The following is a 144,179-nucleotide window of genomic DNA, read 5'->3' as shown; positions in this document are numbered from 1 at the left end:
CCACGAATCCCCCAATCATATTATGATATTCAGTCATTTGCAGTACATTGTACATGTATTATATAAAAAATATACGTGGGTTTGGTATTGGTGTAACAGTGGAGACTCCTGTGCTACCCGAGCCACATCTACTCGGCCTTTGAACATACACTGTCGCCACCGGCTTCAGAGACCAGGCCACCAACTCAATTCAACTCGCACAAAATGCATCCAGCTTTTTTTTTTTAATTGTATTATTTATTTACAAATGGTCCTTCTATATCAACTCAAGTTGTCTACCATTAAATGGTAAATGGTGTGCACTTGTATAGAGCACTATCTACACCACAGCGCTTCACAAATCCTCACATTCACACACAAATGGACAGCTGCTGCCATGCAAGTGCAAGTCCCACTGAGTACAAATTAGGATTCATTGTCTTCTTAAAAGAGCACTTCAGCAATGGACAGTCGGCGCCAGTGTTCTGACAATTTGATCTCCCGTCGAATTAAGCCCCCCAAGCGCTACTGAGCATGCGCACGGTCAGCAATATATGTTTTAAGTTGTTTTAATTTAGAGTAAAGTGATGTGCTTGATGCTTATATCATGCAATGTTAACTTCCTTTCGCTATCATCTTGTTTTAATCATTTGTGTACATATACCGATAATTGCTTACATGCTTAGTGTTCAAAAGACAGTATAAATCAAATTAACTTTAAAAATATTGCTGATTTTGTTATGTTGGGGTGGTGGTGGAGGACCCAAATGCTGGGAGGCAAACCGAGGAGGCAGAATGAAGTCATAAAATGTTTAATAAACAAAAATGAGGAGGCAAATAAGGTAAAAGCTGGGAAACCAAAACAACAAAGCCCAAAAGGTGTAAGAGAGACAAGACGTGGAGGAACAATGGCAGCATGACGTGATGAGACAACAGCATGACGTGGAGTAGCAATAACAATGGATCGTTAAAGATAGAGGGGAAACACAAGACTAAATACACAAACATAGATATAACAAGGCACACCTGGGCAAGACACAAGTGGCTGAGGGCACTGATTGGTTGGCACACGAGGAAAGGCAGGCAAACACAGGTGGGCATGATAGTACTTGACGAGACAAGGGAGGCACACAAGGACAACCTATCAAAACACTGATTATGCCCAATCTAAAGTAAAATAATTTTAAAGAAACTCAAGCAAAACTCAAACTAAACCCAAACCTTGACAAAAGCAAATAGAATCAACTAATGACAGATTTGGGGCCGTGCACATGCTTGGGAGCTCAAATCGACAGAACACCAGGATTCGACCCCGCAACCCTTCAGTCACCAGACAAACCTCTCTGTCAACTGAAACACCACTACCTAATGCCACGGGAGGGATCCTGCTGTTGTTGCTAAGAATACGCTGCGTCCCCCGACAGCGGGAAAAATTGCTAAGCGCCATTAAGATGTAGTGAGCAGACAGGACGACAACATCATTAGTTCATTCAATTCTTTATAGGTTTTGCTTTACGATTCTCTCAAGGATATAATTATCCATGTTGCGTGCACATCTTTTTCAGCCATACTTTTCCTTCCACTCAACTTTGTGTTAATGTGTTGGGATACAGAACTCTGAGAAAAGTTCTTGATGTGGCATCCCTTCCTTTTCGAGGCCAATGTTTGTGGAGGCCATTGAACCAAACTCAGGAAGCCTTTGTATGGGTTTCAAATTTATAGTAGAGAATGTGTTCTGAATGTTCTAGTGTCATGAAGTTCCTTAATTGCGGATACAATTAAAATAAATTACTGTAATACTTTAATGCTTGTTTAGGGAATCTACAGAATAGGGGTGTGCTCTAAAAATCCATAACGGAAATATATTGCTGTGGGCCTGTTTACAATACACGGATTGATATTTCAGAATCGATAATGCACATTCATCCTTAAAGTTTGCCGGCATGTCTCTGAAAGCTGCTCCTTGCTGTGCAGTATGCACACATTTTGACCAGGCACAGCGCTGTCAGCAAACCGGAAGCGCTGCTAACTTGGGTATGCATATGATTGTTTTCATAAAAATGTATGTAAAATTAGTTCAAATATTGGGATATGTATCGCTTTAAAGGTCATGTATTGGGATACACGTGTATTGCAATATGTATCGTTTCGTGACCCCTGTATTGTGATACGCATTGTATGGTGAGGTTGTTGGCAATACCCAGTCTTACTCTTTATGAAGAAAACTGCTTCCATAAATTGATATTTCCAGGCTATCCTAATTGATTGAGATTAATCTGCAAATTTATGCTGTAATTTGACCTTGTGCGCAGTATTAGCCTCACCCTTGAAATGACGCACATTTATTCAGTTTGTTAAATACTCACATCTTAATTAAAACATTGAAAGGTGTGCTAATTACTGAAAATAAAATCCTACGCCTACACCCTTATTTAAAGGCGTAATTACTAGCAATCCAAAGCAGGGATTTAAGTATGACGAAGACTGATGTGGTGTGGACAAGTAGCTCTATATCAAGCTCAATCAAGCTCTATATTTCATACTGGCTATTTTGAACACAATGCTTCAGTGCTTGCCGATAAACTTGCAAGTGACGTATAATTTATACTGGTAAGGTGGCAAAAGGAAACACCAGATTTACTTGTGATGTATTGCATGTGTTTTGTTGGACCCCGTGTAATAAAAGTATGCATCTTCTGGGCTCAGCTGCTGCCATCTCTGTCAGTGTCCCTCTGTGGTAGCAGCAGGAACATTTTAATCACTTGCTGGCAGATTAAAGAGGGGGAGGAATGAAAAAAGATGAGAAATATCTGCTGCTGCCTCCTAGAAGATAGAGGGGAGTAGGGAGTAAGGACGAGAAGCAGGGGAGTAGTGGGTGTGCTTTTGTTAACTCGGCAACAACAAATATTAATAATGAGAGGTGAGAGATGGATACAGTGAGGACTGGGCAGGTGGAGGGATGAGACATTTATCACCTCTGCCAAAAGTCATAGCATACATAACATCAGCAATGGTCACACCTGAGACTCAACAATGCAGATGCTTTCCAAAATTAAAAAGGTGCCAAAATAAACTGCACATATGTTGAGGGAGCACGTAGTTAGCATGTGCACTGCAGTAATGCCTACTAAAGCTGTTGCCCATGAATATAACGAATAATTTCAAGTCCTGCATTGTACAGCTGGTACACACCCATTTTTATATTTCACCATTGGAGAGCTACTGTACAATACTTCCATAGAGGATATGAGATGGTCCTTAATATGGTGGCGTGAGAACAGCTTCCGTGTCACTATTAATTTTTTCAGGTGCGAGGAGCTGGGAACCATGCAATTAAGAGACATGAGATGAATAAGCCACAGGCCACACTCAACAACCTGAGCAATTCTACGCAAAGGAGGCAAATGTTAGTCACACCTGATATTGACTGGATTTTGCGCACGCGCACACACACACACACACACACACCAAAAATGGCACATTTTATAGTGGCCTTCTATTTTGGGCAATCTTAGGCAGAACAGTGCAATAATCATGCATTCAAATAAGCATCTTGATATGCCACACCTGTGAGGTGGATAAATCATCTCTGCAAAGTGCTCACAGATTTAGTTTACAATATTGTAGAGAAACAAGTATAAAAAGTCTAATATCTTTGAGTTCAGCTTTTGAAAAATGTGAGCAAACACAAAATGGTTGCATTATATTTTCTTTCAGTACATTCAGCCGTATTTGGGATAAACTATTAACTATTGTTGCACAGAGCGAAACCATGACAAAATTATCATATCTGGTCTATAATAACCAGGGACATTGAATTTCTTAATAGCCCATTGCTGAGTCATAACTGTAATCTGAATGGGTAATAGCTTTTTCTCCAACAATATTTTTTCCTCAATAATACAAAGTAAATATGGGATAGTTTTTTTTTTACTGTGAAAAAGAAATTCACATTTCTAGACACCCATTGTCAGAGGCAGAAGTGGATCATTCTGCTCTCTGAAAACAAAATTAATCGTATGTGTGATGGGAATGTAAATCTGTTCTCTGCTGGAGTGACTTGCCAAGCCAAATGGAGAAAACCATAACATTGTGAAGCAACTTTCTTTCTTTCTTTCTGAGTTTCCTTTTCTGCATTCCTTATGACAAATGCAACATAACTGACAATGTAATGGGACATAGACAAAAAGTATATTTACAAGCTGTATGGGAACAGCAGCTGTGATGTAGAACTTATTAAAACTGGGAAGATAGAAAAGTACAACCTTCAACTTGGAATAATTCAATGTAATGCCACTTGAGTATTCCGAGGAATTGATCTAGCCTGACTTATGGTAAATGCAGACTTCAAACTGTAGACAGGAGGACAGGGCAAAATGCAGAATTGAATTGAGAATGATCACTAAATTCCAATTCAAATCTTGAATTTGAATTGAGGTGGCAAAAAGGGAGCAGAATTGCAATTCAAATTTGAATTGCAGGAAGTAGAATTGAAATTCCATGAAATTCAAACAAATTCATGGTACAAAAATTAAAGTGTATTTAACAATGAAGCTTTACAGTATGAGCCTACAACATGAATTTCATACAAATACAGTATTATTGTAATGACTATATGTACACTCACACAATAAGTATAATAAATATTAATGTGTAAAAATTGTTCCCAGATGGCCAAAGATGTTAAATCAACATTGAATTAGGGTTAAGAAGGTTGATTTTTGGTTACGGTTGAAGATTGATTGGTCAATCAACATTGAAGGTTGTGTTTAAAAGGTGACATTGCATCAATATTGTATTTTGGTTGAATTAAAACGTTTGAAAGGTCAATGTTTAATTAACGTTGAATCTATGTTTGTCTTTCTCCTTTTTCTCCTTCAGTGGAGAAAGGAATTAGGAGAGGGGAGGGGGGTATTCTGTGGACAGGCCTGCTATAATTATTGCACAATCATACATATAAATATTGCATAATTGCAATTTTACATGATTGCAATTCTTTTTGTTTCAAGCAGGACAATTTATTGTTATTTGAGGGATGCTGAATCCAATGAACTTGAAACTCCTTAAAAATCAATAAAATACTTTTTTCTTTAAAACCTTTTCTTTTGAGCAAGAGTATTTCTGAATGTTTGAAGGACACTGAATTCATTAAACTTGGTCCCCTGTCTGAATCCAATGAACTTGAGAGTCCTTAAAAATCAATAAAATACTCTTTTTTTTAAATATATTTTCTTTCGAGCAAGAGTATTTTTGAATGTTTGAAGGACACTGAATCCATTAAACGTGGTCCCCTGTCTCTTCAACACTTCTAAGTTGTGATCTTTCCGAAAGAGACATAATTTGCAATCGCTGTCTGTCTCTCTCTCTCTCTCTCTCTCTCTCTCTCTCTCTCTCTTTTTATATACAGACGAACCCTACTTACGAACATTCGAGTTGCGAACAACGGTACATACGAACATTTCTGCGCGTACAGTATGTCGAAAAATGTTTGGAAAGAAATGCTGTAAATTAGATTTTGTATTGCGCGTAGTGCTTCTTTCCGCCGCTAATACCGACGATTGGCGCTGTGAGAGCTCATTGGAGGCTGAGCAACGTGGCAAGGAGGAGGAGGAAGAAAACGCCGGTCCCCATGAAGCAGGAAATAACTTTTGAAGTCGATTCCAGCGACGACGAAGAATCTCTCATGATATAAAATCCTCCTCTTCCTCCTCCTCCATCATCTCCTTAAGCATCGAGTACATCTTCCAAAAGTAAGTTAAACTTCATTTTATTTATCTTATTACGTACATGTACATACTGTGTGTGTGTGTCTTTCGCTCTCTCTCTCTAACATACGTAGTACAGTACAGTACTGTACGTATTCTCTCCATTTTATTAAGTTTTTTTCAGTACAAACCAATGCAGGTTACTTGTACAAGCCTTAAGCATACTTATATAAACCTTCAATATACTTATATAGGCTTTAAACATAAATTATAATACAAAATATAGCACCTTACGAACGATCGTCCGGAACCTAACTCGTTCGTAATGTGGGGAGCGTCTGTATATATATATATATATATATATATATATATATATATATATATATATATATATATATATATATATATATATATATATATATAGTGGTACCTCTGAGTTTGAACATAATGTGTTCCTGCGAAGTGTTCAAAGTCCGAATTGTTCAACCTCCAAAGCATTTTTTCCCATGGAAATAATGTAAATGCAATTAATCCGTTCCCAAGCTCCAAAAACAGATAATTCCTAAAATTATTTTTTATTTCGATTTATGTTTTTTTACATTTACAGTACAGTACAGTATTTAACCAATAAAAAAATACCTTACCTTTTTTGTTGTTGTGGTGTGATGGCATCAGTGGATAATAAATGCTATGTTAATGCTATCTTTAGTTCAGTGCTAAGTTAGTATATTTTACATTGGGCATATTGTTAGACTACTAAGCGGTCCTTGCGTGCGTTGTTTAACGTCAGGCACGATGTTGAACAGCTAAGGGGGGTCCTTGTGCCAGTGTATACAGAAGTAGCCACGGTAGTTACAATGGCACGGAGCTCCAGGTGGTACCGTCACTTGCCTACGATACAGGTTGGCGTGGGTTCGCATCCCCGCCTGGGAGACCATTTGTATGTGTGCTTGTTTGTGTGTCAGTGCAAAAAAATATATAATTGTTACAACAATGCGATAATCTCCTCCCTAATTCCACTGTGTTTGTAGCACTGTGTGTTTTTCTTTGCTGCCAATGGCATTGTTCTTAGGCCCATGGCGAAGAAAATTGTCGTGGAAAAATAAAAATGCACCCGCAAGTATGGAGCACATCCGGGAGTATTCACGATCTGACTAGAAATGAGCAGTGCATCGTCTCAACTAGCGCAGCGGGAGCATTCGGCATTGCTCGGCTTCGCTCGGCTTCACTCAGCTACCCATTTTTAAGGTACGTTCGGCTTAGCTTGCTTTGCTTGGGTGTTCAAATTCCAAAAATGAGTTCATACTCCGAGGCATTTTTTAATCTGATTTTTGGGTTGAAGTCCGATTTGTACGAGTTCTGAGACAAACGCCGAGGTTCCACTGTATGTATGCATATATATATATATATATATATATATATATATATATATATATATATATATATATATATATATATTATATTTATATAGTTTTTTTTTCAAGACACTTTTTCTGAACAAATTTTTAGACCTGAACACCAGCATGGTGTTCATCCTGTTGCATGAAACTTAACTTCTTAGCCATTTCCAGGGCTCTAACTAAAAAAATATCCACCTGTGTGACACTCCCATGCAAAGTTCTCACTCTTTAGACTAACCCTAATTCATACTTCAATGCTTAATGACTCAAAACATGTGGGGAGTTAAGGACACATCTTTTAGAATGTTATACAGCTTGCTGAGACGAACATGTGAATATATGGATCATCTCTATGCGACACTCCTAGGCAAAGTTCTCCACTTTCACATTGTCATTTGTACGTAACTGTATCCCTATTCAACGTTAAGCATAAATGAGCCTTTGTCTGGTCTATTTCAAATAAGTATTTGCTCACTAATAATGTGGAGGAAGTGACGGAAATATTACAAAAATATTATCATTATGCATGTAGATTCTAGAGCGCCACGGTGGCTGACTGGTTAGCACGTCCGTCTCCCAGTGCAGAGGGCGTGAGAGCGAGTCCGGGCTTCGGCCTTCCTGGGTGGAGTTTGCATGTTCTCCCCGTGCTTGCGTGGGTTTTCTCTGGGTACTCCGGTTTCCTCCCATGTTTCCAAAGACATCCGTGGCAGGTTAATTGTACACTCCAAATTGTCCATAGCTGTGATTGTGAGTGTGGATGGTTGTTCGTCTCTGTGTGCCCTGCGATTGTCTGGCAACCAGTTCAGGGTGTACCCCGCCTACTGCCCGAGGCCAACTGGGATAGGCTCCAGTACCCCCCGCGAACCTTATGAGGACAAGCGGTTAAGAAAATGGTTGGATGGATTGATGTAGGTTCTAATTTAGATGATGGTTGAATCAACATTGATATTGTGTGATTTATGGTTGAAAAGCAAACATTGACTCAATATTTTATCAACCTTGTGCTTTCTATATAATTTAAACTTGAGAATTCAATATAAAATCAACTAAAATATGCATGAAGATTCGGATTTAGATGGTGGTTAAACGAACATTGATATTGTGTTATTTATGGTTAAGCAAACGTTGACTCAACATTTTATCAACCTTGCGCTTTCTGTATAATTTAAACTTTAGATCTCAACGTAGATTCAATACTTAAGATGAACTATGTTTCAATATTGATTCAACCACATTTTGCTATCCGGGTTGTTTCATTAACAATAAAAGCATTCTCGGATAAAACAGATCTTTAAAACTGGAAAAGTCTACGTATGTACCTTTAGGGAGGACCTATCGCAAGATGGTGTGACTATCGCGAGACCTACAGCGAGACCGGGAATACCCAACATGGTGGCGCCCTGCTGCTAAGATAGAACTAGCTCTATTATGCTAAACCAAATCCGAATTTAACCACCATATAACTTGGCTTTTCTCTTCTCTCTTTCATCTGGCAGATTTGGAATACCACCCAGCGTGGAGGACCTTGAACATTTCATCGACGGATACTTTTACAGCTACGCGATGGAGGATCCTTCCTTCAAGAAACCTTCCAAGAAGAGAAAAAATGACTCAGCGACGAACACGGACGATCTAGCTGCTACGGACGTTTCAGTAATAGTGGTAGTAGTTTGGTAGTAGTCCATAAATAAAAAACTAGATGTCCTCTGCCTCATCCGCAAGGACGTTAAAGAATTAAAGGTGAGTTTGGAATTCGTCGGCCAACAGGTAAGTGACCTCCAACGAGATAATGCCGAGTTACGCTCTTCACTTGCGGCTGTTTCAGCCGATTTGGAAATTATTAAAAAGGGCGTGTACGGTGCCTGGCGGGCCTGCCGTGCCCCGTTCTGCTGCGTTGGGCTGGGGGCGCGGGCCGTGTTGGGGTGGATGGTGCTCCTGGCTCCTGGGTTTGCTCTCCGGCCCGGGGGTTGTGCCTTGGCGCTGCCGTGGCCTGGGGGAAACTAGGGGGTTATGCTTGCTCTGTCCTGGCTGGGGTCGACGGCTCCCCGCTTTGGTGGCGGTTTTCATGCATTCCAGATCCACCACACCAGCATCTATCGAAATTCAAACACAATCTGCTTTTTCCTCTGGCCGTTGAATCGGTGGAGGCTGATGTCAGTGGATCTCATTCTGCTTCATCTATCCTTCCTTCCTTTTCTCAGTCTCTCCTTTGGTCTCTTGAGGTCTCCCTAATTTGTTGGAATTTAGATGTTTCTGGGGTTGGTGAAAGACTCTGGTTGGTAACCCGGTGGGTGATGTCTGGTTCAGTGCTGGATTTCACTTTCCTTTCTTTTCTTTGATCCTTCCTCGGGTCTCCTGACAGCCTCACGACTCTAGCTGGATTCTGAAGTATTTGGTTTAGGTGAAGGGTATGGGATTTTTAATACGTTTTAGGTGAATTAATGAGCGCACACTCACATGCACACACACATGCACTCACACGCACATGCACATACTCACGCACATGCAAAATAAAAATAAATAAATTAATTAAAAGAGAGAGCAATGAAGATGACATGTCGAATCGGTAAAATTACCGAAAATTACCGAATGAACAATACTGTGCTCTCTCAGAGAAAAGAAGAAAAAAAAACTGGAAAACTCTGAAATTGTTTGATATGATGGTTTAACAGAACAATCCTGCTGACAACGTTTGAGGAACTGTTGACCATTAAATGCAACAACTTTACCCTGTAGGCCTGGTTCTCAACCCCGGTCTACGAGTACCCCTATCCAGCCAGTTTTCCATGTCCCCGTCAGCCAACACATCTGAGGATTGTTATCAGGCTTCATTCAGAGCTTGCTAATCGTTTGAAACACGACTACTAGTACTTGATTACCACAAACAGGGACATTTGAACAAAATTCGGTACGGGAAAATATTAAACAAATGGGGAGCATGGGTGCAAAGATGACTTGTCAAGGCGGGACAAATAGTAATCGCTGGATGTCCACCCCCATCGACCTCCTCGCCCAATCGACAAATCTGATTCAGCACGTCGTCCACCCCTCAGTTCTCAGTACGTCCCAGAATAGTATTTATTTATCGAAGGGGGAGGGGGTGGATGAGTGTGCTGAGATTCCCTACATTAAGGACATTTCTACTTAATGTTAGTTAAGTACTTCTAATTTGAAGAACATAGGCTATTTGTTAAAGTCTCATTCTCACTTGTATGTGATGAGAATGAATTTCTGCCAATTGCACTGAATTCAAATTATATTTCCAGCAATTCAAATTCATCCATTAAATTGAATTCTAAAATTCAGAATTTTGCCGAGCCCTGGTAATTAAGAGGCCAGATAAAAACAGCAATTGGAGAAAAAAAATAGACAGTTTGTTTCAGCATATTTTCAGCACAGCAATAGAAATGTATTTACTGACTGACTGTGACATTATACTTAATTTAGTCCTGTGCCATGTTGTTTACCATGGACTTTGTGTCAGTCACCATTAGTTGAATCGCTTTCCACAAACTATGATATGCAGATGAACAAGATTTTCCACATCGATCCAATATTAACTCAAACACTGTAGAACATTGGCTAGTAAACGTTCTCCCCGCTGCCGAATTGGTGCTGGCAGCCTGTCGGCATGCAAAAGGCTCTTTGGACTTTCATGTGGCAATCAATAGATGGTCCCTGCCTACATGACAGGCAGATTGTTGCGAGCCAAACAGCAGATGCTTCTCTCCCTTTTTGCATATTTACCACATGAAAGATGTCTGCCATGCAAGACAGCTTTCTGCCTACATGCTTTAATTAGGCCATATTGATTTCGCCTCAGCTTTTTTTCCCCCCATATGAAATCCTCATGCAGCACATTGTACCAGCTTCACAATTATTATGATTAAAATTATCATTCTAACTAACAAAATTATATTTGCAAGGCTCAAATAGGTTCACATCGCAGTTTGCAAGTCGATATTAGCATTTTCCACCTCATGAACATATGACATTGAAGAGCAAAATTGCGAACAGGTGGCAAACACCGCGTGTATTAAACATGGCCCTTGCTCCCCGGGGAAGACACTCACTAAGGCCCTGTTCACACGGAAGCAAAGTTTTGCTTTGTTCCTCAAAATAATCTTGTAGACACAAAAAAGTTTCAAGACATGCATGTGTCCAAAAGAAGAGGACGTTTAACGGCTGTAATGTAAAATTTTCGGACGGAAATGGCAAATATATGCATTTTGGGCATTTGGCCGAAATTTAATTCAAACCGAAAGAATATGGCCGAAAGAGGATGTTGTGCTGACGCAAGCAAAACAAAAACAAACAAAAAACGCAAAGCAAGTCTTTGTTTGAATTAAACATGTGTAATGTTTATTTAAAAACTTCTATTGACATTTCCGAACATCCAGCCATTTCTGATATGTCTCCAATGCAACACAATGCAAATGCTTCCTTTATACGGTCAAAACAGACGGCAGATTGTAATGCTATTTCCTGTGACTATCATACAAACGACATCTCATCACATTTTGAAAACAAAATAATCCTCACAAATCAAATTACAACAATCCAAGGTCCAACGCTTTTCAATGAGCAGATAGATTTTGTTTATCAAATTGACGGCCATCTTGACTTGTGATGTCATCTCGGAATTGTCAGTAAGGTATATTTCTTGTGCACAAAAGTGCCCTTTTTTCCCCCCAGAGCACTTGTCCCCCAAAATCTCTGTGCACGCCACTGTACATTGACTATTAAGTACAATTGCACCACCAGAAAATGCTCTGTTGCTCACCCCGCGTTTGGCGTTTAATGTACCATTCACCATTCATGTCTCTGATGCCTGTGGTGTGGACGCATTTCAATTAATATTGTGCTTTGTTAAAATGCCAGTGCTAAATAGGCCTAAATATTTTATAATAATATTATAATTTTAATAAATTCTAATAAATGCAATGATGATAAAAAAAAAATTGGCATATTTTTTTCGCCGTTTTGTTTTTCGGCCAAGCATTTCTCATTTTCGGTTGTCCGTTTCGGCCCCAAAAATTATATATATATATATATATATATATATATATATATATATGTAATTTTGGTGCATCCTTAATATATATATATATATATAGAGAGAGAGAGAGAGAGAGAGACTTGAACAAAAAGAATGATAATATTGTCATTCATTCTTGAACAAAAGTTGTTAATTTAAGAAAAACTCAGATGTCATGAGTGCAAAAGTATGTGAACCTCTCACTTAATCTGACATTGCACCTCCTTTTGCAATGGTAATTTCATGCAAACACTTTCTTTAGTGATTTATCAGTCTTTCACATCTACTTTGGGGGATTTTTGTCACTCTTCCTTGCAAAATGCAGCCAATTGAGAGAGGTTGGATGGGCGTCTAGCCTAAACTGCCCGCTTCAGGTCCCGCCACAGTATTTTGAAAAAATTTAAGACAGGATTTTAACTGGGCACATCCAGAACATGAATCTTGTTGTTCTTCAGACATTCTTTGGTTGTATTACCGGAATGCTTTGGATTATTGTTATGTTGCATGATCCATCTTCTACCAGACTGTAACTTCACAAAGAACGGCTTCAGATTATGATCCAGGATTTCACAATATTCCTCTGAATTCATGATTCCCTGGACTATGTGGAGTTGTCCAGGTCCTGAGGATGAAAAGCCAGCCCAGAACTTAACATTCTCACCACCCTGCTTCACTGTAGGGAGAAGGTTATTTTGCTGGTATGCAGTGTTTTCACCAAACATGACTGTTTTAGTTGTGACCAATTTTGGACTCATCTGTCCACTAGTGATGGGCATGACAGTTTGTGAACTGAATCTTTAGAATCAGTTCATTAAAAAGAACCATTCAAAAGATTCGTTCATCTAATCGGTCGTCTACGCAAACATTTATTAAATGCTTTACTTTAATGCATGTAATTATGTTTATTGCTCAAACAACCTATGCTACCTTAAACGTAGCCATCCGCTGTCACGCTAAAGGATAATCTATGGTCAAAATTAATATGCGTTAATCTGTGTTAATTCATGATTAATGCGATATTTTTTGTGATTAATTAATCAGTTAATACTTCAACTTTGACAGCACTAATATATATATATATATATATATATATATATATATATATATATATATATATATATATATATATATATATATATGTAATTTTGGTGCATCCTTAATATATATATATATATAGAGAGAGAGAGAGAGAGAGAGAGACTTGAACAAAAAGAATGATAATATTGTCATTCATTCTTGAACAAAAGTTGTTAATTTAAGAAAAACTCAGATGTCATGAGTGCAAAAGTATGTGAACCTCTCACTTAATCTGACATTGCACCTCCTTTTGCAATGGTAATTTCATGCAAACACTTTCTTTAGTGATTTATCAGTCTTTCACATCTACTTTGGGGGATTTTTGTCACTCTTCCTTGCAAAATGCAGCCAATTGAGAGAGGTTGGATGGGCGTCTAGCCTAAACTGCCCGCTTCAGGTCCCGCCACAGTATTTTGAAAAAATTTAAGACAGGATTTTAACTGGGCACATCCAGAACATGAATCTTGTTGTTCTTCAGACATTCTTTGGTTGTATTACCGGAATGCTTTGGATTATTGTTATGTTGCATGATCCATCTTCTACCAGACTGTAACTTCACAAAGAACGGCTTCAGATTATGATCCAGGATTTCACAATATTCCTCTGAATTCATGATTCCCTGGACTATGTGGAGTTGTCCAGGTCCTGAGGATGAAAAGCCAGCCCAGAACTTAACATTCTCACCACCCTGCTTCACTGTAGGGAGAAGGTTATTTTGCTGGTATGCAGTGTTTTCACCAAACATGACTGTTTTAGTTGTGACCAATTTTGGACTCATCTGTCCACTAGTGATGGGCATGACAGTTTGTGAACTGAATCTTTAGAATCAGTTCATTAAAAAGAACCATTCAAAAGATTCGTTCATCTAATCGGTCGTCTACGCAAACATTTATTAAATGCTTTACTTTAATGCATGTAATTATGTTTATTGCTCAAACAACCTATGCTACCTTAAACGTAGCCATCCGCTGTCACGCTAAAGGATAATCTATGGTCAAAATTAATATGCGTTAATCTGTGTTAATTCATGATTAATGCGATATTTTTTGTGATTAATTAATCAGTTAATACTTCAACTTTGACAGCACTAATATATATATATATATATATATATATATATATATATATATATATATATATATATATATATATATATATATATACAGGCCAAAAGTTTGGACACACTTTCTTATTCAATGCATTCTTATTCAATGCATTTGCTTTATTCTCATGGCTGGTATACTTTGTATTCTCACTGAGGGCATCAAAACTATGTATGAACTGATGTAGAGTTATGTACTGAACAAAAAAAGGTGAAATAACTGAAAACATGTTTTATATTATATTAGATTTTGGCATTCTGCTTTTCTATATATATATTTGGGGGGGCTTTTTTTTTTTGCCTTTAATTGACAGGACAGCCCAGGAATTTAACTGGGGTCGCCTGCTCTAAGGCCAAGCCTCTACACATGGTGAGGGTGCTCAACGCAGTGAGCTAACCATCGCCCAAATAGTCACCATGACAGCCCGCCCCAAAATGCACACAGGCTATATTTACTTTAAATACAATAGTGTAGTGTCCCTTGTGTATTACTTGGGGTGGGGTGGTGGGACAAAACAAAACAAACGAAAATGTTGTGAACAGTTTTTTTTTCTTTTCTTCATGTGACCAAAAGCATTTGTGATATAACATCCATTCCTTATTCTTTATTCTTTATTAGGATCTCCATTAGCTTCCACAAAGTGGTCGCTACTCTTCCTGGGGTCCTCAAATAATTCAACAAAAACATAGAGTTTAAAATTACTCTACGCAGTAAAAATAAAAACACTAAATAAAAACAGTATTAAACAGATAAAGTAAGTAGAAACGGACAAACAACAATACACAATTTGAAAGGTCACAAAAGAAAATAAAAATAAAATAAAATTGAAATTGCAGATGCATACATTAATACATGCAGTTACATTGATTGCCCTATTTTAAGGAATAAATTAGTTCATCTGTAATGTGTATTTTAATAACTTTTTGAAAGATAACTTGCTGCTGACGTTTCTTGCAATAAATGCGAGTCCATTCCAAGCCAAGGAAGAACGATAATGAACAGTTCTCATCAAGAAGTTTTTTTGTGTTTTGGGCACTATCAAGTTACCCATACTCACTTGACGGGTGTTATGTACATGGCAAACTCCTGAAAATTCTATCTGTTCTCGAAAAAAAATGGGGTGTTCCATTCCATATTACATTATACATAAACAACAGACAATATTTTAGTTTGTATTCCACTGTTAACCATAATAATTGTTTGTGCATATTAACTCTTTGACTGCCAAAAACGTTAAATAACGTTTAGTAAAATCCTACGGAGGCGCGCCAAAGACGTTAAAAGACGTTCACCAAGTTTTTTTTTGTTTTTTTGGGGAAACGGGTGGAGGAAAGCCTTGGCCAGCTGTGCTGAAAGTATCAAGCAGATCTAGTTAGTATAATGACTATTTTGGGCCCCTAGATGGTAGCGATGACTCTTTTTGGACAAGATCGGGTAGGCGTCAGTAGTACAAGACGTGAGGCGGAGCTAGAGTGTTGAGGGGACAATGGCTGAGAAAGCGAAAATGGCAACCGGTGGCAAGCAGCTCACGCTTGATCGGTTTTTTCAAAGAAGAGAAGCATCAACCAGTGCTAAAGAGCACATTGATGACGACAATGATGATGATGGTGACTCCGAGGTTGACGCCGAAGTTGGAAGCGTTGACGCGGCGGCTATGATCACGTCATAAAGCCTCACCGGCTAGCGATGCTAACGCCGGAAAAACGCGGAGCACAACCGAGCACTTCTGCTCAGGCGGACGTTCAATCGGACGACGAAGAGTGCCCCGAGTCCAATGCATATTCATCGGAGGAGTGGGTACAGTCTGATCACGGAGAAGACACTGGTTATGGACTACGATGCCACCATGAATGGAGCGGATAAGATGGATCAGAACATCTCTTACCACCCGGTATAGGAACTGAAGGACATGAGGAAGCCAGACGTAACACCACCGTAACGTCACCGTATCATGATCCTGAGCGTAGACTTGATGGCAACATGGCCAAACACACACTGCAGTATATACTTGCTATTCCCCGGAAAAAAAAGCCAGCAAAAAAGTGTAGCGTCTGCAATCGCAGTGAAACTAATCTGTTGTGCAAATCCTGCTGCGTCCCCTTGCACGCAGGGGAGTGTTACAAAAAGAAAAACTGTATTTGAAACATCCACACAATTGTAAATAGTACCACGGTTGCACACATTTGTAAATAGTTTGCCAAATTGTTTTGTCAAATTGTTACACTGTTGAATGTAAATAAACTTATTTTGCTATCAAAAAACACTTTTTCATTGTTGGTGGTAGTGTTTTACAGAAGTAAAGCACTGTTTAGGTGTTTGTGGCATCCTTCATGGGGAAAAAAAGTGTCAAATTCACTAGAGTGCATGAAATAATATCGTTTCACAAAAAGCTTGATTTCTCCGTATTTTGTTTCAAAACAGAGCATTTGGGTGAAACTAACCATTTTCTATTGTTGATTACTGAAAAACGGAATAAGGTAGAAACAAACTTTTTTTCTGATGAAAGATGAGAGTCCAATCTTTCTTTTGGTAGTATGTTGTGTGTTCACATATTTTCTGGAAATGCTTGGCAGTCAAAGAGTTAAAGGATCTTTGTGCATTTTGTCTCTTTTTTACTCATGACTGCCACCTCTGGCCCAAATCTTAAGTGCAGCATCTATGTCAGGCTTCTTAATGGTGCGCGTGCTAGTACGTGCACAATCTAAAAGCGACAGCCACAGTTGACAAACAAAGACATGACTTCAAATGAGGTCAGAAAAACTCCGCTCCTCCCCTCCCCAAGGAAACTGTGGAGTGTGAGGGTCCGCACTATATGAAGGGAAGATAAAAGCTGATAGGTACAGTCACAGTAAAACAGTCAGGGCTCTTCGTACTCATCTGGGCATTGGTGGCGCATGCATGATGAAGAAAAAGCTTTAACATTACCCCATTAAACTGCACAATGCACCTTTAAAACATGACACAATACCAAATACAAGCCAGACTACAACAACAGAGAAGGATGACTTGATCGGCCATATGTGCATCATTCTGGACTATACTTAACTCTTTGACTGCCAGACGTTTTCAAAAACGGGTTGTCGCCAGTGCCAGCCGATTTAAGCATTTTGAGTGATCTTTCAAGGTCCACAGAAAATGTTGTGTTTGGACTATGGAAACACATATCCGACCAAATGAAAGATTGGACTCTCATCTTTCATCAGAAAAAAAAAAGTTTGTTTCTACCTTATTCCGTTCTTCAGTAATCAACAATAGAAAATGGTTACTTTCACCGAAATTCTCTGTTTTGAAGGAGAAAAAGAGCTTTTTGTGAAACGATGTTATTTCATGCACTCTAGTGAATTGTACACTTCTTTTTGTCCATGAATGATGCCACAAACACCTAAATAGTGCTTTACTTCTGTAAAACCGCTTTCACCAACAATGAAAAAGTGTTTTTTGATTGCAAAATGCGTTTATTTCCATTCAACAGTGTAACAATTTGACAAAACAATTTCGCAAACTATTTACAAATGTGTGCAACTGTGGTACTACTTACAATTATGTGGATGTTTCACATATCCTGGCCTGTTATGAAGCATATGAATTTTAGATATTTCGCATTTTCAGTGGTTGACCTTATGACCAGAAACGCTCATTATAGCACCAAATGAGGAGTTGGCAGAAATAACCTTTTAGTCATAACGCTGTTTTCTCAATTTCAAAGTCTAAATATCACCTGTAAGTGGTATTCAGGTGTCAAACCCTGCAGCAATGGCTTATTAAGAAAGCTACAAGAGGAAATGAGGACAAACACAAGTTCAGATGAGTGTTCCATTTTGAATACTCAAACTTCTGCTATTAAACAACACTAATCTACATAATGTGTGACCACTGCAGGCACTATACATATAAAGCATCAAGTTCAGTTGCATATATCTACTAGTTGTCATAGTTCAGGCCCTCCTGCATGAAGTTTGTTCTCCCTGTGCCCTCATTAGGTTTTGTAACGGTAAAACATAATCATTACTGTAATCATAATTGTTAATAAATTATGGCTTCAGTATTTCTTATTTTGTAATATTAAAATATGATTAAGTGGAGAGTGGGCATGAATTATGCTTTGGGTGTAAAAGGGGTTGAAAAGGTAAACTATATGTGACCTGCTCTGGCAAAAAGGTCCTCAATTACCCAAAAAAATCAATTATTCATATATTCAAATTCTGCACTTAATTCCCTTTAAAATGATATGTAATACATGGACGTACCTAAAAAATTGACAAAGTAGTACCTTAGGTAAAACATATGAACCTTAAATTTTCAGGAACTGTTAAAATTTCAGTGGAAAATCAATTCCAATCGCAGGTAAGACCAAAATCCAAAATTTTAACTCTTTAAAAGTTTTAGAAGTTTGACCTCTCAACAGATGAAATCAGCCTCAACTTTGAAGATTCACATTCAGCTTACAATTCATCTTCTGAGGCATCAGCCAAAGTTAGGTTATTTTATTGTTGCTCCTTGTGGTGTTTTCTTGCTCAAATGAGGTCATATACATAGTGGGAAATTTTATTTAATAATTTTTGTGTCAATTAAAAGATTATTTGCCATTTGATGTGGCATGTGATAAGTGCTTTATTGATAACTTATCAGTAAAACTGGTAAATCAGCATGCTCCACTTAAAAAGAGGCCTGTGAAGGGAAATGGTGCATCATGGATTGATGATGAGTTGAGGTCCCTGATGCATCAAAGGTACAGAGCTAAAGCTGTGGCACTTAAATCAGATTGCCACTCGGACGGAATTTTCTATCGCAAGCTAAGGAATAAAGTCATCAAGTTAAATTACATAAAAAAATAAATATTATTTTAAACAAAAACCCACAACTATGGAAAACAAATCTGACAAACATCAACTCTTTATTGAATGTGTTGGTCAGGTTATTACCAAACCAGGGGAAATTGCCAATTATTTTAACAACTTTTTCATTGACAAAGTTGACAGTTTGAGAGCCAGCATGCAATCCTAACATGACAATTTTAGATGGAATATAATAAACGACGTTATTAGTGGCAAAACTTGTTCTTTTTTATTTAATACAGTTAACCAAGATGCTGTGGAGAAAATGTTGTGCTCCCTTTCGGATGATACATCCCCTGGTATTGATAACTTAGATGCAAATTTTTAACCCTGAGTTAATAATGTATGCTGATGATTCAACTTTGTTCTGTACGTAACCATTCTCAATTGTACTGAAAGAAAAACTTAAGGCTGAGTTGAATAATGTTATCAAATGGGTGAGAATGAACCGGCTGGTATTAAATACTGCCAAAACTAAATCTATTGTATTTGGTAGCAGGTATGCTGTTGCTAATGCCACTGTACTCAATTTGCATGTTGATGGGATACACGTAAAACAGGTGTCCAAGGTCAAATTGCTGGGTGTGAAAATACTGTAGATAATTTACTGTGTTGGTCTGATCATATTGATCATATTGTTTCTAAAATGGGCAAGGGCATTGCAATTTCAAGAAAATGCTCTGAATTTGTTCCACCCACAATTGTACATACTGTCGTTCGATCACTTGTTTTGTCACATTTGGAATATTGTCCTGTTATTTGGTCAAGTGCTTCTGCAAAAGATCATAAAAAACTCCAAATTGTAAAGAATAGAGCAGCCCGATTAGTTCTTAACTGTTCTTTCCGGGATAATGTCATTAACTCTTTGACTGCCAGACGTTTTCAGAAAAGGGATGCCGTGGGTGCAAGCCGATTTAAGCATTTTGACTGATCTTTCAAGGTCCACAGAAAATTTTGTGTTTGGACTATGGAAACACAAATACTACCAAATGAAAGATTGAACTCTCATCTTTCATCGGAAAAAAAAGTTTCTACCTTATTCAGTTTTTCAGTAATCAACAATAGAAAATAGGTTAGTTTCACCCAAATGCTCTGTTTTGGACCAAAATACGGAGAAATCAAGCTTTTTGTGAAACGATATTTTTTCATACACTCTAGTGAATTTGACACCTTTTTTTCCCATTCATATAATGCCACAAACACCTAAACAGTGCTTTACTTCTATAAAACACTACCACCAACAATGAAAAAGTGTTTTTTGATAGCAAAATACGTTTATTTACATTCAACAGTGTAACAATTTGACAAAACAATTTGGCAAACTATTTACAAATGTGTGCAACTGTGGTACTATTTACAATTGTGTGGATGTTTCAACTACAAAGTTTTTCTTTTTGTGTGGTATATTGTGTAACACTCCTCTGCGTGCAAGGGGACGCAGCAGGATTTGCGCCACAGATTAGTTTCACTGCGATTGCCCCTTCGCGTGCAGACCCTACACTTTCTTGCCGGCCTTTTTTTCCATGTGTGTTTGGCCATGTTGTCATCAAGTCTACTCTCAGGATCATGATACGGTGATCTGGTGTTACGTCTGGCTTCCTCGTGTCCTTCAGTTCCTATACCGGGTGGTAAGAGATGTTCTGATCCATCTTATCCACTCCATTCATGGTGGCATCGTAGTCCAGAACCAGTGTCTTCTCCGTGATCAGACTGTACCCACTCCTCCGATAAATATGCATTGGACTCTGGGTACTCTTCATCGTCCGATTGAACGTCCGCCTGTGCAGAAGTGCTCGGTTGTACACCACGTTTTCCGACGTTAGCATCGCTAACTGGTGAGGCTTTACGACGTGATCGAAGCCGCCGCATCAACGCTTCCAACTTCGGCATCAACCTCGGAGTCACCATCATCATCATCATCAATGTGCTCTTTAGCATTGGTCGATGCTTTTCGTCTTTGAAAAAAATGCTCAAGCGTGAGCTGCTTGCAACCGGTCGCCATTTTCGCTTCCTCAGCCATTCTCCCCTCAACACTCTAGCTCCGCCTCACGTCTTCTACTAGTGACTCCTACCCGATCTGGTCCAAAGAGAGTCATCGCTGCCATCTAGTGCCCATAAATAGTCATTATACTAACTCGATCTGCTTGATACTTTCAGCACAGCTGGCCAAGGCTTTCCTCCACCCGTTTCCCCCAAAAAAACATAGTTAACGTCTTTTAACGTTTTTGGCGGCACTCATTTGGATTTTACTAAACGTTATTAAACGTTTTTGGCGGTCAAAGAGTTAATAATAATAATAATAAATCTGATTTATATAGTACTTTTCTAGACACTCAAAGATGCTTTACAATGGAATGGCTATATTATTTATGCATTCACACATTCACACTGTGGTGGGAGTAAGCTACTTAAGTAGCCACAGCTGCCCTGGGGCAGGCTGACGGAAGCAAGGCTGCCAGTGTGTGCCTACGTAGGGCCCCTCCGACCACCACCAAACATTCGCACCTTACATACACCAGTGTGAGTAGCACTGGAGGCAATGTGTGTGAAGGATTCGAACAACCAACCTTTCAGATACAAGACAACCGTCTTTACCCCTGAGCCACGCCCGCCACATGTTTTTTCTTGTTTTCTTGTAGTTGTAGTTTCTTTTCCTGCTTTTGGGGGTTTTTGTTTCCACTTGTGCCCGTCAACCTGTTCTCTTTTGTCTTCCAATCAGCTTCCTCAGCCACTCATGCCTTGTTCAGGTGTTCCTCATTGTCTCATCTGTTTGCTTGTATTTAGGCCCCGTCCACACGAAAGTCCGTTTCAATGTATCCGCAAAAGTTTCTTGCCGTTTGGGCAGTTCGTCCACACAGCGGCGCATTTTTGGAACTCGAAACTGATCACTTTTGGAACCGGGGTCCAGAGTGGAAAGATTTCAAAACATGCCCCTACGTTCCAATGTGGACACCAATACTCCTCCAGTGAAGATGTAATTCTCGCGTGACAGCGCACGAGCCGCCAGTCTGTCAGCAACAATGGCAGACAGGCTTGTCGTCGTCGTTTTGCGCAACCTCCTTTGGTTGTTTATGCTTTTACAGCTAAATGTTTTGCATGATGTTGTTGTACATGAATCACCCGGCACTGTCACTTCTCTTGTGTTCGTCTCACTGATCTGTATATATTACTGGCTAGCCGATACACGCCTGTGCAAGCCGTTGAAGCGGCAGGGCGGCCATCTTACTCCTCCCATCCCGCGAGCAGACTCCTGTATAAACTACTTTGAGACTCCATTTTATTTTATCGCTCAGTTCCTAGACCCCAATATTAGATTTGGCAGAGTCATCTTTTGTTGAATTACAGTTATAATTCTTTTGAGTTTCCTCCTGATAATGTCTGTGCTGTCCTCGCTCCGAAGCTTCTAGATTTCACCAGCTAGACAGCGAGTTAACAACGTTCCAAATAACCAGACTTTGTTTTCCTTTTGGGCTGTTTATTTGAACAATGGCCTCTGACCATTACCCTCTTTAGGTCGTCGTAAAACTAAAAAAAAACAATAACAAACAATGTGTATTAGCTAACTGTACACGACACACTCCCATGCTAATAGCTAGTTACATTGCACAACAGTCTCTTATTTCTAATACTGTCCTAAATTAACTAAAATGAATACACAGTGTTATTTTCTTAACATCACATGTACTTACGGACAATTATTGTCCAAAGCAACAACAAAACAGGATCCAACAGTTCGCGTAGCACATAAACGAGTCGGCGTTGCGTGCTGCCACATTGGAATTCTCTCTTCTCACCAAAACAATGAACAAAGCAACCCCTGGAGGGCGCTCTAAGGTTGCAAACTCAAACGGTGAACTTCTGAAGGGCAGAATAATGTCATTAAGCATATAATTTATACACGTATTTAAGGCAAGTTGTAAAATGTCTGAAGTTCTCTTGTTTATGTTTAACAAATTTAAAAACATCATAAATCATGCTGTTTAGACTATGTACTGTCTCAAATGATCTCTAATTTCGACACTGTAAATGTATAGGATCGTATGCCAAGAAATGTTTCTTGGGAGGAGCAATATGGCGACCTTGCGGCTTCAAAAGTCTTGGCCTATCGGCTATTCAGATCAGTGGTTCGTCTTCTTCGCTGATTCTTTTTCTACAGTTTCTGTTAACTCCCTGTGGCAGCACTACAGCGCCACTCCAGATTTGGTATGTACATTACAGCCATTAAACGTCCTCAGCGTCTTCTTTTTGACACTCGCATGTCTTGAAACGTTTCTGTCTGTACAAGATTTGTTTAAGGAACGAGTGTCAACGTGTGAACAGGGCCTTAGTTAGCTGGTTGCTTTCTGTCTTTGATAGTTCTTTGTGTTTTCCTCTTTTGTTGCTGTGGCTATCAGTAGCTGTGTTTCCATTACATTTTTTTTGCTAAATAAAAGCAATATTTCTACAAATTTGACTCTTAGGTGTTTCCATTGACGGGTGTTTCACTTCTGAGGCGTAATTCTCGTAATGTCCCATCTCGCAAGAGCTTCTGATTCTCTAAAGAGGAGCTCATGAAATGTTGTTACAAGGTTTGTTTAAGGAAGATGGATGCCCAGAGTTGTGACAATTACTTTAAAGACGTCTCTCTCCACTCATCAGTTGGGATCGAACATTTAGTGTTGTTGTTGTGCGCTTATAACTCCTGTATGCTGCGGAAAGATAGAACGCATTTGAACGACGTGTGACATACACAAAAGCGAGTGGCCCTGTATTTACTACTTCCTCATCTGTGAACGTGAAAGTGCACAGGGACGAACAAACAACCATAACCATTCACACTTAAGGTCTTAAAAATAAAATGTATAAATGTGTGTGTGTGGTGGGGATGTCTGCAGAAAACCCATGCACGCATAGGAAGATCATGCAAACTCCACACAGGCGGGTCTAAGCCAATATTTGAACCCTGAGGCAGACGTACAAACCACTAGTTCACCTCTGTGGCATACTGTTAAAAAATAAATAAACAGCTACAAAGCACAACTCACATCACTCACACACTCAACCCCATCATATTTACCCTGCTTGATTTATAAAAATAAGTTCATAACAAAAAGGAAATGCATCAACAACAAAATGAAAAAAAAGCTTATATGACCTTTTGAGGGGAAAAAAAGTAGTCTAAAATTTCGATGTACACCATAAAAATGGTGAACGTTGGGTTTGTTTCAGTGAGCCCAACAAACCGTGAAAACATGCAAGTATAGGTACTCAATCGCATACAGGCACAGTACTTCCAGCAGAAATGATCCACTTAGCAGGAACAATCAAGCTTGGCAGGTAAACTTAAGGTAATTAAAAAATAAATAAATACAACGCTTAATTGTTGAATCCACTCGTTAATTTTTTAAAGCCACCACAATACAGTTTTAGACATCAACATAGCTATAAGACCCACGACCTCAGAAAACAGAGAGCTTGACGTGACCATACACACACCTCCGAGGTGTTACATACAGTATGACAGTGAGATGTGTCCGTAGATGTGCATTAAACTGTTAGCAGACGTTTGGTGTGCTGTCGGTTGCTGCTCCACTCACCTGGTTGCGCACCTCTGGATACTCCGCTGAGGAAGACACTCACTGCTGGTGGGACCCGCGCGCGCTCCGCGTCTCACTTCACTTCTGCTCTACTGCCTCTCAGCTGTGACTGTAAAGTTAGCTAGCTGCAGCTGCACTGGGGCCGTGAGACCGGAAAAGGCATAGTGATGCCTTCAAAATAAGGTATTTATTGGGCGGGAAATATGCAGCCCGTACTGTCAAACAATTGTAGTACTGTATAAAATACTGCAACAGTAAAATATTGGCATTTGTGTTGCCAGCTATAGTTACTGTTATTTTACAGCCGTTGAACTGTTATCAACTTTACAGTATGTGTATGTAATCATTGATTTTACTGAATTACAAGTATATTGCTGCATTTTCTTTCTTTACAGTAAAATGCGGTTGCCTGCAGGAGTGTGAATTGCCTACTATCTTGCGCTTTGATCTGTATCACAATTCATAGGTCACGATTCGATTCAATACAGATTAATCCCGATACAAATCAATTACTGCGATTTATTTCTTTTTTACTACTAATCAGTAAACTTGTACATGTACACTGTAAGATTTGTATGAAAATGTACTTCAGGCTTATAACTGTGAGCCACTGCATTTAACAGACAGGTTGCAATCTGTTTCATGATTGAACAGCATTGAAATAACATTTTAAGGCTTAATGTTCCATTAATATAAGATTATTCTATGCTTTAACTCTTTCACTGCCACTGACGTTTAAAGACGTCAAGTAAAAACCTACGCTTCACTGCCAATGACGTCAAAAGACGTCATCCAATGATTTTTTTTTTTTTTTGAAACGGGTAGAGGAAACCCTTCCGCATGTCTGGTGAAAGTTTCAAGTCTGTCTGTTGTGCCTAATGACTATTTTTGGCCCCTAGAGGGCAGCGATGACTCTCTTTTGACAAGATCGGGTGGGCGTCAGTAGAGGCGGAGCTAGAGCATCGAGCAGGAGATGAGAATGGAAGACAAAGGAAAAATGGCGGCCGGTCGCGAGGAGCTCACGCCCGAGCCGTTTTTTTCAAAGACCAAAAGCATCGCTGAAAAAGCACATTGTTGACGACGATGATCATCATCGATGATGAAGATGAGGGTGGTGACTCCGTGGTTGAGAAGCATTGACGCGGCAGTAGAAGACGTTAGATGGAGCTAGATGGAGGAGGGAACGGGCAATGGCGAGCGTTTGCAAGCAGCTCTACACTTACAAGACGAAAGGCATCGACCAACGCTAAAATAGTACATTGATGACGACGGTGATCATCCTCGATGATGATGAAGGCGAAATTGGAACCGCTGACGCGGCGGCTATGACGGTGTCGTAACGCGGAACGCAACCGAGCACGCACATGCGGACGTTCGATCGGACGACGGAGAGTGCCCAGAGTCCAATGCATATTCATCGGAGGAAGTGTGTACAGTCTGCTACTTGCTTTTTATTCCCCGGAAAAAAAGGCCGTCAAGAAAGTGTAACGTTTGCACGGAAAACGGACCAATGTGAAAGTGAAAGTAAACTGTTGTGCGAGTCCTGGCGTCTCCTTGCACGCAGGAGAGCGTTACAAAAGGAAAAACTGTATTTGAAACATCCACATAATTGTAAGTAGTACCACAGTTGCACACATTTGTAAATAGTTTGCAAAATTGTTTTGTCAAATTGTTACACTGTTGAATGGAAATAAACGTATTTTGCAATCAAAAAACACTTTTTCATTGTTGGTGAAAGCGTTTTACAGAAGTAAAGCACTATTTAGGTGTTTGTGGCATCATTCATGGACAAAAAGAAGTGTACAATTCACTAGAGTGCATGAAATAACATCGTTTCACAAAAAGCTCTTTTTCTCCGTTTTTTGTTTCAAAAGAGAGAATTTCGGTGAAAGTAACCATTTTCTATTGTTGATTACTGAAGAACGGAATAAGGTAGAAACAAACTTTTTTTTCCGTATTTTGGTCCAAAACAGAGCATTTGGGTGAAACTAACCTATTTTCTATTGTTGATTACTGAAAAACTGAATAAGGTAGAAACTTTTTTTTCCGATGAAAGCCGAGAGTCCAATCTTTCATTTGGTAGTATGTGTGTTTCCATAGTCCAAACACAACATTTTCTGTGGACCTTGAAAGATCACTCAAAATGCTTAAATCGGCTGGCAGTGGGGACAACCCGTTTCTGAAAACGTCTGGCAGTGAAAGAGTTAAGTGTGAATCCTAACCCAAATTAAGACATTTTTGTTAAATATTTCCATCAAAAATTGATCCTAAAAAATCGATTCAGCTACATATTAAATTGATATGAAAAATGTGCACTATAATATTGCGATATATTGCGGAATAGATTTTTTTTTAACACCGCTAGTTGCCAGCATTTTCCTTTTTTATGGGTTTTCACTTGTATTTTTGTATGTAGCCTATATATTGTACTTATTTACTTACTGATTTAACGCCAAGAATTGTTAGCACAAAGGGCAGAAGTGCAAAGCTACACAATGTTTTGAATGTTACTAGACTTTAGTACACAGAGAAATTGCAAAGGGATACATTATGTGTTATCAACTAAGAACAGTTCTCTCAAATATTGAGGGAATGTCTGTAAATAACTAAGACTTATTAACTCTTTGACTGCCAGACGTTTTCAGAAACGGGATGTCGCCAGTGCCAGCCGATTTAAGCATTTTGACTGATCTTTCAAGGTCCACAGAAAATGTTGTGTTTGGACTATGGAAACACAAATACTACCAAAAGAAAGATTGGACTCTCATCTTTCATCAGAAAAAAAGTTTGTTTCTACCTTATTCCATTTTTCAGTAATCAACAATAGAAAATGGTTAGTTTCACCGAAATGCTCTGTTTTGAAACAAAAAGCGGAGAAAAAGAGCTTTTTGTGAAACGATGTTATTTCATGCACTCTAGTGAATTCTGCACTTCTTTTTGTCCATGAATGATGCCACAAACACCTAAATAGTGCTTTACTTCTGTAATACACCACCACCAACAATGAAAAAGTGTTTTTAGTTTTCAAAATACGTTTATTTCCATTCAACAGTGTAACAATTTGACAAAACAATTTCGCAAACTATTTACAAATGTGTGCAACTGTGGTACTACTTACAATTATGTGGATGTTTCAAATACAGTTTTTCTTTTTGTAACGCTCTCCTGCGTGCAAGGAGAGGGGCCAGGATTTGCACAACAGATTACTTTCACTTTCGATTGTCCCTTTCGCGGGCAGACGTTACACTTTCTTGACGGACTTTTTTTCCGGGGAATAGCAAGTAGCAGACTGTACACACTCCTCCGATGAATATGCATTGGACTCGGGGTACTCTTCGTCGTCCGATTGAACGTCCGCCTGAGCGCGCTCAGTTGTGCTCCGCGTTTTCCGGTGTTAGCATCGCTAACCCGTGAACCTTTATGACGTCGTCATAGCCGCCGCGTCAGCGCTTCCAACTTCGGCGTCAACCTCGGAGTCACCATCATCATCATCGATGATGATCATCGTCGTCATCAATGTGCTCTTTAGCGTTGGTCGATGCCTTTCGTCTTTGAAAAAAATTCCCAAGTGTGAGCTACTTGCAACCACCATTGTTTGCTTCCTCAGCCATCTAGCTCCGCCTCACGTCTTTTACTGCCGCGTCAATGCTTCCAACCTCGGAGTCACCACCATCATCATCATCGATGATGATCATCGTCGTCATCAATGTGCTCTTTAGCGTTGGTGGATGCTTTTCGTCTTTGAAAAAAAATGCTCGAGCGTGAGCTGCTTGCAAACCGGTCGCCATGTTCTCTTCTCTTCCCTTCCCCAGCCATTGTCCCCTCTAGCTCCGCCTCACGTCTTCTACTGACGCCTACCCAATCTTGTCAAAAGAGAGTCAACGCTGCCCTCTAGGGGCCAAAAATAGTCATTAGGCTCACTAGACCTGCTTGAAACTTTCACCACAGCTGAGCAAGGCTTTACTCCACCCGTTTAAAAAAAATAAAAATAAAATGGGTGGACGTCTTTTAACGTCTTTGGCAGTAAAAGAGTTAACGTCCTTGGTGGCCCTCCGTAGGTTTTTACTAAACGTCATTTAACGTTTTTGGCAGTCAAAGAGTTAAAATGCTTTGTGGGAGGAGTAATTGTGGTATTTTCAAAATTGGGTATATTTAGATTAATTAGACACAATTCTTTTTATTTCCTATTTCTGATGAAGATTGCGAATACTCAAATTCTCATTCGAGCAGGATTTGAACCAGCTACTTTAGGATTACTGCTCAGACCTCCTACAGTCCTCCGCTATAACAACTGAGCTATCGAAGGTTGCTGTATCTTTTCAAGAACATCTGAGGAATGGGGAAAACAAAGTATAACGCGACAACGAGTGACAGTGGCATTTTCAAGTTTGTATCTTTAGATGATTTGGAGAAATTTATTTTTATTCCCTATTTGTGAATACGTTTTGGAATTCTCCAAAAACAAAACCAGATTAGAACGAGCGACGTAAGAACTTCAGCTAAGACACTCTACAGTGCTCGGCTCTACCAACTGAATTTACAAAGTTTGCTGTGTCTTGAGAAATAAAACAAGAATTGGGAAAGATGGCACGGATGTGGAGAAGAGTTGATGAAAATGCTTTGTGGAACAAGAAGTAATTGTGGCATTTTCAAATTGGGTATATTTAGATGAATTAGCCACAATTATTTGTATTTCCTATTTTTGATCAAGATTGGGAATTCTTCCAAAAACACCTTTGAGCAGGATTTCGACCTGCGACCTAAGGATTTCGGCTGAGACCTTCTACAGTGCTCCGCTCTACCAACTGAGCTATCGAAGGTTGCTGTGTTTTTTCAACAACATCTGAGGAATGGGGATAACAAAGTACAAAGCGGCAACGAGCGACTGTGACATTTTCAAATTTGTATATTTAGATGAGTTGGAGAAATGTAATTTTATTTCCTATTTTAGAATATGTTTGGGAATTCTCCAAAAACATATTCGAACCAGATTAGAACCAGCGAACCTAAGAATTTTAGCCCAGACACTACAGTCCTCGGCTCTACAAACTGAATTTACAAAGATTGCTGCGTCTTCAGAAAAAAACTAGGAATTGGGACATGACAAAGGTTGCTGTGTCTTGAGAAATAAAACAGGAATTGGGAAAGATATCGCGGATGTGGAGAAGAGTTGATGAAAATGCTTTGTGGAACAAGAAGTAATTGTGGCATTTTCAAATTGGGTATATTAAAATGAATTTGCCACAATTATTTGTATTTCCGATCAAGATTGGGAATTCTTCAAGAAACTCCTTCGAGTAGGATTTGAACCAGAGACCTAAGGATTTAAACTGAGACCGTCTACAGTCCTCCCCGCTACCAACTGAGCTATCGAAGGTTGCTGTGTGTTCTCAAGAACATCTGAGGAATGGGGATAACAAAGTATAAAGCAGCAACAAACTACTGGCTATTTCAATTTTGTAAGTTTATAAAAATGCTTTGTGGAAGGAGTAAATGTGGCATTTTCGAATTGGGTAGATTTAGATGAATTAGCCACAATTATTTGTATTTTCTATTTCTGATAAAGACTGGGAATACTCAAAGACTCATTTGAGCAGAATTTGAACCAGCTACTTATGATTACTGCTCAGACCTTCTACAGTCCTCCGCTATACCAACTGAGGTATCAAAGGTGGTGTGTTTTCTCACGAACATCTGAGGAATGGGCAAACAAAGTATAAAGCGACAACGAGCGACAGTGGCATTTTCAAAATTTATCTTTAGATGATTTGGAGAAATTTATTTTTATTCCCTATTTGTGAATAAGTTTTGGAATTCTACAAAAACGTCTTCGAACCAGATTAGAACCAGCGAACCTAAGAATTTTAGCTGAGATACTCTATAGTCCTCGGCTCTACAAACTGAATTTACAAAGATTGCTGCTTCTTCAGAAATAAACTAGGAATTGGGACATGACACAGATGTAGATCAGAAAGTTTATGGAAATGCTTTGTGGAAAGAGAACTAATTGTGGCATTTTCAAATTGGGTACATTAAGATGAATTAGCCACAATTATATGTATTTCCTTTTTTTTGATTAAGATTTCTTCCAATAAGTCCTTTGAGCAGGATTTGAAACAGTGACCTAAAGATTTCGGCTGAGACCTTCTTCAATCCTCCGCTCTACCAACTGAGCTATCGAAGGTCGGTGTATCTTTTTGAGAACATCTGAGAAATGGGGATAACAAAGTAGAACGCAGCAACAAGCAACTGGCATTTTCAATTTTGTAAGTTTATAAAAATGCTTTGTGGAAGGAGTAATAGTGGCATTTTCGAATTGGGTATATTTAGATGAATTAGCCACAATTATTTGTATTTCCTATTTCTGATAAAAATTGTGAATACTCAAAAGAACCATTCGAGTAGGATTTGAAACAGCTACTTAAGATTACTGCTCAGACCTTCTACAGTCCTCCGCTATACCACCTGAGCTATCGAAGATCGATGTATCTTTTTGAGAACATCTGAGGAATGTGGTTAACAAAGTAGAACGCAAATTCACTGCGGTATAGTATCAGTTACACCTTGACTATGGGGCAGATGCCATGGACTTCCGACATCCGTAAGTTACGCACCCACGCCGTTTCCGACCACTGCTGTGACACACTGGCCACGTCCCAACACTCACACCCATCGACGGGAAGCGCAACTGATGGGAACAAGGGCATAAACAAGCACCGGGACGCGGCCCACATGTCGCAAACAGCAAATGGAAACAGTGTGTCTGAGACACACAGAAGTCCCGCCTTCTCCGTGGCATATACCCCATAGCAATGCTCACATACTTAAACGAAATAGACAAGACAGAGAGCTAAATTAAAGAAAACACACTCGTTGTCGGCAAGATTCAAACCCAATAGATTTCTAGTCCATCGCCTTAACCACTCGGCCACAACAACCTTACGCATGTGGTTTTAATATTAATGATAGTGCTTGCTGAATAGACCAGTTATAGGTCAGAGTTCAGAAAGAAACAGCACCTCTTGCTGTCCAAAGATGGTCTCACACCTTTAAGTCTAGTCTCTTATTAAGTTCTGAGAAATCAAGTCAACAAACACACCTTAAACAGTACTTGTCTAAAGTGGGGTTGAACACAGACTTTAATTTGATCAGAAGTCCCAATTTGCTGAGAAACCAGTCACACCTTGACATCACCATTCATATTGACATAAATGAAGCCAAGAGAATATAGAAGGCTAAATTCCAGAAAGTAATAGCGTTGATTTTAATGCTACGAGGGGAGCCCCCAAAGGATTTCAAGTCCATCGCCTTAACCACTCGTAACATTAGGGTTAGGGTTTCAAACTAGGGTTAGGGTTTCAAACTAGGGTTTTACATTAGGGTTAGTGTTTCAAACTAGGGTTTTACATTAGGGTTAGCGTTTCAAACTAGGGTTTCAAATTAGGGTTAGGGTTTCAAACTACTGTTTTACTTTAGGGTTAGGGTTTCAAACTAATGTTTTACTTTAGGGTTAGATTTTCAAACTAGTTAGTTAAGACCCCAACTCTAATGTGAAACCCTAATGTAAAACCCTAGTTTGAAACCCTAACCGTAATGTAAAACCATAGTTTGAAACCCTAACCCTAATGTAAAACCCTAGTTTGAAACCCCAACCCTAATTTGAAACCCTAGTTTGGAACCCTAACCCTAATGTAAAACCCTTTTACATTAGGGTTAGGGTTTCAAACTAGGGTTTAACATTAGGGTTAGGGTTTCAAATGAGGGTTTTACATTAGGGTTAGGGTTTCAAATAGGGTTTTACATTAGGGTTAGGGTTTCAAACAGGGTTTCAAATTATGGTTAGGGTTTCAAACTAGGGTTTTACATTAGGGTTAGGATTTTAAACAAGGGTTTCAAATTATGGTTGGGTTTTTAAACAAGGGTTTTATATTAGGGTTTAAACTAGGGTTTTACATTAGGGTTAGGGTTTCAAACTAGGGTTGTATATAAGGGTTTCCAAATAGGATTAGGGTTTCAAACTAGGGTTTTACTTTAGGGTTAGGGTTTCAAACTAGTTAGTTTAAACCCCAACCCTAATGTGAAACCCTAATGTAAAAACATAGTTTGAAATCCCAACCCTAATTTGAAACCCTAGTTTGAAACCCTTACCCTTAAGAAAACCCTAGTTTGAAACCCTAATCCTATTTGGAAACCCTCATATAAAACCCTAGTTTGAAACCCTAACCCTAATGTAAAATCCTAGTTTGAAACCCCAACCCTAATTTCAAATCCTAGTTTGAAAACCTGAACCTAATGTAAAACCCTAGTTTAAAACCCTAACCCTAATGTAAAACCCTAGTTTGAAACCCTAACCCTAATGTAAAACCCTAGTTTGAAACCCTAACCCTAATCTTAAACCCTAGTTTGAAACCCTAACACTAATGTAAAACCCTAGTTTGAAACCCTAAACCTAATTTGAAACCCTAATTTGAAACCCTAATTTGAAACCCTAACCCAAGTGTAAAACCCTAACCCTAGTTATGTAAAAACCTAACTAGGGTTTTGGGTTTCCAACTAGGGTTTAACATTAGGGTTAGGGTTTCCAACTACGGTTTAACATTAGGGTTAGGGTTTCAAACTAGGGTTTGAAATTAGGGTTAGGGTTTCAAAGTAGGGTTTCAAATTAGGGTTAGGGTTTAAAACTAGGGTTTTACATTACTGCTAGTGTTTCAAAGTAGGGTTTCAAATTAGGGTTAGGGTTTCAAACTAGGGTTTTACATTAGGGTTAGGGTTTCAAACTAGGGTTTTACATTAGGGTTAGGATTTCAAACAGGGTTTCAAATTATGGTTAGTGTTTCAAACTAGGGTTTTTCATTAGGGTTAGGATTTTAAACAAGGGTTTCAAATTATGGTTGGGTTTTCAAACAAGGGTTTTATATTAGGGTTTAAACTAGGGTTTTATATTAGGGTTTAAACTAGGGTTTTACATTAGGGTTAGGGTTTCAAACTAGGGTTTTATATAAGGGTTTCCAAAAAGGATTAGGGTTTCAAACTAGGGTTTTACTTTAGGGTTAGGGTTTCAAACTAGTTAGTTTAAACCCCAACCCTAATGTGAAACCCTAATGTAAAACCCTAGTTTGAAACCTTAACCCTAATGTAAAACCCTAGTTTGAAATCCCAACCCTAATGTAAAAAAACTAGTTTGAAACCCTAACCCTAATGTAAAAACCTAGTTTGAAACCCTAACCCTAAAGTAAAACCCTAGTTTAAAATCCTAATCCTATTTGGAACCCTAACCATAATGTAAAACCCTAGTTTGAAACCCGAACCCTGATCTCAAACCCTAGTTTGAAACCCTAACCCTAATGTAAAACCCTACTTTGAAACCCTAACCCTAATGTAAAACCCTACTTTGAAACCCTAACCCTAATGTAAAACACAATTTTTAAAACCTAACCCTAATGATAAACCCTAGTTTGAAATCCTAACCCTAGTTTGAAACCCTAACCCTAATGTAAAATCCTAGTTTTAAACCCCAACCCTAATTTGAAACCCTAAACCTAATGTAAAACCCTAAGTTGAAACCCTAACCCTAATGTAAAATGCTACTTTGAAACCCTAAACCTAATTTGAAACCCTAGTTTGAAACCCTAACCCTAATGTAAAACCCTAATGTAAAACCCTAACTAAGGTTAGGGTTTTAAACAATAACCCTAATGTAAAACCCTAACTAGGGTTTTGGGTTTCCAACTAGGGTTTTCTATTAGGGTTAGGGTTTCAAACTAGGGTTTCAAATTAGGGTTAGGGTTTCCAACTAGGGCTTTACATTAGGTTAAGGGTTTCAAATTAGGGTTAGGGTCTCAAACTAGGGTTTTACATTAGGGTTAGGGTTATAAACTAGGGTTTCAAATTAGGGTTAGGGTTTCAAACTAGGGTTTTACATTAGGGTTAGGGTTTCAAACTAGGGTTTTACATTAGGGTAAGGGTTTCAAATTAGGGTTTCAAATTAGGGTTAGGGTTACAAACTAGGGTTTAACATTAGGGTTAGGGTTTCAAACTAGGGTTTTACATTAGGGTAAGGGTTTAAAACTAGGGTTTCAAATTAGGGTTGGGGTTTCAAACTAGGGTTTAACATTAGGGTTAGGGTTTAAAACGGGTTTTAAATTAGGGTTAGGGTTTCAAACTAGGGTTTTACATTAGGGTTAGGGTTTCAAACTAGGGTTTTACATTAGGATAAGGGTTAGGGTTACAAACTAGGGTTTTACATTAGGGTTAGGGTTTCAAACTAGGATTTTACATTAGGGTTAAGGTTTCAAACAGGGTTTCAAATTAGGGTTAGGGTTTCAAACTAGGGTTTCAAATTATGGTTAGGGTTTCAAACTAGGGTTTCAAATTAGGGTTAGGGTTTCAAACTAGTTAGTTTAAACCCCAACCCTAATGTGAAACCCTAATGTAAAAACCTAGTTTGAAACCCTAACCGTAATGTAAAACCATAGTTTGAAACCTTAACCCTAATGTAAAACCTTAGTTTGAAACCTTAACATTAAAGTAAAACCTAAGTTTGAAACCCCAACCCTAATTTGAAACCCTAGTTTGAAACCCTTACCCTTAAGAAAACCCTAGTTTGAAACCCTAATCCGATTTGGAAACCCTAATATAAAACCCTAGTTTGAAACCCTAACCCTAAATTAAAACCCTAGTTTGAAACGCTAGCCCTAATGGTAAAACCCTAGTTTGAAACCCTAACCCTAAAGTAAAACCCTAGTTTGAAACTCTAACCCTAGTTTGAAACGCTAGCCCTAGTAAAAAACCCTAGTTTGAAACCCTAACCCTAAAGTAAAACCCTAGTTTGAAACTCTAACCCTAGTTTGAAACGCTAGCCCTAATGTAAAACCCTAGTTTGAAACCCTAACCCTAAAAAAAACCCCTAGTTTGAAACTCTAACCCTAGTTTGAAACTCTAACCCTAGGTTGAAACTCTAACCCTAGTTTGAAACCCTAACCCTAATGTAAAACCCAAGTTTGAAACCCTAACCCTAATGCAAAACCCTAGTTTGAAACCCTAACCCTAATGTAAATCCCTAGTTTGAAACCCTAACCCTAATGTAAAACCCTAGTTTGAAACCCTAACCCTAATTTGAAACCCTAGTTTGAAACCCTAACTCTAATGTAAAACCCTAGTTTTAAACCCTAACCCTAATGTAAACCCTAGTTTGAAACCCTAACCCTAATTTGAAACCCTTGTTTGAAACCCTAACACTAATGTAAAACCCTAACCCTCGTTATGTAAAAACCTAACTAGGGTTTTGGGTTTCCAACTAGGGTTTAACATTAGGGTTAGGGTTTCAAACTAGGGTTTGAAATTAGGGTTAGGGTTTCAAACTAGGGTTTTACATTAGGGTTGGGGTTTCAAACTAGGGTTTTACATTAGGGTTATGGTTTCAAACTAGGGTTTTACATTAGGGTAAGCGTTTCAAACTAGGGTTTCAAATTAGGGTTTCAAATTAGGGTTTCAAATTAGGGTTAGGGTTTCAAACTAGGGTTTTACATTAGGGTTAGGGTTTCAAACTAGGGTTTCAAATTAGGGTTAGGGTTTCAAACTAGGGTTTTACCTTAAGGTTAGGGATTCAAAATAGGGTTTACATTCGAGCTAGGGTTTCAAACTAGGGTTTTACATCAGGGTTAGGGTTTTAAACTAGGGTTCTACATTAGGGATAGGGTTTCAAACAGGGGTTTCAAATTAGGGTTAGGGTTTCAAACTATTGTTTTACATTAGGGGTAGGGTTTCAAACTAGGGTTTTACATTAGGGTTAGGGTTTCAAACTAGGGTTTTACATTAGGGTTAGGGTTTCAAAGTAGTTTTTCACATTAGGGCTAGGGTTTCAAACTAGTTTTTCAAATTAGGGTTAGTGTTTCAAACTAGGGTTTTACATCAGGGTAAGGGTTTCAAAAAAGGGTTTTACATTAGGGTTCGGGTTTAAAACTAAGGTTTTACATTAGGGTTAGGGTTTCAAACAAGGGTTTTACATTAGGGTTAGGGTTTCAAACTAGGGTTTTACATTAGGTTAAGGGTTTCAAACTAGGGTTTCAAATTAGGGTTAGGGTTTCAAACTAGGGTTTTACATTAGGGTTAGGGTTTCAAACAGCGGTTTTAAATTGAGTTAGGGTTTCAAACTAGGGTTTTACATTAGGGTTAGGGTTTCAAACTAGGGTTTTACATTAGGGTTAGGGTTTCACATTAGGTTTTACATTAGGGTTAGTGTTTCAAACTAGGGTTTTACATTAGGCTTAGGGTTTCAAACTAGGGTTTAACATTAGGGTTAGGGTTACAAACTAGGGTTTTACATTAGGGTTAGGGTATCAAACTATGGTTTCAAATTAGGTTTGTGGTTTCAAACTAAGGTTTTACATTAGGGTTAGTGCTTCAAACTAGGGTTGTACATTAGGGTTAGGGTTTCAAACTAAGGTTTCAAATTAGGGTTAGGGTTTCAAACTAGGGTTTCAAATTAGGGTTAGGGTTTCAAACTAGGGTTTTACATTAGGGTTAGGATTTCAAACTAGGGTTTTAGATTAGAGTAAGGGTTTCAAACTAGGGTTTTACATTAGGGTTCCAAATAGGATTAGGATTTTAAACTAAGGTTTTACTTTAGGGTTAGGGTTTCAAACTAGGGTTTTACATTAGGGTTAGGGTTTCAAAGTAGTTTTTCACATTAGGGCTAGGGTTTCAAACTAGTTTTTCAAATTAGGGTTAGTGTTTCAAACTAGGGTTTTACATCAGGGTAAGGGTTTCAAAAAAGGGTTTTACATTAGGGTTCGGGTTTAAAACTAAGGTTTTACATTAGGGTTAGGGTTTCAAACAAGGGTTTTACATTAGGGTTAGGGTTTCAAACTAGGGTTTTACATTAGGTTAAGGGTTTCAAACTAGGGTTTCAAATTAGGGTTAGGGTTTCAAACTAGGGTTTTACATTAGGGTTAGGGTTTCAAACAGCGGTTTTAAATTGAGTTAGGGTTTCAAACAGCGGTTTTAAATTGAGTTAGGGTTTCAAACTAGGGTTTTACATTAGGGTTAGGGTTTCAAACTAGGGTTTTACATTAGGGTTAGGGTTACAAACTAGGGTTTTACATTAGGGTTAGGGTATCAAACTATGGTTTCAAATTAGGTTTGTGGTTTCAAACTAAGGTTTTACATTAGGGTTAGTGCTTCAAACTAGGGTTTTACATTAGGGTTAGGGTTTCAAGCTAAGGTTTCAAATTAGGGTAAGGGTTTCAAATTGGGTTTTACATTAGGGTTAGGGTTTCCAACTATTTTTTTAAATTACGGTTGGGATTTCAAAGTAGGGTTTCAAATTAGGTTTGGGGTTTCAAACTTGGCTTTTACTTTAGGGTTAGGGTTTCAAACTAGGGTTTTAAATTAGGGTTAGTTTTTCAAATTAGGGTTAGGGTTTCAAACTAGGGTTTTACATTAGGGTAAGGGTTTCAAACTAGGGTTTCAAATTAGGGTTAGGTTTTCAAACTAAGGTTTTAAATTAGGGTTAGGTTTGCAAACTAGGGTTTCAAATTAGGGTTAGGTTTTCAAACTAGGGTTATACATTAGGGTTAGGGTTTCAAACTAAGGTTTTACATTAGAGTTAGGGTTTCAAACAGGGGTTTCAAACTAGGGTTTTACATTAGGATTAGGATTTCAAACTAAGGTTTTACATTAGAGTTGGGGTTTCAAACAGGGGTTTCAAATTAGGGTTAGGGTTTCAAACTAGGGTTTCAAATTAGGTTTGGGGTTTAAAACTTGGCTTTTACATTAGAGTTAGGGTTTCAAACTAGGGGTTCAAATTAGGGTTAGGGTTTTAAACTAGGGTTTCATATTAGGGTTGGGGTTTCAAAATAGGGTTTAACATTAGGGTTAGGGTTTCAAACTAGGGTTTCAAATTAGGTTTAGGGTTTCAAACTAGGGTTTTACATTAGGATTAGGATTTCAAACTAAGGTTTTACATTAGAGTTAGGGTTTCAAACAGGGGTTTCAAACTAGGGTTTTACATTAGGATTAGGATTTCAAACTAAGGTTTTACATTAGAGTTGGGGTTTCAAACAGGGGTTTCAAATTAGGGTTAGGGTTTCAAACTAGGGTTTCAAATTAGGTTTGGGGTTTAAAACTTGGCTTTTACATTAGGGTTAGGGTTTCAAACTAGGGGTTCAAATTAGGGTTAGGGTTTTAAACTAGGGTTTCATATTAGGGTTGGGGTTTCAAAATAGGGTTTAACATTAGGGTTAGGATTTCAAACTAGGGTTTCAAATTAGGTTTAGGGTTTCAAACTAGGGTTTTAAATTAGGGTTAGGGTTTCAAACTAGGGTTTTACATTAGGGTTAGGGTTTCAAACTAGGGTTTTACATTAGGGTTAGCGTTTCATACTAGGTTTTCAAATAAGGGTTAGGGTTTCAAACTTTTGTTTTACTTTAGGGTTAGGTTTTCAAACTAGTTGGTTAAAACCCCAACCTTAATGTGAAACCCTAATGTAAAACCCTACTTTGAAACCCTAACCGTAATGTAAAACCATAGTTTGAAACCCTAACCCTAATGTAAAACCCTAGTTTGAAACCCTAGTTTGAAACCCTAACCCTAATGTAAAACCCTAGTTTGAAACCCTAACCCTGAAGTAAAAACCTAGTTTGAAACCCTAACCCTAAATTGAAACCCTAGTTTGAAACCCTAACCCTAATGTAAAACCCTAGTTTTAAACCCTAACCCTAGTTTGAAACCCTTACCCTAATGTAAAACCCTAGTTTGAAACCCTAACCCTAATGTAAAACTCTTATTTGAAACCCAAACCCTAATGTTAAACCCCTGTTTTCAACCCTAACCCTAAAGTTAAACCCTAGTTTAAAACCCTAACCCTAATGTAAAACCCTAGTTTGAAACCCCAAACCTAATTTGAAACCGTAGTTTGAAACCCTAACCCTAATGATAAACCCTAGTTTGAAACCCTAACCCTAATTTGAAACCCTAGTTTGAAACCCTAACCCTAATTTGAAACCCCTGTTTGAAACCCTAACTCTAATGTAAAACCTTAGTTTGAAACCCTAACCCTAATGTAAAACCCTAGTTTGTAACCCTAACCCTAATTTGAACCCCTAGTTTGAAACCCTAACCCTAATGTATAACTCTAATTTAAAAACCTAACCCTAATTTGAAACCCTAGTTTGAAACCCTAAACCTAATTTGAAAACCTAGTTTGAAACCCTAACCCTAATTTGAAACCCTAGTTTGAAACCCTAACCCTAATGTAAAACCCTAGTTTGAAACCCTAACCCTGAAGTAAAAACCTAGTTTGAAACCCTAACCCTAAATTGAAACCCTAGTTTGAAACCCTAACCCTAATGTAAAACCCTAGTTTTAAACCCTAACCCTAGTTTGAAACCCTTACCCTAATGTAAAACCCTAGTTTGAAACCCTAACCCTAATGTAAAACTCTTATTTGAAACCCAAACCCTAATGTTAAACCCCTGTTTTCAACCCTAACCCTAAAGTTAAACCCTAGTTTAAAACCCTAACCCTAATGTAAAACCCTAGTTTGAAACCCCAAACCTAATTTGAAACCGTAGTTTGAAACCCTAACCCTAATGATAAACCCTAGTTTGAAACCCTAACCCTAATTTGAAACCCTAGTTTGAAACCCTAACCCTAATTTGAAACCCCTGTTTGAAACCCTAACTCTAATGTAAAACCTTAGTTTGAAACCCTAACCCTAATGTAAAACCCTAGTTTGTAACCCTAACCCTAATTTGAACCCCTAGTTTGAAACCCTAACCCTAATGTATAACTCTAATTTAAAAACCTAACCCTAATTTGAAACCCTAGTTTGAAACCCTAAACCTAATTTGAAAACCTAGTTTGAAACCCTAACCCTAATTTGAAACCCTAGTTTGAAACCCTAACCCTAAAATTAAACCCTAGTTTGAAACCCTAACGTAAAATGCTACTTTTAAACCCTAAACCTAATTTGAAACCCTAGTTTGAAACCCTAATCCTATTTGGAAACTCTAATATAAAACCCTAGTTTGAAACCCTAACCCTAATGTAAAACCATAGTTTGAAACCCCAAACCTAATTTGAAAACCTAGTTTGAAACCCTAACCCTAATGTAAAACCCTAGTTTGAAACCCTTACACTAATTTAAAACCATAGTTTGAAACCCTAACCCTAATGTAAAACCCTAGTTTGACACCCTAACCCTAATTTGAAACCCTAGTTTGAAACCCTAACCCTAATGTAAAACCCGTTTGAAACCCTAACCTTAAAGTAAAAACCTACTTTGAAACCCTAACCCTAAATTGAAACCCTAGTTTGAAACCCTAACCCTAATGTAAAACCCTAGCTTGAAACCCTAACCCTAATGTAAAACCCTAGTTTGAAACCCTAACCCTAATATAAAACCATAGTTTGAAACCCTTACCCTTGTTTGAAACCCTATTTTGAAACCCTTACCCTAATATAAAACCCTAGTTTGAAACCCTAACACTCACGTAAAACCCTAGTTTGAAACTTTTATCCTATTTGGAAACTCTAATATAAAACCCTAACCCTAATGTAAAACCCTAGTTTGAAACCCTAACCCTAATTTGAAACCCTAGTTTGAAACCCTAACCCTAATGTAAAACACTAATTTGAAACCCTAACCCTACTTTGAAACCCTAGTTTGAAACCCTAATTCTATTTGGAAACTCTAATATAAAACCCTAGTTTGAAACCTTAACCCTAATAAAAACCATAGTTTGAAACCCCAAACATAATTTCAAACCCTAGTTTGAAACCATAACCCTAATGTAAAACCCTACTTTGAAAAACCAACCCTAATTTCAAACCCTTGTTTGAAACCCTAACCCTAATGTAAAACCCTACTTTGATACCCTAACCCTAATGTAAAACCCTAGTTTGAAACCCTTACTATAATGTAAAACCCGAGTTTGAAACCAAAATCCTAGTTTGAAACCCTGACCCTAATGTAAAACCCTAGTTTGAAACCCTTACTATAATGTAAAACCCGAGTTTGAAACCAAAATCCTAGTTTGAAACCCTAACCCTAATGTAAAACCCTAGTTTTAAATCCCAACCCTAATGTTAAACCCTAGTTTGAAACCCTTATCCAATTTTGAAACTCTAATATAAAACCCTAACCCTAATGTAAAACCCTAGTTTGACACCCTAACCCTAATTTGAAACCCTAGTTTGAAACCCTAACCCTAATGTAAAACACTAGTTTGAAACCCTAATCCTATTTGGAAACTCTAATATAAAACCCTATTTTGAAACCCTAACCCTAATGTAAAACCAAAGTTTTAAACCCCAACCCTAATTTCAAACCCTAGTTTGAAACCCTAACCCAAATGTAAAACCCTAGTTTGAAACCCTAACCCTAATGTAAAACCCTAGTTTGAAACCCTAACCCTAATGTAAAACCCTAGTTTAAAACCCTAACCCTAATTTGAAACCCCTGTTTGAAACCCTAACCCTAATGTAAAACCCTAGTTTGAAACCCTAACCCTAATGTAAAACCCTAGTTTGAAACCCTTACCCTAATTTAAACCCCCTGTTTTAAATCCTAACCCTAATGTAAAACCCTAGTTTGAAAACCTAACCCTAATTTGAAACCCTAGTTTGAAACCCTAACCCTAATTTGAAACCCTAGTTTGAAACCCTATCCCTAATGTAAAACCCTAATTTGAAACCCTAACCCTAATGTAAAAACCTAGTTTGAAACCCTAACCCTAGTTTGTAACCCTAGTTTGAAACCCCAACCCTAATGTAAAACTCTAGTTTGAAACCCTAACCCTAATTTGAAACCCTAACCCTAGTGTAAAACCCTAGTTTGAAACCCTAACCCTAATGTTAAACCCTAGTTGGAAACCCGAACCCCTAGTTAGGGTTTTACATTAGGGTTAGTGTTAGTGTTTCAAACCCTAACCTTAGTTAGGGTTTTACATTAGGGTTAGGGTTTCAAACTAGGGTTTCAAATTAGGTTTAGGGTTTCAAATTAGGTTTAGGGTTTCAAGCTAGCATTTTACATTAGGGTTAGTGTTTGAAACTAGGGTTTTACATTAGGGTTAGGGTTTTAAACTAGGGTTTCAAAGTAGGGTTAGGGTTTAAAACTAGGGTTTTACATTAGGGTAAGGGTTTCAAAGTAGGGTTTTACATTAGGGTTAGGGTTTCAAAGTAGGGTTTCAAACTAGGGTTAGGGTTTCAAACTAGGGTTTTACATTAGGGTTAGGGTTTCAAAGTAGGGTTTCAAATTAGGGTTGGGGTTTCAAACTAGGGTTTCAAATTAGGGTTAGAGTTTCAAACTAGGGCTTTACATTAGGGTTAGGGTTTAAAACTAGGGTTTCAAATTAGGGTTAGGGTTTCAAACGTTTCAAAGTTCTGTAAAACGATCACCAACAATGAAAAAGTGTTCTTAGATTGCAAAATATGTTTATTTCCATTCACCAGTGTCACAATTTGACAAAACAATTTCGCAAACTATTTACAAATGTGTGCAACTGTGGTACTACTTACAATTATGTGGATGTTTCAAATACAGTTTTTCTTTTGGAACGCTCCCATCCGTGCAAGGAGAGGGACCACGATTCGCACAACAGATCAGTTTCACTTTCGCTTTGTCCGTTTCGCGTGCAGACATTACACTTTTTTGACGGCCTTTTTTTCCGTGGAATAAATAGCAAGTAGCAGACTGTACACACTCCTCCGATGAATATGCATTGGACTCGGGGCACTCTTCGTCGTCCGATTGAACGTCCGCCTGAGCGTTGTGCTCCGTGTTTTCCGATGTCAGCATCGCTCGCCCGTGAACCTTTATAACGTCGTCATAGCCGCCGCGTCAGCGCTTCCAACTTCGGCGTCAACCTCGGAGTCACCATCATCATCATCATCGATGTTGATCATCGTCGTCATCAATGTGCTCTTTATCATTGGTCGATGTCTTTGAAAAAAAACGGCTCGACCGTGAGCTGCTTGCAAGCGGCCGCCATTATGGCTTCTTCAGCCAATGTCCCCTCAATACACTAGCCCCGCCTCACGTCTTCTACTGACGCCCACCCAATCTTGTCAAAAGAGATTCATCGCTGCCCTCTAGGGGTCAAAAATAGTCATTAGGCACAACAGACTTGCTGGAAACTTTCACCACAGATGCGGAAGGGTTCCCTCTACCCGTTTCAAAAAAAAAAAATTGGATGACGTCTTTTAACGTCATTGGCGGCCCTCCGTAGGTTCTTACTTGACGTCTTTTAACGTCAGTGGCAGTGAAAGAGTTAAACAGTGTTCTGTGGGGTTTGACCTGATCGAATACAGCTAACAGAGTGACATCATGTAACTCTATAATGTATTTTTGTGAACCAACTGTGGAAAATATGGCCAAAATCAGAACAAATCATCAGTCAGAGCAACTTAAGAAGTTCCACTGTAATGGAAGTGGAAGAAATGTCTTCCATTCAAACTGTTCCCATCATAACACTTGGTGGGTTGCACTGGGAGAGTGAATCTCTTTCGACTGCACGAGGGCCACGTTGCTGCCACGTTGCCTTATCTGTTCAGGAGACCATCTTTTTCCATTAGTTCATCAGAGCGGCGTCTCATGTCGTCTGTCGGGTCAAAGTGGTTTTCCTCTTCGGCAGGAGCTAAAATGTGGACCTGGATACACATTGGGTGTCCAAAATGAAGACTCCATGAATTCCAAGTTAATACCAGTACACACGATAATCCAGTCCGGTCCATGGAATAAAGGTCAGGAGCACAGATGAAAAGTATTGATGGCTTTTGTCAACACCCTAGCCTGGTCGTCAGTCAATTACAGGGCACATATAGAGACGAAACAATCATTTGCTCTGCAACAATTCTCATCTTTCTGGATCATTAAAGTTTATGTTGAGATTTTTATGCAGGGTGGAGAACAAACTGACCCAGCAGTGCTAACTACTCATCCATCTTAATTGTGGAGTTCAGTAGACTTTTCTGATTGGAAATGCCCTCTAAAATTAAGCTCTTCATTGGTGACCAATAAAAACGTGTGAAATGTAAAAAGGTAGTATTAATGTTAGTTGTCTAAAAAGCACAATAACTGGTGTCTTCTCATATTCTGTAATGGAGGATGTTTAGCAGTAGCACAACAAAATTAGCATTGTGAGCTAACAGGATGAAGCGTTATTTTTATTAGTAGGCTCCACCATGTTTAAAAATGGTAATGGTGACCAAAATACTGGTTGTATGAAAACAGATTAGACTGTAGTTTAACTGACATAGTGTTACACATAGTGACTTAATGATTTTAAAGTGCATCTGATTGTTTGCTGCTGTGTTGTAGCCTGCTAGATTCTCCAGGTATTTGTTACTTATAAGCAAATGCAAGAGTAATTTTTACTGTGGTAAATGAATGGGGAGACACGAGTTACACAAACACTCACTACAATGTGGGAAATCACTTAAACGACTCTTTTTCATCTGCGTAATATAGCTAAACACGGGTCCTATCATCACTGCACAGGTTACCTATTCAAGCTAATTTTAAGATTCTTCTCGTAACCTTTAAGGCATTAAATGGTCTGACACCTTCTTGTCATCCCATTAGTTAATAAGAAGTCTGTTGGTTGTAGGGCCTTCTCCTACCGTGTCCCTTATTTATGGAATTGTCTCCACCTAGATGCTAAAGAAGCTAAGCTAACTCCATTGCCATTTTTATATCCCATCTTAGAACATACCAGTTTATTCAGTACTTTGGCACGTTTAGTCAGATTGTTTTAAGTGGGTTTCTTAACCTGAGTGCTTGAATTGTGTTGGCACGGTGGTGCACTGATTAGCATGTCAGCTTCACAGTTCTGAGATGCATGGTTCGATTCCTGCTCCGACGTTCCTGTTTGGAGTTTACATTTTATCCCCATGCCTGCGTAGTTTTACTCCAGGATACTCCGGTTTCCTACCACATTCCGAAAACATGCACGGTAGGCCGATTGATCACTCCAAATAAGCAAAGCGCGCATGCGTGAAAATCAAGTTTAAAAAAACAACTTGCCAACAAAACCGTCATTTGAATGGATTGCTGGATGAAAAAACACCTAACTGCACACCTTAAAGCTTGCCAACATTGTTTAAACGGCTTTCAGCCTTAAGTGACAAATCAACAGGTGCACTTGGTGCCATTATTAACTGTCCTAATGGAATTTATAGGCAAAAAAGAAAACCATTGCAAAGCTCCAGAAGACGGAAGCGTACTTTTGTAAACCTTCGTTCACTCTTCCCAATTTCCAGACAGAAAAGAAAGATCCAAACGGACGTAAAATAGGCTAAAATGGAAAATTTCTTTAACACATTTTGCCAATATCCTCAAACCAAAGGAGCAGACGGAAGCATCACAAAGCTTGCTAGCGGACATATGTGTGACGAAACTAATGGAGTGACGGTCATTTAAGAACCTGCTTTTAGCCCCTGGTTTTGTGTCGTCGATCCAAGTCCCGGTAAAGTGCACACATTCAGCAATGTCAGATGACATGCACAGTGCCCAAAGTTTCAAACCATGGGCTTCTTCCTGCCATCCGTCACTTGTCTTCAAGGGGTCAGAAATTAGTTTGTCTCCAACGATTAACAATGACATTTTTCACAGCGTCTCTCTCTTCCTCCTTTGTCAATAAGACTGGTAGTTTTTGGATCGATGCAGCATATGCAAGGGTAGCCAGTTGGTCTTTCCGTTTCTGTCTGTTACCGAACGCAGTCCTTGTTGTAACAGGCGACTACAAAAACGCTTAATTAAATCATCAACTTTTATGCGGTTGAAATCATTTAAGTCTCCATTGCTTTCCATTACTCTTGACTACTGTTTGGTAGCCGGGTTTTTTGGAGTCCATGGAATTTCATCCGTTTTATCTGACAAAAGCCAGCAGCTCTCCCATCTGGCCAGAAGCAATTTGCTAACCAGCTCAGTTATTGGCTTCTCTCCTTTCAAATTGTCTCGAGGCTGTCAGCCTCATCTGCCCAGGAAGAGATGTCTGCCTGCAATCAGGAAGCACATCTGTGAAGGGTCACGCAGACCTCTACAAGCCTTTAATACAAATGGGGAACTGAACCATTGTGGACCCCTATTAGTTTATACTGTTTTCAATGAGGTTTTGACTTGAAACTATTAAAAAAAAAATAATAAAAAAAAAAAGAGAAGAAGACAAAGAAGAAGAATAAAAAAAGAAAGACAATCCCCTCAATGTTTTGTTATAGTAAGATGGTTAGAGAGCAATTATTCACTCATTTGCAGGTTGCGCACAGGTTCGATCATCATGCCCTCTATTTAAATAAATATTTATACTTACCACTCTTAATGCACCACCTTTATTTTATTTTATTTTAATTGTAAGAATGAACTGTTTCATGTCAATAGGGTTGATCTCAAATAACGTCACGTTTTCCTCATTAATATGCATGAGTTGGACAAAATAACAGAGTAGGACACACACGCACACATCATTTTGGAAGAGAACGACGTACCAGGCGTGGAACAGCTTAAACAGTGGATGACATTTGGAGACCTCAAAGTGGGCGGAAAGAAAGCAATTTTTGTAGAAACGTAAGATTTATTGTATGATTGTTGCTGCCACTGCTAATATCGTGTTGGTCACTAATTTTCACAAAAACGAAACACATTAAAGTACCGATATTCCTTTGAAAATTGTAAGCCCACTTTTGGGCTGTTACTTCTGTCTGCCTACTTTTGTTAAAGGGGCGTGGTGACAAAGTGACCGCTCACATCTTAGTGACACTGATCAACTAGTATGTTGTTGTAGGCATAGGGTTCTATAGTGCGGATACTTTACATTAACAATTTTCACATGTAAGCAGCAGTGGCTTCCGTAGGCAAACCCAAGGTATTTTTGGTGCATTTACACCATGATGTATAGTAGCTAGCATGTTGTAGCAGGCAGCTAGCAAGGCTAATGCTGAGAAAGCAGACGATCAACATAAATGCAATCGATTGGTTGTGGTTTTTCAGCTGCTGGCCCATTTCCACCGATGAAATGTAGAGAGCATACGTATATGGGTGTCTTCGGTGGCATTTTTCGCCTAAATCACTGTCGTTTATTTGTACGTGCTTGAACCCAGCCGAGACTTTTCTCTGGAAACTCTTCATTCGATCCCGGTCACAACATCGCCAGTCACATAGCGGCAGACACCAAAGCAGCAGAGGTTTGATGTAACCATAATAAATTTATATAAATTTATGGTGAAATAGCGAGTCAGTTCACAAGTCTTGCCTCGTACAAATACACTCCCTCAATCGCTTGCCTGTGTTTCTTGTCCGAAATCAACTGGCCATGCCCACGCGCTGTGCGTTGTTCTAAAAATAGTAGTTTGGGCGTAATTGTAAACTGCCCTATTTACACCATCATCGTTGGTGAGTGGGTCAATGAGGCAACACTGTAATGTATCACTTTTTTAAATGTGTGTCTTTTATAAAACCACTTTCTTCAAATAACTAAGGAACCCACATAGTTATGCACCAATATCAGTCTTCCTTTAAAGAAAAGACATCCATTGGCGTAGAGTAGCATGCCTATGATTTCTCGGTAACTTATCATTACTGTTGGCCAGAAACTAGTGATGACACTGCACTTTCTGTCTGTATTAAGATAAAGCCCTTTCTCATGTTAATATATTAAACCACAGTTGCATTTCAATTGAGGTTTTAAAACCTTGGGGAATAAAAGAGAGCAGGAAAGTCAGCTTTTTTCTTGAACATGAACAGAGCTTCAATGGTGAACTTGGTCAATGACATATGACAATGAATAGACTGTACCTGCAATATAAAACAAAATGTCATTACGTGTGACCTAGGTAAAACGTGTGACCTGGTGACTAGGAAGAGATTTGCACTCTGCTACCATAAAACATGAATAAGTCAGGCAGAGAACAGGGTGACATTGCTGGAATGGATGATCCTGTGCCAGGTTTAATTTGTGCAAATGCACAGAAGTGTACATGTGTGCGTGTTGTACAGACAGAATGAAGGCCCATTACTTATATTGTGTAGCCATAACATAAATCACAGCAGACAGGTCCAAGGAGGTACAGTATGTCACGCTTATTTGACAACACCAACATACACGGCCACACACCTTTATATGCCTATTGACTTACTTTTACATTGATGAATATCTATTGGCTTAATGGAAGTACTATACAGAACAACAGGATTTTCATCACTTGCTGTATATACAAGTAAATAGTTGTCTTGTTGCAGTATTAACCTACAAAAGTTAACATATAGGACTCTATTTTTGTAGAAAGGCGCACATGTAGTGAGAGGGCTTTTTTTACCCATCCATCCATCCATTTTCTTTACCGCTTGTCCACACAAGGGTCACGGGGGTTGCTGGAGCCTATCCCAGCTGGCTTCGGGCAGTAGGCGGGGTACACCCTGAACTGGTTGCCAGACAATCGCAGGGCACACAGAGACGAACAACCATCCACACTCACAATCACAGCTATGGACAATTTGGAGTGTACAATTAACCTGCCACGGATGTCTTTGGAAACATGGGAGGAAACCGGAGTACCCAGAGAAAACCCACGCAAGCACGGGGAGAACATGCAAACTCCACCCAGGAAGGCCGAAGCCCGGACTCGCTCTCACGTCCTCTGCACTGGGAGACGGACGTGCTAACCAGTCAGCCACCGTGGCGCTCTAGAATCTACATGCATAATGATAATATTTTTGTAATATTTCCGTCACTTCCTCCACACATATTTTTACGCTTTCATCTATTGTATATCATTGTGCAACAAGTTTACATAACTTAGAAAAGTGAAAATAATATCTTAAATTCAAAAGTGCAAGTATTCCTACAGGTGCATTATCCATCGATCTATCCATTTTCCTAACCGCTTTTCCTCACAAGGGGCGCTGGAGCCTATCCCAGCTGGCTTCAGGCAGTAGGCGGGGTACACCCTGAACTGGTTGCCATTCAATTGCAGGGCACACAGAGACGAACAATCATACTCACAATCACACCTATGGACAATTTGGAGTGTCCAATCAACCTGCCATGCATGTTTTTGGAATGTGGGAGGAAACCGGAGTACCTGGAGAAAACCCACGCAAGCACGGGAGGAACATGCAAATTCCACCCAGGAAGGCCGAAGCCCGGACTCGATCTCACGTCCTCAGCACTGGGAGGAAGACGTGCTAACCAGTCAGCCACCGTGCCGCCCGGCTTTTTTCATTATTATTATTATTATTATTATTATTACAATTCCATGGTGCACCTGACAATTTGGTGACAGAAGGCAGACTAGACATTAAACCAGATAAAAACAGGTATACAATAAGTAGTTGGCAGGTGGTGTAATGCGATTTTAGTGGATTTGATCGATTGCATGCAGACAGATTTGATGCTCCACGTATGTGTGTGTGGTGGATGTCATCGTATTTCATTGATAAATATGACAACGGTGTGCGGCAATCCCTCTGAATCATTATGGGAGGTGGGTTGGTGGTTGTCACATACAGTCGGACAATCGGACGGACTTCACAGCGACCAACTTTACATCATCCACAAGTGGAGATCTTCTTGCAGTTCCTTATAAACATACTTTGCGCTCGTCGATCTTCTGCATGGACTCCAGCGAGTCTGTTATACTTCCACCATATCCTGAATTGCATTTAAAGGGAACAAGGAGAGCTGCTTCTATTGGCCAGGAATTAATCTGCCTGTGTTCACAAGCGTGCAAACGCACATTTCTAACTACACTCGTCTACAAAAATACCAAAAGAAAGAAAACTCCAGCCATGCACACAGATAGACTTCATTTTGCACTAGACTTGTGTTGGGCACAAAAATAGGCCACTTAGAAATTTTGCAATTTTAGTGCATTCCATGACAGACTCAAAATAATTGTATGTCAAATACATTTTCCCTGTTGTAATTAATTCAAATTCCAATATTAATTTGTTCCAGCACCCAAACAACACCACAATATTTTTGTTACCTTATGGATACAGAAAAATAGCAATGCATCCCCCTAGGGGCACATCAGTGCAAACTATAGGCTGGGACCAAGCCCAGGTAAATGTAGATAGTTGTGTCAGGAAGCGCGTCGGGCTAAAAACTTTGACAATTATCAGTCTTCAGCCTATGAATTCCATACCGCGGCCAACTCAGTCGCGGCCCAGGTTAAGACCACCATCAGCGCTGTTTACTTACAGGGTGCACGTAAAAATTCAGGTACTGTGGGTCGGAGAGAGAAGAGAGATGGAATGCTCATAAACCGAAAGAGAAGTTGTAATAGCCAGCTAATGAAGTGTTGCCTCGGTAAAGCTTGATCCGACGTGCTAGGCAGCTAATTTGTACCTATTGCTTCTCCGTGTCATCAAAGAGTCCAAAGACTGATTAAAATATAGTTTTGGTGACAGCGCCTCTTAGCGGACAAGACCTTGAAATGTTGTGACTATGACAGGAAAAGTGAGGGAGTTGGTTGATTAAGAGAAAGGTAGATATACTATATTGTGTGTCCAGGAGACCAGGAGGAAAGGCAGTAAGGCTGGAAGTTTAGGGCTCAAATTGTTTTAGTATCATAAAGAAAGAGTTAGTTAAGAATATCCTGGAAGTGAAAAGAGTCAGATTGTGTGATGAGGCTGAAACTTTAACTCGAGGGCGTTATATTTACTGTACTCAGTGTTTATGCCCCACAAGGTAGGCTGTGAACTAGAAGAGAAAGAGAAATTCTACAAGGAGATAGATGAAGATGAACGGAGTTCATGGCTATGCTTAACCTGACAATAGCCAGATTGATAATTGTGATCCACTCAAGGGAATCCTTCACAATATCAATCTGGGACTGCTCCATGGTGATTTGCTCAGGAAAGGCGAAACATTCTGGACAATACTTTGAGCTGATTTGACGATGTGGTATCTTGTACACATTTGTTTTGACCAATCACAGCAATGGATGAAAATGTCGTCTTCGGTCTCGTCTTCGAAAAAAAAAAAAAAAAAAGCACAAACATCTTTACCAGCTAAAAATGTACAAAGTGCCTCTCGCTGTTCAACATTCAACAAGAAAACGGTGAGTAATTCCACAAGATCAGAATTGCAGCGTCCATTTGTCCATGTTAGGTTTGTTTGTTTCCCCCGGCATCAGCGCTTCCTGGTATCGTCACAACTGCATGCCCCGCCCTTAACAACTCCTGATTAAAAAGGTCGGTTGCGAATGGATCCGCGGGATCAGTACAAGATGGATTCTCATAGTGTTTGTGAAGAAATACCGCGAGAATTCAGCTTGCTGGCAAGGTTAGGATATGCTGACTCTCTGGTTACCTACATAAACCCACTACGGTAGTTATCCGTCAACGACGGGCCGATGTAATGACGGTTTTCAACTTTAAACTAACACCTCTTTTGAGTAGAGCATTTGAAGTATGTTAATCTTCATCACAGTGTCTACTGTGAGTGAAAATGACTTCATGGGATCCTTTTGTCTGTCAGTGTCTCCCTGAGATAAGCAAGGAGGAAAGAGGAAAATGGCGTTGACTTGTCTCTCACACTTGAAATGTGAAGGTGCAAGGCAGAGTTAATGTAACACTCTGTGGAGTTGATGTAACTCTAGGTGATCATTTGATCAACTCTGTGAAATAACACCTAATCTGGACACCATTTAACTCTGAAAAGATTAATATTACACAATGGAGTTAAAATTAACTCCCACAAATTGAACTCTGCAAATTCTAACTCTTGAATTTTTGCTGTGTATCATGTAATAATTACTTGACAAAGATTTTTTAAATTACATTATTTGTAAAATGAAATTATTACATTCTTGAGTTTTATTACATTTCGAGTTGAGCAAAAAATGTATAAAATTTTCAAGCATTACTGTATTACATTTTCATGAAATATTACAATATACGGTGCTATACAGCAAAGTCTAGTTTCCCCAAAAAATCTCCCCCTGCGTCACACCTCTGTATATCTGAGATGGGCCCTGACGCGTGGGACCATATTTACTTCAGTAAATAAATACAACCCAATGTGATGTGTTTTGGGAACATATGTGTCACTTGACGGATGCGTACCGTTCACATAGAAGTCATTCGGTAGGTGTCAACATAGCCTAAATTTCTTCATCATCATTCACTACTGACCTTTATGGTTGAGAGGTGGAGACAGATATACTGCTGTCTGCATCACAGCGGTGTTGGCAGAAGTGCCCCTCTTTCATGTGATCAACTTGGATGAGTCTGCCTTGCTACAGTGACTTTGAATGACATGGTGCAGAGAACACACTGCATATTTGTTGTATTTTATGTCTTCACCCAATAAATTAGCACTGTGGTAACCAAAAGTTCCAATGATAATGGGAGAATGTGAATTAAAATAACATTGGCTGAGTGGCAGAAATGCTGAGAGCATTCTGATCTCCTGGTCTAAACACTTCCAGTACATCTCAGCTAAATAAGGAATTACTTCCTGAGATAGTTAATGTGGTGTTGTTGTAGTTGTGTGAAGTACAGTTAAAATATTACAATTTTCGGTGGTGAAGAATGTACGGAGCCCCTCTGGTGCCAGGGGTATGATATTATTGTTTTTATTTTTTTTGCTAATCTTTACCCAGAGTTAACTAATCTGTACCCACAGTATACTAATAATATCCAGAGTTTAGTAATCTGTACCCACAGTTTACTAATCTGTACCAGATATAATTCAGGAGACTTCATATGTTGACTGGTTGTCCATCTAATACAAACGAGTCATTGTCACCGAGTTGTCAAAGTCATGAAGTCAAGAAATGTTATGATAGTCTTTGTGAAGTGCTACAATGGCTCAGGTTCCATTCCATCAAGTTTGCTTCCTCTTTGCAGCAGGTGCGGACATGCAGCAGAGACTAAATGCTGTGATAATGTTTGAAGCTTCAATCGGTATGCATACAGAGGTGTAGCTGATGAAAAAGACATCATGGACTGATTTAATGTGCATATACTCATCAGCAGTCCAGGCAGGGTCGTTTGTGTTCATTGGCACTTGGCCTTGCGAAGTGAATTTCAACCCATCCGGATTTAATATTGCCCTTATACCCAATCGTAGCATGAAGTCTACCCAGTGAATTGATTGGGCAAAGGTCAGTTAGCAAAAAAATGGAGGTGTCATAGTGCGCATGACAGTGGTTTAGAAATCCTCCATAATCGCATGGCCTGTGGCCCAGGGGTAAGTGTGACTAATGCGGAATTTCACTTGAGAAATGTCAGTGGGGCTTTATGATTGGCCTTATAGCCTTTGAATCAACTAAAACCACTTATGGGTACCGCTCCCAAACTTGAAATAGTAGGCATAGTAAGGGAAAGTTCAGAACATATGAGTTGGTGCCAATGAACGATTCCTTACCATTTTATATGCAATAGCTAGGAAAGCACAGGAAAGCAGACTTTTCACTGCAATTAGCTTTCGCAAGACCTGTGATTTTAAGAGGCTATGGATGAGTAGTACAAAAAAAGAAGTTGGACCTTTTTTCCCCCCAACAAAGTCACAGACGACCTTACACCACTGATGAAAACCATCATCCACAGTTTCCAACAGAAAATGCAAACAAGGGCAAAACTAATTGTTACAGGACTGGATTATAGCGACATAATGAGTTTCGGATTAGAAAAAAAAAAAGTTTTTCATCTGTACTCAGCCTAAGAAGCAATTTACCAAATAATTGCTCTCTCTCTCCCTCTTTCTCCCCAATAAAAATGCATAGCCCAAGCTGTATGAAAGGAGAGAATATTTATAAAATACAAATGATTTAACTTTTACCTCTAGGGAATGTTCTAAAAGGTATGTTTTGTTTTATCAGGTGGAGAGTGACACTAAATGACCAATGAGATGCAAGAGGCACATTTATTAAGTGCAACAATTCATGAGAGAGAAAAAAGATCATGGCGAGTGCACAGGTAGGTAAAGTAGACCAAAAACAGGATAAAGGACCTAAAACCCACAAAAAATGCACAAGGCTTAAAAAACAAATTCAAGATTACTAAGAAGGAGATGGTCGTAACCAGTCTTTTAAGAGGCGAAGAATGAGGACATCCTCTTCGGGGGTACAGGCAACTGAGTCGCTGGCAAGTCTCTAGTGGAGGGGTCCGGTTTTCTCTCTCTGGTCCGTTTGTGCTTTTCCACCTGTGTTTTTATGCTGTCTCTCTTGGTCAAATACTTACTTACAGTAGATGTTTGGTCACTATGGCCGCATCCTCCTTCTGATCATACACACTGCTCTCTGTTCGGCCATACTTTTTTATTCACATCATACACATCTTCCACATTGTTGTTCGTCAGGTTCACTTGACTGTCAATTACTGTCATGAGTTTATCAAATGTTCCAAGGAATCCATGTATTATGGCATTATGTTCTCGACTAATTTTGACAGTTGAACAGACTATTATGCAGATGATGACTTGCACAATGAAATCAGGCTGACATGCTTTGGAGAAACCAACCATTAGATTGAGAAAACACCTAATCAGTTTTAATCAACAATATCTGTTTAATTGGAAAATGTGGTAAATGTGGGTTCATTGTGCTTACTGTAGACTACTTGTACAACAGAATTTTCTTTGACATCAAGACTTGATGTCATCATTGAGAAATGACATTATGTTGTGGTTTGGGCATTTGGCCATGTTCCTTTGATAATGTCATATCTTTTTCAAGAAATCAGCCAGCACAATGGAGAAAAACTGTAATATGCAGAAACTGGCCCAACTAAAACTTAAAATTTTAATGTATAATAAACATTAACACTGTCGTAGAATAAAATAAAAATGTACTAGAAAATAATGATTCAATGAAAATGGATTGCACAGTTAAATTAAAATGTACCTTATTAAATGCTTTAAAAACAAAATAAGCGTTAGAAGATTACATGCAAATAAATTATGCTTAAAAGTTAAATAAAACTAGACTGTGCTTCACAAATTTACTGCACTTGCCATTCTAAATAGACAATTTAAACATTCGATTCAATAATTCTGGCCTACCACTAGAGGAAGCCTGCATACCTAGTCACTAGGTACTGTACTCGTATCACACTTGAGAATCAAATCTTGACAAATTAAAAAGCGGTCATTAAAATTACATATGTAAACATCTTGAAATTATATCACTATTTCATCAACATTCACCAAAATCATGTCCATAATGTACATATTTTTGTCTGCATTTGAAGCTGTACTGACATTTTGAGCACCAAGCATCAAATCATATTAGGGGAACACCCAAATCGATTGGATAGATGGATGGATGGATGGATGGATATATAGATGTTTTTGGTTTTCATTGACAATGCCACAAAAAGTTAATTTGGTGATTGTTTTTCTTACATAAGCATAAATGAGAATTGGAGGTGGAAGTATTGGTGCCACAAACATCATGGACACTGTTCCTGCTGTAAAACCCAGTGTGTGCACACACTGCAAAAGGACAGTAAACAAATTGAGAAAAAATATTGTAAGATAAGAAAATTATTACTTCAAATAAGCAAAATTACCTGTCAGCAGAACAAGAAAATGTTACTTAAATTTACTTGTAAGATTTTGAAAAATAAGAAAATAATACTAGGCCCATATCAACCACAGCGTTCTTGAAAATAGTATTTTTAGACTAAAAACAAATAATGTCGACTTTTTTCAAGCTGTAATAAATAGAACTATTTCCTTAAAATACTTAATAAAAGTACTTTTTCACATTTGGATAACTTAGCCTGAGTGTCAAGCAGGGAGGTAACAGGGCCCATTTTTATTACCTTTGGTATGACCCAGTCAGGGATTGAACTCACAACATCCAAGTCTGAGGATAGACACTTTACCACTAGACCATTAAACTTGTACTGGAATGAGGAAAAATTAACTGAGTAAATATAACGAAATGAACCACTTGATTATAAGTTATATAAGTTATATTGCACTTTTGTCTGATTGTTTTCATAATTGTATTTTTCCCATTCATTTTATTACTAGTTTATGTAAAATCTTAAAATAAGAAATTTTAACTTATGAAACCCCAATTCAGGGCTTTTGATGTTGGTTAGTCATGTTAAAATGTGAAAAAATGCTTGTTTTAAGCCTCACCGGACTGAAAACTGGCTGTTAACCCTCAATGCCAAAACTACTCGATCAAATAAGATAATTAAGTAATAAGTATCTTAAAATAAGCACAGTGATCTTGTCTGACAATTTAATTGTAAGTAAAAATAACTTGTCAAAGTAAAATAAGGACATTTAGGTTAAATTTAAGAAATTATGTTTTTACTTAAGATTTCAGTTATTGCAGTGTGTGACTAAAGAAAGCACATTCTATTATTTGATTTGATTGTTTTCAGTCAGCAAGCTCATACGCCACATTATATCCCACCGACAAATGAATACATACATATTCTAAGATGTTATGAGCATTGTTTAGGATTAATTGGAGGACATTGCTTGCATAACAAACTGTTACTGCCAAAAATCGTTTTTTCCCCCTGCATGTACAATCATGCTTCAGCTGCTGTGTCTTTTGACCAGAGGAAGATCACATGTCACTGATCATCTTATCAAGACTGTCGATTTGATTCATGGGTTTGCATGTCAACACGTGCACACACAGCTTAGTGTGTTTTGTGTAATGCAGTAAATAATTAGAGTTGTTTACAACAATAGTGTTTCATGAAAATGAAGACTCCGCAAGGTGCATTATCTGATAAACTTGAGTCTTTTTTGGTTTACTAGTCAGTAACAATGTCTACTAAAGCGCTATATAAAAAGCAGTCCATCCAGTCCGAAAAGGAGGGAGACTAAACTATGTGTGTTTTTTTCCCATTCATCAAGTTTTTCATTGAAAAACTGCCTCTTTTTTAAAAGTTGTTTGCATCGAAGGGTCTGCTCTGCTGTTAAAGAACTAAACGACTGTCAATTAAACTGTGTGCAGTTATACACCTACAGTATATATTATACTTTTCTAAGTGATATTGAATAATTAATACAGTACATGTTCATTATGTGACTTTTTTAATTGAATAAACTAAATGAATCTTGTTCCACAGATGTATAAACAAAATGAAATTAAAACTCCACACCGGAAGGCTGAAATCCGGATCCGACCCCACACACTAACCAGTTGTGCACCATACCGCCGGGGTGCAAACCCTTTGCAGTTACTGCTTGATGTCGGGAACTCATTGCCATCCGTTGCTATTAATGCTCTGCCAGGCCTCTACTGCAACTTTCTAAAGTTCTTGCTAGCTTATATGAGATGTTTTTCCTTAAGTTTTTTTTTTTTTATCCACCAAATGAATACATGCTCAATTGGATTCAGGTCAGGTGGCTTGGCTATAGCATACATTTCCACTTCTTTGCCTTAAAAAACTCTCAAGTTGCTTTCACAGTGGGCTTTGGGTCATTGTCCATCTGCACTGTGAAGCACCATCAAATGAGTTTGGAAGCTTTTGACTGATATGAGCAGATAATATTGCCCGAAACACTTCAGAATTCATCCTGCTGCTTTTGTTACTTACAAGCCCATCGCTGAATAAAATACAGTATTATGTTTGCACATTATTATCACCCACCTCCATCCCCATGCACTTCTAAAAACATTTAACTAAGATTGAATATTTCTTAATTATTTGGAGAGTAATGTTTGTTGTAGAAGTTGCAAATAAAGTGTCAGATGTGAACCAAACAAAATGCAATTACAAAAGCTCCAAAGCATTTCTACAAAATATCCACAGGGAGGCATACATGAGGCAATATGGTCGAGATACAGTTATGGCTCTTCTCCACACTCGAAAGTTTTCTCCGTGACTACACTGTTGTTATTGTTGTTGTTTTAAACTATTACCTTAAAGGTTAAAATATAAGGTTAGTATTGATTTAATTTAAAAATATATATAATAATAATAATAATAACAAAAAAAAGCATGGCATGGCATTGAAGGTTGGTTGTCATCTGAAAAGCATCATCACAGCGTACGAGTGTGTAGAACAGATTACTGGAGAGCGAGAGGCAGAACTTCGATGGAATTTCCTTGATTGGTAATATACAATTAGCATTTGAGGGGTAACAAAAAACAATTGGTCAACACTGTGTTAAAACAACAGTCTCATACACATGAGCACATTCCTAACTATGAAATATATGTTTCTAACCATCTGCACTGGACTCTCTCCTAGATTGATTCTGCTTGTTGCCATTACAAATAATATCGATAAATTGATTAGCTTGAACCTTTTCAAGCATAATAATGTAATTGTTACATGCATCCCCAAGTACTGTTACAACGCACCCTGGTAACTGGGGCAGGTTGTAACAACATACCAATTTGTATTTAACATTACATAACATAATCTGTGATGGTGTAGTAGAAATCCAAGTGCGTGTCATTTATAGAAGACAAATCTGGGCACTGTATATCAAAATATGAGCTCTCTGCCTAACTCTAATATGAGTTACACGTATTCAAACAAAAAGTGTTACTATCCCTGGTATTCCCTACAGAAGCAATAACATCGCGTAAACATGCACTCAGCATTCCAAGTACATATATTGAATAATAATTCATTGAAATCATTTGAGTCTCTTGAACTTGAAGCCAATTGTCTGTGTGTGTGCTAACAAGCACTTTCCCATGAAGTCAGTGCTTTCTTTAAACATACTGTAATTCATAGTTTTCTTCCACTGCTTTTCTGTTGGTGATACATTGAATTCATATTATATTTAGTCTTATGTATGACTTTTTTTTTTATGACTTTGCAAACAATATAGTGGAGACCGGGGGCTAGTTGTATCACCTGTAAGTTGTCACATTGCAATTTTCTTCTCCCCCAGAGAGCGCAATGAGAAAGTGGAATACTAGTTTTCTTCGTATAAATGGTCAGGTGTTGTGTACTGTTTGAGAAGAGAATAGCACATTGTGAGCTGAGGTGAGTGCCAGTTATCTGTTTTGCACAACCCAAAGTCAATTTTTTCAACTTCATATATTTTGAAACAGGCATCGTACATAGACAAATTCTGACTCGTTAGAGAGATTCAGGCATCTTGTCCATGCCTCAGTCACTGCTCTGTTTTAAACTAGCTTTAAACTACATTAGCCAACAAGGCAGTTTGGGGCAACTTGCCTCAGTCATTTTGGTTTTTTTTGTCACATATGCAAAGAATGGGCCAATGAAAAATGCCCCTCTGGCAACTAAATTTACATATGCCAGAACTGTTTTCAGATTATAAAATCTGATGAGTGAGGAAATAAATTTTCCATGTTCTGGCTCATTGTTTAAAAATTGATTTTCCAGTTGATGGAACTACAGTATACCCGCATGTCACGACTGGTTTAAGTTTCATGATGATCCATCCATTAACCAAAATGCTTAATTTTTTGAAATTCTATTTAATCACAGATTTCCAATTAAGGGGGGGGGGTGAGATTGGGGCATTTGAGGCTGCTTATAACGTGCCAGCAGTTCCTAAGGACTTTAATCCATTTCGTAATGTTTTATGTTAAAGTTTGCTCAATGACTATGCTAAAAAAAAAAAAAAAAAACAGGAGAACAAGTCCTTGCTTTATTAGTTGCAAAATCCAGCATGACATTTTACCCCATATAGTATGACAATTTACCCGTTGGTGGGGCAACATGTACATGTTCACTACCTCTTTTTGATGGCTTTTAATTCTGCCTAATACACATTTTGTTTATATATGATGTATTGATTCCAAGAAATGTATAAATGTATAAAAAGTGATACAACTAGCTCCGGGCTCCCCTAACCAATGTTCCTGTGTAATGCAGTACATAATGGGATATTTGTCAACATGCTAGATGATGGCAAGCCATTAAACAACAGTTGGTGGGAAAAATAGATCATCACAAATTCCCTATATTAAAGAGCAAAACATCTGTCAAAGTTGTTGTGGTATGTAGTGCCTGAATTCTCAAGCCCTTACAATTGACCCTTACAATTCACAGTAGACATCAGACACCCACTCCTCCAGGCCAAACATGCATCGTGTGGAACTATCAAGACTATCAAGGAAACAGACCAATTAAGCAGCGATGTAGAAATCGAGTCGAAAGCATGTAAGTGACTTCTCACAGTCCATCCAAAAATCACACATATTCATTTACAGAGGTACTTAAGTGCATTGATTTCTCCTATTTAACAGTGAATGTCCTTCACACTTATGTTACAATTCACACCTATTTTAAAATGAACTTCTGAAGCTATGTTGAAATTTTTCTGTCTCCATCGCTCTGACTCACACGCACACACTAATGCACTCACAAGCCCTAGCCTTTACACAGACTACGAAAAACCACTGTGACATTAATCCTCTCCAGTACAGAGCCATAGGAATAATGAGAACCCTCGACCTTCAATCTAGGAAGGAATCTAGTGTGTGTGTGTGTGTGTTTTGCCTCTTTTCCTTTGAAAGCAACATAGTATTGTGGACTGGTCTATGCGCATGCTCAAATATGTAAAAAAAATTCTTCAAGGTACAATTGGAGGAACACATTAATGTTGCGTGTGTACAGTTGAGGATAATGAGCTTGTTAAAATTTCTCTAGCCACAACACGTCATTCCCGTAACTGAAATTGTCAACCCAAGTATAGACAGACTATTGTAAATGGAATTTTAGACAAGACCAGGAGGATAAGCAGATGGAGTGCATGTGCAGGTTACTGGCCTTGCCTGCAATTTTTGTGACTCTCTGTGAAACATCTACAACAATGTTACAATGCTGTTTTTGTTGACATAAATTTAAAGAAGCTGGTGTGAGATCAATTGCTATTAGCGCCATTTACAATTGCCAACAAACTGCCAACCAGGATGTATGAGTTATTTATGTTAATGAGGCGCCAGTTCAAGTGAGTTTGACATACCACTATAAGCAGATTGTTTGCCATGATGTCATCTAGTCAGATATTGAGCTGCACTGTATTTGTTTACAGAGTAAACTAGTGGCTATAAAGGACTTGGCATTAAACTTCCTGCCCCTTATTATGTTCTGTGTGGGAACTCAGCACACATCAGTCCCATCAAGAAAAATCAGTATATAAATACTTTTATCATCATACCCACGGTAATTACGGTTGTAATGCATGCCTTGTTTTACAATACAATCATTCATAAATGTCCAACAAATAGTAAAATCTTCTGCCTCATTCAAAATACACCATAGCTCCCCTCACAATAGCACTTCAAAAACAGGAGTTTTATTGCCTCCCGTTGCAGATGAGAGAGGAGCAAGATTGAAATCTCCACTGAAGAGTATGAGGGTACCGAGATCATAAATCTTGACCACAGCATGCATGACGCCACTCATGTTTACTACAAGCAGTTGTAGTTTTCTAACAACCGAAACCGTTTGCCCATTAACGAGGAATGTGCATTCAGAAACATTGCTTTGGTTCACCAATCACATTTAGTCATCTCTGCTTCTTCACTTTACACCTATTCTTCTCCATATCTCCTCTGAAACACATTCAACTGCCCGTTGGGGGGACGAAGCTCCCTGCAGTCCCCTTCCTCACAGACATATCACTGCAGACAGTCCAACAGCGCTTACATTTTCCGCTCAACAAAAATAGAGCAGTTGTGAATGCTGCCATGAGGCACAAAACAGCAAGCGCCAATGATCTCCTCTAATTAATGTCACAGACTTACAGCCAAAAGTGCAGATAAGTATCAGAAGGTACAGGGGGTCCTCGGTTTACAACAGCGTTGCGCTCCAACGACAGCAACATAACCAGAACTTAGCTATATAGTCCTTGCACATCAGTGCTGGGACTCTTAATTCACTGCCCTTGACAAGTATACTTGTCAATTACTTTTTTTTCAACGTGAATGGGTGCACAGTAAATTCTGTAGAGGTAATTTGACTCTATTTAGGGTGGGACCAAATAGACTTAGTTTTAGAGCAATATTTACATTTGCAAACATTTGGAAAATCACTAAAGGGTTAGGGAACGAGCTCCCGATCTTTAGCTTGGGAGACTGCCACACTACCACCTGAGCTATGCCCTTCCTACTGTTTGCTTATGTCCAAGAGGAGACCAAAAACATCTTGGAGTTACTAAGATTCCAGCTGACATGAGCAATATACTTACACAAAGCAGGAGCTACTTGGCTCAGGGAGTAGATCGGCTGTCTCCCAAGCTGAAGGTCGTGAGTTCCTTCCTCAACCCTTGAATGACTTTTTTTCCCTTTCAATTCTTTATTTTACTCTCTTCCAAGAGTAAATGTTACCCTAAAACTGAGTCTATTTGGTCCCACTCTTAATAGAGTCAGATTTATTCTACAGAATTTACTGTGGGGGAGCATCTCTAAAGAGAAAAAAAACATAAAAAAAGGAAAAAGGCAGAAAGGAGACTCTAATGACTATTCTGTCATTTGATTAGATTATGTGATATATAATCATTGAACACAATATCATGTAGGTATTATTTTTAAAATGTTCTCAAATGAATGGCAGTGAATTAATTAAGTGTTTTTTTAATGTGATTACAATAAAGGGAGATGCAGGTAATTATAAATTATGGGGTATTGTAAAGGCCTGCTTGCGTAAGTCTGTTTTTGGTCCACCCATATGTGATCCTCGGTTTACGACAGAGTGCCGACATACCAGGAATTTGTAGGTTTATCAGAAAACTCCAGTTTGTCACTATCATATAGAAAAGCCAGAATAACAGTTAATATTTGTATGAAATAAACTTCAAAGCCATCAATTCAAAACAATCCATTGATAAACAGTAAGTATGCATGCGTGATGACATTATTATGGCACTGTGCAAACTACTTCATTGCAGTCAGAAATGTCAAAACAGAAATGTCAATAACCCTCAGTAATTTTTTACTAGCTGTTGGCAAAACACTCAAAGTGGGTCCGCGACCCACCTTTTGGTCATGCCTCACCAATTGATTCACTATTCTAAAGTATAGTTTGCCTTTTTACCTTAAGGCAAACTATTGAAAAAAATAGTGCTTTTTTACATTTTTTTTTTTTAACACAGCTACCACATTTTCATATATTAATAACAGGTCTCAAAGTGGACACGAGTTATCTTTTGTTTTTGTGTATTAGTAATTATCAAGGAAAGGTGACGCTTTAGTGGGGCCCTAACTCAAATTCTGCTTGGGGCTCCGTAAGGCTTGAGTTCCCACTGGTAAATTGGAATTGTCATCTGAGTGCGTAAGTTTTCAAAAACGCAAATAAACAATAACGTTTATTTTTGTCAAAAAAAGTGGCCTAAATCAGATGCAATAGGCCACAGTCCTAGTTGCATTCCACACAGCAAGACTAAAAAACATAGGGCAAGATAATGAATCTAATAAAATGGGGTTAAATTCAAGCATTCCATCATTTCAAGTAAAATCTATGTACACATGGCTATAAACAATAAAGATACTGTATAAATAAAAAGAGTTCTTAAAATGTGTTGCTTTCCACAATTAACTCTTACACGGAAACTATTTTTAAAAGTTTGCAAATCAATTGTACCGAGTTACTGGCTTTTACTGCAGCATCTAGTCCCACTTGTAGCCAAAGGGGAGAAATTTGGGTGGGATAGAAAGAGAAATTTGACAGGGATTTTTCCAGGTGTTGTGTGCGACCCCGCCCACCATCCGTCCATCCCCCTATCTTCACGTTCCCCTCGGGTCCAGCAGCCAGGGGTCGGGGGCTGGAGGGTGGAGGGGTGGCTTAAAGGTGGGCGGGGCACAGGGGCCACTGTGAATGTGACTGAGTGCTGGTGTAGTCCACTCCGACACCAGTGAGTGGCCACAACGCGGACGGGACAGCAGCAAAAGCGCAGATTACTCCTGCTAATTAAATTAGCCATTTGGGCGAAAATAGTCCCCTTTAGATTTAAAAATTCAACGTATCGGGAAGTCATTTTTGGAGGACAGAAAGCAACTTTATTCATTGGAATAGAACTAGATAGAATTAGAGCGGCATCACGGACTTCAGACAGGATGTCGGCACTCTCCGTGAATGACCACCTCGAAGGGATTTTATCAGATTTTGAAGGTATGTGAAGTTGTAATATTGAATTGCTTTACTGCCGCTCGTTTTGTTGCTGTAGTAAAAGCAAACGTGTAATTGCACCCTTGGGCTGTTTACTCATTCAGAGCGAAGAAGCCTCTTGTCTGGGGACTGGGGCTGCACAGGAGAGAATACAGTAACATGACCTGCTATATTGACGTTAAAACACAATAATATCCAAGGAACATAGTACAGTATATACTTTGAAGAATGGTTCCTTTGTTTTTCTTATCTTTTTTACATGTGATGAATTCGATGAAACAATAGTAATGAATAATAATAAATAATATGTAATAATGAACAAATGTTTTTAATTGTATGTTAGTTTTATTTTTAGTCTATTCAATTTTTGTTAGGCCCGTAACTAAACACTACACTCGGGGATTCAACAGGTAAATTCCAAAATGTGATAGATGGTCTAACTGGGGCGTCAGGCTCTTTTTTGTAGGACACATTGAAGTAAGGGTTAGGGCCGCTACGACTGGCCATATGACCGTGTTAATTGCCCCATCATGTTGTCCTTATGCTCAGCAATTTGATGGATAACTAGTTTTAAAATCTTGAAGTCAAGGAAAATAGTTTGTTCAATGTATTTTAAAAAGAGAGTTTGGAAAAAAACACTTAACATTAGTAAAAAGTGAAGACAACTTACAATTGTGGTACGCATTTTAGCAAGAAACATGGGTGAGATATGCCCCCCGGGCCTTCAGCTTGAAGACTGTGACATACAGTATAACCTAAAGACATTGTTAAAAAAAAGTGTCCTACAATCATCACAGCCTTTCCCAAAACATTTCCAAGACAATACAATTGGCTGAGTCTTTGAAGTAGTGTGTCTCTCATCGACTTACTATTTGAGCCACATGTGAAACACTTAGAACAGCTAAGCGATCAACAAACAAAAACATCACCAAAAGGATCCCTCTACATGAGAGAGAATAAATGCATTCCATTAGGAGACAACAGCAGCTCTTCAGCAGCAGGAAATATGGCTTTGTGACTGCACAGTCTATTTGAGTCTGTTCCATGCCTACTGCTTGCTCCTGATGTTCATGCTCTCAGCGAAATACTTGCTCACGTAGGCTTTTTGACTGACACTCAGTTCTCCACATTTCTCTTCATCTTCTCTTATCTGTTATCAGTGCATGCACTTTATATTTTAAGACAGCCACTGATAAAGTGAAGCAGATGTTCATTACTTTGTAGTTATTTATCCAACTTATTATAAACAACACAAACATAAATCTCGGTACTACACAATATTTTTAACATTTGAGCTCATTTTAATATGAGACCCCATACATGAGGAGGATAAAAAAATATGTGTGCTTGCTTACAAATGCAGCAGAAGACCCACATAACACTATCTCCACTGACAATCATGAGTGTCATCCCCCAACCAAATTTCCAAGTTCCAAGACTGACCTATGAGGCACCTTAGTGCCACAAGGTGTTCAGCCTACCGGAAAAAAAACAAAAAGGAAGGAGAAGTAGGAGAAGAAGAGTAAACTGTTTGTGTATCTGTTAACTGCAGTGCAGTTGGAAACTCTCTTCCTCGCTGTCTTTCTTCTCACATTCCAAAAACATGTAAGGTTAATTGCAGACTCTCAAATTGTGAGGTGTGAATGAATGGCTGTCTATATACTGTATGCCCTGCGATTGATTGGCTGGCGGCAAGCCAGGAGGTATCCCGCCTCTTACCCGAATTCAGCTAGGTTAGGCTCCAGGAGGGCTGTTTACAAATTGGTGTTAACTTGAATTGAGATGTGAATTGACCGTAAAAAAAAAACAGAGCCAAGTGAGAATGAATCATAGCATTATATTACACTGTTAAGCAATCAGTCAATAAAGCCCATCTAGGCAGTGTGTCATCACCATTGTCGGTACTTTGCCATTGGCCATCAACACCATCCTAGCATGAAGGGAATCTGCAAACTTGGACAGTGGACCAGAGAGATGAACACTCCCAGGTTATCTAAACGCTAGCTAGTTTGTACGGCAGAACACGGGTGGATTTAAAACTTTACCAAAAGTGTTAGGACGCTGGCCGCATAGAGTCTAGGTCAGTGTTTCTAAACTACTGTGCTGCGGCACAGCCAGTGTTGGGAATAACGGCGGTTAAACTAATTCCGTTCTTTTTTCAGAAACAGACTAATCTAACTAATTATTCTCCCCATTTTTGAAACACCGTTATCGTTATTGTATGTGAATTGCGTTGCCTTACAAATCATTTATTAGTTTCAAGGCTCGAAGTAAGCTTACAAGATGTTGTGCGGTGACTGGCTCTGAAAATGTCATTTGCACACAGTTAGAGGCACTGTTGTTGTTGTTGTCGGAGCTCGTCACAATGGACTCTATGCACAAAGCGCTGTGACGCATTTCTGGGAAAATCTCATATTGCAGCACCTTTTCCACTAGTGGCCAGCGCCATTTGTTTTCCTTCAGAGAACCTCGACCAGTTCACCGTTTTGGAGTATTTTTTCGTCATTTTTTTATGAGTGTGGTTGCGTGCATTTGTCAAGGTATCAAAGAAGAGGAGAGACGACAGTACACCGAGTGATCACTGCTGTGTGCCCACATAGATAGGTTATAACATTGTTTTTTTCCCGTCGGCCAAGAGGAGAAGACTTGGCCGAAGAGGAGGCTACAGACCAGAAAAGTTGTTGTTGTTGGCTGGTTAGTTTATTGAACATATTAACACATTACAAAATATAAGTTGAAGTTAAAATAAAAATTGGAAGAAAGAAAATAATTCATCAATGTCATAATTTACATGTTCGAAAGAGTAGGAAGCACAATCATTTATCTATTCCTACTCCCTGTTAAATGATATAATGTAAATGTACTAATAAATTATTCTTATCCAATAACGTATCATTAAAATAAAAAAATAAAAACAAAAAAAAATAAAACAGAAAAATGAACAAGTTATGAAAAGTTAACTGGCAGGTTCCGTCTGAAAGATCCAACACCTCAACCTTACCGTCTGACTGATAGGGGGCAGGGGGAGTACTGTGTGGACTCCAGTATCCCGGGAGAGGAGCTACAATACATATTTTACATATACATTAAAAAAATATATAATAAACAAAATAGCCTTAGTAGCTACTCAAACGGCTTGTAAATACGTGTAATAATAATTTTAAGCAATTACATCATTATCAGAGCTCAAGCTGTTAAAATTACGGATCTAATTAGTAGTTTTAAAATTCTGATAGACATAGTGTTAAAGCAAGGAGCGACTCCTGTTCTTTTTCAGTAGGTTAAAGATTTAGGCTTAGAGTTTTACATTGCATCAACAGTGTGCTCCGCTGAAGTCTCCCTGCACCGGAAAGTTGGGTGCATTCATAGTTCATGCATCAAGTGCTTTGTGCATATAGTCCATAAAAGTGTCTTGACAGCTGAATTTTGTAGTGACTTTTATATTGGAGGTGCCGCGGGAAGTGTGTCACAACGTGACGGACGTGTCTTTCTTCCTTAGCATTTTAGCAAAGAGTCCATGTTCTTCGCCTTCAATTGCGGGTTTGACAACTTTGACTAGAGTGACATTAATCAAAATAACAGTAGAGATTTGCCGAAAAACGCCCATCATGAGGAGCGATTTGTTGACAATTCTGTTCCACCAAGAAGCATAAAATCGCGACTCCAGAAGCACCATAACAGCGAAAAAGAAAAGATACCGACACCAAAACCGGTAAGTCTTAGCGACACACTTGCCTACTACGTCAGTACGCCTAGTGTAATTAATAGTGCCAACAATTGAATTTTTCTGATTTCATGAGTGCTAAACACGTGAAAAGTGTTGAAAGAAATATGCAGTCTCGGCAAATTACACTGACGGAGGGGGTTGGGTCGAGGTCTGTCGGGAGCACCAACTGAGAGACGGTGGGCAGTTGTATAATATTTGTATGTGAATGATGCAACATGCAAACATGGAGTTGGACATTTTTCTGACGTAAATCAATCACTAAACATGTCTTTAAATGTGTAGAATTATAAACTGAAGCTGTATCACCATACTCTCTCTCTTAATTGAAAGTGTACAAAAGTATGTTTTTCAGTGAGATCAAGTGGAAGCTGATGATTTTGAGGAGGAAATGAAGTAGCAGTTATAGCAATGTTGGCCATGATAGAATTAAGCAATGCATATTTCTTAGGAATGGCAATATCTTTTATATAGTTTGATTACAATGTGCATAATGCACCTAGCGGCACGGTGGGTGACTGGTTAGCATGTCCGCCTCCCAGTGCAGAGGACGTGAGATCGAGTCTGGGCTTCGGCCTTCCTGGGTAGAGTTTGCATGTTCTCCCCGTGCTTGCGTGGGTTTTCTCCGGGTACTACCGGTTTCCTCCCACATTCCAAAGACATGCATGGCAGGTTAATTGGAACACTTAAAATTGTCCATAGGTGTGATTGTGAGTATGGTTGTTCGTCTCTGTGTGCCCTGTTATTGGCTGGCAACCAGTTCAGGGAGTACCCCGCCTACTGCCTGAAGCCAGCTGGGATAGGCTCCAGCGCCCCTTGTGAGGAAAAGCGGTTAGGAAAATGGATAGATCGATGGATAATGCACCTGTAGGAATATTTGCACTTTTGAATTTAAGATATTATTTTCACTTTTCTAAGTTATGTAAACTTGTTGCACAATGATATACAATAGATGAAAGCGTAAAAATATGAAACGCTATAGCAGTTTTAGTTTAGTCAGGTTTTTTTTTTCTATGTATGCCTGGTATGTTTCGAGATTTTGTCAATGAAAAAAGTCTGCCATGGCTCAAAAAAGGTTGATGTAGGTACACGCTGACATATTTAGGGTGACCAAATGTCCCGTATTGGCCAGGACAGTCCCCTTTTTGAGCCTTTGGTCCTGTGTCCCGACAGATTTCGCCAACCTCATTTTGTCCCAATATTACACAGGGCCTCATTTTTTGCCATGTGGTTGTCAATTAGGCAGTTTTCACAGCGATTTATACGATAAACCCATTAAAAGGGAATTTAACTGTTAAATTCCTTCCTGTTTACTTACAAATTCACATTTGCGTTCTCATTCGCATCCATATCTAATTGGAAGCAGCTCGGATAGCAGGCCTTGACCAGAACTGGAACTGCTTCCTGTTTTTACATTTAAGAACCATGGAAAATATATTCCTTCTATTTATTGCGGTCGCCAGTCGGCCGTCAGACAACGCAAGCTGAGTTTCCTACCAGTGTATTTTGTTAAAATATGTGACCAGTGCGAGGTAAACGACACAGCCAGCTTCCAATAGCTGTCGGAGTTGATAACAGAACGGAAAAAAAGTTGGATAATAGTTGGATAACATTGACTGGTTTAGCGCTGTTGAACAGTTGACCAAGATAGCATTTAGCACTCTGGTGGAGAAAGATGAGTGAGAACATATGCTGTTACAGGGCTATCATTTTGGTTGTGATTAAACTACCTTTTTCATCATTGAGTTACAAACAATCAGTGTTTTCTCCAAGTTTTGCTTTCTATCATAGTGCATATGTAACTAGCTGCTCTTGGTCAATTTTGTCAAAAGATTGAAGGTAAACAACTTGTAGGAAAAGTGCACCAAAAAAAAAAACCCTTTCATACCTGTGGACATTTTCATCATAAGGGCAGATGTCAGAAGGAACACACTCCATTCCTCATGAGGGTGATCCATCTTGCCGTGAAGCCCCGCAGGGCCAGTGCAACAAAAGCTGCCCTCTCTCCTTTCATTCTGAACTGTCTTTCCACATTCCGCTGTTAAGACAGGTGTTGATCTGTGCTTCTAAACAAATTAGTGTAGCCTTGAGCCATAGACTGCCACAGTAGCTGCTTTTTCACAATTGTGTGAAAGGCTTTTGGACACCACAGACCTTTGTCAGTCTTAAAAAGTCAAGTGGCCAAGAAATCAAAGGAAAGCAATGTATGCAATTCGCGCCACTTAGAACACACCACAGTGTCCCATCTTGTGAGTTCACCTTATTCCATGATTCCATAACAAAGAAATTTGCCAGTCGTTGTATTTTAGAAACATGATTTATTTATTTATTTTATTTACTTTGTTGAATATTATTTCCATTAACCAGAAGGATTCAGTTCAGATGCAGTAAAAGTAACTTAGTGTAAGGTGTATTGGCCTTCGAAATCACAAGATAACCATGCTAACCCTTCACGATCACAGTATTAGCTTTTGTAGATTGGTGACAAAACACAAACAACCAAAGGGTGCAATTGAACGCATACCATTTCTGCTGTCAGTGAAGCTCTAATAATACTCTATGTTGTAAATAGCATCAATTAAGTTTTCATCAACAGCCATTAATAATCCTTGCAAACAAGTCAGAAATTCCATCTCATGTAAAGATCCTCTTAAAATGTTAATGGTGTGTAAGAAATTAACTGTGATTCCTGTAGCAGCATGCTTTGCATTGTGGCAATCCCATTTAATTGGTTTAAACTAGATATGGTAACATAGGACATCTGTTGATGCTGGGCTAGTAGGTAGGCTGTGGAATGTTGACTGAAAGGTAGCTCCCCACCTTCACATGATTCAATCAGATGAATAGTCGATACTGTTCAAAGGTGGCTGGCTGGTGAAAACTAAAGCAGCCATGGATAATTTTATAATTTAAAGTCTGATTATTTTGGTATCGCATGACCATTTTGTAACTGCAGTCATTGCAATGGTGCAATGGTTACATTTTGAATCACTTAAATTTGTTATCACTATCTTTTATTTAATCTATGTTGGTCGTGAAGTCCGTTCAAATGACTGGCCAACGTGTGTGGCACAATGCGTAATCATGTCAAATTAACAGCAGCTGGCTGACTCACATTTGTATTGATGGACCGGCTCAGCACATATTCTGATTAAATTATTTTTATTGCATTTATAAAATACAGAATAAAAATCTACATGCTGGTTCAAAGTAGCCTGTTTGATGAGCAGCATGCACAGCTCACTAGTGGTGATTAGTGTAACTTCTGAATCCACTAAGGATGATGCCATTTTCATCATGTCCTTTTATGATCCCAACATTTTATGAACCTCATGTTGATAATTTTGCAGATGCTTGCACGTTGGCGGATCTGGGCAAGGGAAGGCTGCACCACTGTGGTAGTAGTCACAGCTTGACTTCACTTTATCTTTTAAATGCGCAGTAAATTCTGGAGAGTAAATTTTACTCTATTTAGAGTGGGACCAAATTAACTCGGTTTTAGAGTAATACTTACACTTAGAAGAGAATTTGAACTTGAAAGAAAGAACTTGGAAGAAAATAAAGAATTCAAGCCAATCTACTTCCTGAGCTACGAAGCTCCTGCTGTTTTTTTTATAACCATCTTTCCAACTCCAAGAAAATGTTGTTTTGGGTCTCTTGGAGATAAGCAAAAAGTAGGAGGGGCATAGCTCAGGTGGTAGTGTGGCAGTCTCCCAAACTGAAGGTCGTGAGTTTGTTCCTCAACCCTTGGGTGACTTTTTTTCTCCAATCTTCGATAGATATCTCCAATTTTCGATAGATAGATAGATAGATAGATAGATAGATAGATAGATAGATAGATAGATAGATAGATAGATAGATAGATAGCACAATGCGTCTCAGTGTACATAATTTATTATGTTAAATAAAATGCAGCCATATTTTTTTTTTAGCCTTTTGCAATAGTAACTAGAAAAAATAATACCATAGCGATAAGAGTCACTTGTGAACCTGCAAACAAAGTGAAGGCACTTGATAGGCCAGTGAGACAACAGAGCATTCAGGCCTTTGGGTGACCCGGGAGATTAGAAGAGGCAGGGGGGGAGAGGGGGATGGGGGGTATAAGCTGCCTCACAGTCCCTGTCACATCCTTGTACTGCTGGAGATCAGAGAGGGTCCCATGACTTACTGACCCAGTCACCACTCCCGCCCACCCCAACCACCACCAGACACACACACAAAATCATGCACGTATAGCGCTGGTTGTCTTTGTTCATGACAAGCGGTACTCACAAAAACATTCCAGCCTGCATTAACGTAGTGGAGCACATCAACCAAGAACCCAGACTGTCAGTGGTCGGTAAAATTATAGAGAGAAAGATGTAATAGCTGCAGGTAATTGTGTACAGTAATGCACATAACAATTATTTCTTGTGCCTAACCTCATACTGCGACCCTGTCAGTGTTTCCACCTAATTGGCTATTTATTCCACATCTGTCTCTAGTGAGTCTGTAACACCACAGACACTCAGGTTGATGTGGCTTGTTGCCAGGCCATTCTTCCATAATGGATCAGAAGTTGGCAAGACATCAGATGTGTGCTGTCTTTTATTCAGACATCTCAAGTAGCTGGGTCCTTAAGACACCCGGAGCATTTTAGATTTAGCAAATGAGAGAGTGGAGACAAAACCATTACTGTTGGTTAATTTAGCATTGTACTGTTAAGAAAAACAATATTCAGATGACCAAAGTTTTTCCAAGAAACTGTTAGTTGTTTTCCTTCACAATTTAAATTGCATATATGTTTACCTTTGGAATGTGAATTTAAAGCAGTAAACAGCCCTAAGCTAAGAGGAATGAACATACAACAGTAGATTGAATGGTTGCCCTTCATTTTCTGTTCTATTCTTCCGGTCGTAAATGGTACTTCATTTATGTAGCGGTTTTCCACCTTACAGGGCCTTCAAAAGGCTTTACATTTTGACCACTACTGATGACACAGCATCAGGAGCAAAAGTTCGCAAATTTTAATTTCAATTTCTAGCAAAATTGGGCCACTGAGAAAATAGGAAGTATTTACACCACCACATCATTCGGTTATTAATGTTTGTTTTTAAACATTAGCAGAGACAATATTTGTGACACATGCCATTTAATAGACTGTAGCATCTGTCTTAATTTTCGGGCAACAGGTACTTGTGAGGTCAATAATTGCCAGACATCCAAAATACTCATAAGCATCAATCAGTTGGAATGAGTTTTCCAAATGTGCTTTCACTGAATGGAAGTTGTTGTAATACATACGAGTGTTAGTACGGATACTGTATGTGCCCGCAAAGTGTGTATGGGTAGTTGTACATACAGTACATGGGTGTTGGAGCGCACTGGTGTGTGTTCAAGTGTCAATGCACATGTTATCTTATGTGTCAGTGTTACCTGTATGGAATGTGCAGGGAAAAAGGGGAGGATGGTCATGGACATGCCTAGACTAGGCCTCGTCTTATTGTGTCCACAGGACAAACTGGGCCTCCCGTCCTTGCAGTAATTTACTGGTTCTCAAAGTAATCCATCTCACTGGTCATAGCTGGTTATACATCATACGTATTTCATCCCAGCTTTTCTCTGTACTGACACTTTGTTGAACCCTCAACATTAATAAGTCTCGAGCGCTTCTTGATGTCATGATTAAAGGTTATTTATCTCTTCCTCAACTTTTATGTTTAACTTCAAGACCAATAAAAATGTAACAAGAATCTGTCATTAATTTAACTTGAATTAATTTGCTGAATTCTAGGGTTTATAAGAAAAAATTGCCTGACAGGGCAACAGTCCTCTTGAAAAGTGAGCAAGTTGAACAAATTTGCTCATGAAAACAGTTAAGGCCAAATCAGATTTATTGTTAACAGATTAACATGTCTGATTTGATATACATTTTCACATTTGAAAATAAATTTTAATTCATTTGGTATATAGTAATAACTTGACTAAAGCTACCTCAACCTTAAGCCATCTAATTACCTGTGTATTGCACTTTCATACTCAACAGTCACTTCTACTTGGACTGGCGACCAGTTGTCCCATGTTTTTATTCTCTGAGGTTCTGCTGCCAAAAGCTGCAACAACTGCAGTGCTTCACGCTTAAGTGTTTACAGACTTTACAGGAAGAAGACTCATAAGCTCATTTCAGGCATGATCCTTATTCTCTAAACAGCAATTTTGCATATGTAAGTCAATATAGGCCCATATGTATATAAATATATATATATATATATATATACACACACACACACACACTATATTTTTGGGCCTCAATTATATACGTATTTTTGCTATTCGCGGGTCGGCCCTGTCACTATTCCCTGCGAATATCAGTATCAGCCCCCCAAAAATCCATACTTTTTTGGAATTGCGTTATCATGTAAACATTCTAACATCCTTGACGTAATTGCCATTTTAGTTATCACTGAAGCAGGGGCAAGCCTAGGATCAGCGAGTTAGGGGTGGGGAGGTCCCAGTAAGTCAAAATGTCACTGTAGATTTCATCAAAATGTCACTGTACATGTATAATGTACATTTTTAACACAATTTAGTTTTCAAATTTATGAAATAGAAAAATAAGACTTTCATCACAGACTGAAAAATTAAGTCTGTGATGAAAACGCAGAATTTGATAAAGGTTATTGATATATTGAGCCGAAGCAAAATGTGAATGGATTGGATTCATAAAAACAACATATCGTAATTGTATTAATTGCTGGGGAAAGATGACTCATTTTATACAGCATCAACTAATGTTGCACGGGATACCGGTACCAGTACCGTACCTTGATGTTTTGGCGTCAAAAACTGCTCGGTATCAATTTTTTCTTAGTACCGGTACTTAAAAAAATAAATACGAGACAGCCCGCCAACTCTGTTTTAAAGGCAGGTACACTTGCACGCATGGCCGCCTGTCTACGTATGTGTGTACGTATATGTGGAAAACGCCTTAAGTAAGCGACACGCCGCTTTCAGTGTGTGTGCGAGAGGGCACAGGAAGATGGCTTCACGCACTGAAGCGCTCGCTGGACGTGCACTCCTCGTTGAGAAGTATGACGCTAAGGCTCCACGGGAGCGCGCAAGCAGAGTGGAAGCCACGCGACAGCATTGGCATTGCCTACGCATGTTTTCAGTAAACACATCAAGAACACACGTGTGGTTTTCAATTTTCAGTTTTAGAAACAGTTTGTAACAGGAGCAAATGTTTTTTTGTGGAGAAGCAGAAGAAAAAGCAGCAATCATTCCTGCAGTGGACTCAAGGTGCGTACAATGAACAGGCACACAGTAGGAAATCACAGTTATGCATAGAAAAAGCTCAGACCACTGACTGAGCAACAGACCTAGGTTGTGATGCATTTTTGACACTTCCCTTAAAAATAAGTGGAGTGTGAATTATTTTGTTCCCAGTTTGTAGTCTTTGATTCCGCATTTGACTAATTGGGAGTGAAATGGAGAAGAGCAGAGACATGCACGCAAACTCAAGCAACGTTACATTGAATCATTGGAATGCCACTGTATTGACAATATTTAAAACGGGTGACATCAAATGCAGTCAAATACAGTACTTCAAGAATATGGCATGCAATGTGAAAGCACATACAGTATAAACAAATATATACAGTATGCACATACATTAAATCTTTGACTGCCATGGACGTTAAAAGACGTCAAGTAAAAACCTACGGAGGGCCGCCAATGACGTTAAAAGACGTCATCCAATTGTATTTTTTTTTGAAACGGGTGGAGGAAAGCCTTGGCCAGCTGTGGTGAAAGTTTCAAGCAGATCTAGTTAGCCTAATGACTATTTTTGGCCCCTAGATGGCAGCAATGACTCTCTTTTGACAAGATTGGGTAGGCGTCAGTAGAAGACGTGAGGCGGAGCTAGAGGGGACAATGGCTGGGGAAGGGAAGAGAACATGGCGACCGGTTGCAAGCAGCTCACGCTCTAGCAGTTTTTTTCAATGACGAAAAGCATCGACCAACGCTAAAGAGCACATTGATGACGACGATGATCATCATCGATGATGATGATGGTGACTGAGGTTGGAAGCATTGACGCGGCAGTAGAAGACGTGAGGCGGAGCTAGATGGCCGAGGAAGCGAACAATGGCGACCGGTTGCAAGCAGCTCACACTTGGGAATTTTTTTCAAAGACGAAAGGCATCGATCGACCAACGCTAAAGAGCACATTGATGACGACGATGTTCATCATCAATGATGATGATGGTGACTCCGAGGTTGACGCTGAAGTTGGAAGCGTTGACGCGGCGGCTATGACGACGTCATAAAGGTTCACCGGCTAGCGATGCTAACACCGGAAAACGCGGAGCACAATCGAGCACTTCTGCACAGGCGGACGTTCAATCGGACAACGAAGAGTACCCCGAGTCCAATGCATATTCATCGTTGGAATGGGTACAGTCTGCTACTTGCTATTCCCCGGAAAAAAAGGCCGTCAAGAAAGTGTAACGTCTGCACGCGAAAGGAGCCATCGCAAGTGAAAGTAATCTGTTGTGCAAATCCTGGTCCCTCTCCTTGCACGCAGGAGAGCGTTACAAAAAGAAAAACTGTATTTGAAGCATCCACATAATTGTAAGTAGTACCACAGTTGCACACATTTGTAAATAGTTTGCGAAATTGTTTTGTCAAATTGTTACACTGATGAATGGAAATAAACATATTTTGCAATCTAAAAACACTTTTTCATTGTTGGTGATAGCGTTTTACAGAAGTAAAGCACTATTTAGGTGTTTGTGGCATCATTCATGGACAAAAAGAAGTGTACAATTCACTAGAGTGCATGAAATAACATCGTTTCACAAAAAACTCTTTTTCTCCGCTTTTTGTTTCAAAACAGAGCATTTCGGTGAAACTAACCATTTTCTATTGTTGATTACTGAAGAACGGAATAAGGTAGAAACAAACTTTTTTTTTCTGATGAAAGATGAGAGTTCAATCTTTATTTGGTAGTATGTGTGTTTCCATAGTCCAAACACAACATTTTCTGTGGACCTTGAAAGATCAGTCAAAATGCTTAAATCGGCTGGCACTGGCGACATCCCGTTTCTGAAAACATCTGGCAGTCAAAGAGTTAACATGTTTACATCCCAATATTTTGAATTAATAATGAATAAAAAATAATTTGAAGTTCTTTTGTCAGTTTTAATTTTGCTGCTTTTGCTGATGTTTTAGAGTTTTGTCAAGGTACCGTTTCAGTACCGGTATCGAGGTATTTTATGCAGGTATAGTATCGAAGTCAAAATTTTGGTATCATGACAACACTAGCATCAACTTTACATGCATATTAACAGTATGCAATTTTTCTAACGTATATCTGCCCACTTACAGTGAGAAGTAAAAATACCCAAAAATTGAAACTTGGCTCTCTCTCTCTTTTTTTTTTAAAGGGCATCCAGTAAAATAAAAATCTTTCAAATTTTAGGGGTGTCTAATAGCATTTGCATTGAAGTATTCCAGTCTATTGGTTAAGTCTGACAAAACATATTAAATATAGACTTTGTTTTACCATGCTATAGAAATGTTAAAGTTTTTGTCTGTTCATAATACATTTTTTCTGGAGTGTGTTTAACTAGAACTACTTGGAGTACGTTAAACTATGTTACAACTCATTTTTCATGAATTACCAGTAGGCGTTTCAAATGTATTAAATAAGACATATTTGTGGCGTAATTACAGAGGTGAGAAAGCATTTTGCACCCCAAATCTGATGACACTGGCCCAATAGCGTATTATTGCTGTCAAATTCAAGCGTATTTAGATTACTGCAACGTCTAATTTAAGCAGATATGTAGTATATACTACACCTACGAGCGTATTGTGCAATGTTATTGAAGTAATGACTCCACCATTCATGCTGCTTGTTTTCATAACAATGCCACCCAGTGTGTAAGTTTAAATAGTGTTCCGGCGTTCCGTGACAGAGATGTTCTACTATTCTGCTAGAGCTATTTTATACAAAGATATGGCCCTGCTGCTACCTACCCCACTAATGCCTTATCGCTGAACATTCTGTTACGCCTTTCCTTCTTGAACCCAGGCCTGAGATAGCCAGTATAAAAGGTACTATTGTCTAATGTTTTGACTTTCCTTTTTTTACATTCATGCATGGTCAAAAACTGACGTCAAACCCCTTCGTTTTTAGGGAAGGAGTACAAGACTTTGCTGCAAATGATTAAAATGAGTCCTTGAGTAATTTGAGTACCTCAATTTAATAAAACTGCTTTAGATTTTTTTTTTTCCTGCCTCGGGTACCTGTTGAATTGGTGTGCACCATTGGGAAGACAAGTCAAGCCAGCCACAGCAATAACCGTTCATGCTATGCATGGCTGTAACACGCCACCAACGTGGTGAGAAAGCCAACTTCTAAATAAAATCTTACCACATGCAGGGGCATCAGTATCTTGCTACGCTTTTACTTTGAAATTATTCGTGGCGACACATGATGGCGGCTGACTTGACTCATCTTCTTGACTGGAAGTTAGATAGTTGGACCCCAGCTTAATGCTGCATTTGTGGGAGGTGTGGACTTAAGTACACACAGGAACGCCCTTTTGAAATCGGAAATACAGTTGCGAAGTTAAAAATTAAAAAGAGGACCCCAACTTCACCAACCAGTTTAAAGCCGACGTCACTTGACAATGGCAAAGACCGTGAATGGCAAAATATAACGATTATAAACATTCATCTATTCATTTATTATAACATTTATATAGCTATTCGAATAAGTAACTTTACGTAACCCAATATTATTTAGATTTGACTGTGTTAACCAAAACAACAATCAATTTATTGGAATCAGCCATCTTTGTTGTTTACATTTGCTTTGAACACTTTGTGGGATATGTCCGACTTGCCACATCCTTAAGAAAAGTTTAAAAAAGTAAAAGAAAAGAAACAACTCTACTTGACATAATACAAACCCAATTCCCAAAAAGTTGGTACACTATACAAATTGTGAATAAAAACCAAATGCAATTATGCGGAAGTGTCAAATTGTATTCAGAATAGAACATGTAGAACAGTTCAAAAGTTTAAACTGAGAAAAAACTGTATATCATTTTAAGGGAAAACTATGTTGATTTTAAATTCCATGGTGTCAACAAATCTAAAAAAAGTTGTGACAAGGCATTTTCACCACTGTGAGGCATCCCCTCTTCTTCTTACAACAGTCTGCAAATGTCTGGAGATCGAGGAGAAAAGTTTCTCAAATTTAGAAATAGGAATGCTGTCCCATTCTTGTCTAACACGCGTCTGTCTAACAGTTCAACTGTCTTGGGCTTTCTTTTTTGCACCTTCCCCTTTATGATGCGCCAATTTGCTCTATAAGTGAAAGAAGTGGACTGCAGGCTGGCCATTTCAATACCCGGATCCTTTTCCTACGCAGCCAAGATGTTGTAATTGGTGCTGCATGAGGTCTGGCATTATCGTGTTGAGAAATGCAAGATCTTCTCTGAAAGTGATGATGCCTGGATGGGAGCATATGTTGTTCTCGAATCTGAATATACCTTTCTGCATTGACAATGCCTTTAAAGATGTGTAAGCTGCCCATGCCACACACACTCATGCAACCCTATACGATCACAGATGCAGGCTTATAAACTGAGTGCTGATAACAACTTGGGTTGTCCTTGTCCTCTTTATCCAGTATGATATAGCGCCCCAGTTTTCCTCAAAGAACTTCGAATGATGAATTCAGCCATGATTTTTCGGCCCTGACCCTTTCACACAGAGATTGTTTAGATTCTCTGAATCTTTGGATGATGTTATGCACTGTATATGATGATTACTTTCAACCTTTTTGCAATTTTGCGCTGGTAAACACCTTTCTGATATTTCTCCACTATCTTTCTGCGCAACATTGGAGGAATTGGTGATTCTCTACTAATCTTCGCTTCTGAGAGACACTGCCACTCCGAGAAGCTCTTTTTAAACTCCAATCAAGTTGCCAATGGACCTCATTAGTGGTAACTAGTCTTCCAGCTGTTTTTTATAAGTGCAATTGACTTTTCCAACCTCTTATTGCTACCTGTCACAACTTTTTGGAGATTTGTTGGCACCATGAAATTTACAATCAACATATTTTTCCCTTAAAATGATAATTTTTTCTCAGTTTAAACTTTTGACCTGTCATCTATATTCTATTCTGAACAAAATATAGAAATTTGGCACTTCCACATAACTGCATTCAGTTTTTATTCACAATTTGTAGTGTCCCAACTTTTTGGGAATTGGGTTTGTCAAACAAGGCGCCTATTGCCAGCGTTAGCGGCTAGTAGCTAGCAGCTAGTTGCTAAGCAAGTGCCCCACACAGTAAAGCCTGGTAAGAGCCGTTGGACTTCTTTTCAAAGACAGTTTAATCAGAAAAAAAAATACTTTGTACAATTAGATGCTGACAGCCTGACACATTCGGACTTACTCAAATATACTGTTTTAACCGGAAAAATAGCTATCGTAGTTCTGATGTCACTTTGTCTCATAGTCCAGAATCTTACTAACGTTTATTGAAAATAAATTTAAATTTTGGAAAAAATTATGATGATGATGTCGACGATAATGATGATTGATTGATCATCAATATGGATGGATGGATTGATTCATTGATTGATTCAGTCATTATCTAAAAAAGAAAATCCTTTTATAATTGTTCTTTGACTAGGCTTTTTTAAAAATAATTATTATTTTATCTAACTACTCGATTGTTTGCAGCCTTAATACTACAATATACTGTAGGTAACTTATAAGGTTCAAGACAAACCATTCTTGGGTACTGGTCAACCTGCAATTTGTTTGGAAAGAAATTATCCATCCCAAAGTCTAGCTGTTGCCATCAAGAAATATTACATACAAGTGCACAAGTGTCAAAGTGAGGTAACCAATTTTATAGTAAGACTATAAAAGTAAGACCCTAACCCTAACCCTAACCCTAAACCAATAAAACGCTTGACAAAGGCTTTTTAGACACTTTTTAGGCATTTTTAGACATTCTTAAAAAGGCAGACAAGATGGAAAATAAGTTAGCTGTGTATGTTGATAAAAAAAAAATCTATACAGTATATACAATAATGCATAGTGCTAATGGAAACTGCGGGGGCCCTACTGCTTTACGTAGATGGAAGTGCACTTATTCAACTGCACTGTATATTCTTCTTCTTCTTCTCTTCTCACATTCTTATCTTATCTACCTTTGATGCTGATGCTTTTGGAGTAAGCATTGCAAAAAGGCCACAGAATGCAAACTGTTTTTTAGAAGAAGATTTTTTTAGAAGAAGAATACATGTTTGCAATCAAAAGGAAACGTATAAGAAACATTTTTTATTGACTATTTTAGCACTGTTGGTAAGATCTTGAGCTTTGGCTATGATTATTCTTATTCTTATTATTTGTATTTGATATTCTTACCATAAAGCTTCTATCGGTGTTATTGGGAGAGTCTTAATCAAAAGTCAAAATCCCTCCAATTGCAATAATACAACATAAATGCTAGATTGGGAGCAGTTTGATGATCTGTTTGTAACAGATTGATGGTCTATTGTCAAGAGGACAAGATGGCACAACTGTGAGAAAAGAGAGAGTAGAACCTAGGGTAGATAGAGCGCACGTGTCTGTGTGCATGCACACACACACACATGCAGCAAAGCATAGCAATGCAGAGACCTGATGCACAATTGCCACCGTAATTATTTCTCCAGTCTCCAGGAGGGTGCCAGCAATTACCTGATACCAGGACTCTTTATATTTTTTACAGAGGACAGGTTCACACTTGTAGCTTCAGCCAAGTCTACACAACCCTCAACACACACACACACACACACCTCCCACCCTGCCTGGGGCCTTCCAAGGCCATGAGTCTTCACAGGAAGGAACTAAAATTGGACTGTATGTGTTTGAATGAAGCTAAAACACAACCAATCATTATATGTGCACTTCTTAATCACGCGAGTCTTATTCTCTATCTCCAAATACCAGAGAAAACCTGCAACTGCTCACGCTGGGTGCATTTATTGAGCGGCGAGATGTCAAACTTTGCATGGAGGCAAGCTAGACAATGTTTAAAAACAGTTAAAACCAAGGTTTTTTTGCGCTGTTGTGAACGATTATTTTACACTACATAAGGCCGGTTTTACAGCTGCCATAGTATGACTTCTGTCAGCCGACAAGGGATGATAAGGACTCTGGTCTGGAGCCACTTGAAGGCCACAGGAAGTGAGTCTCAGCGCAAAGCACTGATTGAAAACAATGGCAGCTTTTAAATAGACCACATACTTAAGCCACAGAAGTGCTGCAGAAATATTTACCTCACGGAATCAAAAAGTGCTTAGTGTTAGGTGTTTGTTTTTTTCCAAATAGAAAGTTTTTAAAAACAAAGACCTGCACTAGTTCTCTTAACATTTTTTTAAAAATGCAGTCAGTTCACACTGATGAAAAGCTCATTCATTAAATTCACTCAGTAAGTAACATTAACAAACTGTCAATAAACGCCTTAAGTCAATGAGTGGGTCTGTGTGGCACTGAGAGATCACTAGTCCGGTCATGCAACATATAGAGACTCTTTGAGTCCTAATTATATATGAAGGGTCAAGTAGTTACAGTTTAGCTCTCTAGGCTTAGTCTTCTAAAGTGTAAATGCCCTGCTTTGTCTGTTTTTTTTTAACAGGTCTGAAAGTGGAAGTTTAAAAAAAAATCATTGTTCCCTCTGAACATTGAAACAAAGACATGCCCACCCCTCATTTTGGGGCAATTTCCCAGCGGACTCAGTTCTGTATGTATCGTGTTTGTTACGGTGCTGTCGCGGAGCGGCGTGGTGTCTGTCAGCGGCAGTGATCCCACGCCGACTGATCACCACCCGGGAACTAAATACACCCACACTAATGAGGAGACTAGACACACCTGGGGCCAGGCACAAGTGGCTGAGGGCCCGGATTGGTCAAGCCGAGGAAGGGCAAGACCCCACTCCGGACCAATCGGGACCCCCAACAAAAACCAGAGCCCCAGACATGACAGTACCCCTCCCTCAAGGGACGGATCCCAGACGTCCCAAATAACAGTCAACATCGGTAGCGGGACCCGGATGAGGGCTCCGGCGTAGAGGCCAGGGGCTGCAGCGGCACGGGCGAACGGGCCAGGGGCTGCAGCGGCACAGGCGAACAGGCCAGGGGCCGCTGCCGCACGACGTGCGCCGCCGGAACTCGAAGCAGGCGCTGCACGAGCGCCGCCGGAAACTGGAACGGTACCTGCCTCTTGGTCCGCTGGGTCCGTTTTTGGTGGGATCATTCTGTTACGGTGCTGTCGCGGAGCGGCGTGGTGTCTGTCGGCGTGTGGAGTGGAGGACCCAAAATGCAGGGAGGCAAGGGGAACCAAAATCAGAGCCCCAGACATAACAGTGTTTGCACCGAATGTCCTTTTATTATTGACGAATGTCACCCCCAGCTTTTTCTAACGTTACTTGTGTAAGCAAGACGCATGCAGAAGATTTAGTTCAACACTCTTTGCAACGGTACACGTTGAAACGTTTGATTAGTGGAATCGATTGGATTACAAACATTTGCCGATAGTGCCCGGACAGGACTGAATGGCAACGTATGCTGAGGTAGGAAGGCTCTCAAAACATGGACATTCTTGCGTCTTCTGTATTTTCGGCTTTTATTGGTTGCTATGTGCATTTATCAATTGGGAATTCGAGGTGAAGAATCTATGGTTATTTTCAAATCATGTAGCTGGTTCCTCGACAAAAACAAGCACAAAACAAAAACAACAACATTGTTGATTCATCACTTATTTTTATACACTTTAACTATTTCAACTTTTGGGCTACTGGGAAAGGAAAATAGAGACCTTAAGAAGGGTATTTGGAGATATCTCAAAATCAAACATCTTGACCACCAGATCTATTTTTAACCAGAGCTAGCCACAGCTAGCGGCTCACATATATCACGAGCGCATTATGGTAAAAGCATTTTTACACTCTTACAATGATACTTTCCTTAATCAAATTGATCAGAACACACTTTGGTAGGTAGACTTTGTCAGTTGGAAATCCTTTTGATGTATCTTTGCAATTCCGGACACTTCTTTGTCCCTTCCCATTCAACATTCCATGGACCGGCACACAATGTGGGGCAAATGACGGCATGTGAACACTATCTAGAAGTTTAATTTCACATCTTTGTTTGCCCAACTTTGCACCAGTGAACAGCACATGTGTGCACCATTTTGAAGCGGTTTGTGAAAATCTGTAATGACTGAACAAAAATAATTGAATCAAAGTAACTAAAAGTAAAATCAACACGAGCGCTCCTCAGCATTTGCGTTGTCTTGCTGGCCGCAATTGTTTGCCACACAATTGTTTGACCCACCAAATGGCTGCGGGGTTGATAGGTGGGGGTCGGTGAGGTCATGTGAATACTATGTATATGTGGACAAATGCAAAGAAATTTAAACTCAATCATTCTTTAGTTCAGAGCAAGCAGGCAAGGAAAAAAAGTAAGAAGAAGTCAACAATGAAGCATTCAAAAAAATAAATATATATGCAATACAATTAATACAAAATTGAAGAAATACAGACTCAGGAAGGGCTACTCATGCTTTTCCAAGGCTTAAGTAAGATTGATATTTCCAAGGGGCTTTAAGCTGTAAATATTTGTAAGATAAAGTTAAGAATCACTTGAACTTGCTGTAAAATCTTACACAACGTTTGAGCTAACCACCCATGCAATCATTCTCGTGTTGCGTCGTGTAGCAGTCGGTGGGTATTGGTAACACAAAACCCCACAAAGACTTAAGCCCCGTCCTCAATTCCGCCTTTGTGTTTGCGGTACGAAGGAAGAGTGTTTGTGTTCAACAGAGGAAAGGGACACCATTGCCATACAAAGGCAAGTGTCAAAGATCATTCAGACCTGACAAACATGAACAAAAGTGAGAGAAAGCAGAGGAAATTAAATATAATAATATGAGCAAGGACAAAGGTTCAGTATATACAGTATATCTATTGCAGTTTAAATGTGAAGTATGTGTTGGTGGAACGTCAAAGATTCAAATCTCAAGCATGGATTCATATTTCATTTCCATTTTTCAAGTTGAAATTCAAGAATCCGGAATAACGGTTTATAAGCATTGCCCTTAAGCTTGTAGACGATCTTCGTTCCTTCCATTTAGTAATAAGTAACCAACTAAAATCAACATATTTCCAAAGTCTTGATTAAGAATAACAAAGTCTGATACAGGAAGCAATGAGTAGTAACAACAAAATTGTCCGCTTCTCATTGTGAAGAACGCAGAGTATGATCTTTTTCTTGAGAACATGACATTAAAAAAACAACAACACTCAGGTATTCTGTGCATTCTTTGTTTACTCGTACTTTCAATTGGAACAATATTTGGGCTGTGACAAGGACGTAAGAACAGACAAGAATGCAAATTTAGAAATGGCTTATTGGAATAGATGGTTCACAAAAGTTGCAAAGAACTATTACCGATTGGGGGTTCGGACTGCAGTATCAATGTTTCTGTACTTTATTGGGTCTACATGAAGTTTGAAGCAACCAATCCGATCCTTATCTTCGTTCTTTAAATGCTAGGGAAGTTAATGTAATAAAGAAACTCTTATCCCTCTAAAACCCAAAGACATAAATCCACTTTTATGTTTAAGTCCAGAGTCTTCCATTACCATTCTATTCTTTCCGTTACTAACAAATTCTACTTTTTTTCTACTTGCAGCCTTGAAGAGATCCTTTGACATTGAAGATGTGGATGACATACCATCCTTCTCCTCAGCATCCACTGCATCCTCCCCAGTCTCTCCTTTGCCGTCACATTTCTTTCACAGCCAGAACAAAGCCAGTGAGGATAGGGGAGGAGGACAATCTCCTGCTTCATCTTTCAACAACATCAACAAGCTGGGCTCTGTAGGGTACCACACCCATACCAGCCGGAGTTCCAATCCCAGCCCAGTCCTTAGATCGCGCACAGTGGTCAGCAGTCTGTCCTTCAATCGGGGAACCATGAACAAACCAGCCGTTAACAACAACAACAACGCCTCTGTGACTCGAGCAGCATCCTTTCAAAGCAGGGTGAACCCCAACAATGGGTTCTCCATGTTGCGTGGTCCAGGAAGTGACAATGACAGCCTTCATAGCTCCACTTCCAGCCTTGAGTACTCTGGAGTTGGTGGAGGCTCACTTCATCCAACCAAGCTGACATCATATCTGGGTCCACCGCCCCAGAGTGAGTACCACCAAATCCAGCCCCAGCTCTCACAACAGCAGCTACAAGCAGGTGCTAAATTGAGAAACAACCACAACATAAAGAAGTTCTCCTCTCATGGGACTGTTTTCCACTCAGCATTGGATCAAGGAGTAGGATTGTCATTGGGGGCCCCAGATCCTCACGGGATTAATCATGGCTCCATTCCCAGCCTTGATATTCAAATCTGTGATGGAGGAGGTAGCATGCTAGGTGTACAAAGAAATCGAGACCAGGTTTCTCCTGACTTGAGATATACTAATACTAATGCTACCTGGAATAGCCAGCTTCAAAATGCCAATTCCCATGAAGTTGAGGGTAGCTGTAGCCCCAACAATCATCGTTATTCAGGCCCCCAGACTATCCAGCCCAAAGCTAAAGAGACACCACGTCTCAGTAAATTTCCCTTGGACCTGGATAGCTTAGTTAACAACACCTCCGTTACGTCCCCAGCTAGAGTTCACAGGCGACCCATCAACTCCAACCCTCCTAAGCCTCCTCCGAGGGACACAGGGAGTCTTCAACATCACGCCAACTCCCCATCCACTTTGGCAAGCCCATCAGCTTCCCTCAGCAGCCTTGATAGTTCTTCCGATACCCCACCTCTTTCCCTTCACCATCCCATTTTGCCCTTCTCAAGTCATTCCTCCACGGTCTCTATCCCTGTTCCACAGGTGAGCCGCTCACCAGTGCCGCTATCTCCAGCCCAGACTTCGCAGTTGGGAACCTTTTCTAGGCCTCAAGCTCTTCAAGTGAAACCTGTCCCTCCCAACTTTTCTAGTCCTTCCAGCCCAAGAGCAACTGGCTCCTTGGAACACCGTCCCAGTGATGTCGCAGATAGTGTAGGGTCAATTTTGCAGAGAATTGCCTCCTTCTCACGGCCTGTCATCGCCGTTACAACCCAAGTAACTGTCACCCAACCTCCTGCAGTTCCAAGCAATGAAACACTGTCTTCTGAACTGAGCTGTCCTGCAGAGACCACGCTTATACCAACAAGGGATCTCGGCAAAAAGAAAAACAAAGGTAAGAATAATATAATAATACAAATATGCTCGGCTTTTTAGCTTCACTAGTTATAAGGAATTGCTTTTGTGTCTGGAATTTTAATGAATATGTACTGTATACAAATTTTGGGAGCTCGGTACTAAACTTTTTCTTCCATTCTGGTACTTTGAAATCAAATTACTCAAGAGTAAGAGAGTTGTGAAAGCTGAACTGCATAAAAACCTTACACTAAATCCTCCACTTAAACACCCATACACATACACTTCACAGTTGTAGCAGTTCTATCTGCATGTGTGTTTGTTTTTGTGTGAGTGGGTGGCTGGGTGTGAGTAATAAGGTCTGTTTAACAAATGATGACAGGGGACTTCCCTCATGTCAGCTAAGGAAAACAAGACACGGTTAGCAGTTGAGTTGGTTACCACACCCATTGTAATGGTTTCCTTCTCTACTGAGCTGTAGTACTGTATAGAACCACACAGAATCACACACAGTTATACACTTACAACATTTGTATTTCAGTTTGTTTGTTGACAAGGCCTAAGTCACCACCAGGTGGCTGTTTTGTGACATAAGATTTTTATTCAGACCGCACACAAACACAGTTTTGGCATTGTGTCTTTCTCTTTCAGCATGAATGATATTTTTTAACAGCTAAAGGTATTCTTATTTCACAACCTCCTTGCCTTGGGCTTCCTCTTCCCTCTGATAACAAAGTGAGCACAAGTGAACAATTGTGTCTAAAGTTCACCACTTGTCAAGTTGCCACAAAGTTGACGAGCCATCAAACTAATACATCTAGGGAAGAAATATTAGGTTGTAAACCATCTAGCTGGCTATTAAACATGACTTGATGAATATACAATACCTCATCTGACTTGCCCTTTAGCAGATATGAGACATTAGTTTCTTGGTTCTTTTCCTTGTATTTAAACCACGATGAGAGACGTTGCATGTTTATGTGAGAGACTAGGAAGGATTCCAAAACATGGCTGGGTGGCTTGACAAACAGGATGCATGTGTTTAAAGGCACCTGTCTGGAGTTTCCCCTTCCCTCTACTTCAAACTCATAAGAGGATGATATCAATTCCTCGGAGATGAAAGTGACATGAAAATTGGTATATAAAGCAGGATTATTTCATCCTCCTCATCACAGATATGCAATACATTAAGCAATTCTTGATGCTGATGAACTCAGAATCTCTGACCTTTCCAAGTGAGGTTTGCATGTTCTCTGTGTGCTTGTGTGGCTTTTCTCTGTGTTATCTAGCAGACTTTCACCTATCAAAAACATGCAAGTTGGTTTACTCTAAATAGTTTTTTTGTATAAAAAAAAAGAAGAAAAATGAATTCCTGTGAAGTTCGAAGACTTGAAATGAAATGTTATGGTTTGAGTTCATCCAGAAGAAACAGCTTACTTTGCCTAATTCAAATGCAACATCAAACATCAATAGAACCATTTTATTTTTAAGAAGTTTAATATGGCAAATCTTTTACCTATCATGTCATTGGCCAGATGATTTTGGGATGTACAGACTTCACAAATGTACAGTATATGTTGTGGATTGCTTACTTCGGATGTGAGTGTTGTTTTGATTGGTCATGTCCTGTCAAGAGAGTACCAATAGTTGAACTGCCCTTTGCTTTCTTATATTTAGTCTAACAATGGGAGTCTCCTTTTGGTTGGAAACGTATGTTGTTGTAATTTTTACACAACATTACTGCATTGTGCACTTAACTTAGGCACCACTTTCATCAGCAAATGCTTTCATTGCTATTCAGACCGTAAATAATAGACAAATGCTTCGTAAGGGTCCACCCTGTGAATTATTGTTTTGCTATTATTAGTACTTTGCTTAGATGGTTTGTTTCCATAAAAAACATCAAAACAAAAAAGTGGCCCCGGGGGCCCTTTCCTCTTCTCTTTTCCTCTGCTCTTAAAGCAACACACAGAGGAAAAGAAAAAGCACAAAGAATGAAAACAAATCTTGAACCAGTTGGTTAAAAATATGACTTTTGTGCTGTGTGTGTTTTGGGATATTATTAGCCAATTCAATGAACCTGTCCACACATATCTCAAGATGGTGCACTCAACACCATTTCATAACTCAACTTCAATAATCTTAATGTCATTTAAAATCTGAGTGCCCATCAAAACATGTTTTACACTTCTAAAACTTCTGCTTACCGATATTTAAAAAAACTGACTGCAAGACTACAATGTCTGCCAAACACAATGTGGCCTCATCATGATTCCACAATGGCGCAAGACCCTCTAAACCCCCACAGACTTCTGTGCTTGTCACAGATTGTCCTTAACGAACACCATGTTCACCCATAAGGGTGTCCATATGTGCACTTGGCACCAGGACGCTCTTGGCTACAGTTGGATAATCAACATTGTGATTGTGTCATCAGACTTGCTTGGACACTCGGGTGAAGAAAGGGGTGGACCTGTCAGCTGATCACCTCCAGGTGCTGTGTTGGCTCTGATTGTGGGGGTCAGGCCCAAACGTACAGTATTGGAAGGGTCTGCTGGGAATGTCTAGGGAGTTTCAAAAGATCCCACCTCTGGCAGAACTCGTCTTGGAGGCAGGCAACATTGGATCCGAGTGGGTCATGTTCCGTGCCTATATTGTTGAAGTGGCTGACCGAAGCTGTGGCTATAAAATTCTAAACCATGAGCCATTACCGGTACTTTTTCCCATAAAAGCCACTGTACTTGCTGGTCAAGGCATATACAGAGAAGGTAAACAATGGGATTTTGGCCATTTTTTCCCTCCATATTCAAGTCTTTCTAAGATTTCTCACAGTTTCTGCTGAGTCCCTGAGGCTGAAAAGTGCACTATGGTTCGGCCTACGGCCTGTTACAGATGTTTGCTTGTTCCCTCCCGGCCAATCAAATTCTGATGTGGTCCCTCATGTTTTTCATATTCTGTCATGGTTTTTCCCCCATTCAGACTCGTATGAAATTCCCCTGTCAGGCTCGGCTCCAGAGTCTGTGTCAGCTCAGGTGGGGCAGATACTGCTGCTCCAAAAAAGTTTGATAATATTAGTTTTCTATCAACAACCAATTTAACTCATTCACTCCTAGCCACTTTCACAGAAGCAGCCCTCTTTGCTCCCAGCTGTTTTAGTGTATTTTGACAGATTTTTCAAGGCCCCACTGATTCGGTTCTATTGCTATAAAAACATGGAAACTACCAAAAGAAAGATTTTCTTTCATCAAGAATAAAAAGTATATTTCTATCTGTTTCCCTTTTGTTTTGAAATTAGCATTAGAATGTAGCTAAGTTTCATCATTATTCATTAATCTGTTTAAAACAGTGGGAAAAGAGCTTTTTTGCTACATGATTTCTTATACTCTGCTGCCACATTCTAGACGTTTTTTGTAATAACTATCATTACTTTAAGCAACCTCTTCGGGTCAGAGGCTGCATCAAAGCCTCTAGCATAAAAAATAAAAATAAAACAGGTATACATAATTTATTTTTAGGACCATGGTAATATTTAAAATAGAAAGTTTTTATACGTTTTTGGGAGCAAAGGAGTTAATAATCAACAAACAATCTCTTGTTCCAAATCATTATAAAGAAAATGCTCTCTCTCTCTCTCTTTCTGCAGCTGTGGGTTGACTGAGCTATGAGCTCTTATTAGCTGTATACCCAAACATGTCCTTTCAAGTTTTGGGGGGGTCAGTCGCAGTGGCCTCACTTTGTAAAACTGTCCTCATAAGAGCTCACATGCCACGCAGCTCTTCAAAAGGTAACTTCAAAATGAGGGCGAAAAACTTAAGAAATGTCAGGAGGAATGATTCACTGTGGGTTGTAATTCATAGGTATGAGCAAGGCGTGAGAAGGTCATACTTCACCTGTATGGGAGAGCAGTAAATCACTGCATCATCAGCAGATGGTGTGTTACAGATTTTTAAGGACTTGACATTAGTTGATGCTCTTTGTCAGTAAACCTTCACAATATAAAACTTTGAATTTTATACGTATTAGTGCAGGGGTCCAAAGACCCCTTACAGTGAAGAAAACGTTTCAAGAACCCTCCATAATCCAAGGGGTACCTTAGGTCAGTGTTTCTCAACCCTGGTCCTCGGGGCACACTATCCAGCCTATTTTCCATGTCTCCCTATTCCCAATGCAACTGATTCCAATGACAGCTCATCAGCAAGCTCTGGAGAAGCCTGATCCTCACCAGCGTTGGAATTGGGAGACATGGAAAACAGACTGGATAGTGTGCCCCGAGGACCAGGCTTGAGAAGCACTGCCCTATGTAACCATTAACCAGAAACATAATTGTACACATTTCTTTATTACTGGAATATCCTAATTAATTGATTGTCAAATTAATCAACAATGGTTTTGATAACTGCTTCTTTAACTTAAAATGGTCAAAATCTTCTGATTTCAGTCCCCTAACAGTATATTTTCTCTGATTTCTGTAGTCCTTCATGAAAGCAGACAGATAATGTGTGTTTAATCAAAATAAGACTTTTGTGAGCATCTGCTTTTACTTTGGAAAAAAAGATCAAACTTTGTGCCTTTTTTCCAAAGTGTAACAGATCAAACCAATATTGAAAAAATACATCTGTTCTATTTGTCTATTTCGTAAGAAAATAACTATTGCAGAGGGTGCTGCCTAAAACCTAGCCCAGGCTCTGTGAGTTAGAGGGGTGGACTCAGCCTCAGCCTTCCTATGGTCATATCTCCTCCATGGGCCTGGGGCTGGGCGGTCCTTGCACGACTTTCTCTGCGGCTTCGGGCTGCTCACGGCTCCTTTTGCCAACAGCCCTCCGTTATGGTGCTTTTTCAGTCTGCTCTTTGCTCATGAATGGTTTTACTGTATACTGTGAGGCATTTAACCTTAGAAGACGTCTTATGCACTGCACTTATTGCACTTTACTTTTTTCCAATAATAATTTATGCTTTTTTTTAATTCTATTTTTTTTTTACTTGTGAGCACTTTTTTAAAATCTCACACCTGACAAATACAATATATATATATATATATATATATATATATTTAACTACCAGTATATGCAAAAAAAACTAAAACCTTTTCAAAACTAACTAAATTTGAAAAACAATAGCTGACATTAATTAAAAACTAACTATAATGACAAATCCAAATCTATTATAATCCTGATTCCATCTTGAATCCTTTCTTGAGCCACCCTTCCAGTATGATTAGGATAATCCTGATCTTTAGCATCAAAACTATGTTAATCTCTATCTTGGGATTCTGAAATACCCAACAGCATTTAATTCAAATTCTGCATAGGATTGGATTACAAAATCCATATCCCATGTTTACTCTCTGCCAACACACCCGTGTGGGACCCATGTGGGTTGGATATGAGCTGGTGAATGGGTCCCATCTGGGCTGCCCAACTGTTAATTTTGTCTGGGGGTTGCATGGTGGCCCCATGTGGGCAACCACAGATGGGCTCAAGGTGGGCCCTAGTTAAAACCCACATGGGCAACCTAGCTTTCTCCCATCTGTGGCCCAGTCTAGCTGAGCTGATTAGGGTGTTCCTGATTGTATACATAAGGGCTCAATTCACACTCGTGCCACACAGTTATTTTGTTACAAGCTTAAGCATAGAGACCAGTAATACTTCTTCTTCTTCTTTTCCTTTCGGATTTTCCCTTAAGGGGTCGCCACAGCGAATCATGTCCTACTTTAACTACATCCATAAACCTCCTCTTTGGTCTTCCTCTAGAACTCCTGCCTGACATTTGGAAACTCAGCATCCTTCTGCCAATATACTCACCATCTCTCCTCTGGACTTGTCAAAACCATCTCAGTCTGGCCTCTCTGACTTTATCTCCAATGCTTCTACTGTAACATGTGCTGTCCCTCTGATGTACTCATTCCTGATTCTATCCATCCTGGTCACTCCCAAAGAAAACCTCAGCATCTTCATCCCTGCCACCTCCAGCTTTGCCTCCTGTCTTTTCCTCAGCGGCACTGTCTCCAGACCAAACAACATCGCTGGTCTCACCAGTTTTATAAACCTTTCCTTTCATTTTATCTGAAACTGTTCTATCACGCATCACACCTTTTCACATTTCTCTGGACTGTTGACCCTAATGACTTCAACTCCTCCACCTTCTTGGTCTCTTCTCCCTGTAACCTCACTCTTCCACTTGGGTCCTTCCCATTCACACACAGATACACCGTCTTGCTACGGCTAATCTTCATTCCCCTCCTTTCCAAACCAAACCTCTCCACCTCTAGCTTCTCCTCCACCTGTTCCCTGCTCTCACTACAGATCACAATGTTTTTGTGGCTCATCAGCTATATTCCTTTGTAGTTGCCACATATGTGCAAGTCTATTTATGTCACATCACTGATACTCTTCATCTCCTGTCTGTATTTTTTTACGCGAACTCCACCCTAACCTACATATCTGGTTTTATTAAAAACAATTATCCCTTATCCAATGAGATTCAAGACAATGTCATTCCCATGATGTGCATCAGCAATTCCTTGTAATGTGGTCTTTGGCCCCAGGGAGCCCTCACATTCATGTCTAATCCCTCTAATGCGAGACAGACAGAGGGATAAAGAGGAAGGTAGATGAGAGATGGAGAGTGTTGTGGATGAGAGACAACGAGGGAGGGAAAGTGAAAGGATAGAAAACAATGATGAGATATTAAATTCCTTTCTCTTATATCGCAAGGGGAGTAATATTTACAGGTTGGCATTATTACATGACTTGAGTATCCATGGCAATGCACAGTGCATGTTTTAAAGAGAGTAAAAATAGATGATTTATGTCCCTGTTCCTATGATTCTATTAGTATCCATCCATCTTCTGCCGTTTATCCGAGGTCGCGGGGGCAGCAGCTTTAGCAGGGAAGCCCAGACTCTCCTCTCCCCAACCACTTCAACCAGCTCCTCCAGCGGGATCCCAATGCGTTCCTAGGCCAGCCGAGAGACATAGTCTCTCCAGCGTGTCCTGGGTCGTCCCCGGGGCGTCCCGCCGGTGGGACATGCCTGGAACACCTCTCCAGGGAGGCGTCCAGGAGGCATCCGAACCAGATGCCTGAGTCACCTTAACTGGCTCATCTCAATGCGGAGAAGCAGCGGCTCAACTCCGAGTCCCTCCCGGATGACCAAGCTTCTCACCCTATTTCTAAGGGAGAGCCGGGACACCCTGCGGAGGAAACACATTTCGGCCTCTTGTATCCGTGATCTTGTTCTTTCGGTCATGACCCACAGCTCGTGACCATAGGTGAGGGTAGAAACGTAGATCCACCGGTAAATTGAGAGCTTCTCCCTCCAACTCAGTTCCTTCTTCACCACAACGGACTGATACAGCGTCCGCATCACTGTAGGCGCTGCACCGATCCGCCTGTCGATCTCCCGCTCCATCCTGCCCTTACTTGTGAACAAGACCCCAAGATACTTGAACTCCTCTACTTGGGGCAGGATCTCATCCCCGACCCGGAGATGGCACACCACCCTTTTCCAACTGAGGACCATGTCTCGGATGTGGAGGTACTGATCTTCATCCCAACCGCTTCACACTCGGCTGCCAACAGCACCTACATAATCTCTAAAAAGCAAAGATACAATGCTGAGGCCACCCCCTCAATGCCACTGTTGCGCCTAAAAATTCTGTCCATAAAAGTTCTGAACAGAATCGGTGTTAAAGGGCAGCCATGGCGGAGTCCAACCCTCACTGGAAACAAATTCGACTTACTGCCGGCAATGCGGACCAAACTCTGACACCGGTCGTACAGGGACCAAACAACCCATATCAAGGGGCTTGGTACCTCGTACTCCCGAAGCACCCCCGACAGGGCTCCCATAGGAGCACGGTCGATTGCCTTCTCCAAATCTACAAAACACATGTAGACTGGTTGGGCGAACTCCCATGCACCCCCAAGGATCCTGTCAAGGGTGTAGAGCTGGTCCACTGTTCCATGGCCGGGACGAAAACTACACTGTTCCTCCTGAATCCTAGATTCGACTTTCCGACTGACCCTCCTCTCCAGCACCCTTGAATAGACCTTATCAGGGAGGCTGAGGAGTGTGATCCCTCTATAGTTGGAACACACCCTCCGGTCCCCCTTCTTAAAAAAGGGGGACTACCACCCCGGTCTGTCAATCCCGAGGCATTGCCCCCGATGTCCACACCATGTTGTAGAGTTGTTGTCAACCACGACAGCCCCACGGCCCCCTATTATTACCTCTGACCTAAATGGTGGAGGAGATTGTCAACTGTCAGCCTGTGCATGTATGCATCAATTATACATTAAATATTTTCCTTTTGCACTTTTTTTTTCTTTCTGGTGGCATGGTGGAGTAGTGGTTAGGCTACCATTTAAGAGTTCCTCCACTAAGTCGAGAGTTCTGGTTTCAAGTTTCAAAACGGCCTGAGCCTGCATTTGTGAAGTTTACATGTTCTGAGTGTGACTGTTGCACGTGTCATAAGTACAGAGCAACCAAATTCACTTAATAGCTGCAACCTGTCCAAGAGATAACAATTTGGTGGATCGTGGCGCCTGCCTCGTCTCCAACACATCTGAAGGAGTAGCTGACTAAAGGCATCGCTAGTAAAATTGTTTGTTGCATTGTGTGCAGTGTGTACGTGTGTGTATAAGTCTGTGTTCTCGGTCCCAGCCAGCTTTCCAACACATTGTCTCGTTGCTATATGTGAGCTGCTATTGACTGGCGATGAGTCCAGGGTGTCCCCTGCCTCTCGCCCCAATCACATGCGATAGGATTCAACACACCAATGTACAGCAGCATATTTTCTGGAAATTTTTGTTAATTTCCAAATTGTAGGACTTGAGATGAGATTGATTATTTATCATTTGCAGATCAAGTGGTTTTTGAACTGTTTGTGTATTTAAACGGACTTAACATTGGCACTTACAATACTGTATGAGTGTATGTAATATTTTTGTATATAAAAAGGATGTCAGTGCTAAAATTCTGTAGTAATTTAACGTGGTTTTAGTGCAGTGCTTCAAGACCGCCGCTTGAAGAAAAGTCAATTTTGATGCTCGGTGTAGCAAGGTATGTATTGTTACATTATTTGACCAGCATTATTCTTACAAATGCCATAGTTTGTGCGCTGATTAGCCAACATGTTTTCATAATGAGCATCGCATAGTTATAGCTGGCATTTGTTTTCATACTGAAGTACTCAAGTCTTACTTATGACTCGAGTACTATAATAATGGTGGTTGAATAATGTAACAATACATACCTTGCCACACTGAGAACCAAAATAACTTTTCTTCAAGCGGCGGCTCTTGACGGACGTCCAAATGGCCCAATGAGGTAAAGCCCTCTGGTCTCAATGGCCCTTTGCACCCAAAGCTTAACCTTCTAAGTCCATGACTACAAATCAGCTATCTCTACAAGCACAAATCTGTTTTGCCCATTTTTTAGTGAGATATTTTGTGCAAAAATCATGTGTCCGTACGTTAACAGCAAAAACACTAGTGACAACTAGTGGCGACTTCTAATGTTTAAACTACAAATTCTTTATTTGTAAGTTTTTACTGTGCAAGTTACTTTTGCACCAATTCTACCTCCAGATTACTCCTTGCGCACTCTATGACAATGAGAGCGCCACTGGTACATACTGTAGTGGATGTGCAATTAGACTTTATTCTAGTAGCCTACGGGGAAAAAACATACTCTGAGGTCACACACGCCCACACCTGGCATTGAATCAGGCTCGGGCCCGCCCCCTATTTAACAAGGACTGTTTTAGTGACAATTTTCAGCACAAGTTGTAACGCATATTATTCATGGGTGGGGACTGCTTGACGAAAAACTATTTTCACCTCCACAAAATCGAACATATTGAGGCGATTATTGATTAATATTTGATTGGCTTGATGACAAAAGAAACTGAAGGTAAGCTGTTCACAAGTGAGCCATTATATATGATATTTTCAAAGGTTAAAGTGGTCAAAATTTTGATGATGATGGATTACTGTTTTTGGACATTACTGTATAAGCGATGACACCATTTAAAATTGTGTCCGGTTCCTTTGCTGATTCTCACCTAGGGCATCTTTCAAGATGGTGTTCGATAAATTGCAATAATCACATGGATGTCTTTAGGGATGCACCGAAATGAAATTTTTCGGCCAAAACCGAAAATAAGAAATGCTTGGCCGAAAACCGAAACACCGAAAAAAAATTATGTCAATTATTTTTTTTAGTTATCATTGCATTTATTATAATTAATTAAAATTATAATATTATTATAAAATATTTAGGCCTGTTTAGCACAGGCATTTTAACAAAGCACAATTTAAATTGAAATGCGTCCACACCACAGACATCAGACACATGTTGGCAAATGGTACATTAATCACCAAACGCGGGGTGAACTGAGCATTTTCTGGCGGTGCAATTGCGCTTTATAGTCAATGTACAGTACTTCGCACTGGCGGGCACGGATGCGTGCGGTGCGGATTACGCATTTGTAGGCTATTTGGAGCAGGACAAGGTGCGGCGCACTTAAAATCGGAACATTCACATAATCACCAACGTTAAAAAAACAAACATTTCTTCGCACCAGCCACTCGGCTTTGGAAACGGACTGCAAAGTCACACATGGCGTCCTGTACAGATCTGTAGTCACCCGGAGATAGCGGTAAGTGTTTATTTGTTTAAAACTGTTAATAGCAATAGTGCTAACATTAGCTAAAGTATTTAGCACGGCCACCAGAATGCAAGTGAATAAGTGGAAGCGCTCGAGGGGCTCTCATCAAAGAAAAAATGGAAGGCGCTGCAGGAGAAAGAGTGGCTCACCTGTAGTGCAGTAGTCAGCAGCGCTCTTTTTTTTAAATAGTTTACCAAGCGACCCTCTCCTTCTCCGGTGTGCACAATGAAGCTGCCGGTACTCAAACGCCAGCGAGCGGCAAGGCGGACACTCACTCCCGTGTTGGGTGTTTAATTCAAACAGACACTTGCTTGCAGCGTTTTTTTTTTTTTTTGCTTGCGTCACCACAACATCCTCTTTCGGCCATATTCTTTCGGCTTGAATTTTATTTCGGCCGAAAACGCACATTTTTGCCATTTTCGTATGAAAATTTTCGTTGGCCGAATTATTAGGTGCATCACTAGATGTCTTGCTTCTAACATTAGACCCCCCTACCAAAATCTTGGAGTGATATTTAACACTGAACTAAAATTTGAACTCCACGTCAAGAAGCTTGTGCATTCTTCATGCTACTTGCAACTCCGTAATATCGCTAGAATCAGGTATATTCTGTCATGTGAAGATACCGAAAAATATTCATGCTTTAATTATTGTTAAGATTAGACTACTGCAAATCATCATTTACTTGCCGTAAAAGAAATCGTTGAACAAACTGCAAGTAGTTCAAAATTCAGCTGCTCACTAGAACTAGTTATCCTTACATTGGCTGCCAGTACAATTCCGAATTGATTTTAAAATTTGCTTGAAATGTGCTTTATAAAGAAATGTATTATTATTATTATTATTATTATTAATTTGATTATATTGCAAAAGAAATAGAGGCATTTCCAAAATAGTTAGTTATTAAGGGATTTCTCCAAAGCAAATTATTAACATTGAAAATGCAAGCTAGTTTCATACTCCCGATTTTCACGTTTTTGAGTGATAATGGGCCTTCCTGGCAAAAATATTTTCTTTAATGTTGATGCCGGATTTTATTGGGCCACACAGGACAGTACTTAACTCCACAACAAAAGGAGACTGTAACATCAGTAAAGTACCCCTGCAAGCAAAGCCTTTGGGCCTGACTCATCTTTAATAGGGCCTCTCGTGGGAGTGCGCTCATATTTGTTTATGTGTGAGTGTCTAAGGTTGGATGGAGACACCACTGCCTGATGGTGAGACAATCACTTTGGCTTATAATAGTCATCTACTAGCTTTCAAGCTGCACAGAGACATTAACAGGACACCCGGCCTCCTGACGTACTTTGTTGAGTTGGGAAACGGACTGCAGCTGGGAAATGGCCGCTCCGCAGGCACATCTCATCAAAGTTAGCTTATTAATCCCTGCCATGACTAACTTGTGTAAACATTTTAATGTGTGACGTCGACAGAACCACAGCAGCTTCTTCAGTTTTCACAGACAATGATGACATATCAATGCTGTCATTAACATGTTGATGTTGCCCCGACAACTTTTTTGCAGCACAGCGTAATGTTGGCCTCGTCGGTGCCCCCTGGACTTGTTCATGTTGCTATAATATCATTTTAAGGGTCAACATGCTTTGGGAAAACTACACTTCAATTAATCTGAATGTAAAATAGATAATGGGAAGAAGTTACCTGTGTTCCACCTCAGCCCATCAACTAGGTCATAAATGTCCTGACTTTGAGGAAATACCCAAGATAAGCCTTATCTTCGCCACAAATGTAGGCGTGTTTGTTTGCATGCATATGCTTCTCCCTCTTGTCAAATCAACCCTCTGACCTTAAAACGACTCTTAATCTTTCTGAACTTGGTTTAACTTCAAAAAAACATAGCCTTTAAAAAAATCTAATTCGTTTGCAGTGCATTTCTTTTGTAGTTCAATTGGGAGTGACAACTTGTCATTTCTCGACATTGAGTGGAAACAGTTAATAAGTTTAAAGGTGCATTGTAGAGTTCAAAATGTTAATGTTAAAAAAATGTCTACATCATGAATGCTCCAGTGCTCTACCAATGTCCAAATGAGTACAAAGAGCCATGACTTTTTAACTGTGAATGCACCTATTAGATTGTATTAGGGATGGGAAATATGGACACAAAATAAAATCTTGATTTTTTTCAGTTATTCAGGACGATTTTAATCCACTTTAATGTAATAAACCCAACCAACATTTATTTAAAGGTTTCATTTATTCTAATAATAATTCCTGTGCAAAATGTTCAGACAACAATAATGTATGCTGATTCTGAATCAGTTTTAACATAAACATAACATTCACAGTTTGTGCTTAACTGTCACAATTAAGTAGTTGGTAGCTGTTGTAAACATGTCTTTGTAAACCACCCAACCAGCATTCTGCCATTCTGTGGAAAATTACAAATCACAAAAACATTGGGATGTAACAGAACATATGAACAATAGCTTTTAACTCTTTGACTGCCAAAAACATTAAATAACGTTTAGTAAAATCCTACGGAGGACTGTCAAAGACGTTAAAAGATGTTCACTATGTTTTTTTTTTTTTTAAACGGGTGGAGGAAAGCCTTGGCCAGCTGTGCGGAAAGTATCAAGCAGATCTAGTTAGTATAATGACTATTTTTGGGCACTAGATGGCAGCGATGACTTTCTTTGGACAAGATTGGGTAGGCATCAGTAGAATACGTGAGGCGGAGCTAGAGTGTTGAGGGGAGAATGGCTGAGGAAGCGAAAATGGCGACCGGTTGCAAGCAGCTCACGCTTGAGCATTTTTTTCAAAGACTAAAAGCATCGACCAATGCTAAAGAGCACATTGATGACGATGACGATGATGATGATGACGATGGTGACGAAGTTAGAAGCGTTGACGCATGATGCGCAAGGTTGGCACAGAGGCTGCAGTTACACATTAGGCCATAGGTGGCAGTCACGAGTAAAACTTACAAACTCCACAATGCATCTTTAAATGTGTTTTTTCATCCATTGTGAATGGTTGTCAAAGATTTCCCCCTCATTATATTTGAATAGTCAGTGATGTTGATGTGGTGGTGGGTGGGTTTTGATGGGATATTTGTGTGTTATCTGCCACATGTATGGAATTTTCAAGCGGATCAGGTTATTCCTAACATTTTTTATGTAAAATGCGGACCATTGGCAGCTCGTCAATAGAAAGACTTTGGCCTGGGTATTGCATATTGTGATTTTATGATGGAGTGATCAGTGCCAATAGCTTTATCAGTGAAGGGGGGTAAGTGAATGAATGAGTTTGAACCCCTGTTGCAGTAACTTTGTTTTGTGTTTACTTTTGGCTTTAAGAAAAATTGAAATCCATAATCATTGCTGATTAGTTTTTTAAAATGTATTTATTTATGTATTATTTATTTATTTATTTTAGTTTTTCATGAATATTTGTTTTGTTGCTGACAAACTCCTGCGCCACAATTGAATATAGTAAACATTAGTGGAAGTATGAGCATTCACACAAGTCGAATTACATTTTCTACTTGTGTGTCCCTTGGGGGGAAAAAGTGAGTCTGGAGCCCGGATGCTACTGTACTCTTCTGAGTTTTTGACCTGGAATTTCTTAACCATCAGAAATCTTTCGCTCAATTCTAAGATTTGGATCAGCAGCAACAGACTGGAGGCAGGCTGTGGCAAAATGTGCACACTTCACTAGCACATAAACTGCTGAAAATACAAATACGAAAACCTTAACTAATCATTTATCCGACCCAATAATCATGTTACCGTTCTTTTCCAACAATCTTGGCCATGAAGTGCCTTTTTGTTTTTGTTAACCTCGATATGATTTCAGTGTTGGCGAGTCTTTGTTGAGTTTAGTCTTTGTTGCTCTTGCATAAGTAGAGACCTGGGAAATGATTCATCATCATAGAAATGTGCCTACAAGAGGAAAACACAGAAAGGTTGTGACTTTCCTCAAAAAGCACATGTGGTACACAAGGAAACACTGGGTCATCCAGCACATGTGTTTCCTGAATGTGATCACCATCAAACACATGTTGTTTCCCTCTCACAGTCCTATCACATTTCAGAAACCTAAAATCTCTTCTGACTGTCTGTCTGCATTGATTCCACATGACATGTAAAACAATAACATACAAGCATCTTAAACCACTAACAAAGCCCAGGGCAAGCCCAAATAAGGGTTCCTAGACATTAAGCAGGTCACCATGTAGCTTCATCTAAACGCATTTCCAAATTGTTGGCGAGCCTGGTTCCTTACACGCATGATGTTCCTGTTCATTCCAGAAGCATTCGAGTACTAAAAGAATGACAAAGTTTGATGTGGCAACATGGCCTATGAGAAAAGCTGTAAGTTCACTGACGCTCACTGCTTTTATTACAGGACTTTAAAAGGACATTCAGCTCAATGTGTTGCTGCCCAGCTGAAAAACTGTTTTGGGATGAGTATCAGGCTCTCCTTTTAAGATCTTAAACATTTGAACCATGGCAGTGCTGCCAAGGACAGATGATTGTGAAATCAGTTAGTGCCAATTTTTAGTTAGTCCTGGCACTTGGTGTTACCATTTATGGTTTACGTGTCACATCCTCTTTCTATTGTGCAGATTATGCAGGAGATGAAGCTCATCTTTTAAGAGGCAGAGATAAAATTACATCTAAGGATGCTGGGTCCATTTCCCATTTCAACTTTTGGTTTATTAAGCACGATAAAACCAATCAAGTTGTGTGGTCCAAGATTTTCAAATGAGTGATAGCTCCTGTCCTATTGGAGCAGTGCTACCCAGAAGGACAATGCAAGTAGTAGGGAGGACTGGCACAGTTGTGCACGGATTCATTTCAAACTGTCCACTTGTGATTGTATCTGCGAAGAAACATGCTAATGACTTATTAACCCTTGTAAAAATGTACTCCGCCAGGTTAGCAGCCTTCTCATGATTGAAAAGTCATTTGTGCTCTTGAACAGACATTCTCAGACAGTTCCATCAATCAAGTCATTGATTCAGAAGATTCATTCCAAGAAGTGTTGGTCAAAGGGTAATTACAGCTTGAGGGCAGTTCTCAAAAAGGGTGAGGAGGTCATTTGAATCATTTAGCAGTTGCCAAACACTCATATTACATTGGTAAATGGTCAGAAGAAACATTTTTGGTTCTGCGAGTAACTGGCAGGAAAAGGAAAAACAAATACAGTAGCGAAACCATACATACACATACGTATGCTATGTAAGTTTCAAGTAAGAGCGGTATTCATTTGGATAAACTAAATAGTAAGGATGTTTAATACCACGTTTTGAGACCGATACGAGTACTCAAATCTTCAGTACAGTATTCTCCGATACCAATACCAAGTACCGATACTATTAATACTTATGATACATAAAATTCTCAAAAAAACAATGACAGATATATTTTTTAAATCGCCTATATATCCCAATTATAGCAAATTTCCTTAAAATTGCACAAAATTAATGGAAATTATTATTTTTTTCAATTTGCTTGTAAGTCATTTTTAATAGAGAACACAATAAAATGAATTTTGAAAAATAGATAAATAAAACAAAACAAATAATCCAGTGGCCAACAAAAAGTCCCAATCAAAATATGTGGTTGTACAACTCCTTTAAGGAATACAGTGAAGTGCAAAGAATTCAATTTCAATAGTGCTTCAAGTAATTTTGTAATATCTTCACGTTCTCCGTTCATCATTCATCTCATAGCAGTGCAGTAGTCAATGCTGAAATATATACAAAGATATGTCTGCATTTCAGGGCTAATTAAATTGGTGAGTACAAGTTACAACTGAAGACTTATGTGCACTCTTAATTACAGGGCTTAAAGTACTCCGGCACAGTTCTGCATTTCCAGCGTAAGAGCCACCAGCCCAATGACAAATCCAGCGAAGTAAACAAATACATGTGGGGAATATTTGACACGTCTGGCAAAACACCGCCAATGCGGAGAAAAGGCCAACTTCAAAATAAACCGCCCCATACCAAGTAATATGTGGAACGCAATGCCAATGAACGGTTTATTTTGAAGTTTTTCCCGGAAGCGTTTTGGCAGTCGCGGCGCAACGGATGACTTGACTCATTCAGCGGAACGTGTGTCTGTCGCTCTTATTACCGGCGTAAACAATTGCGGCTAAAGTCAACAAAACAACTTCGTACAGAAATCATGTTCGATCACTAATTAAGGGCACTAAACGTAGACTTAATTACGCTGGCATTGTATTGCTAGTATTTAAGGGGCACAGCGTGCTAATGGTGCTAGTGGCTGCAGCTCGAGTTGTCTGACTACTTTTCAAAGGCAGTCTAATCGAAGGAATCATTGCACACTTTGATGCTGACAGCCGGACACAGTTGCCTTTCCTAGAGATCAGTTTAATAAAATGAGCTCACTCAATTGTGCAGTTGACGGTCACAAAATCGCAACTGTGGTTCTGACGTCACTTCGTCTCACAGACCAAAAACTACTCAACTCGGAATTTCATTTCATACAACATGCTATACATAGAATAAAAATCAGTCCTGGAATAAAGACAGGTAAAAGAAAAATAACACCAAATACATTGATAATTATCTTAAGTGGGTAAATGAATAAGTCAATAAAAATAGGTAAGTAAATAAAATAAACAAATTAAATATGAAATACAGCAGGCACCATAAAACATTGAAACGATGATGAGTCTCATGCCAAGTCAAACGCCGAAGAACAAAGATGTGTTGGGTAGAGAGGGAGGTTGCCTAATATTTAACGGAAGGTCATTCCAAAATCCATGAGGAGAGATTTGACGAAAATCTCCCGAACTCTCTAGAAAGGAAAATAATGTGCTGTTAAGCATAATTTAAGTAAAAAAATTAAAACAATCTAGAAAAGAAAGTTGGTCGATCAATATTAAGTGGAAATATATTTTTATTGTCTTCTGTATTCATAATTGTTCTTTCACCATGCGGAAATATTATTTTTCTCCAAATACCTGATTATTCAATAGAATTTTCCGAAGAATATTTGAACACCAAAATATTCTATATCTGCAGCACAAGAGGGGACTGCAACCCACAGTACTATACTGTACTATACATAATATAAATGGATAATGAAAGAGATGACCTGACATTTGGGGAGGACTAGACATCGGGAATTTCATGAGTTTCCCAAATGCCCAGTCCTTCCACAACGACGAATCGAATAGTAATTAATGGCTCGATGTTGGTCAAACAACGAATCGGCACGTTGGACACTACCACCGCTCCTCAATAAATGCAAAATAACCATTTCAGCCTTTAGTTCATGACCGAAAAACGGCCACAAGAGCAGTGGTTGATACCAAAATCGGCCTTCACTTCTATATAACTTTTCTACCTTTATAAAGTCAAAACACATCATATACAGTATGATGTCATTCACATTGATAAAGTAAAAGGGTGATGATATGGAGAGAACGTTAACAGATCATTGGCAAACTGATGGTGCAGTAACAGGAGCAACAGGTGATTGAGTAGCTTGATAATGAATGCCTTATCTTGCAAAAAGTAATTTTTATAAGACCGTTTTTTATTTTAAAAAAAATTCCCCATCTCTTTCTGGAAGAAAGCCACCATGATTTATCAAGCAGCAAGAGTGTCAAAAGTGCATGAGAGACTAGAAACATTTGGGAGTGTGAATGCTCATTTCTGATTTGAACAAAGGTTGGATGGGAGGTTTTTGTATGCAAAAATGAAAATAATAGTAGTAATTTGTTTAATTGGATTATATGACACTGAATTGCAAGCACACATAGACAGTGCAGATGTTTAAAGTGGACTTTTTGGATTTAGAGTCAAAGGGCTCAATTTCAGTGACCAGTGCAAATTTAATGCGAAGTGCAGTCTACAGTATATCTGTGAGTTAAGGTTAGGTTTAGGGTTTAGGTTAAGTGGCTAGGCTAAATTTGTGTATTTTCACAGATTGATGCAGTTAACTCATTTGCTCCCCAAAACGTATAAAAACATTCTATTTTAAATATTGCCATGGTCCCAAAAACATATTTATGCGTTTTTTATGTTGTTGTTTTTTATGCTAGAGCATACAGAAGGCTTTGATGCAGCCTCTGACCTGAAGAGGTCGCTTAAAGCAATGGTAGTTATTACAAAAATGGCCAGCAGGTGGCAGCAGAGTATAAGAGATCAAGCAGGGGCCATGTTGCAACAAACATATATTCTAATGCTAATTGATGCAAAACGGAAACAGATACAAGTATACTCTTTTTTTTCCCCCCTGATGAAAGAAGAGACTCTAATCTTTCATATTGAATCTTTTATATGCAACCTACCAAAATAGGTTCCATGTTTTTTTATAGCAATAGAACACAATATTCTGTGGGACTTGCAAAATCAGTCAAAATCCAGTAAAAAAGTTGGGAGCAAAGGGGGTTGCTTCAGAGAAAATGGCTGTGAGTGAATGAGTTAAAACAGGTGTTTTGCATCGTTGTGGCCCTGAACACAGCTGTGATTTAAAGCTCCTCCTCTCATTCAAAGTTGTGCACGAGAGGCGCAGATCTTGACATGGCGAAAGAAGACACTTGTTTGCTGGAATCAATGCAGAAATCGATGCAGGAGGACAAAGCGATGTGAAGTTGGTCAGAATCATACTGTATGAGTCTCAAACTTGCAGCCCGGGGGCCTTTTGCCAGGATGATATTTTGCAGCCCCCCTACTTAGCATTTGTTAGTGTGGCTCCCATCTTTTTTGCTGTGTCATTGCCCTTGGCGTTTCGTGTGAGCATGTGTGGTCTACACCTATAGGCTACCATAGGTTAAAGACAATGTTCAGCAAAATGTAATTCTGAATTCTTTCTGAACTAGACATGCTGAGGGAGATGAGAAAAAGAACCGGGTCGCCAGTTTTGTTCACGTTCTGAAGAACCGTTAACACTCTGAGCTGTTAATGATACAAATTTAAAAGATTGGTTTAGTTGTTCTTCTTTTGAATACTTGATGTGGCCACACACACACAGGCTCTCTCTCTAGTGGTCTCGACATAAACTGAATTTATACATTAGCTGGGGTCTATTTCACAAAGCAGGTTTAGTGAGAACTCTGAGTCAAGAAACTCTGAAATGTGTTAAACTCTGAGTCTTCAGTTTCAGAAAGGGAGGTAACTGAAACCAGAGGAAAAAGCGGTAACTCTAGCCTGTTTCATAAAAAGAGGTCATTTAAGCTCTCGGTCAGTTACCGTAATAACATGTTCCATGAACCAAACCTGGTTGGTTGCAGGTTTTTCACAATGAACATTGAGGTTTTCTCTGTTCCCGCCTCCTTTCAGCCGCATTCTGAAATTTAATTTCCTCATTCATAAAGTCCGCTGTGGCAAGTTTTTGCGTAAATACGCCTATAGTCTATAGCGTAAAGTCCACTTTTGTCACGAACATGGCATGTCCTTTTGACAATGACCCTATTGATGAAGGTGCCGCATTATTGCACAGGGAATTAAATATTTGAAAACCATAGAATTTAAAAGTAATATTTAAACAACAAAAATACAGTACACCCCCGATTTGATTGAAACTGGTTTGATCCACCTCAACAAGCCCCCCCCCCCCCTCTGCTTTTGCTTGAAAAATGCAAGATGAACGGAGCAGCCGTCCTCCTCGAGTCCAGTCAGTCACAGTATGTCTGTCTAGTTGAGTGGAAGTGTTCCTTAATTTCACCAGGATATGTGAAAAGTTTCTTACCTTCTACCACTCAACACCAACACATTATTTTCATTACAAATCTGATTTTTTGCTCCTCGGTCATGTTGCTACTTGCTAATGAGGGAAACAAGTGTTAATATTGATGTCTACATGTAGTGCTGCTATTGGCTATCTTACTAACGAGTGTGTCTGCACAGAAAAAAGTCGTGAAGTAGGTCATGGACACAAGATTGTTTTTCAGCAAACAATGTGTATGTATATATATATATATATATATATATATAATTTTTATTTTTATTTTTTAAATCTTGTTTTTTATTTTGTTTTACTTTTATTTATTTATTTATGGATTTGCATATTTAGTTTTTTTTTCATTTCATTTATATTTAATTTATATTTAATTTTGTATTTATTTATTTTTTATTATATTTTTATAACCGTTTTTTCTCACTTTTAGTCATGTATTCATTTATTTAGTCATTTATTTATTTTTTATTTTGGCAGTTTTGTCCTCCATATACAGTATGCTGACCATCATCAGGCAATTGCCTGGAAAGTAAACCATACTGTAAAATTCTTGCTTCTTTTTTTGTATCCAAGCTGGAACAAACCTTAGTGTCTTAATTAAGCTGTCAAACTAATATTCTGCCACAGGTATTTTGAAACTTGAGCACTTAATGGGCAAAATAATGCTGACTGACAAGATTCAAATATTGCAAAGACAAACAAACAACAACAACAACAAATGAATTAATGGTCCAATACAGAACTAGTGTAATTCTACAGTTATAAGTTCTGCAAGCTGTCCTTTTGTGTTTGCATGTTTACACTTGTGATGAGTGACACAGATAAAACCCAAAAATCCTCTTCCTACTAACCTGCGTGTGCAAAAAAGGGTTACTCTTTTTGAGATGGCACATTTCTCAGACTTTGTTTTGTTTTATAGGATTTGTTATTTGGTGTATTGGTACCTTCTCCTCATAAAGTGCAATTTTGATCATTATCTTGTGGAGAAAGAGGCGCTCTAGTGGTACAAACCAGTACTACAACCACAAATGTACCTCTCCCTTTTTTACAAAATGCTTATATCGAGCAGATCTTTTTGAGGACATTTGCTTCAACTGTAACTGAATTAGCAAGGTTTTACAAAGATCACATCATGTTGTGAGATTGTAAGTCCTAGATGAGAGGATTTGCAACTCAACGTGGCAGCACCCTGCTGATAGAGAAGACTTTTCCTACACTTCAGCCTGAATAAACAGTGCACAGTACCACTTAAAGATCAAATCAATATAGGACAATATAAGTCATTATTCACATCAGAGTGCCTGGTGGACGTAAACCGAGCAACAATGAAGTTTGAAGGTTAAATAAACAAGGACACTGTGGTGTGTATGGAGGACCAAAACTGCCAAAATTAAAATAAATAATTGAATGAATAAATAAATAAAAGTGAAAATAAAAACGGATATAAAAAATGTAATGAAAAAATTAAATACAAAAAATAAATATAAATGGAAATTAAAAACAACTATATATATATATATATATATATATATATATATATATATATATATATATATATATATATATATCCATAAATAAATAAACGTAAGATTCAAAGAATAAATGTTGAAATTTTTTTTTATATATATATATATAAATAGATTAGAATTAAATATCAATAAATAATAAACGTTCGGCTCTTACGTTTATTTATTTCCTGCTGCAGACTCTCTGTCAGGTCAAAATGTTATTCAAATGAGGGTCTTGGGTTAGGCTCCACTGTTGCCTTTCAAATGGCAAATTGCCTTTCAATGGTTGAGTGAGCGGGTCGGCGAACAAGGAAGTCTCGCTGTCTTGCATGGAGATATCCAGCAATGACTATCTTGTCCACTGTCACCACGACTTGCGACTTGATTTGTAAATTATTTTTAGATTCATTTTAATTTTTTGAATCTCTTTTTATTTATTTTTTATTTTTTTTAAAGTTTATTTATGAATATATATATATTTTGTTGGTTTTAGTTCCATTTATCTTTATTTTTTGTATTTAATTTTTGAATTATATATATATTTTTGTATTTTATTGTATTGTACTCTATATTTACATTTTAATTTTGGCAGTTTTGGTCCTTTATAGGGGTGCGGTTCTGAGTCTAAATGACTTTGGATGACTGCCTGGTTCACATTCATTACATGAATGTAACATTAATTTCACAAGCCTGGTCACACACTGGGTCTGTTGACTGCATAGTTTCTGTTGTTACACATGTTGCCCAATACATGTAGACTGCCAGTGCTAACAACAGACAGTATTATTTGTATTCAGTCACTGACGATGTAATGATTCACTTGCCAGACGTTTGTGTGTAAATATGAGTGTTATATATATAGAGAGAGAGAGGGCGAGAGAGAGAGAGAGAGCGATTATATAGTTATATTATATAGTTATATTATATAGTTATATTATGTGCCCTATAATTCAAGGTGTAGTCCACATTCTCCTCCTGAACTGTTGCATGCAGAACTGTCTAGATGATGGCGCTGTTTTTAACTTAAATAGGCCACTTCCCTCAACTCACAAGTCCATTCATTTCCCATACTGCTCATCCTCTTATGATCTACAATCCAAATTATATATTTTTATGTATTAGCTATTTTTTTCCTAACAGCAGTCAACTTATGTGAACAAATAAATATGTTGTGAGTTGTGTGTATATATCTTGTGTTTTTGTCTGCACGGAATTGACAAATAATTGTATTTAATAGAATCATCCAATTGCCAACCAATACGCCAATGCAATGTCTTTCTCGTGTGTTTCCCAAACCGTGTTGAAGACATTAAGTGAGTTAAGAAAGGTTTCTTAATGATAAAAGATATGTTCTCCAGGTATCTGCATTTTCACAAAGATTGTTATTGTATTGTATTGTATTCTCAGAAATATAAACCATGGGAAGCTCATTTTAGTATCGAATGAAGGAGCAGCATGGGAATGTGAGATGTCTGGGAAGTGTATAATGTGGGCGATGTTGGAATGCTGTCATCTCTCAAGTGTTCCGCAAACTTGACATCACTGCTGTAGAGGCAAGATAACCGGGCAGAAAGAAAAAGTCATCAACTTACAAAGCAGCCTATACACTAATGCATATAAAAATATGTGTTTCTAACTGTTTACAATAAGTCCATTTGACAGAAATTTGGATAAAATGATAAGAGGCTAGATTTTGTATGTGCGATCCGATCAGAAACCAGAACTTGTTATTTTGCTATTTGCATTCATAATCACGCATAGAGCAAGGGTCAGGCCGAGCACGTCATCAGTCAATCACAGGGCTGACGCGTACAGACTGACAAGCGTTCACACTCACATTTACACCTACAGGCCATTTGTGGGTGGGAATGAAAACGTGTTTAGTCACTTCAGAAAGTGGAGAGCCAAGAAAGAGCCAGTAAAAGGGAGAACATGTAATTAAGGAAAGCCTTCCAAATCAATAAAAAATATATATTATCATTATTTAGTACTTTTTTTTGTGGAATAAATGATGCGGTCGAGACACACCTGGTAATCCGACCTAATTTGAGTCTGAGACCCCTGATCGACACTCTTTCACACAATGGGACCGATGTCTCCAACAGAGCAACGTAGACTTTCAGACAGGCTTCGACATGCCTGGAGAAGGGCTGGAGACCCCCTTGGTAGACTTTTACGGATGCTGCTCTTTCAAGAGTCTGTGGCTAACTTGGGTTGATGGGCTGTTGTGCACGCTTGTGTGCAGGCTGGTGGTGATACAGGCTGTCCTGGGACACCTGCATGGCACACTTTAGACAGCTCACTGTGCTTGCTAACAGATCTTAGTGTGTGCCAGAGAGATTGACCCACTATTTACAGTGAAATTGAAACTTGGTGTGATCAGTGTTACGGTTGTATGTACTGTCAAAGGAGGAAGTCTCCAGTTCCTCAATGAGAATAGCACAGGCAGAAAGGCCTTGGCATCTTTTGGCACCCGACATAGTTGAGCTGCCATGTCCATCTAAATGCAACTGGTATAGGTTTTTCGTTGTTGAGGTTAGCAATTGAAAGATGGACCTTAAGCCATAAACTAGCTCCGTGGAGGAAAGGCGAAATATAGTAACATGGATGCCTTGTCCAAGTTCTCCTGGTTTGGAAAGACTTGACCTCATGTCAGATGTGCAAATTACAATATGTCTTCAAAAGAGTATCAGACGTCCAGTCTACCTAATAGTCTTAGCTCACAAAAACAAAATAACCCAGTCATCTTTTTATGAGCCATCCTTTGCGCCTCGCTCTCCTCATCGATTTAAGATTAATCCAAATGCTCAATGTTTTTATTTTAAAAGTGTGTTATCTTCCAACATGAGGCAGTCTTGCCGTGGTCCAACACTGTGCCTGGCCTTCGAACCTCTGCTAAGCTCAAAATGGTTTTGCTTGTTCTAACGCCAGAACTGATTTCCATGAACCAAGAGGAATTTATTGTCTCTTTTTGCCATTTGAGTCCCAATTTAACCATTCCCCTCCCTCAGTCAGAATCAAAAATTATTTGGTCCAAAATTCTTATGTTGGCTTCCATACACTACGTTATTTTGACTTGTTGTTTATGTTATGTTATGTTGTGTTGTTAGGTTTTTGAGATTTTTAACTGATGTCTGTCTTTTGCATGTGGCTCCACAAATACTAGCTGCCAAGTACTGCCTTGAAGGATTAAGCCATGCAAGTCTCACTACACACTGACCTGTAAAGTGAAACTGAGTGGCTCATTAAATCGGTTATAGTAAAAGGTAAAAATTTGTGGTATCAGGTGACAATTTTTAATCGTAATTAATTGCATGACTTCAATAGTAAACTCACGATTAATCACAAATTTTATATCTGTTCTAAATGTACAATAAAATGTACTATAAAATATTGTTTCATACTCTTGTTAACATAAAAGTGGAAAAAATGTTAAACTAATAGAAATAAGGCTGGATCTTTTAGTCATTGATGCATTAATTTCATAATAATTCATAAAATTGAGTTAAAATTAGAAAGATGTACTGTACTGTAAAAAACGAGTCTCATTGATTTGTGTTGAGATAATTTTTCTGCCACTAGATGGTATACGTAATTGCGTTTGTAAGACAATGGTGACAGCTCAGTGCATTTTTCTTTTCATATTAACTCATTCACTGCCATAAATTAATAATGAAAAAAGATTATTAAAAATTAGGGTCAAGAGGCGATTACAATTTTTTATCGTAATTAATCGCATGGCATCACTAGTTAACTCACGATTAATCACAAATTTTATATCAGTTCTAAATGTACAATGAAAAAATTCTAGGTTTTCATACTTTTGTTAACAAAAGTGGGAAAAAATGTTAAACTAATAGAAAGAGCTAAAATTAATTTTTGACATTTATAGCCATCAATGGCAGTGAATGAATTAAAAAAATATATTATTAAAAATTCGGGGGATCAGGCGATTAGTTTTTAATCATAATTATTGCATGACTTCACTAGTTAACTTGCGATTATTCACAAATTTCATATCTGTTCTAAATGTACAATAAAAAAATTCTAGGTTTTCATACTCTTGTTAACAAAAGTGGGAAAAAATGTTCAACTAATAGAAATAGTCAATGGCAGTGAATGAGTTAAGAGCTATCTAATCTTTAACATGAAGTAACTTGTGAAATTTTGCACATTTTTAAAATTGTAAAATACAACTTGACCCCAGTCCCCACAAATATATGCATTATTATTATATTTGTTACTGCTAAATTTTGATGTGGCCATATCTGCTGCGTTGCGACTGGAATTCCCCCAGTACAGGCTTTTCAAGTAAGGGGCGGTCATTAATTGCGCGTTAAAAAAATGAGTGGCGTTAAAGGAATTTTAAATTAACTCAAAATTAATGCACTAATTTTGACACGTAGTAAAAATATAAATATTACAAATCTCAAGTATTTAAAAAAAAAAATCATCTCTAAAAAGTCAGTGCCGTTTCTGCTCACTACAATTTGTTGTGACTTCTTTTTCCCTACAAAAGTAACTTGAAATGTCTGTGTAGAACAGAGGTGGACATCGAGGGCCGGAGTCCTGCAGGTTTTGCATGTTGCTCTTCTTCAACACAGATGATATATGATCAGCTCATCAGCAAGTTCTGTATAAGCCTGATAATGATCCTGTTGATTGGAATCAGCTTGTGTTGGAAGAAAGAAAATCCAAAACATGCAGGACACCGGCCCTCGAGGACCAAGATTGCCCACCTCTGGTGTAGAATGTCAGTCATCCAGGTCATTGTAGGTCATTTTAAGATTTGCATACTTTTCTAGAGAATGTTACACTTACAAACTTCTTTTGGATTGTTCAGCACTGTGTTAAAATGTCTCCCCGATCAGGTCAGGCAACTACTGTGTGATCATGAAGAAATCTCATTTGTCAAGATTCTGAGTTGACAGCGCATACTGTAACATGATCAGTCTTTCACTAGGTAAGAAAAGCAACAAGGATTGGACTGAACTGACAGAACTTAATACTCATTCACACTGTGCATGTGTGGTTTTAACCATTTCAGTATTTCCCGGTGAGGATTTCAATTGTTTTTCAGTTTACTATACATTTCACAATGATTCTATCACTGCTTTTAGTTATCATATACAGTAGCTGCAGAATTTTTTTACTGTATTTTGATGGTGCATTCATGGGAATGTTTCCAATTTGATGTGTTGGTTTTGAAACAGTATACAACTCAGAAAAAAAGTTGAACTAGGAAACCGTTCCCCTTGCCACAAGCCAGGAAATGCATCATCCTCTGACTGACACACACACATACGCACCATGTCACACCCCTCCTTACACACAGGCAGTGAGTGATATGACATCCTGCCCAGTTGTGTGTCATTGCTGAACTGCCAGGTCTCCACATCAGGTAAAGAACACTTCTCTTCTTTCTCTTTTGAGACCCCAACGAGTTACATTATTTATGTTTTTTTTTTTTTTTTTGTTCCATTACAAAACTGCGTCGTGTTTGGCACTTGTGACTGGGATATGTGAAAAGTGGAAATGAGTATAAATGCTGTTCATGTGGGAATTTGTTCTTGTTAACCTTTTTTGTATTTTTGATTGGAATAAATGATGACAAGTGCTTAATTGTGTTTTAAAGTGGCAGGTTTTGGTATTAATATTTGCCTCAGCTGTGAGGAAGAGGAAAGGAACATACAGTACAGTTAAGTGTATCAGAGATGGTTTAATGCCTTGGCTGCTCCTCTAAGTTGAGTATAATGTAAAAAAAAATGTTGCCACAGTATGACAAATTGTCCATAGCAACACCTTTCACAAAAACCCCATATAATACAATACATTTGACAAAATAATACATACTTGACAAATCAGATAATGCAAAAAAAAAAAAAAGAATATTGATAGCCACATTAAGCTAATATTATGAAGTACAGTCACTGGTACACAAACTCTCAAATATTGCATCCAGTGATTTATGTTTTGCATTGTGGTGTGAGGGCTTCCAGACATCAGCCTAGACGAACGTTTACAACAGAATGTCATGGATCTGGAGCTTATACAGACACACCCATTAAAGAGCAGAGCAAGATAACACTGTTAACTGCTATTTTTGGTGGGTGTCAATATGAGGGTTATCTCCAGGTACTCCAGTTTCCTGCTGCATTCCCCAAAAACATGCACGGTACGTTAACTGGATACTCTAATTTGTCCGTAGGTATGAATGTGAGTGGGACTCATGATATTATGTTACATGAATTAAAATCACAGGTCCAAAGGGTTTGACAGTCACATTGACTCATACATGTATGTCATATTCTCAATGGAGATTTACAATTATGTTATTAGTCTTTTAAAGCTACTGAACACAGAAAATTCCATTTTGAATCTCTATTGCCATCTGTTGATGAAAGAGGAAACTGCATACACCCTTCTTCACGTACACACTGCATACAAGACGTCACATCCGCAGGCAGAGGGCGGGAAATTCAAACCTGCATCCAGTCTGAAAACTATTGGCCAGAGGCTTGCAGGAGTACCCATTGTGAACAGCTAAGGCAGGGGTGGGCAAACTCGGTCCTCGAGGGCCGGTGGCCTGCAGGTTTTGGAGGTTTCCCTCTTCCAACACAAGCTGATTCCAATCAACAGGATTGTTATCAGGCTTATGCGGAGCTTGCTGATGAGCTGATCATGTATCATCGGCTGTGTGTAGATTGCCCATCCCTGGGCTAAGGTGTTAATCTACTAATTAGAAGTTTATTCAGTCATAAATGGTCAAATAAAAAGGTTATTGTAAAATAAAAAAATATATACTTTTGGCCCACTGCAGCCAAACACAACATTGTGAACTACATAGAACATGATGTGGGAAACACTGTCTAAGCTTTTTTTAAATTGAACTTTAATTATTTATTATATATATTTGTTTGCATTATCGTGAGTTTTTACAGTTTCATGAGTTTTTTATTTTGCCAGCCTTCCCACAATATCGTGATAATTATCGTATCGTGATGTTCATATCGTGATATTTATCGTATCGTGATGTGATGTGAGTAGTAAAATTAGCTAGAAATGTGAGCAAGATGCAAGTCAGACAATTGATCTCCAATGTCTTTAGTTTCTAATTTTTACCATGTGGGGGGGAAACACTGAAATAAAACCTTTATTAACTGTCTGACATTTAAAATTCCTAATGGTCATGCAAGTGTAAAACATGCTGATAACTGTCTTATGCCTTATAGTATGTTTTGAATCGTTATTCATTCATCTTATTCACGCAGATAATAAAGCATACACAGTACATTCTGAGTAAATTTGACTATTTAGAGTGGGGCCAAATAGATTCAGTTTTAGAGTAATATTTACGCTTGGAAGAGAGTAAAATAAGAACTTGGGGAAAAAAATGAAAATAAAAATGACTCAAGAGTGGAGGAACAAACTCACAACCTTCAGCTTGGAAGACAGCCGATCTACTCCCTGAGCTACACAGCTCCTGCTTTCTGGTAGTATATCACTCGTGTCAGCTGCAGCTGATTACATGGTTCCATGGAATCTTCCTAACTCAAAAAAGACCAAAAATGATGTCTTTGGTCTCTTGGAGATAAGCAAACAGTAGGAGGAGCATAGCTCAGGTGGTAGTGTGGCAGTCTCCCAAGCTGAAGGTTGTAAGTTCGTTCCTCAACCCTTGAGTAACTTTTTTGTTATTTATTTATTTTCAGTTCTTTATTTTACTCTCTTCCTAGTGTAAATCTTAGCCAAGTGTATTTGGTCTCTCTCTAAATAGAGTCAAATTTACTCTACAATATTGACTTTGTACCAGCAAATCAGTGGACCGTATTACACACAAGTACAGACGAATAATGGTATTTATTTAAGTGGTGTGTGGGGGGGTATTATACACGGGCACGGGTTCATGTGACTTTACTATAAGTTGACTAAAAATGTAGAAATAACTGACAAGGCCCTTTATAACAAAATGTATTTCTTAGATATGAAAAGCATACATAAAGCAGACGAAGGAGATTTGTGTTTTTTTCGCCTTACTCTTGACAACCAACTCATCCAACGGCGCGTTGTGATCTACAAAATGAGGCTTCCCTTTGTCAGTCTTTTGCCAAGCAAGAAACTTGTACAAACGATTTCACTTTGCAAATGTGGGGCATTGCTGCACCCCCCTTAACACAGCAATGATTCACCATATTTCAATTCTGCTTGTGAAATATTACCATAACTAAGCGGGAACAACGCGACAGAGAGTCTTGTGTTGTCGTCCCATGGCCTCCAAAATGTCGGATCTGTTGATGATGACAAGTGAGGGTGCTGCAAAGAGTACATGTAGAGTGGGGATTAGGGTAAAAAGTTCAGAATTATCTTCATCCATCTATTTTCTGTCTCTTACCTGAAGCAGAAAGTGAGGATGACAACGGTGCGTTACATTCAGCTACTTCGTCTGTAATGTAGACACAAGAGTGGCAGTCTGGTGGCAGTTGTAGTACTCCTCTATCCACACCACTGTCAGACAGGTCAGCCACTACAGGGTAAATGATTCTGACGGAGGACAGGGGGGGAGGACAAGGCAAACGGGAGGCGTTCTTCTCCACATGGGGATTAGTGGAAGCTCCTTGGCCAATTTACATGTGAATGGATCCCGGTGCTGCTTTTAGCCACCAAAACCCCCCTCTCCTTCCCTCTCTTTGGCTGGCTCCTCACTTCTCCTCACATCAGGGAGAAACAGAGTGAGTACGAGGCAGTCCGAGAGGGAAACATACAAAGGCAGAGTAAAGGACATCACTGGAGCTGTTGTTGTCGTGGACCAACTTTGCAGAAAGGAGTGTGAAAAACAGCATAACCAAAAGCGAGTTCTTCCCAACTTCATTGCAAGAGCATCGCACAAGTGGAAATTTTGAATGGTCGAAGGTAGGAATTTTCTTGTTGTTCCTTCGCATCCCCCATGGTTATCAATGGGGTACACTCAGTCTCTTGGGCGAACAATGAAAGCTGACAGGACTGGTCCACTTTGGCGGTCAGAATGGGGAAGAAGGGAAGGGGGCTGCTGAGCAGGCCTCTTTCAAACGCTTGAATCAACAGTCCTGCAAGTAAGTTTATTGTGGTATGTTAGACTCTGCAATCAATTTAAAGTATCTCCAACAATTTCGTTTAAGATGGCATTGTAAATATTGTGTGTAAAAGTAGCATTTTAAGGATATAGTTGTTGTAGAAAGAAGTGTGACACCCGAAAACTTGACTGTCACGATTTCTTCAGCCTTTTAGGAGAACTAAAAAGCTTGAATCCTACTTCATAAGGCTTTAACTCTCTAATACATTACATACTCTCCAAAATAGCTTTTTAAAAATTGTGAAAAATTGACCCAAGATCAGAATCACATCGAAATGAAGATGTAAATAAACGTAGACAACAAATTGTTAGGTGGATGAGTGAATTAAGACTGTAAGATCTTCCAAAGAAAAATTTGAGCCAGATTGCACAAAATTTGGCTTCTCATTTCAATCCATTGTAGCAACTGATACAACAATACTAGAAAAAATGAATGGCATACGAATGACCAGGGAGTTATAGGGAAATATTCGTGCCTTGCTCAAAGATGCCTCAATTGTTAATGTCTTACTGTATTTACTACGATTGATCAGTGACTCTAATGAGGACAAGCTGTATAAAAAAATAATTAATGGGTAGACCTGTCTTAAAAAAAAGAGAGAAAAAAAAGATTTACACTGTGCCGTTTTTTGTGTGTGGGGGCAAGGGGGGTGGTACTCTTAATTTAACACATTAAACCTCTTCGTAGATCATGCATACTGTGCACATAGTTAATTTTCCTCACAGGATTAATAGTATCTGTCCATCGATCTACATTATAGCCAAAGTGCACTTCTTCAGGGTATGCTGTGAATCATCTCGTGTCTCACGGTGCGTCATCAAGTCAGGCTGAGTGTCAGACGTCAGTGCCTTGGGGGGAATACATAGCTCAGTTGGGTTTGCACCCAACATGTTGACTCTCATTGACAATACACATTTGTCATACATTTCTATTACGTATTTGTAATCTTATGGAGGACTTTCTGACTACAACCCAATTTCTATCAATTAATACATGGAACATAAGTTCCCTGGTCACAAAACTAATTCTGTCATGCAGTATGAGAATACCATCATTCAATTTTATTTTATTTTTTTATTTCCATGTATATATATTTTTTGTATTTAACTTTTGAATTATATTTTTGTATAAGTTTTTTTATCTTCACTATTAACTCTTTGACTGCCAAAAACGTTAAATGACGTTTAGTAAAAACCTACGGAGGGCCGCCAAGGACGTTAAAAGACGTTCTCCAATTTTTGGGGGGGGGAGGGGGGGACGGGTGGAGGAAAGCCTTGGCCAGCTGTGGTGAAAGTTTCAAGCAGATCTAGTTAGCCTAATGACTATTTTTGGCCCCTAGATGGCAGCAATGACTCTCTTTTGACAAGATTGGGTAGGCGTCAGTAGAAGACGTGAGGCGGAGCTAGAGGGGACAATGGCTGGGGAAGGGAAGAGAACATGGCGACCGGTTGCAAGCAGCTCACGCTCGAGCAGTTTTTTTCAAAGACGAAAAGCATCGACCAACGTTAAAGAGCACATTGATGACGACGATGATCATCATCGATGATGATGATGGTGACTCCGAGGTTGGAAGCGTTGACGTGGCAGTAGAAGACGTGAGGCGGAGCTAGATGGCTGAGGAAGCGAACAATGGCGACCGGTTGCAAGCAGCTCACACTTGGGAATTTTTTTCAAAGACGAAAGGCATCGATCGACCAACGCTAAAGAGCACATTGATGACGACGATGATCATCATCGATGACGATGATGGTGACTCCGAGGTTGACGCCGAAGTTGGAAGCGCTGACGCGGCGGCTATGACGACGTCATAAAGGTTCACGGGCTAGCGATGCTAACACCGGAAAAGCACAACCGAGCACGCTCAGGCGGACGTTCAATCGGACGACGAAGAGTACCCCAAGTCCAATGCATATTCATCGGAGGAGTGGGTACAGTCTGCTACTTGCTATTCCCCGGAAAAAAAGGCCGTCAAGAAAGTGTAACATCTGCACGCGAAACGGACAATCGAAGTGAAACGTATCTGTTGTGCAAATCCTGCTCCGTCTCCTTGCACGCAGGGCAGTGTTACAAAAAGAAAAACTGTATTTGAAACATCCACATAATTGTAAATAGTACCACAGTTGCACACATTTGTAAATAGTTTGCGAAATTGTTTTGTCAAATTGTTACACTGTTGAATGGAAATAAACGTATTTTGCTATCTAAAAACACTTTTTCATTGTTGGTGGTGGTGTATTACAGAAGTAAAGCACTATTTAGGTGTTTGTGGCATCATTCATGGACAAAAAGAAGTGTAGAATTCAGTAGAGTGCATGAAATAACATCGTTTCACAAAAAGCTCTTTTTCTCCGCTTTTTGTTTCAAAACAGAGCATTTCGGTGAAACTAACCATTTTCTATTGTTGATTACTGAAGAACGGAATAAGGTAGAAACAAACTTTTTTCTGATGAAAGATGAGAGTTCAATCTTTCATTTGGTAGTATGTGTGTTTCCATCGTCCAAACACAATATTTTCTGTGGACCTTGAAAGATCAGTCAAAATGCTTAAATCGGCTGGCACTGGCGACATCCCGTTTCTGAAAACGTCTGGCAGTCAAAGAGTTAATTTATTTATTTATTCAATTAGTCATTTATTTAAGTTTAATTTGGGCAGTTTTGGTCCTCCATACCCGTAACCCTTGTGAGGGTAAGCGTTTCAGAGAATGGATGGAAGGATGGATGTTTCCATCTAATGTGTCGTTTAGTGTCAATAAAAGGCTCTAGACAAGTCCAGTTCGACTAGTTGGCATGTCATTGCATTGAGCCAAATGACAATGACGAAATGCAATTACAAATATGAAGTACATTTTTAATATCATATCTGACTTTATCTGATTTCAAAACTATTTATCCATCAATATGAGGTCATATTTCGTATCATATTCATATGTGTTCACAGTCATGATGGCCCTATGAGGGAAACCCTCACTACAATGTAAGAAAAGTCACTTTGAAAACAATCCATAAACAATTATCAATATTGATACAAATTTATAATGTTGGGCATTTTATCGCGGGGCTAAGAATAAGCGACAGAAGGTTTTCCATGCATGTTTGCCAACAATTATTCTCATAAATCTGCATTCTTTCAAAGTCTCATTGTGTGTAGTAGGTCAGGTTAATCTGCGCCCAATTGATTTTTCACAATCATGCTCTCATTTTCACAAGCAAATGCAATCAAAAGATTCACAACACATTACTGAGGACCAAAGACTTAAGAGTTTTCAGATACTTTGATGGCCTAATCCATCTGAGGTGTGATGATAGCTGGTCTTTAACTGTGTCTTCACACCATTTTTTAATTCTAATGTTATTTGTTTAGTGAAGACAGCCCCCCTCACTGCCCAAATGTTTCAGCATGCATTGGTTGATGGCCGCCATCTCTCCTAAGAAGCCAATTCTGCTATTTGTCAATGCATTAGCATCTAAAATGAGGTCAGTGTGCATAGCTGCTTTCAGGCCAGTTCCCTTTTCGCTGATTCTTCTAAATTTGCCGGCTTCTGGGGTAGAATCACAAGCGTGTGAAGAGAGGATGACGTTTAATATGAGACTGCATATGTCCTTTAGCGTTGAAAGCAATTGCCGCTGTTTTGCTGACATTGCCACAATCAAATTCTTGCAATGCACAGATCCATAACAGCTGTGTGAATGTGCACTTTGTTGATGGTAATGTCCTGCTTTTGATGAGTTCTGCTTCAAAGCGACGGGTGAATGTCGGCATTGCCATTATGCCTGATATACGCATTTGCTGCGCAGGCAGTGTCAAAGTTGATAGTTAATACACAATTATATGTTTTGATGTTTTGTTTTTAACATCAAGTAATCATTCACAGCGCAGGGTGGATGAAGTATGTGAACCCATAGGCTAAGAGCTCATTTGAGGCAGCAGCCAGCCAACCAAGACTGTAATCAATATGTGGAGATTGATGTTGGTAAGATGCCCTGCCCTATAAAAATCACACTCTAGATGTGTAAACCGTGCCTCTTACAAGAGCTGTCATAAATACCTTCAATTAAGAATTGTCAACTTCAATGGACTACTGGGTCAGCTCGTCCCTCGCTCGCTGTCCGCAGGCGGGTGTCCGCCTTCACTAAACCCAAACCGATTTGGACTACGCCGATGACTTGGTATTTCTCGTTCCCTCCTGGATACTCTCTCGGGTGCACTTGTGAAATTTTCGGAAGAGGCCTCCCCATTAGGGCTGACCATCAGCTGGGCCAAGACAAAAGTACAGTCTCTGTCTGACTCGCTGCCGATGCCGCGACAAGTGACCCTCGCTAACAGCTAAGAGGTTTAGGTCGTCAAAGAGTTTGTGTACCTCAGGCCGAAATTTGCCTCGAGTAACTCCTGCAGACCCGAGATACTCCTCCGCCTTCAACTGGCCTGCAGTGCATTTGGTAGACTCTCCAGGGTCTGGCTAAGCTCCTCCATCCGTTGACACACCAAACTCTGTCTCCTCAATGCTCTTATTATTCCTCTACGCCAGCAAAACCTGGACGCTCATGGCAGCTGCCGAACGCCGTCCCGACGCGTTTCATAGGCACTGCCTGTGCTTCATCCGTGGTTACTTTGTTAGCAACACCGATGTCTACGCCAGGGCTGTTAGCCTCACACCCGTCTCGACCATCATCAGGAGATGGCGACTATAGCTGCTCGGCCATGTGGCCCGCCTGGAGGACTCGGTATAGGCCAAACAGCTGCTCAATGACTCTTCTCGCCCACCTCCTCAAGGCTGGCGTCGTCCCCGGGGCCGTCCAGGCTTAGCTGGTCGTCCCATGCGCCCTCTTCCTGCTTTTCTGCTGCTCGCCCATAACATAGACGCATTCCGGCACCTATTCGCTACGATCGGCTAACATCGTTCATTGACCTTGAACTTCAATTAAACTGAAAAAAGTTACAATATCTCTAAAAACTGAACCCTAACTTTCTCCCAGTGGAACCTAGCATCATCTTGGACGGCGACAGCCGACCACTGGTGTGTGGATGGGGTGAATCTGACGCATTGTAAAAGCGCTTTGACCACCATATGGTGTAGAAAGTGCTATATAGGTTCAAACCATTTACTATTTAAAAAGTTGTGATCTTTGTCAGTCAGTGTGTTATGAGATATTGTCTATAAATGGTGAAAGTTCAGCGCTGTTGCTGGTCACCCTAGGATTGTCCCAAACCATCCCAATAATGAAACAGTTTTGTGAAAAAAAATGGGCCAAAATTCATCCTGACCATTTTGTAGGTCAGATGTACAATTACAAGAAAAATTGGTTTCAGTTCACATACTTTCCACTTTGCACTGATAATGTTCACATGTTGTGTTCAATAAAAGGATGGAAACATGTCATTGTTTGTGACTTTGTGTGACATTGGTTTCAAGAAAAGAGACTTTCATGTTGACTTGCAAATTGCATTGTTTCACGTTGTTTTTGTGTGATTGTGTGAACAGGAGTCGTTGAAATTTTGACAGATGTAGGTGCTGAGTGGTTAGCATTGTTGCTATATATTAAATCTTTGACATTACTGGCCTTTCAATGTGTCGTATGTACATTTTATGTGGAACTTCTACCACTGTACAAAACAGACACAATATTGCTACCTGACTTATCCTGAGCTTTCCCAACCTCACCAGTATCTTGGCTAATATGCTAAGCGTTGCCAACACCTTGCTGTTTGTTAAATTGTTTTAGGATTCCTTCAGGGAGTCCTTCAGTCTCGAGGCTCGATGAAACTTCAAACCCAAACAATAGTGAGTGTGTCAACAATGTGTGTTGTCATCCTGTCAATGTGAGTTGTCATCCTGTCAGATACATTCAGGACAGCAGAATCTGTTGACAGAGTGACCGATTTTTGTATTTAAAAAACCCAAACATAAACAGAAATGTATTTTTCTCATATTCATTCTGTTGAATGAGGAACCACTGACCAGTATGAAAAGTACTATGTGTCATCTCTTGGTGCTGAGCAAAATCAGTACAGAAAGAGGAAGGAGTTTGTGTGTGTGTGTGTGTGTGTGTGTGCGTGTGTGTGTGCGTGTGTGCGTGCGTGCGTGCGTGCGTGCGTGCGTGCGTGCGCTCTTTGTTGTGTTCGAAGTAGATGAGTTTGTGTCCGTTTCACCCGTACAATTGCCTTCCTTTTTTTGTGTTCGCACTAAATGAGTTTGTGTCTGTTTCTCTCTAGCAATCTGACACACTGTTTGCGTTTCACATACATTTCTAGTCATTACACACTCTGTCTGAGTGGGTTTAAGTGCACATACATTGTTGACTGTCTGTGTCTCCTCAGTATTCTTCTCTGTAGAGGGGGGTGGGGGGGGGACTATTGCTACATGTAACCACAGATGGGAAAAGTACTGACATTCTTTACTTCTTGAGTAAAAGTACAATTACTTGTGTAAAAATGTACAGGCTCTGAAATGTACTTGACTCAAGTCTATTATTAATTGTTTTCATGCCTTAAAAACAAAAGTAATGACCTTGTTTTGAAAATGTAAAAAGTACACATACTTATGTTAAAATGTAACGAATAAAAGAAAAAGTAGTGTAAAAAAAAAAGTACAGGAATGAAGTATTTGTACTTTGTTACTTCCCATTCTCTGCATCTAACTAATACTAGAATAATGTACACAAGTTAAAACTGCCGCCACATACTTAAGGTAAAAAATAATTAAAAAAAACTTTTGTAGAAATGTATCTAAAAATATCAGAATTATTTAATTCAGTGTTAATACTCGTTTGCAATATTTAATGCTGGCTTAGATAATGATGACTGCGATATCATTAGAATTGTATTAGATTAACAGTTAAAGGATTTCATGTTTTACTTTGTGGCAAATGTGTTTTTTGTGTACCTCATAGGCTCGCACTGTGCAAAATAGTGTATATTTGTAACACTTTTTTTACATATAATAATATGAATGCCTGTTGCAGTATTTAAAAGAAACCCAGACTTAAATATGTTTCACTCCTACGTTATCTCCACTCACCAGGAGATTAGCTGTGTTCCAATGGTTTTACAGTTGGATATTTTTAGCTGATTAAATGATGCAGCTTAACACTACAGGGTAGCCTCTATTTGTGTGTGTGTGGGGGGGGGGGGGGGGGGGTATTTTGTTGTAGAGTAATACAACACTACAGTGGTTGTTCAGCCGTCTTAACTCAATTGAACTCAACTTTATTGATGGAAATATTTATAAACCAACCATAGCTGTAGCCTGTAACAAAGTCATCTATATAAGGATTGAAAATATATGATCTTTTTACAAGAATCCACTTCTTTAAAAACATCAATCGGTAACATAGAAACCCGTGTGCAAAATCTCCTCTGTCTTTAGACCAAACTATCACAGTCCTTATGTTGGCTGTCTGCAAATATGGGAGAAATACATGTGCTCATTCTCAGCTCCTGGGAGTGACTCATTTTCACACATAAAGTTGATATCAAAAGTACGCACATCCCTGTTTAAATGGTAGATTTTCATGATATAAAAATATGAGACCAAGATAAATCATTTCAAATCTTTTTCTATCCTATACCTATAACCTGTACAACTCAACTGAGAGAAAAAAGCAACTTTTTGGAAGGAAAAAAAAAATAAGATAGTGTGTTTGCACAAACATACACAACCTGTTATAATCTGGCTGCATTCAGAATTAACCAATCACATGCTAATGTCTTATTTTACTGAAACCTGGCATTTGTACAGGGGTGTGTAGACTTCTTGTACTGTGAGTCACACACATGCTTGAGTCAGGCATTTGTAAGCATACACGCATATGCACTCAAGTGTCAATCCTCTTACAGCACAGACCAGACGACAGACACAGACTGTACACAAACACTTGTGATACTTGACTGGTCAGGTAAACCTGGAAGTGTTTGTGTGTGTCTGTGCCGTTTTTAGTTTCCTTGTCATAGGAATAGCGGCATGCTCTTTCTCAATTTCGCTTGTACAGGATGTATGGCCTCGGCGTTTCGAGCCAATTTTGGTGGGTGCTCAGCCACCCTAAATTGAATCCCAGCATCTCTCATATAAGAGCGATTATATACAGTGTCATTGAAATAATTCATGTTTAATAGTCATATAAAAATAAAAGATAAATTTAAAAAATACAGCATCTTTCCCCCTTGCCTCACAAGTTCAACGCAATCCTTCCCACATCACACTCACCACTGGGCTATGAGTGTGCACCCTGAACAGAGCAATAAACTGGGACAAATAACCCTGTCCTCAACAGACAAGATAGCTGTGTCATGTGAATGTATGTGTTAATGTTAAAGCCAAGCTGCTACTGAGAAGTTGCTGGATGATGAACACTATGAAAGGTTCTGAGGGAACCGCTGCTGGTCCTTTGATCTTTAATGCTCACAATATAATACTACAGTAACATCGAGAGTCTCAGTTAAACTATTAACTGGATGCCAGTCTGGATGTCTGTCTCTTAATATGCGGAAGAAGGTCTAATCTGTCCAATCTGATGGTTTCTACTCTTATACTGTCTTCTGGGTGGCTCAGCCTAGACTATGTGACAATGTGTGACCCAATGACCTTAACTGTTTTTAACTAGATAAGTGTGCCAGAGTACAGATAGACACCAAGCCAGGACAGATCACTAGCTCAAGCCACCTATCTTATCACATAAGCCAAAGAGACCCCATCTAACAACTATATCTTATGTCTTATGGTTGTGTCCGTGTTTTGAGTTGGGTCCTTGATGTTGTCACTTGCTAGGGTACTTTATGTTGTCACCTTTATTCTGTCATATAGGATTGGGCAAGCTCGATTTGCTCAGTGACACATTGTCACTCAGTATGGGACTGTACGTCAAGCTTTTCTTCCATGTAGTCGGCATCCAGTCCATCTCTTTCTGGTAACTTTGTATGTTTGTGTTCTGCATCCGCCCCTGCTCTCTGGTTACTTTGTGTTTTTGTATGTAAAGACGTTTAATATTCCACTTCCGTGCCCTCTCTGCTTCTGTGTCCAAATTCTGTTCCTCACATAACAAAATAACTTCTATTAGGACACAGAGTGAGGGAGGAGCAAATGTATCATTATGTATATGTATAATCATTATGTATAAAAGTCCTAAAATTATGTTAAAGTTCAACTGTTATTTTTAGTACTCGCCGTAAGGCTGGTTTAATTCAGAACAAATTCATAATGTTAATGTTTATGTAGTGGTGTTGCTTTAAAAAAAAAGAGTTGTCTTTTGACATAAATGAATAGGATTACAATGTTAGTTTTATAGATTCAATCCATTCCTCTTTCACAGTGACCCAACATTTAAATAACCTATATCATATTGAATTACTTATTTAAATATTTTCCCCAAAAAATTGTATACATTTCTTTCGTAAATGTATGAATAAAGTTGCTTTAAAATGTACAAAACTGTGAAATTTGACATTTGCTGGGCGATGCTATCAGCACCCCTAAACCTCTGATCCTAGTACAGCCCCCGATGTTTGGTATGTGGTGTTAAAGTGGGTGTTAATTGCTTGATAGTTGTTGAGAATTACAAGTGAATCTAGTTTCTCCTTTCAAGCTTTAGGTCAAATCCTAAAAGTCAGTACTGTACATGTGAATAATAGCAATCAACATGGGCTTCCAATTAAACACATTACAGTACGATACGATACGATACGATACGATACGATACGATACGATACGATACGATATACTTTTATTTTCCCCGTGGGGAACTTTTTCCTGGACTCCGTCCAGCTGCAGTTTAAGAAAAAACAACAGAAAAGAAAGAGATAAAATCAAAATTAAATAAGAAGTGCAGCAGTAGTTTACAGTAAGAAAAACAACAGAATAGAGAGAGATAATTAAAATAAATAAGAAGTCCAGCAATAAGTAGAAGTCTTCACAGAAGTATACATGTGTAGAGAAGTACATACATGAGGACTGTACACACCCATATACACACACTCCTATATATATACGTATATATTGCACCATTTAGTTAATGTCGGTTATTAAGCAGTTTGATGGATGTCGGCAGGAATGAGAATTAGTTAGGAATAGTATTACAAACTATTGTACAACCAACCTCGAATCTGCATTTGTGTCTTTATCCACAGAAAGTGCTGGAGATCTGAACGTAGAAGTACCTTCCCTGATGGAAGAGAGAGAAGAGAAGGAGAATGGCATCATGGGAGAAGAGCAAGTTGCAGAGGACAAGAGCGAAGCAATACTAGCAAGCACTGTAACTGAGAATCCCGCCAAAGAACCAAAAGCAAACGGTGTGGAAGTCCATGCAGAGGTGGAGGAGAAGGAAAATGAGAAAGGAATGGAGGAAGGTGAAATGAAGAAAGAGGTGGAGTCAGAGGTGAAGGTGGAAGTGTGCCAATCTGGGCCAGACATGCAGATGAGTTTCATCCATGGCAGTGACCTGTTTGGCTATGTGGGCATTGAGGCAGTGCTGGACCAGATGAGGCACAAGACCATGAAAGCTGGCTTTGAGTTCAACATCATGGTGGTTGGTAAGTGTCAAATCTTTGTAAAATGTTTGAATGGTCTTATGTTATGCAATTTGGCATTTACGGATTATTGCAGCTGTTAAATTTATTCAAACCTATTCAAAACTTTCTTCGCAGAAAAATAAAAATTTCGTGATTATCTGTTACGTGGGACAAAAGTCAGATTTTTTTGAGGTGTGTGTGCAAAATACTGTCTGCAGGCTACACTATGTTGCAGGCTACACTATGTAGTGTACTTTGGGAGAAAGTTAACTAGTTGAAGGGGTTAAAATCTCCCTCTGCAACAAACATGTCATGTAGCATGAAGCAACTCGCTTCGCTCCCGGCTGTTTTAATGGATTTTGACTGATTTTACAAGGCTCACAGAATATTGTGTTCTATTGCTATAAACATAACATGGAACCTACCAAAAGAAAGATTAGAGTCTCTTCTTTCATTAGGAAAAAAAGTATATTTGTATCTGTTTCTGTTTTGCAGCAATTAGCATTAGAATAAAGCTAAGTTTCATCAATATTAACATTCCTGGTGAAAACACTGACAAAAAGAGCTGGTTGCAAAATGTCCCTGGCTGATCTCTTATACTTAAACTTAGTTAAATAACTACCATTGCTTTATGCCACCTCTTCATGTCAAAAGTCTTCCGTATGCTCTCGCATTAAAAAAAAAATAATAATAAAATAAAATAAAAATGTGTAAATCCATTTTTGGGAGTCAAGGACAAATGTATTAAAAATGTTTTTTGTTTGAATTAGCTAATTAATAGATTAAAAAAAAAATGTCTGAACTTTACCATTAGCACTTCAATGTCCATTGAGCAGTATTCTTACTTGAGTGTCTTGTTTACGGGCACATATTGCACATACCAGAAACCACCACATGGTGGGAGGACCTAAATGAAAGTCATTCCATTTCATATTTAAATGCCTCCTTGAGGTTTCTGCCTTGGGTATTTCAACTTGGAAGTGCTTTCAAGAGTCATGACTGACTGTTCTTCCCTTCAACAAGTCTAAATCACATAAGGTACATCTCATTTAAAAAAAAAAAAATGCAACATCAATTCACGTTAGCTCCCTTTCAGGCGTCGAGGATATCAGATTTATATCAGACATATCCACTTTTAACGTCTTATGGTTCAAGTGGAATTAGGTTAACCTCAACGATAAATGTTGCTCTGTGGATAAATTGGAGGGACAAACATAAACAGAAATATATACTTATTTTACTGTAGACTGTACCAATTGTGACGTTATTAATAATAACACAAACTCATTGTGTACCGGTATATGTATGAATTAATAATGATGTAATGTATTAAAATAATTAAGTGTGTAGAACCATAAAATGGCACATATATATTTTCTTGATATTGCTAAAGGCATTTGAGAACATGAGAACACTACATACTTTCATTGAGTATGTAACGACAAACAAGTGTAATTAAAAGTCATTTCACATTTAAGTAATGCCCGAATACAACAGAGACTGGACAAAATGTGTACATTTAAAAGGATACTTGACTTGAGACATTTTCAACAGTAAGATGATCATATTTTGTCTCTAAAAATTGTGATAACTTCATTATTTTTAATGAACAATTAATATATTTTAAAACTAAATTTGCCATTTGCTGTCAACTGAAGATGACATCCCCTGTGCTGAAGAAGTAGGTAATGACCAGTCATTGCTCAGTTTGCTGACCAAACCCAGAAAACAAGTGAGTCATTATTGGTCTTTACCTACTTTCTCAGTACAGGTGATGTCATCTTCAGTTTGACAGCAAGAGAAAAAATGTGCATTAAATGTATTAGTTGAAAATGAAAAATAATAAAGTTATGACATTCATTCTGGACAAAATATTAACTTTTTACTACTAGAAATGGCTCAGTGAGTCAAGAATCCCTTTAAAGTTGCATTGCGGAGTTTATAATGTCAATGGTAAAGATTTTTCAACATCATGCATGCTCCATCAGTGCCCAGATGAGTACAAAGAGCCCTTTAACTGCGACTGCGCCAATCAGCTTGTATCTTCCCTTTACTAGCTTCCCTTCAGGGCGAACACTCCACAGTTTCTTGGGGGTGAGGAGGGGTGGAGTAGTGGAGGATGATGTCTTACTTGTCCCGATGGACATGTAGTGTTGTGCTAGCGTTGGGCTAGCTCGCGTATAACAAAACTTGGGATGAAAACTGAAGAGAAAAAAAACGAAGTTTATTGACGCGTACGTACTTGCACGCGCACCATTCACGAGCTTGACAAAGAGGCTGCAGTTACGCTTTAGGCCAGAGGTGGCAGTCATGAGTTGAAAGGTGACAAACTCCGCAATGCACCTTTAGACTGAAATAATAAAGACATTTAAAAAGCAAAGGATAAATTGTTACCTTTGTGAAGTCCTACTCTGCTTATAATCCAGCTGGCCTGCAGCCATTTTGATACATTGTTGTCATGGACATCAGTTTCTCTTCAATTATAGATTTAAGACAGTAAAGGTGTTTGATAATAACGTAGTTCAGTGTAAGAATAACTACTGGGCAGTCAAAAGCAACAGATGAGCAGCTGGGAAAGCTACAATTAAGAAACATGATGCACCCATACATTGCTATTAATAATAATAAATAAATAATGAAATAGCAATGAGAAAGCCTTACAAATTTTGAATTTGTGATGTGTTGCATACTTGCCTTGAATATGTTTGATTAAAACATAGGTGGCAGGCAAAAGTCTTGAAATTAAGTATAAATAAAACACGCTTGCATCTGTAACCTGATTTGTTTCTGCAGGTCAGAGTGGTTTGGGGAAGTCTACCATGGTCAACACTCTCTTCAAGTCTAAAGTCAGCAGAAAGTCCTGCACACCAAACTATGAGGAGAAAATCTCTCGAACAGTCAAGCTGCAGTCAGTGAGCCACAGTGAGTCCACACACTCACACAGTCATACAAACACATACTACACGTATTACTGCATTCAAGAAATATTTTTTTCCACCAAACACTTTGGTTGTGTATTTGCAGTCTGTGTTGGACATCACTTATAAACATCATCTCCATCACGTGGCTTTTAAGCAGATGTCACATTTGCAGTACACACACTGAAATATAGAGAACAGGAGCGGACTTGTCAAGAAAGGTTCGGACGTGCAGAATGTAACCATAAAAGCAGGCTGTTGAGGTCAACGACGCAGTGAAAAGCCTAGATATGGTCATGGAACTGAGTACAAGGAGTCTTCACATGACACCCTCATTTTTGTTTTGTACTCTTAACAGCATTAGTGAAGGATGGAATAGTCTGTCTGTCACATAGTTGTAACAAAGCCCCCACTTATTTTTCAGTTGCTGAAAATCCTCAGTGCAGATTTATGAAACGAGGCTGAGGAAGTGAAGCTTACCACTACGACTGAACTTTAAAATTGAAAGCATCATATCCTTTCACCTTGTAAATGCAGTACAAGCAGTGATTAGACTAGTGCACATCTGCCTCACATTCATGAAGTTCTGGGTTCAGTTACGCTTTGGGCCAGAGGTGGCAGTAGAAAAGTGACAAACTGCACAGAGATCCTTTAAACATCCATTTTTTTCCCTATGTCATCTAACATTATTTACATAATAAATCATTCCAGATGCATTCAAATACTAGCATTCAGCTATCCAGAATTCCCACGCAATTTCTCCAGAAATGGTACTTTCTCTGGTTTGTCATTGTTGTTTGTCATTATGTGCCCTGTGATTTGCTGGCAACCAGATCAGGGGGTACCCCACCTTTCATCCAAAGGCAGCCGGAATAGGCTCAACCATAAGGAAAATGAAGTTTCTGCAAATTGGTTTTAAATAAATCTGATTTAAGATTATTGATTGTCTCACAACTTTTAACTGTATCTTCAATCTTTCAGGTATTATCCCGAAGCAATCCCATTGACTTGCAAATGATATCTACTAAGATGGCTCATTTTTATTCACTATTGTTTATTAATAATGTAAATCTTAAGTCCTTGTACTTTACTCAAGTGAATGCCAAATGTTGTATCAGTAAGACAAAACCAGTGCTGACAGTATTGTAGGAAATGTGTTTGAAAAGAATGCATCTTTTTTTATTGTTCCTTGCATTCCCACTTTTAATGAGGTTCTATACAGCTCGAGGGACATAATGAGAGACATTTACAGACTCAACACCTCGAGCGAGCTGCTTTTGACTGTGCAAATCTTGAATGGTGGAAACTTCCCTTAAGCTTCATCTAGAATTACGTATCAGCAGATAGTGAATATAACCAATCCCAAAAGTCAGTGCAGGAGGCTAGCACCTATAAATCCAGAAGATTTTTTTGGGAAGTGAAACAGCAGTTGTGCAATAGTGTCCCTCCAGCAACTGTAAAGTCCATTAAAAGCACAGTTTGCTTAAGAGTGTGTGTGTAGATGGATGGGAAATGACAAATCATTAGATCGCATCATGCCAATTCTGTGAATCTGTTTATATTGTTTGCTCCTGCTTCTTTGCTGCTTGGTTGTCCCTGTGATGACAGTCAATCTCAGACAAACACTTTTTGTTGCCGCTGTTATGTGTTTGGACCTCTGAAGCCACTTTCGGTACTGTACAAGCTGGTCTAGACAGTGCATGTGGTGCTTTATTGCAGGTTAGTGAAAATCGTAATGATTCAGGTACCAGATGTTTGCTCCCCTGCTTCCGCTGAAAGGAGATTCCTCAGTGCTTACTCAGCATTGCCAATGGATTTAAATGATAGCCTTTGCTCCTCTGTTCAGCATCAGTCCAACAAGGATATGTGGCCATGCATGTGAGGTGCTTCTTTACAGTTACAATGCTGTACATACAAAGGCTTCCATTTTACTTAGCGAGAGCTGATTAAATCCAACAACTATCATGTTTGGTTTTGAACTTGTTCATGCATTCTAATGTAACGTCCCCCTATTGCCATTCCTGTCTAGTGATTGAAGAGAAGGGGGTGAAGATGAAACTGACAGTGATAGACACTCCAGGTTTTGGAGACCAGATCAACAATGAGAACTGGTAAGGGGCACAATGAGGCTATTTGAAAAGCACACACACACACATGCTGTACATATGTACAATGCAGAGTGTACATAGAAGTAATAGTTGGTTCAATTTGCTACAATACAGAATTTTGTCATGTTTTTCTCAAATCATGTTGAATTACGTGCTTTTGTTAAAGCAATGTTTCATCTGTACTCTCTCCCCTCAAGTTGGGAGCCCATCGTGAAGTATATCAACGAGCAGTATGAGAAATACCTGCGAGAAGAGCTGCATGTCAACCGTAAGAGGAGAATACCTGACACCAGAGTCCATTGCTGCATCTACTTCCTTGCTGCAACAGGACACAGGTTAAAAAAAAATCAATACCACTTACCTGGTTTTACGTGCTAGAGTAAACATGTATACAATAATGTTTTGTTGAATGATATGGAATAAGATGTACGCACAGTGCCTTCACATAATGCAGTCTACCATTGTGAATATTGAATGATTGGACGTGATTTGGAAGGACATCTGTCTACAACTGTCTCTAACACAGTAAATTTTGTAGAGTAAATTTTACTCTAAAAAGACTATATTTGGTCCCACTCTAAACAACGTTAACTTTTACACTTGGTAGAGGGTAAAATACTACAAAACAAAAACAGCAATAAAACGCTCAAGGGTTGAGGAACAATCCCACAACCTTCAGCATGGAAGACAGCCACTCTACCACTTGAGCTGTGCTAGATTTATTGTTAGCTAACATATTGCTGATATATAGACAGACAGACATAGACAGTCAGTCAGTCGGAGTGGCATGGCTCAGTGCTCTCCCAACCTGAATGTTCTGTATGCATGTATGTATATATATATATATATATATATATATATATTTATTATATATCTTCCAAGTATGAAATTTACTCTGTTTAGACTGAGACCAAATATAGTCTTTTTCAGAGTAAAATTTACTATGTGCAGGTGAAAACAGCAGATCAAATTATATAAGAGCATTCTCTGACGACTGACCATTTCTCTTGAAGAAACCTTTATAACACGTGCAAGTCTAAATTACTTGGTTTACCTAATTCGTAATGCAAAGATCCAACAATAAATGAAATACAAACTTATTCGAAAAGAAAAACATACATATATATGTAAACAATTGTACATACACAACAAAATAAAATACAATTTTCTTCTTTTTTTTTTTGCTATGACAGCAATTTTGTTCTACCAGTATTCAATTTCAAAACAAGATTCTGTTCAAAAAGGGTGTGAAGAAGTAAAACAACGTATCTAGTCCCACCCCGGCTTATTCCATGTCAAAATGTACCACTTAAATTCACCCTGAAACCCTGTTCAGGTTATAGCAAATAATTTCGATTGCAAATACAGTAACAGCAAAATCAGGCAAATAACGACATAAACACAAATTTTAACCAAAAATAAAGAAATTGACCTCGCTGGATACAAAACACTTATAATGATGTTGATTTTATTTGTTATTCTATTCTTTCCCTGTAAATGTGCAGGTTTCTCTGTCCTTTATGCTTGTCTTTTTCCAAATGAATCAGAGATGTGCTGTGTGTGTGTCCAGGTTACGCCCCATCGATGTGGAGTTCATGAAGAGGTTGGGAAAGATCGTAAGCATTGTGCCTGTCATTGCCAAAGCTGACACACTTACCATTGAGGAACGACAGGAGTTCAAGGAGAGGGTGAGGACACGTTTACTCATTTAATAAGTAAGTACACTTGCATGAATTGGAACCTCAAGTCTACCTGTGTTTTATATCACTGACAGATAAGGCAAGACTTAACAGGCAACGGGATTCGTGTTTACCCCCAGAAAGAGTACGATGAGGATCCAGAGGAGCGCTTCCTCAATGACAGAATCAGGGTAGGAACCGAGTGCGTGAGAGCAGGAAATGTGTTTGTAGTGCATGCTATTAACGGTGCCGAAAGTTCAGCCAAGGGTTCAGTTAAGCAAAAAACATCACTTGCTATTTAAGTGTTTCAACCATCCATTCAAAAGAAGCAGCCTTCCTTTAGTTAATCCTTTAAACTAAACACATTTTGAGCTTTTGAGCTCATCTTTTTCTTCAAATGAGGTTGAGTAAAATGTGCTTTTATTTCTGTATCCAGGAAAGTATTCCCTTCGCGGTGGTGGGGACTGACAAGGAGCACCAGGTGAACGGAAATAAGGTGTTGGGCCGTAAAACCAAGTGGGGAATTATTGAAGGTAAGGAGAAGGAAAAATGTGCCATAATATCATTCCCGACACAAGTTTACAAACCACCATTTTGAGTAATTCTGTATAATATGAAACCCATGCTTGTCTAAAGAACCTTTTCCCCACAAACATAATAATGATTATAGTAATTGAGTTGTGACAAACAGCAGAAAAACACAACAGCAATGTAGCCTTGTCTTCAATGGATGATTTATTTTTTAAATATTTATTATGACCAACAAGTCCTACAGTTTTACTCCTAAACAACAATTTAGTCCCAAATATCCAAAGCAGGGTATTTTGGGGAACTTAATGATTCATCACCACCCACACTCTGAAAAAAAGTTGGGTCAAAAATAACTCAACTATGGGTGAAAAATGGACCGATCCTCTACTTTGGTCGGTTTGACCCAAGTTTGCGTCAAGAAATGGGTCTTTCAGCGTAACTCATAAATATTGGTCAGATCCTTTACTTGGGTCAGAAAATTGGGTCATTTTGTATAAAACAACCCAGAAAGTTTGGTCAAATTAACCCATAAAGTGGTTTGATCCATTTTGATCCATAATTGGATTACTTTTGACCCAATTGTTTTTAGAGAGCACCAAGTTTTTTATTTATTTGACAAAAAAATGCAAAATTGTAAAATTGTTCTGCCAATATTAGGCATGAGCATTTAACATTACCCCAACCCCAGAAAGACAGTTAAGCCTGAGGCCCAGCTACAACACTTTATAATAAAGTACCCACAACTTATTGAACAATGTGTGTATACAGTCTTCCTAACATTCCAGTTTAGATTGCAACCGAGGGATGGTAGAATTGCTCCATGAATGTCGTAAACATTGCCAATGCCGCATTAATGACGGCCAAAGGATTTATGCCATAGCGGAGGTCCTGTGACTGTGGCACATGTCAAACTAAATTAAGTTAATTAGTGTGTATATGCTTGCAGGTTGCACAAGTACATACTTGAACCAGATATTCACGCAGGCTAGTTGCCTAGTCATGACGGGAGAAAGTCACCGTGCATGATGTTAAATTAAGCCCACCGTCTAGCAACATTTAGAACTGCTTGCTTACAGTCACATCTTGGGACACAGGCACTTTGATGTGTCATTTCACATTTGATGCGTGGGCAGGCATCCCAAAGAACCAACTCTTTATATGCACGCAACTAAAAGCCAATTTTCATAATACATCCTCTTTGAAATATGTTGAGAATACTGTATGTTTGGATCAATTTGTAAATAAATGAGCTTATTTGTGTCCCTCTTTTCACAGTTGAAAACGTGGCACACTGTGAGTTTGCCAACCTGCGAGATCTCCTTATCAGGTCAGCTTGTCTTCTATGAGGATAACATTTATGTTGTTTCACAAATTACATGAGAGATGAGTTTTTGAGGACCAATACAAAGGGAAAGACCACTCTCATGATCACTTTTCACAATGACTACTTTATAGGATCTTATGACCAAAGGCAACTCTAAAAATGTGTCTCAGGCATACAGACTCTTTTTCTGCTTGAAACCAGCACTTGAAATACACTGGCTTGTGACCTCTAGTGGCTGGTTTAGGAACTCTTTCCAGATAGACACAATGCCTCTCAACTGGAAGCGTTTTAATGTTAGAAGCCCCCAAATGTTTTAATTGTCTTGATGTGAACTTAATTTTTGAAGCTATTAGGCTCACTTGTGAGTGAGTGAGTGAGTCTTAATTAACTCACCCCAACTGAGCTGTAGTGCTGTTAAGAACTAAAGTGAGCGCAGATCACCAGGGATTATCATTTACATAAGAACCTGTCTACTCTCTAATCAACTGCCAATGTAAGGGTACTAATCTGCTTGTGATATACACCTCTGATCACAATTTACCAGGCAATTAGTCTACGATCAATTCAGTTTCTTTATCGGTAAGTGTACAGTCTGATTTATGATCAACAGATGCATACTTATTAAGGGTTAATCTCAAATGAAAGATGAATGGAAATGACCATTGGATTTGACAGCTGAAGCTGCAATAAACATTATCTCAAAGTAAGAATATCTGAATAATTAAAGAAATAAGATTTTATGTGATGAAAACATGCCTTGGGTCTGCTTTTAGTTTGTTTCAATGGATAAACAAAAGACGTTTCTTGGCACATTTCGTCAGTTTTTTAACCAATCATTGTGGTCTTGGTGTAATTGGAAAGCTTATTTTATGTTTTTTCAGGCTAAATATTTAATTTTAGCATGCAACTTTTTCAAAAGGTTTTGCTAACATACCTACTTAGCGTTATAAACAGTTGAGATAATTAAAATATGGAAACTTAAGCGGGGTAATCACTTTTTCTAAAATTGTAACAGGTTTTTAAACCAAGAGGGACTATACACATGATTAAAACACTGATCTGTATATTACTGGATAGCCAATAGGCCAAGATGTCATATGATTTATGATGTTTTAAATTTGTTAAACATAAGAGGACTTAAGACATTTTACAACTTGCCTTAAATACATGTATAAATGTATGCTTAATGATTTTTTTAAGGAGGAAACTTGTATATATTTTTATTATTTTTATTATTAAAGAATTATAACTGTAATTCAACAAACGATGACTCTGCCAAATCTAATATTGGGGGGTCTAAGGAACTGAGTGATAAAAGAACAAGTTAAAAAGAACAACTACTTAATAGTGACCAAATCAGTGACTTAGACCATCTTTTATTTTTGTTTTTCATTTCAAGGTCTCACCTGCAGGACCTGAAAGATGTGACGCACAACATCCACTATGAAATATACCGTGTGCGACGGCTTAATGAGAGCAACATGAATTTCATCGAACAGGCACTTTCTACTTGGCCGCTGGAAAATGGAACTGCTGACAAATGTGAATCCGACAGCCACCTCTGATGCCTTCGTCAGCCTCAAGCTCCGAAAGGAATGATGCGACCCATTGACTCCAAGTGAAAGATGGGACAAGAGAGCATTTCTGCTGAAGCATGATGGGGAAATTGTCAGATTTTTTGTTGTCGTTGGGCATTAGTGACCAACTATTGGATTGTTTAATGAACGTTTTTATGGGAGACTAGAAATACAAATATTTTTGAATGTGACATTTGGTATTTTCTGGCATTATAGTTGGCGTAATCAAGGCAGTCAGTTTCACGATTGACACAGATGGGAAGTGTCAGGTTCAGTCAACCTAGAACATTTAATAAACAACAGACAAGGAAAGAAGACAAGAGACTTAGATTATTTTTGCTTGCGCGGGGAACAGACAGAGATGTGCATAGTCGAAATCTCCTACCGCTCTGAAGCACATGCTGCCGAGCCCTCTCTTTTTATTTCTTTTAGGGTGGTCCCTAGTTAACACAGCCGTTGCTGCTCTAAAGGTTGGGGGAGTACACAGCAGCAACGTGAAAACCATCACGGATATGAGTCATTGCGCAGATAATAATACAGACGTATCTTTCCTTGGCACTGAAAATTTCAGCAGTCAAAGTTCAACAGTTTGTCCGCAAAATGTTCCAGCCGTTCTCTTGTGATAAGGGCACAATTCCTGTTTTGCAGCTGCAGGAGCATCCTTCTCAGGGCGGCTCTGCTCCCTTCACAGATAACTCCAATTTACAAGGTTATACCGCTGAATACATGCTTTGCAATACTATAAGAGTAAATACGGGATAACTTATGTACATTTATTCTAACAGGAAGTGTATCTTAACTCCTTATGCTATATAAGTAAAGGTCATAATGTCAAATGTGAATGACATTCCATGCCTTAAATCGTGTTTGTAAGCCGCCTTGTAAGCGTCCACTTTTCCAAAAACTTCCAACATACTGTTGTTATGTAGGAAACGAGACAAGCATTGTATTTTTCCAATTTTGACCTTAACTAGCTGGAGAAATAAACAGTAAAGATTTTCAGGACATTTGAATGACATGCAGAATGAGTGACATAGATAAATGTCTCTGCTAGCAGAGTCCCTCAGCGAACTTCTCCTTTCAATTACAGCTACTTACGGCATACCACTTATATTTAAGCATTTGGCTCTGCATGTGTTTTATACACTTGAATGTTGCATTACAATGTAAAAGCCAACAGTTTTGTCCAAAAGAGACGGCTGTGAAATTAGGCCAAAAAGCATATATTTGTATACTAAAATATAGGGGAATGCCATCATTTGATGACATTCTGACATAATGAAATTCCATGTGTCTGATGGAGAAAATGGTCACATTTGTGCTAAGATTCTAGGGGCAGGGTACATGGCGTCTTTGAAAAAGACCAATAGATGAATTATATTCCACTTATTATTTTTAACTATTTTGACCAATTTTTCTTTTTTCAAATGTATGTAGCTTATATAGTACACTATACATTAGTTAGCTTCTCAAGGCATCAGGTCTAACTGGAAACTTAAGAGAAATGCTACTCAACTTAGCTTGACTGGCAGTGTTGACCCATTTCATACATTTGTGTCTGTCAAAAGCCTTTCACTTTGAATTTTGTGGGGCCAGATGGAGCAATTATAGAGTTAAAATGTTTTAACTTTTTATGCATGTCACAACCTTAAATTGGATTTTTGTGTTGTATGGGCTGCCAAAAGAATTGCTTTTCTCCCCCTCTGCCTTTGTATGTAGTCAGACAGCTAATGTGAGGCTGGTCTGGGCGCTAATGAGCAGCACTGCAGGATATATATATAGGATTATAGTGTCACCTTACAGTCATCAAAGTATATTGATGAGACTATAATTGTCATTGCAATTAGTCTTGTCGTGACCCTAATGAATCATTCGAGCAATAATTGAGGATTTCATTACTTCACATCACAGTCAGATCTCTTTTTGAGTCTTTTTTATAATGTATGTACGGAATTGTGTAACATTGCAACAACTACAGTATGTTTAAAAACTCTGCAGCTCAATTGTTCTTAGAGCATTAACTAGACTATTTTCACTGTCTAAGTCTTTTTGCAAGGGCTTGATAACAAATGTCATTCAATGGATAACAGATATTTTCAACATTTTTTTCAGCTGGTATTAGCAGGGACAACTTGTTCATACTGTTAACACTCTGGTGAGCAACATTGTTCTATGTAAATTTTATTTTTGAAATAACATAACATGACTATACATCTGTCATCTGACTATTGATTATCACTACACCTCACTGTTGTTTTTGTATGTAACACCAAGGGCTGTATTTTCATAGTGCATGTGTGTTCAGCATAAAAACGAGCACACCTTGATTTTTGTGCCGAGCAAGTCTAGTTTACTGTTTTGGGTAATTTGGCCGACTCCACTGTTAACACTCTGGTGAGCAACATTGTTCTATGTAAAAAAATTTTTTGAAATAACATAACATGACTATACATCTGTCATCTGACTATTGATTATCACTACACCTCACTGTTGTTTTTGTATGTAACACCAAGGGCTCTATTTTCATAGTGCATGTGTGTTCAGCATAAAAACGAGCACACCTTGATTTTTGTGCCGAGCAAGTCTAGTTTACTGTTTTAGGTAATTTGGCCGACTCCATGCTTGGCGTTCTGGCTGACCGAGGGTGTTTTCTTTTTCATGCCATCATGGCACACCTGACAATTTGCTCACTGAAAGTAGACTGTATTTTAAACCAGCTCCAAGCAGGACTAAGTTGTGGTGTAGACCGTTGTGCAGGAAGTGCACTCCTAGTGTGGTGGAAAACATTGTATTTCCTTCATAAATGGCAACAGCGTGCACCAAACCCTCTGAATCATTGTAAAAAATAAACTCATTGAATACATCGTTATTACCAGCATCTTTATTATTTTTTTAGAACACCCATTTACCTCATCCACCCGTGGAGGACCGCTTGCTGTTTCTTATGAACGTAGTTTGCGTGCTTTGATTTTCTACATGGATGCCAGCAAGTCCATTTCTGCTTCCAATGCTTTCAATGTCAAAGCCTACAACTTTAGCGCACTGGCTTTAAAGGGAAGGAGAGGAGCTGCTTCCATTGGCCAGGAAGCAAATCAGCTATGTTCACTCCCACAACAGCACAAATACATTTTTCTAGCTGCACCCATCTGCAACCAGACCTGTTTAATTGATTGCTCTTTTACTGAACTGCATGTTATCTCCTTCGCATGCTGTTGAGCACTCTTTCATTTTACTTGCATTTTATTTTATTTGATCTGATCCAAGGAAAGCTATGTCTTTTAATTGCCGGATGACCTGCTTGACACTAACCTTAGATGATACGCATATATTGTATTTCCAAACTATCAGGATTGTCCATGTGTGCCTTAATATTAACATTGTGTGTTGTAAAAAAAAAAAAAAGAGCAGTTTAGCTTCATCAATACATCTTCAATACAGCATGAGGTATTTAATGTCACACCGCGGTGAGGGTGTCTTGTCATTTCCTGTTTTATTGTGAAAAGTCTGACTCCTCTCGTTTCAGGTCACTTGCCCTTCCTCGTGTGGTGTCTGTGTCAACCCTGATCCCTGATTGTTTCCACCTGTTCCCCATTACCCTCATGTGTTAAATAGTCTGCGTTTTCCCTGTCTTGTGCCGAAGTGTTTTCGTTTGAGCCACTGAAGCCTGCCATAGACCACAGCCTTGAGATCCAATTGCCTTGTTGCCTTTATTTGCCTTGTCTCGTGAGAGAACCTTTGTTTGTAATTTTGTATAGCTTAGTTTTGTTTAGTCATAGAGTGATTTTTGTTTTTGAATGTAGTTGTGAACTTCCTCCCTTTTGGAGCGCTTTCAGTTAATGTTGTATAGTCTTTATTTTTCCTCTCTCATTGAAGAGCTTTTGTTTTGTTAATTAAAAGCTGCTTTACCCTCCACCTCTTCCTCTGCGTCTGAGTCCAAAACAGCCTCGTTGTGTCAGAACACTTCGGCCAGCATGGACTCAGCAGAAAGAGAGCAATGGATCGCAGCTTTGTGGGCTCAGGATGCCCGTCTACGCCGACAGGAGGAGTTTCAACGCAAATGACTGAGCTTTCAGCTCAGATTCCGGGTGCTCGAAGTCGCACCAATAGCCCTCCGGCCGAGCCAGAGACTCAAGCTACCTTGCCGATCCTACCCGTGCCATATACCGGATCAGGGCTCAAGTTAGCCTCTCCTGAGCGATTCTCTGGAGAGCCAGGACAATGCAAGGCCTTTTTAACAGACTGTGACATTCATTTTGAGTACTCCCCCCAGGCTTTTCCCACAGATCGTTCAAGGGTGGCTTTCATGATCTCTCACCTGACTGGAAGAGCCAGAGCCTGGGCCACGGCAGAGTGGGCCCGCTGTTCCCCACTTTGCAGCTCCGCCCCGAAATTCCGAGCCGCTCTTCAGGGAGTCTTTGACCCAGCCTGTTCCGCCCGAGAAAAGGCCCGGCAGCTAAGCAGTCTGATCCAAGGAAGGGACTCCGTGAGTGACTATGCCATACGCTTCCGCACTCTTGCGGCAGAGAGTGGCTGGAACACCACGGCGCTTTACGACGTTTTTCTCAAGGGCCTGACAACGTCCATCCAGGAGCTTCTCATCGCAGTCGATCTTCCACCGGATTTGGACTCCATCGCCCTGGCCATACGGACGGATCATCGGCTGCAGGAGGTGACGCAGAGCTGCGCTCGCCGGACCAGGACAATGGAGGGTCTCCCGCGCTTCTCAACATCAGGGGGGTCAGCTCCTCTCGGATCTCTGTCAGTTCAGCGCCAACCAGCTCCCGCGCAACCAGAGGAAGAGCCCATGCAACTGGGCAGAGCGCGGATCTCGTTGGAGGAGAGACGGCGTCGACAGCGG

General features: G+C 39.1%; 2 protein-coding genes across 4 annotated transcripts in view; one reads left to right on the top strand and one right to left on the bottom strand.

Moving 5' to 3' along the window:
* rbfox1 (RNA binding fox-1 homolog 1) overlaps positions 1 to 24,829 on the bottom strand; it is a 351,722-nt gene extending 326,893 nt beyond the window's left edge. Inside the window, exon 1 of the mRNA XM_077556739.1 lies at positions 24,714 to 24,829. The gene's annotated coding sequence lies outside the window, so the exon portion shown is untranslated. The remainder of the gene's footprint in view (positions 1 to 24,713) is intronic.
* Positions 24,830 to 64,494: 39,665 nt separating this feature from the next.
* septin12 (septin 12) lies at positions 64,495 to 142,190 on the top strand. 3 transcript variants are annotated; one of them, XM_077557837.1, is made up of 11 exons: positions 64,495 to 64,741; positions 86,214 to 87,761; positions 128,804 to 129,205; positions 131,978 to 132,106; positions 134,132 to 134,213; positions 134,408 to 134,545; positions 135,781 to 135,898; positions 135,985 to 136,080; positions 136,326 to 136,422; positions 137,696 to 137,747; positions 139,144 to 142,190. In XM_077557837.1, exons 1-11 carry the CDS (start codon positions 64,687 to 64,689, stop codon positions 139,307 to 139,309), a joined length of 2,883 nt encoding a protein of 960 aa, XP_077413963.1. In that variant the 5' UTR covers positions 64,495 to 64,686; the 3' UTR covers positions 139,310 to 142,190. The 3 variants fall into 3 exon arrangements, with proteins under 3 accessions (XP_077413963.1, XP_077413964.1, XP_077413965.1); XM_077557838.1 differs by lacking the exons at positions 64,495 to 64,741; positions 86,214 to 87,761 and adding an exon at positions 118,216 to 118,486; XM_077557839.1 differs by lacking the exons at positions 64,495 to 64,741; positions 86,214 to 87,761 and adding an exon at positions 127,466 to 127,587.
* Positions 142,191 to 144,179: the final 1,989 nt, after the last annotated feature.

The sequence above is a fragment of the Vanacampus margaritifer genome, chromosome 2, assembly GCF_051991255.1.
Source record: "Vanacampus margaritifer isolate UIUO_Vmar chromosome 2, RoL_Vmar_1.0, whole genome shotgun sequence".
Taxonomy (NCBI): domain Eukaryota; kingdom Metazoa; phylum Chordata; class Actinopteri; order Syngnathiformes; family Syngnathidae; genus Vanacampus; species Vanacampus margaritifer.
The sequence above is the reverse complement of the archived record's forward strand: the minus strand, read 5'-3'. Positions and strand labels throughout refer to the sequence as shown.

What these genes read in the sequence shown, in the direction of transcription:
- septin12 (XM_077557837.1), top strand. Translation starts at nt 64,687, where the DNA reads ATGTCGGCACTCTCCGTGAATGACCACCTCGAAGGGATTTTATCAGAT. An exon ending in GTTCAACATCATGGTGGTTG is followed by an intron (nt 129,206 to 131,977) that starts GTAAGTGTCAAA and finishes TTGTTTCTGCAG; the next exon opens with GTCAGAGTGGTTTGGGGAAG. An exon ending in TCCTCAATGACAGAATCAGG is followed by an intron (nt 136,081 to 136,325) that starts GTAGGAACCGAG and finishes TTCTGTATCCAG; the next exon opens with GAAAGTATTCCCTTCGCGGT.